At 39.4% G+C, this 144,179-nt stretch overlaps 1 protein-coding gene across 1 annotated transcript; it reads right to left on the bottom strand.

Annotated features, from left to right (window-relative positions):
* Positions 1 to 76,311: 76,311 nt before the first annotated feature.
* On the bottom strand, positions 76,312 to 76,668 carry LOC140862271 (uncharacterized). The gene has a single exon (XM_073265276.1). It carries the CDS (start codon positions 76,666 to 76,668, stop codon positions 76,312 to 76,314), a length of 357 nt encoding a protein of 118 aa, XP_073121377.1.
* Between the last annotated feature and the right edge of the window lie 67,511 nt (positions 76,669 to 144,179).

Below are 144,179 nucleotides of genomic sequence, written 5' to 3'. Positions count from 1 at the left end.
TATGGTTTCCGCAGTTTTATTCTGATATCTGTTTAATTAAGTTAATTGCATGCCTAAGTTCTGTTTAGTAGGTGATCCGGGTAAGGGTCACTACATTTATGGTATCAGAGCATGCAAAAGAATTCTTGGGATTTAGTCTCATCATGAGGTATTTTTGTAGATGGCAAATCGTGATGACCAGAGTTCTCATGGCAGTATTGGTGGGCGTTGGGGTGGTGCCGACCGGGAGCCTCGTCGAGAACGGCGTCATCGTCATCATGACGATGAGCGTTTCACTGTGCGTCGATTCTTAGCTATGGGTCCTAAGCCCTTAGTTGGAGGTGAGTCTCCGGAGGATGCGGAGAACTGGTTAGACCGCATGGAGACAACTTTTCAGACTTTCCATTGCACCGAGGAGCAGAAGATGGAGACCCTTGGCTATCTTCTGGATGGACGTGCGCGCAGGTGGTGGAGTTTTACTTCTGCACCTTTTGTTGCGGCGAGAGGAGTGGCCACCTGGGCCGAGTTCCGCACAGCTTTCCAAAAGTGGTATTTTCCTCCTGCACTCCGTCAGTCGAAGGCAGGCGAGCTACTGAGTCTGCGACAGGGAGCCATGTCTATTGATGAGTATCAGCAGAGGTTCTTTGATTGAATTCTGGGAATAGATGTGTTGACTACCTATCGAGCTTCAGTGGACTGCTATCAGAGATTAGTACGCTTTCATCCGGAGGGGAGTGAGAGCTGGTTTTTCTATGGTAAGGGAGCGCGACCCCCGATGCCTTTAGTATCAGCTTTGAGAGCCTGTCGAGCTCTAGAGTCTGGCGGGGAAGGCTACCTTATCTATGCAGTTGATTTGTCCGCTGAGAGCATTGGGATAGAGAGCATTCCTGTTGTGGATGAATTTCCAGATGTATTTCCTGATGAGATTCCGGGTTTTCCTCCTGCTAGGGAAGTCGAGTTTGGCATAGAGTTGATGCCGGGTACTTCCCCTATTTCTCGAGCACCGTATCGTCTGGCTCCATCAGAGATGCGTGAGTTGAAGAATCAGCTACAGGATCTTTTGGACAAGGGGTACATTCATCCTAGTGTATATACTTGGGGAGCTCCTGTTCTCTTCGTGAAGAAGAAGGATGGATCGATGCGGCTGTGCATTGACTATCGGCAGCTGAATCGAGTCACTGTGAAGAACAAGTATCCGTTGCCTCATATTGATGACTTGTTTGATCAGCTGCAGGGCATGTCAGTTTACTCCAAGATTGACTTGAGATCTGGGTATCATCAGTTGAGAGTCTGTGATCAGGACGTAGCCAAGACTGCATTTCGTACTCGCTATGGGCATTACGAGTTTCTAGTAATGCCATTTGGTTTAACTAATGCGCCGGCTATATTCATGGATCTGATGAACCGTGTCTTCAGGGAGTATTTGGACAAGTTTGTCGTGGTCTTCATTGACGACATCTTGGTGTATTCGTGTAACATGGAAGAGCATGTTTATCACTTGCGGTTGGTACTGCAGACTCTTCGAGATGAGCAGTTGTACGCCAAGCTGAGCAAGTGTGAGTTCTGGATGGATCGAGTGGTCTTTCTTGGCCATATAATATCCAGGAAAGGGATTTCTGTTGATCCAAGCTAGATTGAAGCGGTACTTAATTGGTCGCATTCGACGACAGTTGCTGAGATCCGTAGTTTTCTGGGTCTAGCAGGGTATCATCGTCGCTTCATTCTGAACTTCTCTCAACTAGCTCGACCTTTGACGCAGCTTACCCGCAAGGGTGTGGATTTCGAGTGGTCCTCCGAGTGTGAGGATAATTTTTGTGAGCTTCAACGGCGGTTGACTTCTGCGCCGGTGTTGGCATTACCGTCAGGATCTGGAGGGTATGTGGTTTACACGGATACTTCTCTTTAGGGGTTAGGTTGTGTCCTGACTCAGAATGGGCATGTAATCGCATACGCTTCTAGACAGCTGAAGCTTCATGAGGACAACTATCCAGTCCATGATTTGGAGTTGGCAGCCATTGTGTTCGCTTTGAAGATCTGGCGTCATTATCTGTATGGCGAGAAATTTGAGATCTTCACCGACCATAAGAGTCTCAAGTATTTGTTCACTCAGGCGGAGTTGAACATGAGGCAAAGACGTTGGATGGAGTTGCTTAAGGACTATGATTGCGAAATTAAGTACCATCCGGGAGCTGCTAATCTCACCGCTGATGCTTTGAGTCGCAAGGTGCGACTATCCGCACTTCAGACTTGTTCGATGTCTAGTGCGATCAGTGACTGTTGTACTTCAGGTTATACCTTCAAGCATAAGAAAGGTATGCAGAGTATCCAGATGTTTGCGATATTATCTGAGCCAGCCTTGTATTCGCGGATCCGAGATGCTCAGATGTCTGATTCGAAGACCCAGCGTTTAGCTCGTCTAGCTAACGAGGGTAGCTCATCTGGATTTCATTATCAGTCAGATGGCTTTCTGTGTTTGTCTGGTAGGCTTGTGATTCCGCAGGATGAAGAGTTGCGAGAGGAGATTTTGTCTCAGGCACATCGCACTAAGTTGAGTATTCATCCTGGGAGCAACAAGATGTACAAGGATCTATGTACTCGTTTCTGGTGGAAGGGAATGAAACGCAGTGTTTATCAGTTTGTTTCGAGATGTTTGGTGTGTCAACAGGTCAAGGCAGAGCACCGACGACCTGGAGGATTGCTTCACAGTCTGCCTATTCCTGAATGGAAATGGGAGTTTATCACAATGGACTTTGTGACCCATTTTCCGGTATCCCCGAGGAACTGTGATGCTATCTGGGTTGTAGTGGACCGAATCACCAAGTCAACGCATTTCATTGCCTATAGCCGAGAGTACTCTGTGGATCGCATGGCACGGATGTACATTCAGGAGATCGTTCGACTTCATGGAGTGCCTGTGAGCATTGTCAACGATCGGGACACCAGTTTCACTTCTAGATTCTGGGGGAGTGTTCAGCGTGCGATGGGTACTACTCTCAGTTTGAGTACTGCCTATCATCCGGAGACTGATGGTCAGTCAGAGCGCACTATCCGTACTTTGGAGGATATTCTTAGAGCATGCGTCATGAGTTTTGGTTCAGCCTGGCAGGATCATTTGCCGTTGATCGAGTTCGCGTACAACAACAGCTATCATACTAGTATTGGGATGGCACCTTTTGAGGCGTTGTACGGGCGACGTTGTCGTACTCCACTCTTCTGGGAAGAAGTGGGGGAGAGACAGGCTGAGGGTCCGGAGTTTATCCAGTAGGCGATAGACATTGTTGATCAGATCAAGAAACGGATTAAGACTGCACAGGATCGTCAGGCCAGCTATGCTAATATCAAGCGTAGGCCTTTGCAGTTCGATGTCGGGGAGAAAGTGTTTCTGAGAGTGTCACATTTCCGCAAGATTCTCAGATTTGGCCTTAAGGGCAAGTTGTCTCCCAGGTTTATCGGTCCGTTTGAGATCTTGGAGAGCATTGGCGATTTGGCTTATCGACTAGCTTTACCACCGCATCTATCCAGTATTCACGACGTGTTCCACGTATCTCTGTTGCGACGATATGTGGCGGATGAATCTCATATTCTGCAGCGGTCTGAGGTTCAGGTGAACAAGGATTTGACTTATGTTGAGAAACCTATTCGTATCCTGGATTATAAGGATAAGGTTTTACGGAACAAAGTCATTCCTTTGGTTTTAGTTCAGTGGCAGCGCCGAGACACTGAGGAAGCTACATGGGAGCTTGAGGACAGGATGCGTGAAGACCATCCTGAGTTGTTTTGATTTCATTCTTAAGTTGTATTCAGTTGCAAACTCTGTAAACGTTTGATTTGAATAAAGAATGTTTCTGATTTCTGCATTGCATTCAGTACTTAAGATCTGATTTCGAGGACGAAATATCTTAAGTGGGGGAGAATGTAGTACCCCGTACCCAAAATCATTAATTAAGGGATTAATCATAATTACTTGAATAGAGTTCGGAAGCTCCGAAGGTAGGTTCGGAAGTTCCGAACAGGATCGGAAGCTCCGATGCAGGATCAAAAACTCCGATCATATTATGTCAGGAATGACGATTGGCTAGATCGGAAGCTCCGATCACCCCTATCCGGAGTCAACAAGTGATATTTTGACACGTGGCAGATCAGGATCTTCGGAAGCTCCGATGGCAGGATCGGACGTTCCGATCGAGGTTCGGACATTCCGATCAAGGATCAGAAGTTCCGATCGTTGTCTATAAATAGAGGGCCGAGGCTTCATTTCCAATTGCCAATTCGGAGTATTTTCCTCTCCTTTCTAGTCTATTCGAGTAGTTCTAGCCTTCCTAGGCTTGACCCGGCGGTCGGCGAGGCGTTCGATAGTCGTAGAGGAGTTGTGCCCAAGTTCTGGAGGCATCGACATCAAAGGGCTAACGACGAACGAAGGTATAGATTTTGCTTCCTATAAATATTTAGGAGTATGAAATATCTTAGTTAAGGCTTTTAGATCACTTTAATGGTAGTAGTATCATTTGGCAGTGTAGAGCAGACTATAGGCGTGGACCTAGAGTTGGTAGAGCTTGCACTGATTTGAGGTACGAAAGTACTGTTCGAGATATCCTGACTGAGTATGCATGTATTATGTGACTGCATGATTTATATGCCATGATATTATGCTGCATTCATTTGCATCTTGCTGTATCTCTTTCGAGATGTCTGTTAGTAGGGTTGTACCCTATCCTGTTAGTGGATGGACTTCCATCAATTTGGGTCCGGCGTATCCACGGTTATCTCGGTATGGGAGCCACCTCCTGAAGCGACGGCACAGCGTGCTACATACCAGGGCCCGGTCTGTCTCTGTTATCTGATCCTTGACCTCGAGTTTATAGGGAGTTCACTTTGCATGCATGTATACTCATACTCTTGTACTGAGCATTTTATGCTCACGTCTCGTACTCTGTGTTTCTGAACACCCTATTCCATGGGGCAGGTTTGCGATTGGACGAGGCGGGTGGATCCAGGAGAGGCTAGTCAGTGGTGGGCCAGCTGGAGCTTCGCTTAGGTTTTATTTCTGTTGTTTTGGTTGATACAGATATTCGATTTGGTTGTATATTATTTGGATAAATTACAGATTTCTTTACTTGGGATTGTATAATGTTTATGGTTTCCGCAGTTTTATTCTGATATCTGTTTAATTAAGTTAATTGCATGCCTAAGTTTTGTTTAGTAGGTGATCCGGGTAAGGGTCACTACATAACAAAAGCTCAATTAACAACAAAATACAAGTTCCACATGTTAAAACAAGTATTGATGCAAGTATGTGATTTTAAGGGGAAACTCAAGAACCAACTGTCCCAAGTATGCTATCCCTCTAACGATGACTTCTTGTACCTTTCAATGCAAGTAGCTCCAACTCTGGATACGCTACAAAAGAGGTTATATCAAAATCTAAACAACCTAAACAACAACAAGGCTCAAGGTAAACTCTTTACCGCTCTTCGTCCAACTCTTCGACGATCGAATGCTGCTAACACAGGGCTTGACAAACTCCAAACGAATCTGTATGGAGGCAAAGAAGATCAACAATGATGATCAAGATTCAATACCAAAGTTCTACAACTCGAACGGTTCAAAATCTCTAAAAACTTAAACCGACGACATAACGGCTATAAACTGATCAAACCGGAAACACAGACATCAGTAAAATATCTATATCAACTCATATCAATGCTAAGACAACAATAAAGGCTCAATCCCAACAAATCTCAAAACCTCATTTTCGAAAATAGGCTTCCAAAAATCATAACAATTCCGAACGATACTCTATTTCAAAACCGACAGAGAATAAACGATCAGAACTCTGCCAAGAACGACATAACCGAAACTAAATCGATTTTAAAAACATCCAAAAATCAAAGTCTAACTGATCGAAGGAAAACTTATGATATAACGAAGCTCTCGCTGCAGTGATCGCTAAACTGCCTTCAGAATTAAATTCCAACGGAAAGATCGAGATCAGATTGAAATCTGGAAGCTTGAAATGGGTATTGGGGCGTAGCAATGGTAGAAAAGGCGATTGAGGAAGGTCATGGAGTGAGTCAAGAATGACAACCAAGTCAAGATAATATTTTAAACTCCAATTTTGCACTTTAGTCCCTGAAATTTCAAAAATTTGCAAAATAAACCCTGTTCAAAATCAAGTCGGCTCTTGAACTCTAAAATCTCCGATTATCTCAAATAAGCTCAATTAAGATAAAATCGGGGCATTACAATTCTCCCCCTCTAAGAAGAGATTTCGTCCTCAAAATCAATAAGAATCACAACTCATAAGATAGAATAAAGAACTAAAGACAGAAAGAAGAACTCACGTCATCCGAATAACTCCGGAAATTGCTGTCTCATGTCAGATTATGTCTCCCAAGTCTCTTCCTCGACTCCATGACGGCTTCACTGCACTTTCACCAACGGAATCAACTTGGCTCTGAGCTGTTTCTCCTTCCGATCAAGGATCTTAATCGGTCGCTCAAAGTAGCTCAGAGTCTCGTCTAACTCGGCTTCGTTAGGCTGAAGAATATGAGAAGGATATCGATGATACTTCCGCAACATAGAGACGTGAAAAACTTCGTGAATACCGATACTCTCTTGGAAGCTGTTGTTGTAAGAAAACTCGACAAGAGGTAAAGAATCCTGCTGTGACGCCTAGAATTTCTTAATTTAAGTTTCATGCATAAATTAGTCTTTAATAATTATGATTTTAATTATTTTAATTTTCTGTGTTAAGTAGGCTAAATATTATATCTTTCCTGCGCATCAGAATTTATTATTTTTAACTTTTGCGAAAATTATCATTTTAATTCCCGTACTAGTAAAATCAAAATTTATATTTTAAATTAGGATTTTTAAGCTTGCATTTTATTTAGTGCGACTTAATTTGTAGTCTTAATTTTTAGTTTGATTTAACACTTTTTAAAAATGTGTTACACTTTTTCATGAATTTCATATATTCACATATTTTTTTTTTGGTTACCTATTCTAGCATTTGAACTCAAAGATTAAATCCTAGCCACACACAAAACTCACGCTACATGCTAAACACACACAACACATGCACACACACTCACTCAGCCGAGGATTTCCCTGTTCTTCAATGGGGGGTATTGGCTTCTTCATTTCATCATATCTAAGCCCTTAGTCTTCTTTTCTTCTTGTGGAAATTGTTCCTTAGTAGCCAGCCGAGATCTTGAGCGCGATTAAGCTTCATTTCCAGCTCGGATTCCAGCTCGAGCATCCCTTTTCCCCTTTATTTTGAGTTTAGCTCAGTTGAGCTATTTCATTTCGGTTTCTAACTAGGCAAGAATGTTGCTTCTTTTCTTCACCATGTAGATTAGTATATTGTGTGTTGCATTTCATGAAACTTTCGAAATACATATCTATATATATATGACCTGTGTTTGGCCTCCTTGTTTAGCCGATATTTGCCCTTAATCATGCTTGAGAAATTATGTTGTTTGACGAGGATGAAATGTTTGTGGACTTGAAATATTGAATGAAAAGATGCTATGTTGTTCGAAATTTTCCAGATTTTTACTTAGCTTGTTATTCGACATTTTTCCAGATTTCTACATAGATTGTTGCTTGAAAATTTCCAGGTTTTTACAAAGCTTGTTGTTCGAAGTTTTCAGATTTTACATAGCATGTTGTTTCGAAGATTTGGTGTATTGTTTGGTGTTGACTTGGATGGTGGATTAGGGGCTAGCATGGGTAAAATGTAGTTCACATGGTAGTGTTAGGATGGGTTGAAGTTAGATTGTGAGTTGTTTTGGAGGAAAATTCGAATTTGCCTAGAGTTAGGGGCTCGGTTTTTTTTTTTTTTTGGTTTCATTTTGGAGTTGAATTTGAGCTGGTTGTGGTAAGTTTCGAGCGAGTTTTGAGTGAGCTTAAATGTTGGTTTTGATACTAGGATAGTGGCTTGGGGTTGAGAGACAAATAAATAAGTTTTTGATTGGGTATAAGGAGTATGGCATGAGCAGAATTTCTGGAACTGCTGGGGCTGTCCAGAAACTTAGGGCTAAGGTTAGGCTAAAATTAGAATTTGGCCATGGGCTCAGGTCTGGAATTAGGCCATGATTTTAGGAATATGTCGGTGAAAGCGGGAATTAATTTGGTTAAGATTCGGTCAAGTTCTAGACATATAAAATAAGGGTGCAGAATTTTGAAGTTTTAGGAGGGGCTGTCCAGAAATGGGATTTTTATAAAATGGTTGTTTAGGAAATAAATTCCAAAAATAATTTTTCTACTTAGTTCTATGTGTATTGGAGTCGTGGTTTCAAGAGGAATCCTTTTGAATAAGAATAAAACAAGTTACAAATTTTATGGGGCGAACCGCTCGACTTTGTCTTAAGTGCAAGTTGTGGGTTAAATTTCCATCCTATGGTTTGTCTCCTAAATCACCATCCCGATCATCCATGTGTGAGTCATTTGCATGATTACCATTCAAATATTTACATGTACATCATATTTACATATGCATGCTAAGTCTCATATTCATGAAGGAAAAAAAATATTTTATGAACGAGGTGAGATGATTGTGACTACATTTATCACGTGTTTGGACGAGTTAACAGATGTCTTAGCTTCCCTTACCAAAATATTAATGTGTTTGGACGAGTTAGGAGATGTCTTAGCTTCCCTTACCAAATTTATGGATTTGGACGAGTCGAGAGAAATCTTGGCTTCCCTTACCACCCACTGGGCAAGACGAGTTGGGAGATATCCTGACTTCCTTGCGGCATAGTGCACTGCAGCCATGATCATGATCGAAATCACAGAGTCACAATTCAAGGATCTAAGTTCACCAAAACTTTTATGTTATGTTTCAGTACATTTATTCATTTATGTTGATTATATTCGACTTAGCCATGCATACGTTATGACATGAACTCATTATTGCCAGAAATCTTTCATTTAAAGTTAAGGGCATAATAGTACTTTTAGTATCAGCTATTTTAAATCTGCATGTGCTTGTATTTATGTAGTACTCATTATCCCCCCATATTCTTGCTGAGTTCTTTAGACTCACTACACTTATTGTTTTCAGGTGAGGAGTATTTCACTGAGATCGAGGGGCAGGATCCCCAGGGCGAGGTCACTGGTGGTGCAGGACCCTGGAGTGACGTGCTTTTAGTTGATCCACAAACTCTAATGTTTTTATTTTGGGCTGTAGTAATTCATACACTGTCAGTCATTTGCAGGATAGGTTTTTCCTGCTTTAGAATATTGGGCATGTTAACTTAACAGTTCTTTTTCCGCAACTATGTGGGATTAAATTCCCTATTCTGGATTCTATGACTATCGTATTTGGGATTTTTATCTGGTGTTTACTTTAATTTGATTTGAATTAATGAATGTGTTAGTTGGGCTTACAATATTTTAAAGCTATTCAAGGCGAAATTTTTTAAGAATTCCGCAAATTCTTTATTTATTTTTTATATTTAGAGGGTTAAGGTCATCTCACCTGCCAACTAGTGCCAAAGTCTAGCACTACTGCTCGAAGCATATCCTCTAACGTCTGGATAGTCCGCTCTGATTGTCCATTGGTCTGAGAATGATAAGATGTACTCAGATGCAATCGAGTACAAAGTGCCTCCTGAAGACTGTGCCATAAGTGAAAAGTGAATCTAGGGTCTCGGTCTGAAACGATCGACTTGGCACACCATGCAATCTCACAATGTTGCTAACATACAACTCAGCCATCTGATCGTGACGATACGTCATCTGGTATGGAATAAAGCAAGCAGACTTCGTCAATCTGTCGATCACTACCCAAATAGCATCGTATCCTCGAACAGATAGTGGTAGCTTCATAACGAAATCCATAAAAATAAGATCCCACTTCCATTCAGGAACAGATAGACTGTGCAACAGACCACCGGGTTGCTTCCTTTCTTCTTTCACTTGCTGATAGTTCAAACACCGAGATACAAACCTCGCAACTTCGCTCTTCATTCTCTTCCACCAAAAATGATTCTTCAGATCGGTGTACATCTTACGACCTCCAAGATGAATACTGAACCGACTGCAATGAGCCTCTCGGAGAATACGCTGCCTCAACTCCGAAATATCAGGCACAAGAATATGGTTATTCACAAACAAAACGTCATCTCTAACCTGGAATTCAGACTGATGCCCAGATCTGACTTTCTCTACTGAAATCTGAGTGCTCGGATCAGACCTCTGTGCTTCTTTGATCAAAATAATTAACTCTGGCTAGGCTTGAATAACAAATACTCTGATAGTCTTCCTATCTGTTTCAAACTCTAAACCAGAAGTGCTACAATAATCGATCAACTGAGAAACACCGATAGTAGAAAGAGATAAAGAACAAAGCTTTCGGATCAAGGCATCTGCAACTGCATTCACTTTCTGGGATAATGCTTGATTTCACAGTCGAAATCCTTCAACATATCTAACCATCTTCTCTGTCTCATGTTCAGCTCTGCCTGTGAAAACAAGTACTTAAGATGCTTATGATCCGAAAAGATCTCGAAAGACTCACCATATAGATAGTGACGCCAAATCTTCAGAGAAATTAAAATCGCAGCGAGTTCAAGATCATGAACCGGATAACGAGTCTCGTGTGGCTTCAGCTGCCTTGATGCATACGCTATCACATGCTTATGCTGCATAAGAACACATCCCAAGCCTCGGTTAGAAGCATCACAATACACTGTGAAACCTCCAGTACCTTTTGGAATAGAAAGAATCGGAGAACTGGTCAGTCTCCTATTCAGATCAACAAAGCTAGCCTCACAATCTGCAGTCCAGATAAAAGGCACATTCTTCTGAGTCAGCTGGGTAATTGGTTTGACAATAGAAGAGAATCCCTTGATGAATCGGCGATAATAACCAGCTAAACCCAGAAAGCTTCGGATCTCAGGCACTGATGTCTGTCTAGGCCAATTCATAACCGCTTCGATCTTGCTGGGATCGACAGAAATCCCATCTCCTGAAACAATGTGACCTAGGAAGACAACTCAGTCCAACCAGAATTCACACTTAGACAACATGGCAAACAACTGCTCAACTCACAAAATCTGCAAGACGATCCTCAAATGCTCTGCATGGTCAGTACGGTTCTTTGAATAGATAAGAATATCATCGATGAATATAATAACAAACTCATCTAAATAGCGCTAAAAGATACGGTTCATCAAACCAATAAAAACCACTGGAGCATTAGTCAAACCGAACGACATGACTATAAACTCAAAATGACCATACCTCATTCTGAATGCGGTCTTAGGAACATCTTCCTCTCGCACTCTCAGCTGATGATAACCTGACCTCATATCAATCTTCGAATAGATAGAAGAACCCTGGAGCTGATAAAAAAGGTCATCTATTTGGGGTAAAGGATACCTGTTCTTGACTGTAGCCTGATTCAGTTGACGGTAATCAATACAGAGCCGCATATAACCATTCTTCTTCAGAACAAACAGAACAGGAGCACCTCAAGATGATACACTAGGTCTGATTTATCCCTTGGCAATCAAATCCTCAAGCTGCTCCTTAAATTCTCTCAATTCAACTGGTGCCATAAGATACAGAGCTTTGGAAATAGGTTGAGTACCTGACACTAAATCAATGCTGAATTTGATTTCTCGAATAGGCGGCAATTCAGGAATTTATTCCAGAAACACCTCAGCAAATTCTCTAACCACTGGTATATCAACCAATTTAGGGCTAGATTTCATTACATCAACTGCATAAACCAAATATCCCTCTGCACCATTCTGTAACAAACGAGTCATAGATAACACTGAAATCAAAGGAATTCTAGATCGAGAACCCTTACCAAAGAATTTCCACTCGTCTGCCATTTCTGGTCTGAATCTGACAACTTTCAGAAAACAATCGATGGTTTCCCTGTACTTGGTTAAAGCATTTATACCAACAATACAGTCAAAATCTGGCAGCCCAAGTACAATACAGTCGAACTGTAACAATTTTCCCACAAATCAGAGTTCATAGTTCCTGACTAATCTGACAAAAACAATTCCTCCACCCAAAGGTAAAGTAACAGCTACTACAGTAGGCAACAACTCAATAGGCAAAACATGCATCGACACAAATTTTTTAGAGATAAAGGAATGAGAAGCATCTGTATCTATCAATACATGAGCAGAATAACCAAAAATCAAACAATTACCTGCTATAACATTGTCCGGTGCTGCCTGAGCCTGATCCTCTGTCAAAGCAAAGATGCGTGCCTGCTGTCTTGGAGGCTGGTTCGCACTAGGATTACCTCCCTGTTTGTTCTGCTGCTGATGCTGGAAGGAGTGAACTGCAGAAGACTGTCTCTCAGGCTGAGCTGTAGGTCTAGATGAACTCCCACTCTGAGCTCGATCTCTACTATTTTGAGGGCATACCTTAGAAAAGTGTCCCGGTTGCTGACAGGTATTGAAGTTCCCAAAGATTCCTACACACTGATCCGGGGAGTGTCTACCTCCACACTTGTTGCAGAACAAAGATGAAAATCCAGAACTCTGTCTTGAACCAAACTACTTGGAACCACTGGAACTAGAAGAACTGTTCCCCTGCTTCTTGAAATTTTTCCCTCTTGCTTTGTAATGATCCTTCCTATTACCACCACTGTTTCCTCCTTCGTACCTCTGTGGTTGGTTCTGATACTGAGGTGGATGATTCTGATGCTGAGATGGTTGATTCTGAGACTGCCTCGGCTGCTGAGGTACCATCTGATTTCCTCTCTGTCTCCACAAACCCGCTTCAGCTCCCTTTGCATGATTCATGGCATCTGCAAAGTTATCAGGCCTAGCAGTATTTACCAACTTTAAAATGTCGGGGTTCAGACCATTAATGAACTGGTCGGCTTTGGCTTCTTCATTGTCGGTGATATGCGGTGCAAAACGCAACATACTATCAAATTTGGCAACATACTCTTCAATGTTCAAGTTCCCTTGCCTCGGATTAGCAAACTCAGCTCCCTAATCCTTTCAGTATGAAATAGGGAAAAACCGCTTATAAAATTCAGTTTTAAAAAGAGACCAAGTAACAAATGTACCTCAATTCTCCATGGATCTCTTCGTCGTGATCCACCAGTTCTTAGCAACACCACAAAGCTGATGAATGACTAACCTAGTTCGGCGGTCGTCAGAGTAATCAAGGGAATCAAAAAACTGATCAATGTCGTCCAACCAGCTCTCACAGTTGTGAGACCCCGATTCTAATCATATAATCAAGAGTTAATCTTTGAGACCTCGGTTCTAAACATCAATTAAAGGAGTAATTAAAAATAAGCAAGCATTAAAAGCCAACACATTTTTTTTTAAAAAGGCCCGCGCGGGATCGCCTCATCAGGCGCGGGCGCGCACGGCGCCCTGGCTCATATGCGGCCGTGCCCTTTTGAGGCATGGGCGCACATGACGCCCTGCCCGAAAAGGGGCGCAGGCGCGCCTCCCTGGCTGTTCCAATGCTAGAATCACCAAAAACAAGAACACCAAGCCATACAATACTCCGAAACATAAACATGCGTTACAAACTTGATTCCTCCATTTAAAACAGGAGTTGTGGAGTTCAACAACCAAACCAAAGTCGAGAACATGCAACAACAATATAACGATGAAGTTCGATAACTAAACATGTTCTAACATAAACTAGATTGACATGCTGGAATCGACTTCTAGACCGAGTCTCACTTCCACATCTTTCCCTTCAAGCTAAACATGCCTCTTCTGACTTGTTCCTGACCCACCTGTTGCCAAGTACACATACAAACAAAGAAAAGAGCCGGATAATCCGGTGAGAATAATATTTTTAGTAAAAGAGACAAACATGCAATATCAAATAAGTATCTCTAAACGAAATACATCAACTTCCAAATATTCATATATCAACCATGCAATTCCAAAACAAATCCAAATGAAATGCATGTCTTTAAAACTCTGGGATTATCAAGTCGGATAATCAAAACATTGCTGTTTTTTCTTTTGGGATCCCGAGGATGAGATCACGTAAACAACTCACCGACTCTCCCGATCGAGGTGGTGCTACATATCTCCATCCTTTAGACTTTGGTGCGACTATAAGGAGTATTCTAGCACTAGGTGAAACGGCTACAACCAGGCCACTCACAATATAATCCCCAAAACGTCTATCATAAAAGGGCCATCCTGCCCGCTGCTCAAATCAAGGATTCTTAGCTCAATATGAATGCAATGCAAACATAACTCAATCAACTAAATTCAAGTAAAAGAAAATAACATGCAAGTATGTGATTCTTCGGAACACTCGAACCAAGTCGGATTCGAGTCACATGTTCCATTCCAGTCTAAGTCATCTTATACCTCTTCAACAACGTCGATGCTCCAAACTTGGAAACACAATGATTCCTCAATCAAGATTCAATCAAACTAACTCAATCGATAATAAGAAATCGATACTATACCGGCTACAATCTCCAAGTTGTACAAAGCTGCAAACTCGCAACTCCACTGGCCTCAAATCAATCTGTACAATAAGTAATAAGGCTCGAGATTAACATACAACTCAATCGAAGGCTTGTCTCAAACAATTCGAACCGATAGACAATCCAAAACTCAAACCAACGGCATAACGGCTATAATCTGATCAAACCGGAAATGCAGACAGAATAATATCAATCCAATAGACTCAATTCAACCAACAATCCATCAAAACAAACCAATTCTAACAAATCATAAAACTCAACTTTCGAAAATCCCTTCAAAAATTCATAACAATTCCAAACGACGCTCTATTTCAAAACCGACAGAGAATAAACGATCAGAACTCTGCCAAGAACAACATACTTCAAACTCAATCGATTCTAACAACATTCCAAAATTAGAATGTATCTGATTGTAGAAAAACTTACGATACAACGGAGCTCTCGCTGCAGTGATCGCTAATCTGCCTTCAGAATTAAATTCCAACGGACGGATCGAGCTCGGGGAGAAATCTAAAAGCTTGGAAAGGGTTTTGGGCGTTCAACAATGGAGGGAGGCATGAGGAGGAAGAAGAGAATGAGGAAGAAAAGTCAATCTCATGCTTAAATATCTAACAAATCCAGTATTTACATTTTAGTCCCTAAAAAATCCGAAATTTGCAAAAAGGACCCTGATCAAAATCAAGTCGGCTCTTGAACTCTGGAATCTCCAATTATCTCAAATAAAGTTGATTAAGATAAAATCGGGGCGTTACAATTCTCCCCCTCTAAGAAAAGATTTCGTCCTCGAAATCAAACTTGGTTCCAACACGAGCTCTGTCTCTGGTAGCGCTTAGTCGTGTCACGCCCAAATTAACCCAACTCAGATTATACAATTAAACATGTAGTAGCGAGAGTAGGGATCGTTCCCACGAGAAAAGTGAAATTTATCTGTGATCTTAAAATTACTGAAATTAAATAAAAAAAAAAGGATTTGGATTTTAAAAAATAACTACTAACAATTTAAAACAATATAAAATACTTAAAAACCAGTTTTGGTATCAGTCGACTATACCCTTGAAATTATTCATTTGATCATCGATTCTCTAAAAATAATTAATTCTCATTGAATATTCACCATTGAAAATTTAATTCCTGTTTCACCTTAATTTTAGTTAACTAGACACAAGCGTTCTAAATTAACCCTTACCAATGAATTAACCTAATACAAGCGATCAGATTTAAACCCACGGCAGCATTCAAACTAGTAAAACTGATAAATCTAGACAACCCATACACAAGCGGATGAATTTAGACTAGTCAATTGTTATCCATACAATTTCTAATCTCACAAGCGGACGATTATTAATTGTAGTTGCTTCACAAATCAGAGGTTTCAAAGAATTACGGATTTGAATTCCAATTTAGCAGTAGATTGTATAGAAATCACAGGCCTATAATCTCACACACAAGCATGGCAATCAATTCAGAATAACTCTTGATACGCAATTTGAATTAAACAAATACAAACTGAATCTCACAAATTAAATAAAATCAAGGGTTTCGTCTTCCTTCAACCAAGAACAAAAACTTAAAGATTAAAATCTAAGAACAAGGAAGAAAGAACCAAGCCGCCAGAAGATTTCTCTCTATCTTCGGCCGTCCAAGTCTGCGTCGTTCCCTCTGATCTGATCTGCCGATTTTGCGTCTAAATATTTGTATTTATATGGCTTTGAAAAGCCCACGAAATAAAGCCCGCAAAATAGGATTTTAAAAATCCCGAAATTCTAAAATCGCGACGCGCAGGCGCGCCATTAAATGGAGCGGGCGCGCCTTACCTACGCATTCTCATTCTTCAAAGATTTCCAGACCGCGCGGGCGCGCCTATAAATCGGGAGGGCGCGCCTTTGCCTCGCACAGCTTTGCGCAGCTGCGCACTGTCCAAGCGCAATTGCGCAGGCTTTCTTCTTCAGCGCATGGTCATTAAATCTTTACTGATTCCTTTTCTTGACAAAATGCTACGTCCTACACAATAAACACAGGAGTATGTAATGTAGATGCGATACATGAAATATGAACACAATGCTTAATTAAAACACATAAATGCATGCAAAACAACAACAGAATGATATTAAAATATGCAACACAAACATGAATATCAAATACCCCCACACTTACTCCTTGCTCGCCCTCGAGCAAGTTATGCAAAACAATATGCAAATAAAACAAAACAATTATAAGTAAGTATGGATCATGACATCATAGCCTCAATGAAGTTTCTCCCACAAAAAGAAGCTTACGAATACTCTCGATTTTCAATGATACACCTTCAGTTAAGCGCAAACGTGTGTGTGTGTCATGTTATTCCAGGTAGTGCAACTTCAAAAGAAAAAGTTTTAAGACTGTTCGCCGACCTAAGACATATCAGTGTACGTTTCACCCTCAAGAATCCCTCCTCTCAACAACACTTTAACACAACACAACTCTCTTGAGATAAAATTATGTACCTCCGGATTTTGCACCCGGTATTGCAATAGCCCCAATAATTACCCGTTGACTTAGCTATAACTGGCTAGGATACGAAAAATCATTCTATTTTTTCTTTCTAATCCCCTCGTCTATAGCCCGGATGGAGCATCAACCCCATTTAATCCGCATACTTAGCCTTGATCTTGCTCTTTTAGGATTTCAATCCTGTCAAGGCCCGGATGGAGTTGTAAAAAAATATTTTTTTTTTTTAGGTGCGCCCAAGATCGTAGGTGTCACATAAAAAAATCATCAAAGTTCAAGAAACTATCAAGTTTCACAGACACCTATTGCCGTGCAATGGTCCAACAGACACCAACTCGTCTAATACATCATTACAGTTCACTGGTCAAACATGTGTGCAAAAGATTATTCACAACTCAACCTTAAGTTTCTCATATCCAATCAAGAGCAAATTTTCACAAAAAAAAACATTTTCTCACAATCTCTTCATAGGCTATCAATTTCCATCCTACTTATGTAACACGACAAATACTAACAAATTAACAAATGATATGGAACAAACTATATGCAAATACGCAACAAAACAAATGCAAAACAAAATGACAAACAACGAATGAAACTCCCCCCCACACTTAACCAAAGCATTGCACTCAATGCTCTAGCACTAACAACACAAATGCAAACACAAGATGAAAATGCAAGCAAAAAAAAAAAAACAAAACAATACTCCCCTGGTTTAAGTGTCGACGTTTTCCTCTTCGATATCTGGCTGAATAACGGAAGATTCCTATTGAAACTTTGGACTACAGATGGGGCGGCTAGGTTCTGACAAACAAAGAAAATAAAACATAAAACAAAACAAACAAAAACGAAATAAAGGAAAAAGGCACTGGGTTGCCTCCTAGCCAGCGCTTGATTTTCAGTCGTCGGCTTGACTCTCAGAAGCACTGCTCAAAGAGCGGCTGACGCCCAAAGTAAGTGTCATATGACACCACAAATGGGTCTTGGTTCCATATGCCCTCAAGCTTGGCTAGATGTAAACAAATTAAACTCGTCACCTCAACAACACTCTGAAGCTGGTAAACATGGGAAGAGAATATCTCTACTGGATCTCGGAAGCCAAAATCCTTTGAAACAGGTACTGATGGAAGGAAAGGATATTGGGGATGTGTATATGATAATACTATCGATGAGATCCTATCGATAGATTCTTGAACCGCGTCATCCTCACACTTTTATGACATATTTCCATCGACCAATATTTCTTCCAGTACATCTTCCGGCTGAGGGTCAATAAGAAGAGAAGACTCAAGCACCTCTAAATCTTCAGCAGGAATTGATTCGCACTCCCAATCCTGGTTCTCTGAGTCATCATCATCAAACCAAATTGGGTTGGTCACTGCTTGAGTATCTTGCTTCACCTCCTGTTCGCTGTGTCCCTGGAGAATTGACCTCTTGAGATTCTCTATGTGCTCCGCAAGGTCGCATCTAGACTTCTTCATATCTTTTATAGTTTCCTCAATCGATGCCACAAGCTTGCTCATTATATCCTCCAGCGGATGTAAGACCCCTTGATCACAACTTCCCACCTCCTGTTGAAGCTCGAATGGTTGGTCTGTAAAATCTGGGTATTGAAAGTGTGAATACTGTTAATAGTCAAATTCTGCCATATCATCCATCAGGTGTCTAATGGTCTCATAATCTCGGAAAAAAATTGAAATACCGGCTGTGAAAGCTCCATCAATTACCCATATTCTTGTCACTGCATCCAAAACACCAAGAAAATATATTAGGAGAGAATAGTTAGAAAAATCACGATACCGGATGATGGTTGCTAAATCATTGAATCTCTTCCATGCTGCGTAGAAAGGCTCTATGTGTTGCTGGATAAAACTTGGGAATACTTGTTGATTTAACATCTCGAAGTATTACACCGCAATAATCTTCCTTCGCCTAAGCAAAATTCTTTCTATCTCTGAGTCGTATGGAAATTCTTCTTCCTCCGAAGATTCACCTGCACGCATGAACAAACCAGAGTAGAACTAGGAGGAATAATAAAAATAAAAAAACAAAACACAAATAAATTAAACGCCTTTCCCCGACAACGACGCCAAAATTTGGTAGCGCTTAGTCGTGTCACGCCCAAATTAACCCATCTCAGATTATACAATTAAACATGTAGTAGCGAGAGTAGGGATCGTTCCCACGAGGAAAGTGAAATTTATCCGTGATCTTAAAATTACTGAAATTAAATAAAAAAAAAAGGATTTGGATTTTAAAAAATAACTACTAACAATTTAAAACAAAATAAAATACTTCAAAACAAGTCTTGGTATCAGTCGACTACACCCTTGAAATTATTCATTTGATCATCGATTCTCTAAAAATAATTAATTCTCATTGAATATTCACCATTGGAAATTTAATTCTTATTTCACCTTAATTTTAGTTAACTAGACACAAGCGTTCTAAATTAACCCTTACCAATGAATTAACCCAATACAAGCGATCAGATTTAAACCCACGACAGCATTCAAACTAGTAAAACTGATAAATCTAGACAACCCATACACAAGCGGATGAATTTAGCCTAGTCAATTGTTATCCCTACAATTTCTAATCTCACAAGCGGACGATTATTAATTGTAGTTGCTTCACAAATCAGAGGTTTCAAACAATTACGGATTTGAATTCCAATTTAGCAGTAGATTGTATAGAAATCACAGGCCTATAATCTCACACACAAGCATGGCAATCAATTCAGAATAACTCTTGATACGCAATTTGAATTAAACAAATAAAAATTGAATCTCACAAATTAAATAAAATCAAGGGTTTCGTCTTCCTTCAACCAAGAACAAAACTAAAAGATTAAAATCTAAGAACAAGGAAGAAAGAACCAAGCCTCCAGAAGATTTCTCTCTATCTTTGGCCGTCCAGGTCTGCATCGTTCCCTCTGATCTGATATGCCGATTTTGCGTCTAAATATTTGTATTTATATGGCTTTGAAAAGCCCACGAAATAAATCCCGCAAAATAGGATTTTAAAAGTCACGAAATTCTAAAATCGCGATGCGCGGGCACGCCATTAAACGCAGCGGGCGCGCCTTACCTACGCATTCTCATTCTTCAAAGATTTCCAGACCGCGCGGGCGCGCCTATAAATCGGGAGGGCGCGCCTTTGCCTCGCACAGCTTTGCGCAGCTGCGCACTGTCCAAGCGCAATCGCGCAGGCTTTCTTCTTCAGCGCATGGTCATTCAATCTTTACTGATTCCTTTTCTTGACAAAATGCTACGTCCTACACAATAAACACAGGAGTATGTAATGTAGATGCGATACATGAAATATGAACACAATGCTTAATTAAAACACATAAAGCATGAAAAACAACAACAGAATGATATTAAAATATGCAACACAAACATGAATATCAGTCTCTCAAATACTTCTTCAAGTCCGTCAATCACAAGTCGACTCATTCTCGTCAGCATAATCCTCATCTGCTCAGTCATAATCAAATCGTCTCTTGTTTCAACTCAAGGCATAACATCTAAAGTTCGACTCGTCTAATCTGGTTGTACGTCGTTATGAGGATATCAAACTGAAAAAGTTGAAATCAGACAACAAAATATCATCAGAATCTATGCCGAAGAATGAATTCATCAAGGATATCTGTCTAAACTGACAGAATTCGGTAAAACATGACATCCAACGACCTCTGAAAAGATATCAATCCTCTAGTCTTGAATGAAAGTCATTCTGTACGGAATACCGTAGCAGATTCCAACAATCGGTCAATCAAATAAGATAGTAGATAAAATAAGAATAGCTCAAAACATCGGTTGCTGCATACAATTCCTCAGATAAAAATTCGCAGTCAGAAATCTCATACAATCTAATTCTCTTCTCTGCTTTCAAATCAGTTCCGTCTGCTAAAACAATTACTCCAACTCTTAAGATTAGAACAGATCACGTGAATTTCCTCATAAGACAATAGAAAACAGATCTTCAAATCAATAAGATCGCTGCGAGCTCAAAGTCCAGATTCAGACATTGAGTCTCGAGAGTCTTCAGCTGTCTCGATGTCTAGACTTAGAGTGTGATTCCTCAGAATAAGAATACATCCCAAAAATTTTGATAAGAAGAGATTGTTGATCGACAGAAATTCCATCATCAAATCATACAATCGAAGAAGACCATTCGATCCAAACAAAATTTTAGACATCAAAGAATATTATACAACGGCTTGGTACCACAATCTGCTATACGATTCTCAAAAGCTCCGAAAGATCAGTATAATTCTCATTCCAAAAAGATAAGAAATCAACGGTAAGAATTCATAGCCTCAACTAATTCTTCTGAAAGATCCGGTTAATAAAAGTTAACAACACTACTGGAGTATTCATCAATTCGAACGATTTAAAAATTTAATAGAGGCACGTTAAACATAAATAGATTCTTCAATAAGAAGGCAAGAGACTCGCCAATATCTAACAGTCCAATAAGAATGGAAAACCCAAAATCGAAAGTTACCTGATCTATCATTATTGGGTGCAGCCTGAGTCTGCGGATCCTCAGACAGAGCAAAAACTCGTGCTTGCTGTCTGGGAGGCTGGTTCGCATACTGACTACCTTCCTGTCTATTCTGCTGTTGAGGTTGGAAAGAGTGGACAGTAGGTGCTTGCTGCTGAGGCTGAGCTGACTGTCTCGAAGAACTTCCACTCTGTGCTTGCTCAGGGACACGCTGAGGACACGTTCTTGCAAAGTGCCCCGCCTGGTTACAAATATGACAGCTTCCAAAAATACCTCTACACTGATCACTGGAGTGAAGACCTCCGCAATTGGCACAAGACATGCCTGACTGTCCCGAACTCTGTCCCGATCCAAACTGTCTCGAGCCACTAGAGCTCGAAGAACTAGTTCCGTGATTCTTAAACTGCTTCCCCTTCGGATGATAGTAATCCTTTCTATTACTTCCACTGTTACCACCTTCAAAACTAGGTGGTTGATTCTGAAATTGGAATGACTGATTCTGGTAATACGATGGTTGGTTCTGGTATTGAGAAGGTTGTGCCTGGAACTGTCCTTGCTGCTGTTGCGGCACATACTGACCTCCTTTCTATCTCCACAAACCTGCTTCAGCACCTTTTGCATGATTCATGGCATCCGCAAAATTATCAGGCCTAGCAGTGTTTACTAGCGTGAAGATATTAGGGTTCAGACCATTAATGAACTGATCCGCTTTTGCTTCTTGTTGTCGGCAATGTGCGGTGCAAATCGCAACAGACTATCAAACTTGGCTACGTATTCCTCAATGTTCAAGTTCCCTTGTCTCAGATTTGCAAATTCAGCTCCCTTGTCCTTTCTGTACGAAACTGAGAAAAACTGTTTATAAAACTCAGACTTAAACAGATTCCAGTTAATAGTTGTACCTCGGTTCTCCATGGACCTCTTCGTCGTGATCCACCAGTTCTTAGCCACACCTCGAAGCTGATGAACGACTAACTTGGTTCGGCAGTCATCAAAATAGTCAAGGGAATCGAACAACTGATCAACGTCATCCAACCAACCCTCACAGTCAACTGGATTTTCGGTACCCATCAACAACGGCGGATTAAACGACTGAAACCTCTTTAGCAAGGTTTCCATAGGCGTCACTGTAGAATCCAACTGATCAACCTCAGTACTAGCTTGCTCAATTGCAGGAGTAACTGGCGGTGGGTTTCGGTTAATAACTCGTCGAGGACCCATCTGATAATCAAAGGTTAGGACACAGGATATCTCAATCGCTGCAGTCGGTGCCCTTGCAACCTCTCATGCGCGGCCGCGCCCTTTCGTGGCGCGGGCGCGCATGAAGCCCTGCCCGAAAAAGGGCGCAGGCACGCGGTCGGGCGCTAGGATGTGCGGGCGCGCCTCCCTGGCTGCTCCGGTGCTAGAATCACCAAAAACAAGAACATCAAGCCATACAATACTCCGAAACCTAAACATGCGTTACAAACTTGATTCCTCCATTTAAAACAGGAGTTCTGGAGTTCAACAACCAAACCAAAGTCGAGAACATGCAACAACAATATAACGATGAAGTTCGATAACTAAACATGTTCTAACATAAACTAGATTGACATGCTGGAATCGACTTCTAGACCGAGTCTCACTTCTACATCTTTCCCTCGAAGCTAAACATGCCTCTTCTGACTTGTTCCTGACCCACCTGTTGCCAAGTACACATACAAACAAAGACAACAGTCGGATAATCCGGTGAGAATAATATTCCCAGTAAAAAAGACAAACATGCCATATCAAATAAGTATCTCTAAACGAAATACATCAACTTCCAAATATTCATATATCAACCATGCAATTCCAAAACAAATCCAAATGAAATGCATTTCTTTAAAACTCCGGGATTATCAAGTCGTATAATCAAAACATTGTTGTTTTTGATTTTGGGATCCCGAGGATGAGATCACGTAAACAACTCACCGACTCTCCCGATCGAGGTGGTGCTACGTATCTCCATCCTCTAGACTTTGGTGCGACTATAAGGAGTATGCTAGCACTAGATGAAACGGCTACACCCAGGCCACTCACAATATAATCCCCAAAACGTCTATCATAAAAGGGCCGTCCTGCCCGCTGCTCAAATCAAGGATTCTTAGCTCAATATTAATGCAATGCAAACATAACTCAATCAACTAAATTCAAGTAAAAGCAAATAACATGCAAGTATGTGATTCTTCGGAACACTCGAATCAAGTCGGATTCGAGTCACATGTTTCATTCTAGTCTAAGTCATCTTATACCTCTTCAACAACGTCGATGCTCCAAACCTGGAAACACAATAATTCCTCAATCAAGTTTTAATCAAACTACCTCAATCGATAATAAGAAATCGATACTATACCGGCTACAATCTCCAAGTTGTACAAAGCTGCAATCTCGCAACTCCACTGGCCTCAAATAAATATGTACAATAAGTAATAAGGCTCGAGATTAACATACAACTCAATCGAAGGCTTGTCTCAAACAATTCGAACCGATAGACAATCCAAAACTCAAACCAACGACATAATGACTATAATCTGATCAAACCGGAAATGCAGACAGAATAATATCAATCCAATAGACTCAATTCAACCAACAATACATCAAAATAAACCAATTCTAACAAATAATAAAACTCAACTTTCGAAAATCCCTTCAAAAATTCATAACAATTCCAAACGACGCTCTATTTCAAAACCGACAGAGAATAAACGATCAGAACTCTGCCAAGAACAACATACTTCAAACTCAATCGATTCTAACAACATCCCAAAATTAGAATGTATCTGATCGTAGAAAAACTTACGATACAACGGAGCTCTCGCTGCAGTGATCTCTAATCTGCCTTCAGAATTAAATTTCAACGGACGGATCGAGCTCGGGGAGAAATCTAAAAGCTTGGAAAGGGTTTTGGGCATTCAACAATGGAGGGAGGCATGAGGAGGAAGAATAGAATGAGGAAGAAAAGTCAATCTCATGCTTAAATATCTAACAAATCCAGTATTTACATTTTAGTCCGTGAAAATCCGAAATTTGCAAAAAGGACCCTGATCAAAATCAAGTCGGCTCTTGAACTCTGGAATCTCCAATTATCTCAAATAAAGTCGATTAAGATAAAATCTGGGCGTTACAACAGTCAATCGGATTCTCTGTACCTAGCAACAAAGGAGGATTAAACGACTGAAACCTCTTCAGCAAGGTTTCTATAGGCGTCGCTGTAGCATCCATCTGCTCAGTTTTAGTACTGGCATGCTCATTCGATGGAGTAACTGGCGGTGAGTTTCTGTTAATAACTCGACGAGGACCCATCTTATAATCAAAGGTTAGGACACAAGATATCTCAATCGCTACAACTCAGTGCCCTTTCAACCTCTCAGAAAATCGAATATCCGTCGATAACAAAAACAGTTATATCTCAAGTAAATCATGATTTATAAATTAAATCACATAATCATGTAATCCAATAATTTTTCAAATAATAAAGCATGCTTGCATGTAATTTAAATAATTAAACAAATAACTCAAACACATGCGAGTAGCCAATTCACGCGGACTCGAACTACCCCACTCACTATAGTTCAACCAAGAATCTTATCGCTTTGATACCACTTAATGTGAGACATCGGTTCTTAACATATAATCTCGGATTTAAACAACGAATAAGCATACAAGATCCAAGACTAAAAGCAAATAAAGAATTTTTTTTTAAATAGTGCCTCGCTCGATCGGTAAGATTCAACCGATCGAGCGAGCCAGAAGTTGCAAACATTTTGCCTCGAAATAAATCCAGCACCGCTCGATCGGTAAGATTCAACCGATCGAGCGGGCTCCCTTTTGCAAAAATAGAAACTTAGCAATTTTTCCATCGCTCGATCGGTCAAATCTCATCGATCGAGCGGTGAAAGTACAGATGCAAATATACAGCAGAAAACTTGACAAAACTCAACTCCAAAACATACAAATAATAATAATACTTTACAATCACAATCTCTCCAATTAATACATGAATTTCTAGAGTTAATCAACTGCTCAAAAGCATAGAACATGCATCGGTTCTAGCTATTACAATCCGAATACCAAAACATAACAAGTTCGAATCACATGCAAAGACAACCTTCAATCCAAGTTCGAGTTCTAAACATGCTTCAAAACATAGACTAGATTGACATGCTGAATTCGACTTCTAAACCGACTTCTATCTCTCACTCTTGACGCTAACCAGGCCGTCGCTGACTTGATCCTACCCCACCTGTTGCCAAGTACATATACAAAACAAAGCAACAGCCGGATAACTACGGTGAGAATGATATTCCTAGTAAAAGCAACATAACAAGCAATACATGTAATATATCAACAACATGATTTCAAGACAACATAATCAAATCAAAACGAATTATATGCATGTCCTTAAATAGGGATATCAATTCTGATAAAAAAGGGATTTATGCTATGATTTTGGGATCCCGAGGATAAGATCACGTAACGACTCACCAACTCTCCCAATCGAGGTGGTGCTACGTATCCCACTCCCCTAGACTTTGGTGCGACTATAAGGAGTATGCTGACTCTAGGTGAATCTCTACACCCAGGCCACTCACAGTATAGACCCCAAAACGTCTAAGCGAAAAGGGCCGTTTTGCTCGCTGAATCAAAGGTTTGGCTCAAGATGAATGCATAAGAAAACATAAAACATTAATCCACATAACAAAAGCTTAATTAACAACAAAATATAAATTCCACATGCTAGGACAAGTATTGATGCAAGTATGTGATTTCATGGGAAAACTCAAGAACCAACTGTCTCGAGTACGCTATCACGCTAACGATGACTGCTTGTACCTTTCAATGCAAGTAGCTCCAACTCTGGATACGCTATAAAAGAGGTTATATCAAAATCTACAAAAAAGGTTATATCAAAATCTAAACAACCAAAACAACAACAAGGCTCAAGGTAAACTCTTTACCGCTCTTCGTCCAACTCTTCGATGATTGAATGCTTCTAACACAGGGCTCGACAATCTCCAAACGAATCTGTACAGAGGCAAAGAAGATCAACAATGACGATCAAGATTCAATACCAAAGTTCTACAACTCAAACGGTTCAAAATCTCTAAAAACTCAAACCGGCGGCATAACGGCTATAAACTGATCAAACCGGAAACACAGACAACAGTACAATATCGATATCAACTCATATAAATTCTAAGACAAAAATAAAGGCTCAATCCCAACAAATCTCAAAACCTCATTTTCAAAAATAGGCTTCCAAAAATCATAACAATTTCGAACGACGCTCTATTTCAAAACCGATAAAGAATAAACGATCAGAACTCTGCCAAGAACGACATAACTGAAGCTCAATCGATTCTAAAAACATCCAAAAATCAAAGTCTAACTGATCAAAGGAAAACTTACGATATAACGAAGCTCTCGCTGCAGTGATCGCTAAACTGCCTTCAGAATTAAATTTCAACGGACGGATCGAGCTCGAACTAAAATATGGAAGCTTGAAATGGGTGTTGGGGCATAGCAATGGTGGAGGAGGTGATTGAGGAAGGTGATGGAGTGAGTAATGAATGATAACCAAGTCAAGATAATATATTAAACTCCAATTTTGCGCTTTAGTCCCTAAAATTTCCAAAATTTGAAAAATATACCCTGATCAAAATCAAGTCGGCTCTTGAACTTTGAAATCTTCGATTATCTCAAATAATCTCAATTAAGATAAAATCAGGGCATTACAACATGCACTTTTTATACTGGACTACATCTCATGATATGTGAGTCACTGACAGTTTCCATAAGGAGCTTGTAACTCATCATGGACTCGAGTAAGGTATTATCAGTTTCCATGGGAGCCTTGTGTCCTGTTTTGGATTTGATTTTGGTTTTGGGGAGGCTCAGCCCCTGGTTTTGCCATCACTAGGAACGACCACAATGGTGGGATTGACGCTATAGTGGTAGGGTGAATATATGAGTACCCCTGCGGAGTTGCTCTCTGGAAAGGTGCTGTATATTCGATGGCGCCCTGAGCAGACTAATTTTCCCAGGATTTTAAAGTCATTTATGTGCTGCATATTTTTTTATATATCATTTCTTTCATATTGAGCATTGTCGCTCACGCCCCTGTGTTTGGTGTTCTTGGGATACCTTGTGGTGGGGCAGGTTTGAGGCTAGACGGTCCCGGAGGTTCGCACTAGGAGCGAGGTCAGTGCCGGTGGTAGCAGGGATTTAGTGGCAGGGTTGTGACCCTAAGAACTTTCGATTTGGTTGTATAAGTATTATAACCTTTTGTTTATCGTCTGCCGATCTGATTTGTTGTACTTGAGTTTTCTGCTATTTACGCTTTTAATATTATTGCATGCGCCTTATTACTCTGATTAGGTAGTGGATCCGGGTTGAGACGCTACATTTGTTGGTATCAGAGCACATTGCAACTGGGGGAATTAAGAAAAGCGGATTGAAATACTCATTTTTATTTAACAGATGGCAGATTACGACGAGAGTCAAGATAGTGGAGGCGGTCGATGGGGCGATCGAGATGGTCGTAGGAGGGAACGACGCAGGAACCGTGAGGATTGATATCGTTTCAGTATGCACCGATTTCTTCAGATGAGTCCGAAACCATTGATAGCTGGCGAGACACCTGGAGTTGCCGAGGACTGAATTGAACTCTTGGAGAACTGCTTTCGATTGTATCAGTGTACTGAGGAGCAGAAGATGGAGACGCTGTTTTTCCTGCTAGAAGGTAATGCCAGGAAGTGGTAAAGAACCATTTCCACACCGATCATAGCAGCCAGAGGAGTTGCTTCTTGGGCGGAGTTCGGGGCTGCTTTCGATAAGTTATATTTTCCTGAAGCCCTACTGCAGTCGAAGGCTAGCGAGTTGTTGAGCTTGCGGCAGGGGTCGATGACTATCGACGAGTACCAGCAGAAGTTCATCGAGCTTCTCCCTTATTGTTCACAGTTTTTCGGTAGCTCTACGGCGCAGTACACTCTTTTTCTTTAGGGTCTTAACCCTGAGATCCACCAGTTGGTTGTAGTGGGTGGCAATCTGACCTATGAGGACTTGGTGAGCCGTTTTCACCAAGAAGAGGACAACATTCGGAGGAATAGGTCCATGGGTTCTTTCTCTTCCAGACCGACCAGCTCCTTGGGGATGAGAGGCCAGTCCTTCAAGAAACAGGGAGGCACTTCTTCTTCTTCTTCTGGATCCGGTGGAGTGCACCGAGTTAGTGGTCAGAAGTGGAGCCGTTGTCAGCAGTGCAATTGGAGACATCCTGCAGGTCAGTGTCCTTGATCGACCAGCGCATGTTTTCAGTGCGGACATGAGGGCCACATGAAGAGGGACCGCTCTACTCTGATGGGAGCAGCAAGCGGATCCATAGGCTCTCAGGCATCTATGCAGCAGCAGCAACCCCCTCAGCAGTAGTGCCAGCAGTTGCAGCCATCACCAGGACAGACTTATTCTCGAGGTCATTCTTCCTTACGACCACGTGTTCAGGGGCAGGCTTTGCACTGAACCAGGAGCAGGCGTAGGCGGACAAGGACAAGATGATCGTAGGTACATGTAGTTTGTGTGGTATTTCTGCTTATGTCTTGTGTGACACGTGTGCATCACACTCATTCAACTCAGCACATTTTTCTATGAGGTATATATTACCGTTTATCCCTTTAGACGTGTTTCTAACAGTATAGACTCCGATGGGTCAAGAGGTCTTGGCCAAGCGTCTAGTTGTGGGTTGCATTTTTGACTTTGAGGGGCATCAGCCTAGTGCTAACGTGATGGTTTTAGATATGGAGGATTTCAATTGTATTATTGGGATTGATCTCCTGACTACTTACAGAGCCATAGTTGATTGTTTTCTGCAGTTTATTCAGTTTGGTGCTGAGGATGGTGAGGCATGGTACTTCTATGGTGAGGGAGAGCAACCCTCGATGCCAGTGGTTTCTGCTCTGAAAGCCCGGCGTGCTTTAGAGTCTGGCGAGGAAGGCTACCTTATCTACGCCATTGATGCATCCTTGGAGGGACCAGACATCTAGGAGATACCCGTAGTCCGTGAGTTTCCGGATATGCTTCCGGAGGAGATTCCAGGTTTACCACCAGTGAGGGAGACCGAGTTTGGAATTGAGTTAATGCCAGGGACAATGCTGATTTCCAAAGCTCCGTACCATTTAGCACCTTCAGAAATGCAAGAGTTGCAGAAGCAGCTGCAGGATCTTCTTGATAAAGGCTATATTTAGTCGAGTGTTTCGTCGTGGGGAGCCCAAGTTTTATTTGTCAAGAAGAAGGATGGTTCAATGCATCTGTGTATAGACTATCGACAGCTCAATCAGGTGATCGTGAAGAACAAGTATCCTCTTCCGCTGATAGATGATCTGTTTTATCAGTTGCAGGGTACTTCAATTTACTCGAAGATTGATCTGTGGTCGGGATACCACCAGTTGTGGGTTAGAGAGGAGGATATGTCTAAGACACGATTTCGCACTCGGTATGGTCACTATGAGTTCTTGGTGATGTCGTTTGGATTTACGAATGCTCCAGCTGTCTTTATGGATTTGTTGAACAGGGTTTTTCGCAACTTTTTTGACAAGTTCGTGGTGGTGTATTCTCACAGTGTTGATGAGCACGCTTTCCATATCCATAATGTTATTCAGATTTTAGAGAGCGGAAATTGTATTCTAAGTTGAGAAAGTGTGACTTCTGGATTGACCGAGTTGTTTTTCTTGGTCATGTGATTTCACGAGACGGTGTCTCTGTTGATCCTATTAATACGAGAGCCATTTTGAACTTCTCGTGTCCGACGATAGTTTTAGATATTCGTAGTTTTCTTGTAATGGCAGGCTACTACCAAAGATTCGTGGAGAACTTTTCTCAGATTGCTAAGCCTTTAACGCAGATAACGAGGAAGGATGTGCCTTTCGTTTGGACTTCAGAGTGCGAGGATAGTTTTCACGAGTTGCGGCACCGTCTGACTACAACTCCTGTATTGGATCTACCATCTGGATCAGGTGGTTTTGTGGTTTATACCGATGCATCTCTCTAGTGCTTGGGATGTGTATTGTCACAGAGAGGTCATGTGATTGCGTATGCATCTAGGCAATTGAAGACTCGAGGAAAATTATCCCGTACATGATCTGGAGCTTGCAGCCATTGTTTTCGCTATGAAGATATGGCGTCATTACTTGTACGATGAGAGGTTTAAGATCTTCACTGACCACAAAAGCTTGAAGTATTTGTTCACTCAGGCTAAGTTGAACATGAGGCAGCGAATATGGATGGATTTGCTGAAGGACTAAGATTGTGAGATCAAGTACCATCCAGGCTCTTCCAATCCAGTTGAGGATGCTCTTAGCCGCAAGGTGTATGTGAGTTCCCTTCGTACCAACTCAGTTGCACGAGTGGTAGAAGAATGTTGTTCCTTGGGTTTCACTTTTAGGCACAAGAAGGAACTGCAGGGAGTTCGAATTTCTTCTGTACTTTCCAAACCAGCCTTGTATACGCATATACATGAGTCGCAGGACATTGATATGAATGCACAGAAGTTAGCTCGTTTGGCTAAAGTTGGAAATACTTATGGTTTTCACTCTCAGAATGATGGTCTGTTGTGTCTCTCCAGACGTGTGGTAGTTCTTGATGATTCCACACTGAGAGAGGAAATTCTGTCACAGGCTCATCGTAGTAGATTTTTTGTACATCTAGACAGTATGAAAATGTACAAGGATATACGTACGAGGTTCTGGTGGAAAGGGATGAAGCGTAGTGTTTATCAGTTCTTGTCTTGGTGCCTTGTGTGTCAGCATGTCAAGGTAGAATTTCGACGACCCGGTGGATTACTCTAGAGTTTAGATATTCTTGAGTGGAAGTCGAAGCATGTGACAATGGATTTTGTCACCCACTTGCCGATGTCTTTGAGAAATTATGATGCTATCTGGATTGTTGTTGATCGATTGTCGAAGTTCGCAAATTTTTTGCCTTACAATATGGACTTTAATTTCGATCGGATGATAAGTCTATACGTGCAAGTAATTGTTCGTCTGCATGGGATTCCATTGAGCATTGTTAGCAACAGAGATCCAAGGTTTACCTCTAGGTTTTAGGGTAGCTTCCAGCAAGCTCTTGACACTACTCTGAGTCTGAGTACAGCTTATCACCTGGAGACCGACGGGAAGAGTGAGAGGACTATTCGTACTCTCGAGGATATGCTTCAAGCAACAGTGATGGATTTTGGACCAGCGTGGCATGATCATTTTGCGTTGGTGGAGTTTGCTTATTATAAAGTTACCATCGCAGCATTTTCATGGCACCATTTGAGGCTTTATATGGACGTCGCTGTCGTATGCCTTTGTTTTGGGACGAAGTTGGAGAGAGTCAAGTTGAAGGTCCACTGATGATCCAGTAGATGACCGATGTAGTGGAGTTGATCTGTAAGAGGATTATGGCAGCCCAAGATCGGCAGGCTAGCTACGCTAACATTCACCGCAGACCTCTACATTTTGAGGTAGGAGAGCACGTGTTTCTTTGAGTGTCACCTTTTCGGAAGGTGATGATATTTGGACGCAAGGGTAAGTTATCACCGAGGTTCATTGGTATGTTCAAGATTCTCGAGAAGATTGGAGACGTGGCTTACCGTCTAGCTTTGCCACCGTATCTTTCCAGTATCCATGATGTGTTTCATGTGTCATTGCTGAGGCAGTACGTGGCAGATGAGTCGCACATCTTGTTGGAAAACTGGCGATCAGATCAATCACGATTGATACCCGGTGCAGCGGAAGTTTAAAAATTTTATCATGGAACAATTCCATGGTGTGGGTATCAACCATTCAACGATTAAATTATTGTGTGTGTAAAATTCAAATAACAATTAATTAAATTTTACCTTCAATCTCGAAGCGAGATTATTGGACACCACACAGATTTCTCTGCGCTTCTTGTATCTCCCAGGAACTGATGAACTCCTTCAATCAGGTCCACGAATGGGGTTTAAATCCCTCTGATAGATTGCACTAGAAAATCTATCAGAAGTTTTTCTGCGAAGAGATTAAACGAATCTGATTCGTTATTCCTGACTGCAATTAAAAATCACAGACCGGAATTTCTCGGGCAGAGGGGGAGGGTTCGGCCGATTTCTTTTGAGAGGAGGCTAGGGTTTCGAAAATCCTGTCTCAAAAATTATGACCTGTTGTGTGTAATTTCTGTACTGCAACAACTTATTTATAATGCAGGCCACTAACAGCTTAGGGCCCATTAGTCATAAGTTGAGGCCCGACAAGCAAAGCCCGCACGTTCAGAAATTAATATAAAATTCATCGTGACTCCGATTGATGAACCGATTTCACCAATGTGCACAGAAACCATTTCTGCACATTTTAAAGTCAAAATAAATTTTCCTGAATCCGAATTCAGTGGTTTCCAAAAAATGTACATCCCTATGTCATTTTAGGAAATCCTACTCCCTTACTCTTATTTAAGAAGTCCAACTCCTTAGTTCATTAAATTTAACTCTTTAAATTTAACTATCTCAACGGGGATTAAAAACTCCATTACACTGTGTGACCCTCAATGGTTCAGGGATACAGCTAGCCGTGGGCTCACAACTCCTTGTGACTCGGAACAACGATTTCCGACTTGCCCAACGAATCATGGTAAAGCGCCTAGCAACATCGCCCCATGATTCCCTAGGTATCACTGATAGTGCCTACAAGAACCAGTAGATTTCGGTTCGCGTACAGTACGGTCCCTTCATCCATATATCCCGATCGAATCAACAACCATTGGTATATCGAGAGTCGCTCAAGATTCGATAACTATGCAATACATCTTGAAGATCAAATTAGTGACATCGCATGTGCTACTAAGAAACCATTTCTTAAATCACATCAAGTACTCTGGCCAGAGATTTGTCACACTAATATCTCCTCAGATCGCATAGGATATCCACACTCGCAAGTATGTGGTGAATCCTTGACAACAATGCATTGACTCCTATATGTGTCGTAACTGTACCCAATCTCGACACCTGATGACCCCCATAGAGTCGGTAAACGAGTCAAAGCACAGCACTAGCATATAGAGTCTCCATGATGTTTCAAGTCGTAAGGACTAATGGTGTACAACCAAAACCGCGGACTTTATCCACTCGATAAGTGATAACCACTTGGAAAGTCCGGATAGGGTAGTTCGATTATTCATCCTATGAATATCCATTTGCATGCTTCGAACATCTCCATGTTCCCTACCAATGAAACGTGGTACTCCGCATCGCAAATGCTAGTCTCAAACTCGAGCGATCCTTATCCTTATTATCGGACGGCTCAATCGACTAGGAACGGTTTTAGAATATACAGTGACTATAAGATGTATTTCATGATAGACATCCCCATGTTCTACCACATCTTACATACACTATAGTATATTCAAGGTCTTTATCAAAACAACAATAGTATATCACGATATAACAATATGAAGTAATATAAAGTCATTGCCATTAATAAAAGTGTAAATAATATTAAACAAAAGATTGTTTATACAAAGAGTCATCAAAGCCCATAGCCACACAGTTGGCTCAATGGGCACCTACTCTTACAATCTCCCACTTGCCCTATAGCCAACTAGTCATACTACGTAGACCCATTGCTTCGCGATGTTTGTCAAACAATGGTCCTGGCAAGGGCTTAGTAAGCGGATCAGCGATATTGTCTGCAGAGGCCACTCGTTCGACAATGATGTCTCCTCTTTCCACAATCTCCCGGATTATGTGGTATTTCCTCAGTACGTGTTTGGATCTTTGATGAGACCTTGGTTCCTTTGCTTGAGCAACGGCACCCGTGTTGTCACAGTACACCGGGACTGGACCAACAAATTCAGGAATAACGCCCAACTCTTGGACGAACTTCCTCATCCAAACGGCCTCTTTAGCAGCAGCTGATGCTGCAATGTATTCAGCCTCAGTGGTGGAATCCGCTGTGGTGTCCTGCTTGGAACTCTTCCAAGAGACAGCACCGCCATTGAGCATGAACACAAATCCAGAGGTTGACTTCGAGTCATCCACATCACTTTGGAAGCTAGAGTCGGTATAGCCTTCCAATTTGAGATCTCGTCCTCCATACACCATGAACATATTCTTAGTCCTTTGCAAGTACTTAAGAATGTCCTTCACGGCTTTCCAATGCATTTGACCAGGATTAGACTGATATCTGCTCGTGACACTCAGAGCAAATGCTACATCCGGTCTGGTAGATATCATCCCATACATGATACTACCTATAGCTGACGCATATGGTACATGTGTCATATTCTCTATCTCTGCATCAGTCTTGGGACACATAGACTTGGATAGAGAAACTCCATGACACATGGGTAGATGTCCTCTTTTGGACCCATCCATTGAAAACCGTTTCAATATGGTATCGATGTAGGTTGATTGAGTGAGTCCTATCATTCTCTTAGACCTATCTCTATAGATCTGTATCCCAAGAATGTAGGATGCCTCTCCCAAATCCTTCATCGAAAATCTACCTGATAACCATATCTTTGTTGACTGCAACATCCCTACATCATTCCCAATGAGTAGGATGTCATCAACATAAAGTACTAAGAATGTCACCGCATCCTTAACTACTTTCTTGTACACGCAAGGTTCCTCCGGGTTCTTGATGAAACCAAAATCTTTTATTGTTTCATCAAATTTCTGGTTCCAACTTCTTGATGCTTGTTTTAGACCATAAATTGATCTCTGAAGCTTGCATACCTTATGCTCGCTTCCCATGGATGTGTACCCCTCAGGCTGCTTCATATAGATTTCCTCCTTAATGTCTCCATTAAGAAAAGCAGTCTTCACATCCATTTGCCATATCTCATAGTCATACCATGCAGCTATGGCAATAAGGATTCTTATGGACTTGAACATAGCAACTGGTGAAAAGGTTTCATCATAGTCAACTCCTTGCCTTTGAGTATAACCTTTCGCCACCAATCGCGCCTTGTAGGTCAATACCTTACCATCAGGCCCAAGTTTTCTTTTGTAGATCCATTTACACCCTATCGGAACAATTCCATCGGGAGGATCTACTAAAGACCAAACTTGGTTTGTATGCATCGAATCCAATTCTGACTGCATAGCTTCAAGCCATAAATTCGAATCCGCATCAGAAATTGCTTCCTTGAAGTTTCTTGGATCACATCCAATGTCGGGTTCATCTTGACCCCCTTCAAGAAGAAGACCATATCGAACTGGAGGTCTAGAAGTCCTCTCGGATCTTCTAGATTCAGACGTGTCCAGCAATGGTTCCTGAGGTGTAGGATCGTTATTTTGTATTTCGGGTTCTTCTCGAACTTCTTCGAGTTCCATCATCTCGCCTTTCTTATCCAATAAGAACTCCTTCTCCAAGAAGGTGGCATTCCTAGAAACAAACACCTTTGTTTCAGCAGGATAATAGAAATAATATCCGATTGAGTTCTTCGGATACCCCACAAAATAACATAAGCTGGATCGACTATCCAACTTGTCTCCCACTGTCTGCTTCACGTAAGCAGGACATCCCCAAATCCTCAAGTACGAATACTTAGGAGCTTTGCCATTCCATAACTCGTATGGTGTTTTGTCCACTGCTTTAGTGTGGACGTTGTTCAACAACAATACCGCCGTTTCAAGCGCATAGCCCCAAAACGAAGGTGGAAGCTCAGTGAAGCTCATCATAGATCGAACCATGTCCAACAAAGTTCTATTACGACGCTCCGATACACCATTAAGCTGTGGTGTCATAGGAGGAGTCCACTGAGAGAGAATCCCATTCTCTTTCAGATAGTCCAAAAACTCGGTACTCAAGTATTCTCCACCTCGATCCGATCGAAGTGCTTTAATACTTTTACCTAGCTTGTTTTCTACTTCAGCATTGAATTCTTTGAACTTTTCAAATGCTTCAGACTTATATTTCATCAAATATAAATACCCATACCTTGAATAATCATCAGTAAAGGTAATGACGTAGGTGTGGCCATGTTGAGTCTCTACTCTAAATGGACCACAAACATCTATATGGATCAAATCCAACAGATTTTGTCTACGCTCAGGTTTCCCCTTAAAAGGAGATTTAGTCATTTTTCCTTTTAGACAAGATTCACAAGTAGGTAGAGAGTTAATATCAGACATATCAAACATGCCCTCTCCCACTAGCTTGTTCATCCTTCTTGAGAAAATATGACCTAGCCTAGCGTGCCATAGGTTTGCCGGGTTTTGACTATCGTTTTTCCTTTTGTTTGTTGTAGCCGGTTTATCAACATAATTCATTGGAACGTCTTTTAGTTTTAAGTTGTATAGATCGTTTTCAAATTGTCCATTTCCAATTAAACATTCATTCTTGTAAATATTGCAAATCTCATTCACAAAATTGCAAGAATAACCATCTCTATCTAGCATAGAAACAGAAATAATGTTTTAATTAAATCTGGAACAAATAAAACATCTATCAAAAGTAACTTAAAACCGTTCTGCAAAAAATAAATATTTCCCATAGCTATGGATTTAACTCTGGAACCATTCCCGAGCCTTGACTGGGTCTCACCCATCCTTATCCTATTACTTCTTGTTATCATTTGCAACTCATTGCAAATATGAGATCTACATCTGGTATCCAATACCCAAGAAGTAGTATTAAGAAAAACATTTATTTCAATGTAAAACATACCCTTTGCAGTTCGCAACTGCTTGGGGTATTCCTTGCAGTTACGTTTCCAATTACCGGGTTTCTTGCAGTGATGGCAAACTTGTTTAGACTTGTCCAATTTTGCATGTAACATTTGTCCTTGAGATCATGGTCCAACCATTTCTCTAATTCGGCCAACCTTTCGGCAGTTACATCAGCCGGGGCTGTTTTCGGAGAAGCCTTTTCTAACACTTAGAAAATCTTTTTCCGAACTTAGGACAATCTTAACTTATGGAATCATTCTGTATTGTTTGCGTCAATAAGTTTGTTTTGTTGGAGAACAGAAACATGTGGATTACTGAGATAAAACAGACAATTATCGATGATTGTTTAAATAATTTACTAAGACATAAAATTGGCGAATTTTATTTTATGAATCTCACTCCCACTATTTTAACGATTTCACCACCCTCTAGTGAAAACGGAAAACTTTTTCCTTAGTGAGAACATGGAGTCCAATTGACAAACTTATGGTCCCGAATAATATCAGCCAACCATAATTCTCAAAAGGTAGAGCCCAATTGCTTCCAAAGCAACCCCCATGTGTTTACCTCATGTCCAATAAGGGCCCAATAATATGACGCCGTTTAAAGTGACATGTCAAGATGACCCATCAATATTAAGTTGTGATGGACGGTCGCCATGTGGATCCCCCAATAATATGAGCCGATCCCATGGGAGTTCCACCCAACTTACAACATTTGTCGATCCAATGTACAGCTTTCCGACGGACGGGCCCCCCCAATAATATGAGCCGGACCGTATCCGCGGGTAGCATCACATACATTGACCGTTGATGGAAGGTGGGAACATTTAAACAAATTTAAATTTCCTTTATTTATCTTGATATAAATTTTAAATCATATTTAAAATGAGGGATTTTTAATTATAAATATATTTGTCTCATCATATTCATTTTATTGCATGCTTGCCGGATTCACGCAATTTATGTCTAAACATGCATACAATCATAATATCAAATATTATATAGGATGATCGATTCCATTTCTAATTGACCCGTGGTTGCCAATCACGGGTCTTAGTCCAATCCTAGGTAATATGCAGTATGCAATGCAATCCTATTACATGTGCTTCCAATTTACATTTCTTCAGTCTTTATTGTCTGTTGGGCCCACCATCTTCAAATCTTGATCTCCCACTAAATCTAATGCATTTACAATAAATAACAATGACAAGTAGGGGATACATTTTTAGGGGTGGGAACGGGCTATAAACCAAGCCCACTTTTATTACATATGACATTCATATCGGGCCATAAACCAGGCCCATTAATAAAACCAACAACAATAAAAACAAAATGTAAATTCCTAACATACACCTACAAAATTGGTCATGGCAATCGATCATCCTTATCCAATAACATTTAATTCAAAATTAATTTATTGGATAACATGCAGTGGCAATTCAAATTTAAACAAGATAAAATCATATTTTATATATAAAATCTCATTTCACATATAAAATCATATTTTATCTCTATATCAAATAAAATCATATTTTATCTATAAAATCCAATTTTACAAATAAAATCATATTTTACTCAATATATCATAAGATCATATCTTATCATCAATTGTACCAAAATAATTGATTTCAAAATTCAATTTACGGATAAAACATTAAAATTTTCCAAAAATTCAAATTTATCCAAAATCAATTTTAAAATTTACGGACTCGAACAATTCGATCCGAAATCTCGTGAACCAATCAAAAACAATTTTTGACCGGACCAAAAAATAAAATTTTATCACATTAAAATTAATTTTAAATAAAATTTAATTTTTCCCGCGGGCCGCCCGGGACACTCCCGGGCCGGCCCGCACCCGGGGCGCGGGCCGGGGGCAGCCCGGCTGCCCCCTTAGGGCAGCAACAATTGCTGCCCTGGCGGCGCCTGGTGCCGCCGCTGGGCGGCGCCGTGCGTCGCCCTAGGCAGCGCCGAGCGCTGCCCTGGCGCTGCGCTGGGCAGCGCACAGCGCTGCCCTGGGCGGCGCCGTGCGCCCCCTTTGGGCGGCGACGGTCGCCGCCCTGGGCGGCGCCGTGCGCCTCCCCCGGGGGCAGCGACCATCGCCGCCCACTCCGGGCAGCGATCCAATCGCTGCCCGGGTTTTGCCCCGGAAAAAAAAATTTTATTTAAAAATATTTATTTTGTTTCAAAAACCGAGACTCAAAAATTTTTTGTACAATCGATTAATTTAATCGTTTGATCTGAGCAACCTGGCTCTGATACCACTGTTGGAAAACTGGCGATCAGATCAATCACGATTGATACCCGGTGCAGCGGAAGTTTAAAAATTTTATCATGGAACAATTCCATGGTGTGGGTATCAACCATTCAACGATTAAATTATTGTGTGTGTAAAATTCAAATAACAATTAATTAAATTTTACCTTCAATCTCGAAGCGAGATTATTGGACACCACACAGATTTCTCTGCGCTTCTTGTATCTCCCAGGAACTGATGAACTCCTTCAATCAGGTCCACGAATGGGGTTTAAATCCCTCTGATAGATTGCACTAGAAAATCTATCAGAAGTTTTTCTGCGAAGAGATTAAACGAATCTGATTCGTTATTCCTGACTGCAATTAAAAATCACAGACCGGAATTTCTCGGGCAGAGGGGGAGGGTTCGGCCGATTTCTTTTGAGAGGAGGCTAGGGTTTCGAAAATCCTGTCTCAAAAATTATGACCTGTTGTGTGTAATTTCTGTACTGCAACAACTTATTTATAATGCAGGCCACTAACAGCTTAGGGCCCATTAGTCATAAGTTGAGGCCCGACAAGCAAAGCCCGCACGTTCAGAAATTAATATAAAATTCATCGTGACTCCGATTGATGAACCGATTTCACCAATGTGCACAGAAACCATTTCTGCACATTTTAAAGTCAAAATAAATTTTCCTGAATCCGAATTCAGTGGTTTCCAAAAAATGTACATCCCTATGTCATTTTAGGAAATCCTACTCCCTTACTCTTATTTAAGAAGTCCAACTCCTTAGTTCATTAAATTTAACTCTTTAAATTTAACTATCTCAACGGGGATTAAAAACTCCATTACACTGTGTGACCCTCAATGGTTCAGGGATACAGCTAGCTGTGGGCTCACAACTCCTTGTGACTCGGAACAACGATTTCCGACTTGCCCAACGAATCATGGTAAAGCGCCTAGCAACATCGCCCCATGATTCCCTAGGTGTCACTGATAGTGCCTACAAGAACCAGTAGATTTCGGTTCGCGTACAGTACGGTCCCTTCATCCATATATCCCGATCGAATCAACAACCATTGGTATATCGAGAGTCGCTCAAGATTCGATAACTATGCAATACATCTTGAAGATCAAATTAGTGACATCGCATGTGCTACTAAGAAACCATTTCTTAAATCACATCAAGTACTCTGGCCAGAGATTTGTCACACTAATATCTCCTCAGATCGCATAGGATATCCACACTCGCAAGTATGTGGTGAATCCTTGACAACAATGCATTGACTCCTATATGTGTCGTAACTGTACCCAATCTCGACACCTGATGACCCCCATAGAGTCGGTAAACGAGTCAAAGCACAGCACTAGGATATAGAGTCTCCATGATGTTTCAAGTCGTAAGGACTAATGGTGTACAACCAAAACCGCGGACTTTATCCACTCGATAAGTGATAACCACTTGGAAAGTCCGGATAGGGTAGTTCGATTATTCATCCTATGAATATCCATTTGCATGCTTCGAACATCTCCATGTTCCCTACCAATGAAACGTGGTACTCCGCATCGCAAATGCTAGTCTCAAACTCGAGCGATCCTTATCCTTATTATCGGACGGCTCAATCGACTAGGAACGGTTTTAGAATATACAGTGACTATAAGATGTATTTCATGATAGACATCCCCATGTTCTACCACATCTTACATACACTATAGTATATTCAAGGTCTTTATCAAAACAACAATAGTATATCACGATATAACAATATGAAGTAATATAAAGTCATTGCCATTAATAAAAGTGTAAATAATATTAAACAAAAGATTGTTTATACAAAGAGTCATCAAAGCCCATAGCCACACAGTTGGCTCAATGGGCACCTACTCTTACACATCTTGCATCTGACTGAGGTGCAAATGGATCATGATCTGTCCTATGTGTAAAGACCTCTCAGAATTCTTGATAGGAAGGACAAGGTGCTTCGCAAAAAACGCATACCTCTAGTGATGGTGCGGTGGCAGCGTAGGGGAACTGAAAAAGAAACTTGGGAGCTAGAGAGCCGGATGCGAGCTGAGAATCCAGTGTTGTTTTGATGTTTTGTACTTTTCTTTGTAAGAAAGATTTGTACATTGTATTGTTCAGATATTATAAAGAACATTGCCTGGAATTCGCTTGTTTTTCCTCAAAACTAAAAATTTCTAGGATAAAGTTTCTTAAGTGTGGAAGAATGTAGTAACCCTCACCCAATTAAAGAGATTAAGGAAATTAATCATAATTAATATTCCTATGTTCGAACGGCCCGAAGTAGAGGATCAGAGGATCCAAAGGCGTTCGGACGATCCAATCGTAGTTTGGAGGATCCGAACTCAAGCAGCCAACTGTCCCAAAATATTACGTCATTGGTGACATCACTTATGGGAGTTCGGACGATATGAAGTTGGACTGGAGGCTCCGAACTAGTTTGGAGGATCTGAACTCAAGCAGCCAATGATCCGAACTGGATCGGACCCTCCAAACTCGAGATCGGACGCTCTGATCTCGGCCTATATATAGAGGGTCTGAGGCCTCATTTCACTCGCACCTTCACTCTTCTCTCTCTCGTTTCCCTAGGCCTTCTAGCTTAGATCTAGGAAATTCTAGGCATCCTATTGGGAATCCAGAAGTAGTGGAGCGATCCAGGCGTCGTAGCGGAGCTGTGGCCTAGTTTTGAGGCAAGCGACAACAAAGGGCTGACGATGGACGCAGGTATAGTTTTGGCTTCCAAAAAATATTTAGGATTATGAAACAACTTAGTTAATAATTTTAGAGCTTTGGTAGCGCTCAGTTGTATCACGCCCAAATTAACCCAACTCAGATTAACTAAATAAACATGTAGTAGCGAGAATAGGGATCTTTCCCACGAGGAAAGTGAAATTTATTTGTGTTCTTAAAAATATTAGAAATAAATAAAAAGGGATTTGGGAATTTAAAAACTACTATGCAAGAATTAAAATAAGAAAGATAAAATAAATAACGATACTTGGTATCGGTCGACTACACCCTTAAAATCATTCACTCGATCATTGATTCCCTAAAAATAATTAATTCACATCGAATATTCATCATTGGAAATTTAATTCCTGTTTCTCCTTAATTTTAGTTAACTAGAAACCAGCGTTCTAAGTTAACCCTTACCAATAAATTAACCCGATAACAACAATCTAGATTTAAATCTAAGGTAGCATTCATATGAGTGAAACTGATAATCTAGACAACACATGCACCAGCGGATGTATTTAGCCTAGTCAATTGTTGTTCCTACGATTTAACAAATTCAACAACAGAAAATATTAATCATAGTTGCTTCACAAATCAGATGATTCAAACAATTACGGATTTGAATTCAAATTTAGCGGTAGATTGTACGAAAGAATTATCAGGTGATCAATCTAATAATCAAACACACAAGCATGAAATAAACCAGAACAACTCTTGATACTCGATATAAATCAAACAATGAAAATCTGAATTTCACAAGATAAATAAATTTAAGGGTTCGTCTTCCTCACCCATGAATAAAAACAAGAATAATTAAAATCTAAGAACAAGAAAAATAAAATCTAGCCGTCAGAGCGTTCTTCGCGTTCCCAGCCGTCCAATCCCCCCTATTTTTGAGTTATATGATGTATTTAAAGACTAGAGTCCTTCCCAAGAAAGTTTCCTAATTAAAATAGATTTCTCAGAAATGTCGGTGCGCTCGATCACACCGAGTACGTGCGATCGAGCGCGCACAAAACACCCAACTTACTGTTCCGAATTTTCAATAGGCGCGCTAGGGCGCACCGAGTACATGCGGATCCAGCGCGCAACTTTTTTTCCAGCGAGCAGCGATTTTGTAAAATTTATATCCAGAGATCCAGCCGTCGGATTGAGCTGAAATTTGGACAGCTGCTTCAAAACATCTTGAAATTTATTCTGGAAGGTAAAGATCGGATTTTGACGTATATAAAATTAAATATGATTTTCTGATCATTGCTTCTCCGTAATTCATTCTTGCGCAATAGCTTTTCAATCTTTTCCTTGACAAAACGCTACGTCCTATACAATAAACACGGGAGCGTGTAATGTAGACACGATGTAAGAAAAACCAACAAAAACTTAATTAAAACAAATGAATGCACGCACAAATGACAATAAAATGATAATAAAATATGCAACACGAACATGCACATCAAATACCCCCACACTTAATCCTTGCTTGCCTTCGAGCAAGTTATGCAAAAACAAAATGAAATAGAACAAACACATAAGCAAGGATGAATCACGCATATCATAGCCTCAGAGAAAACCACTTTCGTAAAAAAACAAGTTCATAGCTACTCTCAATCATCAATGATACACCTTCAGTCGAATGCGAACGTGTGTGTGTGTCATGTTACCCCAGTTACATGCAAATTCAAAAGAACAAAGCTTCAAGACTATTCGCCGACCTAAAAACAATTCAGTGCAAGTCTCACAATCAAGAACTCTCCTCCCAACAATCCATCAACAAAACACAAACTCTCTTAAGCAAATTACGCACCAAATTTTCTTTCTTTGATAGTCCCAATAATTACCCGCATACTTAGCTATGACATAGTGAATAGGATTTCATTCACCTTCCAAGCCCGGATGGAACTGATGCCTTACTAATTTTTTTCAAGGCTTAACCCCATTTTATCCGCAAACTTAGCCACAAAAAAGATGAATAGGATTTCAAACATCTGATAAACATGTGATAAAAGTTTTTTTTTTCAAAAAGTACCCAAGAGAGTAAATGCTAAATCAACAAGATCATCAAGACTTAAGAACCATCAAAATCCACAAACACCTATTGTCGTGCAATGGTCCAACAGACATCCACAAAGTCTAATACATCACTACACTTCACCGGTTAAGCAAGCGTGTTTGAAAATATTCAAAAATCAACCTATGGTTTCTCATGTCCAATCAAGAGTAAAATTTTTAAAAAATTTCATTTTTTTTCACTTTCATTATCATAGGCTAACAATCATCATTCTACTCATGTAACATGACAAACACTAACAAACTAACAAATGATATGAAACGAACTATATGAATATACTCAACAAACAAATGCAAAAAAAATGATAAACCATCGAATGAACTCCCCCCACACTTAACCAAAGCATTGCCCTCAATGCTCTAGTACTAACGACACAAACACAAAATAAAAAAAATGATAACGAGATGCAAAATTAAAATAGAACTCCCCTGGTTCAAGTGTTGGCGTTGTTGTCCTCTTTGGCCTCAGACTGAATAATGGGAGACTCATATTGAAAATTGGAAGGCAGATGGGGCGGCTAGGCTCATGAAAACAAAAAAAAAGAAAACAAAACAAAACAAAAACAAAAATTATGAAATAAAGAAAAAAGACACTAGGTTGCCTCCCAGCCAGCACTTGATTTTCAGTCATCGGCTTGACTCTCAGAATCACTGCTCAAAGAGCGGCTGACACCCAAAATAAGTGTCATATGACACCACAAATGGGTCTTGGTTCCATAAGCCCTCAAGCTTGGACAAATATAAACAGTTAAAGCTCGTCACCGCAGCAGTACTCCATAGCTGGTAAAAATAGGAAGATAACATCTCTGCGGGCTCTCGAATGCCAAAATCTTTTGAAACTAGTACTAATGAAAAGGAAGACTCAAACGCCTCTAAATATTCAGCATCATTTGATTCGCACTCCCAATCCTGGTTCTCTGAGTCATCATCATCAAACCAAATCGGGTTGTTCACTGCTTGAGTATCTTGCTTCACTTTATGTTCTCGGTATTCATGGACGAGTGATCTCTTGATATTCTCTATGTGCTCCACAAGGTCGCATCTAGACTTTTTCAGATCTTCTATAGTTTCCACAGGTGATGCCACAAGCTTTGTAGCGACCCTACCCGGATCCGCTACCTAATCAGAGTTAAGAGCATAATTAAACATGCATTAAATAAATCGCTGCGGAAGACTTAAGTAAAAACAGACCGGAAGAATACAACCGGTTAAACCAATTCGATTTATACAACCAAATCAAATAAATAGCCTAAAGGCAAAACCTACAGCTAATCCTGCTGTCTTCACTGGTCGCTGGCTACTCCAAGCTCCTGGTGCTCAATCCTGCACCTACACCTGCCCCGTCGAATGGGGTGTCCAAATACACAGAAAAGACTGGACGTGATCTCTAAGCTCAATACGAAAGCACTGGGTAAAACATACAAATATGATGCATGCAAATGATAGGGTATCCATATCTGGGATAACTGTATATAACTGCTCAGTAATGGCGCCTAGGACATGAGTGGTACAACCCGGGGAGCAAACTCTGTCGACACTGCTCATTCCTATAGGACGTGGAATGTGCCCCCAGATGCTAACTACCCATGACCTGTCAGTCACTAGGCACTAGACATCACCCGTCCAGACAGGGCTGAGCGGCCCTACATGGCTCATCTCACAAGATGGACAGGCAGAATATGATATGCACATGCTGCATAATAATATGACACACAAATGCAACATATAAGCATGCAAAACCCGCTGGCTATCTCAGTCTGTACTTACGTACCTTACTACATGCAGTTCCTAGCAGTCCCACTCTAGGTTCCAAGCCTATATCAGGTCTACAATGCAAATACTCATGCATCAATAATTTAGCTCTAAAAGCCTTAATTAAGCTATTGCATACTCCTAAATAATTTAAGGAGACCATAGCTATACCTGCGTCCGTCGTCAGCCCGTTGATGACAATTGCCTCAAAACTTCGGCACATCTTCGCCTCGACGTCGGGATCGCTATGCCACTTTCGGATTCCCAATAGGATGCCTAGAACTCCCTTGATCTGAGTTAGAAGGCTTAGAAATCAGAGAGAAGAGAGGGAAAGGTGCACTTTGAAATGAAATCTCGGCCCCCTATTTATAGACGGAGTTCGGAGCCTCCGATCCCGGTTCGGAACGTCCGAACACGATCGGAACCTCCGATCCCATCTTCGGAGCGTCCGATCGCTCAATATTATGTCAGCCATGATGTCACCTTGCTTACGTCAGCGATGACACGTGCCTTGGTCCCGATCGGAACGTTCGATCTTACCAACGGAGCTTCCGATCCACTTCGGAGCCTCCGATCCTGAGTTCGGATCCTCCGATCCAGTTCGGAGCCTCCTGACATGGTTCGGAGCTTCCGAACCCTCCGGACCTTTGGGACCTTCCCGGCTATTTTGAGTGTCCTGAATCCATTTATGGACTTCGTTAACCCATTTGGGATTTCCTAAATCATGTTTTACTTAATCTAAACATGATTACACGATTAATATACTCATTAATCGCTAATTCTGGATACGGGTTACTACATTCTCCCCCCCTTAAAAGATTTCGTCCTCGAAATATAAGGTAATACCTCGAGAACGCACAAGAAACCTTTGCTCGAGTGTCTGTTCGAAATATCCTCTGACACACTCAGACTCCTGTCGAATTCTCTGCAAGCTTCTTTAATGTTGAACCGCATTAACATTTTCCCAGTTGAAAATTACTGCGCTACTGGTCGACAGTCGAACTTCCCTTGCGCTAGCGTATCGTAACACTGATACATCTTTTACTCGGACCACGATCTTCCTGACCACGAAGGATACAATACCCGCTTGATCAAGATTATCGTCTTAAAGGAAATCTTATACTGACGAAGACCAAGTCATAACCTGACTGGTTTACGACATTCGTCGAATTACCTATCGAATCTAACCATCTAATGGTTTCAAAATTTCTCGGTGCTCAACACCTCTAGTTAGGAAACACTTTTCCCAAAATTGTGCCGACACAACAAAACTCAAATTTCTCCCCAAGAGAATCTAGTTGACACAAGGTCATACTACAACATAACTTCTTAACACGATTTCCAGACTAGTCATCCTTCTTATGCCTTACCAAAGAAAAGAGCTTCCCAAGCAATACGGGGAATTCAATACCATGTCCAGTGCAAATCATAGTTCACGTTTCTCAGTATAACTCAACACTATGCCTTGATGAAAACTATCATCGATCACTAATAATGACACTAAGTCATCTCCTAGCCATTGGCCTGCGAAGTCACACATACATTGTAATAGAAGTCATCACGCCTCTGATGATCTACACCATCTCGATCATAGGTTATTCACCTCATGAATTTGGTCGATGGACGTCCTCCTTATAGTTATACATACTCGCAATCACTATACGTTCATCAAAACTAAGGCAAGCTCCCACCAATATGCTCGACTGGGACATTCCACAGTGCACAGACATATGGAAATGCTTCATATTCTGTCTCGAAACTCGACAGTCATTGCACCTGGTATAACTCAACTCAGAGTCTCTGATAATACCATCAGCTCATACCAACCTTCCAAGGTTGAACATACTGATCCTGGAACTAAATCCCAACGGATTCTCAATACTCAAACCGCTCCCTTGCCGAACGCATCAGTCTCAGCACTGAACGATCTAACTCGTCGATTCCCAAGTCAATCCTGGGAAATACTTGTGCTCGAAGTAACTTGCCAACTGACGCACATCCGAATATCGATTATTTCTAACGCACAATATTCTTGACAAAACAATCCGCATAGATGTGACTCACTGACTCGAAAGAACAATTTCGATCCGTCACGATCTTGCGAAATCTTTGATCCCAAAGGCAAACCTCGTTGGCTACTAAGTCGATCCTTGACTATCTCTGTCATTTCAGAGACATCATTAATCACACGCTAGAAGACTAGTGACACATCCTGCTAGATCTCGAGGATCAGATCCTAGCTAATGTCACACAGATCAGACAACTGATGTTTCCTTGCTAATGTCCATTAGCTTTTCCAACTACTCGTCGAATCCAATCACAACGGTACACATAGATGCCCTCACTTAACCGAAATGTCCGGTCAACATTCTTCACTATTGTTGTTCAATGGAAAACTCTCACATGAAACAACAACATGATCCTTTCCTGACCTATTGCTATCACTAAGCAATTGATTGGATCAATATCAGCCTCCTTCTTAACAAGAATGCACCATACTGGAAACTACCAACTCCCTTGTTTGTCTCCACTGTCAAGTTAGCACCTAACTTGATCATACAAGTCCACTTGCAATCGTTCCCGATTACAGCAATCCCAAAAGATTCATCTCTGGCAATCATTGAGACTAAATAACTCAAATCTCCGATTTCTCTGAGATAGTATTCAGTACTTATCCCATAAGAATTTACTCGACAAAATATTATCCCAAGTATTCTTAATTGCTACATCCTGATCATCCCTGATTGGCTCAACCAATCGAATTTGTCGATCTACTTAAGCATGCACTTATCAGATCAGACCACCACTGATCATCCAACCTACATGGCTCGGTCAATAACCATGACTTATCTGCCACAAGGAACCATTTTCAAACTATGTCAGATCACGGTACATAAGTAGTTTACTTGGCACAAGTATTCTGAACTTAATCATCCCAACTCTAATAGAGTTACCCAATAACCACTAGTAGTCACTAGCACAGATCTCGTGCCAACTTAGCACTACTAATCATTGTCTTGTTCACCCAAGGCAAACATCAAGAGAAACTAAGCCCATTTCCATTCCATAGAAAAATCCTACGCTCAATCTATGAAAATATCAGACAGTACTTAGCGCAATCACCGGACTCGCTATCCTTGCCTCGTTCATTCAGGATGAACATCGCGATTCGTCAAGTCCAAAGTTATACCTAAGGAATTCCAAAGATTCCCAACATTCCCGGACATGCTCCTGATTATATCCCTTTGCTAAGATTGTGCAACAAATTAAGACTGAGGTAGCTTACCACGATAACCCACCTGGACAATCACCAAGGTTTCACGGGTATAGGCCACGCTTCCCTCACATCTCAATTAATGCTTATACAATCCTTAGCATACGGTATAAACCATCACAAATGAAGTCCATAATCATGAAGTAATTCTCCTATTCGAGTCTAAGTCTTGAGTCAGTATCCCATCCAGTATCTCGGATAATTTCTATCACAAGGAAATTCTAACCACAACTCTGATGACAACCTCTAGTCATCGCTGGTAGAAATTCGTCCACCTACTAGATTCACACGTCTAGCAGTAACCCAAAGGTTAAAACCTATCTGCTCAGAGTATACACTTGTCAAGGAAATCCCTCCATGACTGGTTCCACAGTAGAAAACTCAAACTATAACTCTGGCACACCAGATGATTTCAAACCATCGATATCAAACCTGATATCTAATCCAAGGTCATACCTCGTCGTGACTGTCACCAAATCCCTAGACTGAGTAGCCTTCCCACCGCCAATCCTAAAGCACCAAGGCTCCCAGATAACCTCTGAAGTACAAGGATTCCCAGAGTAACACTGGCATAGGGTCGCGCCCCATCACGTCTGGTCATGGTCATAGTCCACAACTCTCGGCATATACTGGACCTGGTATCCCTGATGAAAACCTATCATCACAAGCCTCAACCTAACAAAGGTCAGACAACCTGTTCTAAGGAAACAACCTAGAACAAAGCCCAAATGTTCTAAACCGAACAATATCCTTAATGCCTCTAGATGAGTGCACTCATCGCTGGCACTAACTTAGCCCACCGACTAACTAGGTCAATCCTAGGAAAATGACTAGACTAACCGCAAGTCAAACAGTCACAGTTGGCCCACTCGAATCCCATGAGTTGCAATAGTTGAACACTAATTAACTAAAACAATGCCAATCCTAGCAAAATCACTTGCAATCATTCACGAATTGCTGGATAAATAAAACATGTATCATTGCTTCCATTTATGTACAATTTCTCAATTACAGTCCCATGTAATACATACAGTATTCAAAATACAATGAAATGTACAATCGACTTGAAATGATACAAACAAAGTATGATGATTCATTGCAACTGAAATACTGTTTACAACTACATCAATACAGTATTTAAATCATCGTACACATCTTCGTTTCTTGAGCATGAAGCTTTTAATCGACACACGCATCGATACAAGCATACTCCCGACCAAGTCTCTCTACATGTCTTCCTACGAAGAACTCCGGAGAAATGGCTCGTGATAGCTAACCAGCTACGCTCTGTGTCAGTGCATGTCAGTCGACCTCTTCTGCTCACGATCTACCATCAGCGTTCTTCTTGTATTCATATCATGCTTCTGAACATGAAGTTTCCCGTGTGCCTACCGAAAGTATCGATATCAACATATCGACAAAACCATGTTCTGCATAAGGTTAAAGACCTCACGCTCGAAACCTGTCATGCTTTAGGCACTCGAGGCATTCTCTGGTGAAGGTTTATCTAACAATCTCTCCAACTACTAGTGGAGAATCTTCAGAGTAGTGTCATCATGGTATGGACGATACAGATGCAAGCATCAAGTGCGTCCCATCCAATGCTCTGCCACTGCCTCTGACATCCGGTACTCGATCCAAAGCTAGGATCAACATGAGTAGAAATCTTGAAAACTTGGACACGATCCATCACTCCTGTCCGCACTCGCTGGAATCCCATAAGCCAAATCTTCAGAAATCCTGCCGATGATGATAGTATTCGGGCAACTTAATCGCCGCATCATCACCTCTTCCAAGGTCTCATCAATCCTATAAGGATAACCCAAAGTCTTATTAATATATCCCAAGTCTCTTGCATGTATATGCTCTGATACCAATAAATGTAGCGACCCTACCCGGATCCGCTACCTAATCAGAGTTAAGAGCATAATTAAACATGCATTAAATAAATCGCTGCGGAAGATTTAAGTAAAAACAGACCGGCAGAATACAACCGGTTAAACCAACTCGATTTATACAACAAAATCGAATAAATAGCCTAAAGGCAAAACCTACAGCTAATCATGCTGTCTTCACTGGTCGCTGGCTACTCCAAGCTCCTGGTGCTCAATCCTGCACCTACACCTGCCCCGTCGAATGGGGTGTCCAAATACACAGAAAAGACTGGACGTGAGCTCTAAGCTCAATACAAAAGCATTGGGTAAAACATACAAATATGATGCATGCAAATGATAGGGTATCCATATCTGGGATAACTATATATAACTGCTCAGTAATGGCGCCTAGGACATGAGTGGTACAACCCGGGGAGCAAACCCTGTCGACACTGCTCATTCCTATAGGACGTGGACTGTGTCCCCTGATGCTAACTACCCATGACCCGTCAGTCACTAGGCACTAGACATCACCCGTCTAGACAGGGCTGAGCGGCCCTACATGGCTCATCTCACAAGATGGACAGGCACAATATGATATGCACATGCTGCATAATAATATGACACACAAATGCAACATATAAGCATGCAAAACCCGCTGGCTATCTCAGTCTGTACTTACGTACCTTACTACAGGCAGTTCCTAGCAGTCCCACTCTAGGTTCCAAGCCTATATCAACTCTACAATGCAAATACCCATGCATCAATAATTTAGCTCTAAAAGCCTTAATTAAGCTATTGCATTCTCATAAATAATTTAAGGAGACCATAGCTATACCTGTGTCCGTCGTCAGCCCGCTGATGACAATTTCCTCAAAACTTAGGCACATCTTCGCCTCGACGTCGGGATCTCTATTCCACTTCCGGATTCCCAATAGGATGCCTAGAACTCCCTAGATCTGAGTTAGAAGGCTTAGGAATCAGAGAGAAGAGAGGGAAAGGTGCACTTTGAAATGAAATCTCGGCCTCCTATTTATAGACGGAGTTCGGAGCCTTCGAACCCGGTTCAAAACGTCCGAACACGATCGGAACCTCCGATCCCATCTTCGGAGCGTCCGATCGCTCAATATTACGTCAGCCATGATGTCACCTTGCTGACGTCAGCGATGACACGTGCCCTGGTCCCGATCGGAAAGTTCGATCTTACCGACGAAGCTTCCGATCCACTTCGGAGCCTCCGATCCAGTTCGGAGCCTCCTGACTTGGTTCGGAGCTTCCGAACCCTCCGGACTTTCGGGACCTTCCCGGCTATTTTGAGTGTCCTGAATCCATTTCTGGACTTCGTTAACCCATTTGGGATTTCCTGAATCATGTTTTACTTAATCTAAACATGATTACACGATTAATATACTCATTAATCGCTAATTATGGATATGGTTTACTACAAGCTTGCTCATGATATCCTCTAGCGGATGTAAGATCAACTGCGAACAACTTCCCTCCTCCTTTTGAAGCTCAAATGGTTGGTCTGTAAAATTCGGGTATTGAGAGTGTGAATACCAGTAATAGTCAAACTCGGCCATATCATCCAACAGATGTCTCATGGTATCATCATCTTGGCAAAATATTGAAATAACGACTGTGAAAGCTCCATCAATTACCCATTTTCTTGTCACTGCATCCAAACCATTAAGAAAATATGTAAGGAGAGAATAGTTAGAAAAATCATGATACCGAAAGATGGCTTCCAAATCTTTGAATCTCTTCCATGCTGCGTAGAATGGCTCTCCGTGTTGCTGGATAAAAGTTGCTAATACTTGTCGCTTTGACATCTCGAAGTATTACACCACAAAAATTCTTGCAAAAACAGAAAAAAAAACGGTGAAAAAAAATAAAAACAAAAACACAAATAAAATAAACGCCTTCCCCAGCAACGACGCCAAAATTTGGTAGCGCTCAGTCGTATCATGCCCAAATTAACCCAACTCAGATTAACTAAATAAACATGTAGTAGCGAGAGTAGGGATCGTTTCCACGAGGAAAGTGAAATTTATTTGTGTTCTTAAAAATAATGGAAATAAATAAAAGGGGATTTGGGAATTTAAAAACTACTATGCAAGAATTAAAATAAGAAAGATCAAATAAATAACGAGACTTGGTATTGGTCGACTACACTCTTGAAATCATTCACTCGATCATCGATTCCCTAAAAATAATTAATTCACATCGAATATTCTTCATTGGAAATTTAATTCCTGTTTCACCTTAATTTTAGTTAACTAGACACCAGCGTTCTAAGTTAACCCTTACCAATAAATTAACCCGATAACAGCAATCTAGATTTAAATCTAAGGTAGCATTCATATGAGTGAAACTGATGAATCTAGACAACACATGCACCAGTGGATGTATTTAGCCTAGTCAATTGTTGTTCCTACGATTTAACAAATTCAACAGCAGAAAATATTAATCATAGTTGCTTCACAAATCAGATGATTCAAACAATTACGGATTTGAATTCAAATTTAACGGTAGATTGTACGAAAGAATTATCAGGTGATCAATCTAATAATCAAACACACAAGCATGAAAAAAACCAGAACAACTCTTGATATTCGATATAAATCAAACAATGAAAATCTGAATCTCACAAGATAAATAAATTCAAGGGTTCGTCTTCCTCAACCAAGAATAAAAACAAGAAGAATTAAAATCTAAGAGCAAAAAAGATAAAACCTAGCCGCCAGAGCGTTCTTCGCGTTCCCAGCCGTCCAATCCCCCCTATTTTCGAGTTATATGATGTATTTAAAGACTAAAGTCCTTCCCAAGATAGTTTCCTAATTAAAATAGATTTCTCGGGTGCGCTTGAGCACACCGAGTACGTGCGATCAAGTGCGCACAAAACACCCAACTTACTGTCCCGAATTTTCAATAGGCGCGCTAGGGCGCACCGAGTACATGCGGATCGAGCGCGCAACATTTTTTCCAGTGAGCAACAATTTTGTAAAATTTATATACGGAGATCTAGCCGTCGGATTGCGCTAAAATTTGGACAGCTGCTTCAAAACGTCTTGAAATTTATTCTGGATAGTGGAGATCGGATTTAAAATTTTATAATATTAAATATGATTTTCTGATCATTACTGCTCCTTAATTGATTCTTGCGCAATTGCTTATCCATCTTTTCCTCAACAAAATGCTACGTCATTTACAATAAATACGGGAGCGTGTAATGTAGACACGATGTAAGAAAAACCAACAAAAACTTAATTAAAACAAATAAATGCACGCACAAATGATAATAAAATATGCAACACGAACATGCCCATCAAGCTTAAATAATGATGCATGAGTATTTGCATTGTAGTCGTAGTAGAGCAGACTTGTAGACGTTGGATCTAGACCAGTGTGCTAGATTTGACTAGCAGTATTAGAGTTACGTAAGTACTGACCGAGATAGCCGACATGATATATATGTTTATATGTTGCATTCGTATGTGCTATATGTTTTCCATGATTTGATTCTTTAGCACATGCACGTTTTATACTGGACTGCATCTCGTGAGATGTGAGTCATTTACAGTTTCCATAAGGAGCTTGTAACTCATCATGGACTCGAGTCAGGTATTGTCAGTTTCCATGGTAGCCTTATGTCCTGTTTTGGATTCGATTTAGGTTTTGGGGAGGCTCAGCCCCTTGTTTTTCCATCACTAGGAGAGATCACGACGGTGGGATTGACGCTATAGTGGTAGGGTCAATATACGAGTACCCCCGCGGAGTCGCTCTCTGGCAAGGTGTTGTATATTCGGTGGCGCCCTAAGCAGAATGTTTTTCCCAGGATTTTAAAGTAATTTATGTGCTGCATATTTGTTTATATATCATTGCTTTCGTATTGAGCGTTTTTGCTCACACCCCTGTATTTGGTGTTCTTGGGATACCTTGTGGCGGAGCAGGTTTGAGGCTAGACGGTCCCGGATGTTCGCACCAGGAGTAAGGCCAGTGCCGGTGGTATCATGGATTTTGTGGTAGGGTTGTGATCCTAAGAACTTTCGATTTGGTTGTATAAGTATTATACACTTTTGTTTGTTGTCGATTGTATTCTGTTGATCTGATTTGTTGTATCTTGAGTTATCCGCTATTTACGCTTTTAATATTATTGCATGCGCATTATTACTCTGATTAGGTAGTGGATCCGGGTAGAGCCGCTACACCCCCTCTACACTCATTTTCGATCCTAACAAGTGGTATTATAGCGGGTTTTTCTTTATTCGTAGATACATTTTATACTAAAAAATGGCATCTGCATTTAATAAAATTCTTATGTTTTCTAAAGAAGACTATGATGATTGGAAAATTTGCATGCATGCTCAGATTTCATCACAAGTTGATGATATGTGGTATGTTATCACAGATGGTCCCATGAAAATCATAAAAATCAACACTGCTGCAGCTATGACGAGTGGTGAACCTCTGATAGGTTAAAAACACAAGTCTGAATGGACTACTGAGGACAAAAAGAAGGCAAATCTTGATAACATGGCCAATGATAATTTTTACAAAAATTTGGACAAAACCATGTTCAAAAAAATCAATACGTGTACAAATTCTAAAGAATTATGGGAAAAGTTTATTCAGCTATGTGAAGGAAATGAACAAACCAAGAATAATAAGCTCATGGTGGCAATCCAAAAGTATGACAATATCAAAATGAAGTCAGGATAAACTATGGCAGAGTTTGATGAAAGATTCAGCAACTTCATATGTGAACTTGTCACTCTAGGTAAGGTTTATTCTAATCGTGAAATTTTTATTAAAGTTATGCGTGCTTTGCCCAGGGAATGTGATGTAAAGACTGTAGCAATGCGAGTGTCAAAGGACTTAAGAAAAATTGAACTGCATGACTTGTTCGCTGATCTAAAGGCATATGAGTTTGAGCTAAGCATTCGTACTGAATAAGAACCATCAACTCATCAACCAACAAAAGCTTTGGCTGCAACTGATGTTGCTCCAATGGTTGAAGAAAGGTCGGGAAAGAAGACTTCTGAGCAAATCAGTAATGAAGCTATGTCTTTATTTGTAAGAAAATTTGGTAAATTTATGAGAAAAAATCAATCTAAATTTTCAAAATCCTACAATAAAAATGACCATACAAGTGATGATTCTACATGTTTTAACTGTAGCAAACCAGGACTTTTTGCTGCAGATTGAAACAGGACAAAGAAAGATGTAAAGAAGTCCTTTGAGAAAAGATAGTCTAAATATGATAAAAAGCACTTCAAAAAGAAAAAGATCAAAAAGTGCTAATGGTTGAGGAAAACAAGAAATGGGATGATTCAGATTCTGAATCAAATAGCTCTAAGGAATCTTCCAGTGAAAGAGAATATGAAAAATTTCAATGTTTAATGGCAAATGTAGAACTGGATAATGAAGAGCACAATGATGAGGTATTTGATTTTGGATCTTCTGAATTTACTCATGAAGATCTAGTAAATGCATTACATGAAATGGATAGAGATTATATGAAACTATCTCAGTCATTCGAGGAAGTAAAAACAGAAAATGCTCAACTCAAGGATAAGTCAAGTGAATCAAGTTGCATGCAACGAAATGAACTTGACAGTCTAAGAGTAAAGTTAAACCTGTTGGCTACTGAAAATGACAATATGAGAAGAATGCTCCAAGCTAATTTGAAAAAAAATCCAAAGTTTCTTACAACTATAAATTCTTGGAACAAGTCTTCTGTCTCTCTAAGTAAAATGCATGATAATAAAAAAACAGGCACGTGATAAGACTGGCCTAGGTTTTGATTCAAATGAATGCACTGTTACTGAGAGAAGCACTAAATTGCAACTGGATAAGGGTAAAATTAACATGATAAATTTTGTCAGATCTAGTACAATATATGATCATGATATGCCTAAGGATATTACATATCAGAAAATACCTTATGAAAAATAAGCTAAGCATAAAGAACTAGGCTATGAAGAACCCAAGAACATTTCTTCTAGAAAGATTCGGTTGAATTCAGGACCACATGGAATTGATCAGATTAATCAGTCAAGTTCCACCTGGTCATGGAAGAAACCAATCTAGTCTAGACCAAATGTTCAAAGAAGATATCAAAGACAGTTCTTTAACTACAGGCCAATTCAAAAGAGTTATACACAGAACAATAATAATCAAAGGCATGCACAACATATGGTTAAATCTAGTAATACATATGATATCCGAAAGAAAATAAATTCACAAAATTTTTGGATACAAATACTGGTAGATCTGTTAAAATAATTCAAGTATGGGTTTCGAAAGGACTAATATATCCAGGACCCAAACAAGATAAGAGTACCAAAGTTTATTATTGATAACAAGTTGGAAAGACTACTTGGTATCTAGATAGTGGATGCTCGAGGCATATTACTGGAAATAAAGAACTGCTCACTGAAGTAATTGAAATCAAAGGTCCAAAAATTACTTTTGGTGACTGTTGGTAGCGCTAAGTCGTATCGCGCCCAAATTACCCAACTTAATCAGATAACCACAAAAATGTAGTAGCGTGAGTAGGGATCGTTCCCACGAGGAAAGGTAAATTTAATGTATCCTAAGTAAACTAAAGGGGTTTTGAGTTTTGGATTAACTACTAAAAATTTAAGCAATTAAAAATTGATAAAATCACTAGCATGCAAGAATAAAAAATTAAATTGAAGAAATCAATAGGAGACAAGCCTTGGTATTAGTCAACTACACCCTTGATATTTATTCATTCAATCATCGATTCCCTAAAAATAATTAATCTTATCAAATATTCGTCATTGAAAACCAAATTCCTGTTTCACCTTAATTTTAGTTAATTAGACACCAGTGTTCTAGATTAACCCTTACCAATAAATTAATCCAGATTCCAGCGATCTAGATTTAAATCTAAGGTAGCATTCAAACGAGTAAAACTGACGAATCTAGACAACACAAACACCAGCGGTTGTATTTAGCCTAGTCAATATTTGACCCTGCGATTTAATAAATTCAACAGCAGAAAATATCAAACATAGTTGCTTTGCAAATTAGTTGATTCAAACAATTACGGATTTGAATTCTAATTTAGATATAGTTTATGTAGCAAAATCTTAAGATGGCCAGTCTAAGAAATTCACATACAAATATGAAATAAAACAGATCAAAAATTGATACTTAATAAGAATTAAACACTGAAAATCAAATCTCATGAATAAATTATATCAAAGTTTCGTCTCCCTCAACCAAGAATAAAATTTTAGCTACAACGATTCATCAGAAACTCAAAAAAAATTCAAAAGAAAAGAAGAAAACTTGAAAGAGAGATGGAAAATAAAACCTAGCCTCATTAAAGATCTCCAAAGTCTAATAATAAAACCTCCAAAATGGAATTAAAAGCCTAATAAAGCCTAGAATCTAAAATAATAAAGTTTCCAAAAATAAAACAAATATTCCCAAACAGACTAACGCGCTCAATCACATGAGTACGTCCGATCGAGCTCATGAAAATTACGAATCTTCTGTCTTGAAATTCCTTGGCCGCGCTCGATCGTACGAGTTCCTCGGATCGAGCGCGTGAAAAATGTCTTGCCTGCTGCCTTGAATCTTCAGAAGTCGCGCTTGATCCTATGAGTTCATGGGATCGAGCGAATGAAACTTTTCCAAAATTCTGCTTTTCTTCTTCAAATTTGATACCTCCTACAGATTAAACCCGGGAGTATGTTATGAAGCTAAATGCATGAAAACAACAAAACTAAGATAAAACATGAACTAAAACAAATAAATACATGCAAACTACTAACAAAATAACATTACCAAATGCAAACAAAACACGACTCTCAAATACCCCCACACTTAATCCTTGCTCGCCCTCGAGCAAGTCATGCAAAACAAAATAAAACAAGCAAATACATAGGCAAGAATGAGCATACACAACATAGCCTCAGATAAAACAACTTTCATCTAAAACAAATTCATAGCTACTCTCAATCATCAATGATACACTTTCATTCGAATGTGAACGTGTGTGTGTTTCATGTTATCCTAGTTACATGCAACTTCAAAAGACAAAGCTTCAAGACTGTTCGCCAACCTAGAACAATTCAGTGTAAGCCTCACAATCCAGAACCCTCCTCTCAACAATCCTTCAACACAACACAACTTTCTTTAGAATAATTACGCACTGTCGGATTTTGCACCCGAAATTTTTAAAGTCCCAATAATTACCCGCATACTTAGCTATAACTAGATAGGATTCAAATTTCAATCCCCTCGTCTATAGCCCAGATGGAACTACAATCCCATTAAGTCCGCAAACTTAGCTATGGAATAGTGACTAGAATTTCAATCACTTTCCAAGCCCGAATGAAATTGTTATTTTAAAAATTTTCAAAAATTATTTAATCCGCAGACTTAACCATAAGAAATGTTGGAACACTGTTCCTGGATCTGTTTGATCCGACACCCAAGGCAGCGGAAGTTTAAAATTTTATGATCTGGAACAATTCCAGATCTATGGATGCCAGATCCTTTGTGATTAAAACAATTGAGTAAAACAATAATAACAATTATAATTTTACCTCTTCAAGCTATGGCTTGATCTATGGACTCCAACAGATTAAATCTGCTCTTGTTGTAAATCACAGGAACTGAAGTCTTGATCAACTCCTTAATCAGGTCAAGGAATAGAAAACTAAACCCTCTGATAGATTGCACTAGAAAATCTATCAGATGTTTCTTGCTACAACTTAAATTGTAATTCACCCAAGTGTAGGTTGTCTGCAAGTAATATACTCGTGAGTACGAGATCGATCCACGGAGAGGATGTTGTAAGTTTAATTTTAGCAATGATATATTATAGATGAAAATATTATTATAAAACTTCAAATACACAAATTATAAAATTGTCAAGGCTTCAAAGGTTCATTGTTGGTTTATTTAAGATTACTTAATAAAAATAAATAAAAGAAACTAAAATAAGAATAAACGTAAAAGAACAATGAAATATTTAAACAAGTATATCATATAATATAGTTCCCACTATATCAATATCAGCCGATATTTAATACATGGTACCCATAATATATATATATATGCATAAATATAAATTGACATAAAAGTAAATGTTAGATCAAATCACAATATTTCATTTAGAACAACCGGCAGAGCCACGCTATCGTCTAAATAAAATATATGACTTTATGTTAGATGCGATAAAGTAAATGTTAGTTGCGGAAAAATAAATGTTATATGCGAGAAAGTAAATGTTAGTTGCGGAAAAGTAAATGTTAGTTGCGATAAAGTAAAAGTTAGATGCGAGAAAGTAAATGTTAGTTCAAATCACAATATATTATTTAGAACAACCGACAGTATCACGCTATCGTCTAAATAATATATATGACTTATTATAAATAGATACTTATATTTATAGTATATAATTATTGTAGTATTTATTGTATCATATTTGACAACAAATCAAGGTAACCACATTCAAGGTACCAAGCATTTGATGTAAATAGATAACAACAAATCTTCCAAAATTATACCTACAAATAAGGATCAATTAGAAAAACAAAATAGAAATAGAAAAAGAGAAGAATATACAAAATATAAACAATCTTACTTGACCAACAATGAAACCTTTTCACATTGACATAAAAAGATTTAGCTTTCCATGAACATGAAACACAAGAGTAAGGATAAAATAAATTTCATACTTGAACTTGAGAAATATGCACACTCAAACTTTTATTCTCACACACACAATATTTATTTTTCAAATGAGGACTTCTCTACACTCTTGCACACTCCAAAACTTATACAACATATCTATTTATAGACCAAATGAGAGCAAGGGTCCAAGACTCATTAAATATAAAATAGTAAAGTTGGTGGGTGCTTGTCTCCTTGAATGTCAATACATTGACCCAACTTTAATTGGCATGTTTGATGCCTTATACTTCCGATTTTGCTTCTGCACAAAACATATAACACGTAGCCCTTTGTCTGTAGATGTGTTTTGACAACTCATTCACCCCTAGCCTTTTGGATAAAATATGAAATACTTATGATATTTTTACTCCAAGCTGGTCATAGTAAAAGTAAATCTGTCTCCATTTTGATGTTTGATTATTTTGATCATCTTAATGAAGTTTTTGGAATTTCTTGTCTTCTACAAAGTTGAATATGCTTTTTTTGTGATTCTACAGGTTTTGAGATTACTCCATTATGACCTTTGTAGCTTGAGTAATTTTATTTTTACCAAACCTGCGCAAACCGTAAAATACAACATTTTAGTAAAACATTTAAATATAAACACATAACACTAAAATAATACAACTTCATAATTTTAATTAAACTTAAATTTTAAAACACACTTTTTAACATATAAATAATTACAAATTTTAAGTTTCATCACACCCCCAAACCGGCTAATTACTAGTCCCTTAGTAATAAAATTTCATAAAATCACAAGTTAGATTTTTATTCCTTAATATATATATTCAAATTTGCAAACTTTGAAATTTTAAAACATATTTGTAAGAATATCATATGTTTATTTATAAATCTTGATATCAACTAATATATTAATATATAATTGGATGGGGTATACATATATATTTCACACAATATCAAAATATTAAATATAAATAATTTTTTATATAAATATTTTCTAAAAACTTTGAGAATAATATAATCAAAATGATAATAGAAATCCTTTTCATAACATGTATATCTTCAGAAATTTTAATGTAAAAGTCTCAACTCCATATTCTCTCGGGTTATGATTTTTTTTTATTTTTTTTATTTTTTTTATATATATATAACTAGTTTTCACTCATGGAGTTGGAATAAAATTATACACTCATTGAAAATGGTTAATATGTAAAGAAGACAATCAAATAATCTAATATTAAAAATAAGATAGGATAATTTACAAACAATAAACCCATTTTGTTTTTATTTTGTTTTTATTTTATTTTATTTTATTTTTTTTATTTTTCTCTTTTTTGCTTGGCTGCAAAATTGTTTTTACATGACCAAATACCTCCAATAAACTATAAATATGTAACACTTTTTTTTTTCTTTTTTTTTTTCAAAGTTTATTTATTTATTTATGAGGTAAATCTATTAAGAATTTACCATGAGAATTATAGTAGAGATATTAATACTCTACATCTTTAAAATCAAACTTCAAACAACTTTGCAGCCAATTTTGTATGCACATTTTTTTATAATTTTTTTTTTCAAAATGGGTTTAATCTAGAAATCAACAATTTCTTAATAATCAATAAAAGCTTATAAGTTGTTTTCTCAATTCTCACCTCTCACTCACAAAATTTATGTGAGTAAATATTGCAATTTTACAAATTAATTCCCTCAGTTATACATGTTATTATTCATTCAATCAATATCACTTTAATTATATACTCATAAAAAGTTTTAGAAAATATGTTATTTGAAAACACACAATTATATATTATTTATAACTTATATCCCATCAATTACATATTTTCTATTAAATTGATAAAAAGAAGAATAAATAAACATCTATACAAAAAGACTTCATTTTCTTAGTAGTTTGAAATTTAAATATATACGGAATATTAAAATCTAATCTATTGTGATAAGATGATAAATAAAAACTAATGCGTGTTAGGAGTTTTTGACTCCTTACTCTGCCATTGAAAAAGAAAAATAAATATTATTATAGAAATATATTTTTTTAAAAGTTTAAATTTTTCTTTTTTTTTAAGGATAAACCCTCCCCCAAACCTGAATATGACATTTTTTTAAATTTTTTTTTATTAAAAAAAAAAGAGTACATGATGAAAGAGATATCACCTGTAATTTATTGAAGATAAGGAACAAACACAAACCATTTCGTGACATGTTGAATCAATGATCCAGTTTTCTTTTCTTACTGGTTGGTTGAGATCAATTGATCTTTGTTATAGCCGAATCAGGTTGATGAACAAAAGCTTGGAGATCATCAATTAATTGGTCTTCATTCGAAGCAGAGATGAGCATCCTTCGTGAACATGAAACTCAAGAGTAAGGATAAAATAAATTTCATACTTGAACTTGAGAAATATGCATACTCAAACTTTTATTCTCACACACACAATATTTATTTTACAAATGAGGACTTCTCTACACTCTTGCACACTCCAAAGCTTATACAACAAATCTATTTATAGGCCAAATGAGAGCAAGGGTCCAAGACTCATTAAATATGGAATAGTAAAGTTGGTGGGTGCTTGTCTCCTTGAATGTCAATACATTGACCCAACTTTAATTGGCATGTTTGATGCCTTAGACTTCCGATTTTACTTCTGCACAAAACATATAACACGTAGACCTTTGTCTGTAGATGTGTTTGACAACTCATTCACCCCTTTTGGATAAAATATGAAATACTTATGATATTTTTACTCCAAGCTGGTCATAGTAAAAGTAAATCTGTCTCCATTTTGATGTTTGATTATTTTGATCATCTTAATGAAGTTTTTGGAATTTCTTGTCTTCTACAAAGTTGAAGATGCCTCTTTTGTGATTCTACAGGTTTTGAGATTACTCCATTATGACCTTTGTAGCTTGAGTAATTTTATTTTTACCAAACCTGCGCAAACCGTAAAATACAACATTTTAGTAAAACATTTAAATATAAACACATAATACTAAAATAATACAACTTCATAATTTTAATTAAACTTAAATTTTAAAACACACTTTTTAACATATAAATAATTACAAATTTTAAGTTTCATCATTTCTCGATGAGATTTACAGATCTGATCTGTCAATTCAGAATGTAATTTTTCAAAAATAACAGATTGAATTCTCTTAAGAAAGGGAGAAGGGATTTTCGAATTCCTAGCTTGGAATCATGTTGTGTTTTTGAAAATCCCATCATGTACTATATATAATTTCTATACTGGACTAACTTATATGTCTAATGGAATACTAACACCTTAGGACCCATTAGTCATAATTTAAGCCCAACAAGCCAAGCCTGTTATTATAGAAATTAATATAAAATTCATCATGACTCCGATTGATAAACTGATTTCACCAATATGCACAGAAACCATTTCTGCAACTTTTAAAGTCAAGATAATTTTTCTGAATCCGAATTCAGTGATTTCCAAAAATGCCCATCCCTATGTCATTTTATGAAACCTTACTCATTTTGCTTTATTATGAGAAGTCCAACTTCTCGCTTGCTAAATTTAACTCTTTAAATTTAACTATCTCAACGGGGATTAGAAATCCATTACTTTTGTGACCCTCATTGGTTCAAGGATACAGCTAGCCGTGGGTTCACAACTCCTTGTGACTCGGAACATCATATCTGACTTACCCATCGAATCATGGTATGAGCGCCTAGCAACATCGCCCCAGGATTCCCTATGTATCACTGATAGCACCTGCAAGAACCAGTAAGTTTTGGTTAGCCTACAGTACGGTCCCTTTATCCAAATATCCCGATCGAATCAACAACATTTGGTATATCGAGAGTTTTTAGAAATTCGATAACTATGCAATACATCTGAGATCAAATAGTGACATCGCATATGCAACTAGGAAACCGCGTAACCTAAAGCATATCAAGTACTCTGGCTAGAGATTTGTCACACTAATATCTCCTCAGATCACATAGGATATCCACTCCCGTAGGTGTGAGGTGACTCCTTGACAACCAATCATTGACTTATATATGTGTCGTGACTGCACCCAATCTCGACACCTGATGACCCTTAATGAGTCGATAAATGAGTCAAAGTATAGTACTAGCATATAGAGTCTCCATGATTTTTCAAGTAGTAAGTACTAATTTATGTACAACCAAAACCGCGGACTTCATCCACTCGATAAGTGATAACCACTTGGAAAGTCCTAGTAGGGTAGTTCGATAATTCATCCAATGAATATCCATTTGCATGCTTTGAACATCTCCATATTCCTTACAAATGAAACGTGGTACTCGGCATCGCAAATGCTAGTCTCAATCTCGAGTGATCCTTATCCTTATTACGGACGACCCAAATCGACTAGGAACGGTTTAGAATATACAGTGACTATAAGTTGTGTTTCATGATAGTGTTCTCTCTCACATCACTATCTCATCTTACTTGCACTATAGTATATTCAAGGTCTTTATCAAAACAACAATATTATATCACCATATAACGATATGAAGAAAGATAAAGAATACGCCTTTTAAATAATGTAAATTATATTAAACAAAGATTGTTTACATAAAGAGACTCTCAAAGCCCTTAGCCACAAGTTGGCTAGCGAGGCATCCACTCTTTCAATCTCCCACTTGCCCTAAAGCCAACTACTCATACAACGTAGTCCCATTGCTTCGCGATGTTTGTCAAACAAGGGTCTTGGAAAGGGCTTAGTAAGTGGATCAGCGATATTATTTGGAGAGGCCACTCTCTCGACAGTGATGTCTCCTCTTTTCACAATCTCTCGGATGATGTGGTATTTTCTCAGTATGTGTTTGAGTTTCTGATGAGACATTGGTTCCTTTGCCCGAGCAACGGCACCAGTGTTGTCGCAGTACACCGAAACTGGACCAACAGCTTCAGGAATAACGCCCAACTCTTGGACGAATTTCCTCATCCAAACAGCCTCTTTAGCAGCAGCTGATGCTGCAATGTATTCTGCCTCAGTGGTTGAATCTGCAGTGGTGTCTTGTTTAGAAATCTTCCAAGAGACAGCACCGCCATTGAGCACGAATACAATTCCAGAGGTTGATTTCGAGTCATCCACGTCGCTTTGGAAGCTAGATTCAGTATAGCCTTCCAATTTAAATTATCCTCCCCCATAAACTATAAACATATTCTTAGTCCTTCTCAAGTACTTAAGAATATCCTTTACAGCTTTCCAATGCATTTGGCCGTGGTTAGCCTGATATCTGCTCGTGACACTCAGAGAAAAAGTTACATCAGGTCTGGTAGATATCATCCCATACATAATACTACCAATTGCTGATGCATATGGTATGTGTGTAATTTTCTCTATTTCCTCGTCAGTCTTTGGAGACATCGACTTGGATAGAGAAACTCCATGACACATAGGTAGATGTCCTCTCTTTGACTCATCCATAGAGAACCTCTTCAATATGGTATCGATGTAGGTCGCTTGAGTGAGTCCTATCATTATTTTAGATCTATCCCTATAGATCTGTATCTCAAGAATATAGGATGCCTCACCTAATTCCTTCATCGAAAATCTACCTGATAACCATATCTTTGTTGACTACAACATCCCTACATCATTCCCAATGATTAGAATGTCATCAACATAAAGAACTAAGAATGTCACAGCATCCTTAACTACTTTCTTGTACACGCACGGTTCCTCCGGGTTCTTGATGAAACCAAAACTCTTTATGGTTTCATCGAATCTTTGGTTCCAACTTCTTGATGCTTGTTTGAGACCGTAGATGGATCTCTGAAGCTTGCATACCTTATGCTCGCTTCCCACAGATGTGAATCCCTTAGGCTGCATCATATAAATATCTTCCTTAATGTTTCCATTAAGAAATGCAGTCTTCACATCCATTTTCCATATTTCATAGTCATACCATGATGCTATGACAATTAAGATTCTTATGGACTTAAACATTGCGACTGGTGAAAAGGTTTCATCATAGTCAACCCCTTGTCTTTGAGTATATCCTTCTGCCACCAATCGTGCTTTGAAGGTCAATACCTTACCATCAGGCACAAGTTTCTTCTTGTAGATCCATTTACACCCTATTGGAACAATTCCTTCGGGAGGATCTATCAAGGACCAAAGTTGGTTTGTATGCATCGAGTCTATTTCCGACTGCATAGCTTCAAGCCATAAATTTGAATCAGCATCAGAAATTTCTTCCTTGAAGTTTCTTGGATCACATCCAATGTCGGGTTCAATTTGATCCCCTTCAAGAAGCAGACCAAATCGAATAGGAGGTCTAGAAGTCCTCTCGGATCTTCTAGGAAGTGGCGTGTCATTTATTGGTTCCAGAGGTACGGGATCGTTATTTTGTATCTCGGGTTCTTCTCGAATTTCTTCGAGTTCCATCATCTTGCCTTTCTTATCAAGTAAGAACTCCTTCTCTATGAAGGTGGCATTCCTCGAAACAAACACTTTTGTTTCAGTAGGATGATAGAAATCATATCCGATTGAATTCTTCGGATAACCTACAAAATAACATAAGGTGGATCGACTATCCAACTTATCTCCCACTGTCGGCTTCACATAAGCAGGACATCCCCATATCCTTAAGTATGAATACTTAGGAGCTTTGCCATTCCATAACTCGTATGGAGTTTTATTCACTGCTTTGGTGTGAACGTTGTTCAACAACAATAGTGCCATTTCAAGCACATAGCCCCAAAACGAAGGTGGAAGCTCAGTGAAGCTCATCATAGATCGAACCATTTTCAACAAAGTTCGATTGCGACGCTCCGAAACACCATTTAGTTGAGGTGTCATAGGAGGAGTCCACTGAGAGAGAATCTCATTCTCTTTTAGATAGCCCAAAAACTCGGTACTTATGTATTCTCCACCTCGATCCGATCGAAGTGCTTTAATACTCTTACCTAGCTTGTTTTCTACTTCAGCCTTGAATTCTTTGATCTTTTCAAATGATTCAGACTTATATTTCATCAAATATAAATACCCATACCTAGAATAATCATAAGAAAAGGTAATGAAGTAGGTGTGACCAAATTTAGTACCAATACTAAATGGGCCGCAAACATCTGTGTAGTGACCCTTACTCGGATCACCTACTAAACAGAACTTAGGCATGCAATTAACTTAAAGAAACAGATATCAGAATAAAACTGCGGAAACCAATAACATTATACAATCCCAAGTAATGGAATCTGTAATTATCCAATAATATACAACCAAATCGAATAGCTGTATAAACCCAAACAACAGTAATAAAGCCTAGACGAAGCTCCAGCTGGCCAACCACTGACTAGCCCCTCCTGGATCTACCCTCCTCGTCCAATCGCAAACCTGCCCCATGGAATAGGGTGTCCAGAAAATACAGAGTACGAGACGTGAGCATAAAACGCTCAGTGCGAGAGTATGAGTATACATGCATGCAAAGTGAACTCCCTATAGACTCGAGGTCAAGGATCAGATAACAGAGACAGACCGGGCCCTGGTATGTAGCACGCTGTGCCATCGCTTCAGGAGGTGGCTCCCATACCGAGATAACCGTGGAAACACCGGACCCAAATCGATGGAAGTCCATCCACTAACAGGATAGGGTACAACCCTACTAACAGACATCTCGAAGGAGATACAGCAAGATGCAAATGAATGCAGCATAAAATCATGGCATATAGATCATGCAGTCACATAATACATGCATACTCAGTCAGGATATCTCGAACAGTACTTTCGTACCTCAAATACCAGGTAGGCACTACCAGCTCTAAGTCCAAGCCTAAAGTCCGCCTACACAGCGAAATGATACTACTATCATTACAGTGCTCTAAAAGCCTTAACTAAGTTATTGCATACTCCTAAATATTTATAGGAAGCAAAAGCTATACCTTCGTCCGTCGTTAGCCCTTTGATGTCGATGCCTCCAGAACTTGGGCACAACTCCGCTACGACTATCGAACGCCTCTCCGACCTCCGGACCAAGCCTAAGAAGACTAGAACAGCTCGAATATGACTAGAAATAGAGAGGAAATCCGGAATTGGCAAGGAGAAGTGAAGTCTCGGCCTTCTATTTATAGACAACGATCGGAGCCTCCGATCCTCGATCGGAATGTCCGAACCTCGATCGGAACGTCCGATCCTGCCATCGGAGCTTCCGAAGATCCTGATCTGCCACGTGTCAAAATATCACTTGTTGACTCCGGATAGGGGTGATCGGAGCCTCCGGTCCTGATCGGCGCTTCCGATCCAGCCACACGTCATGGATGACGTAATATCATCGGTGCCTCCGATCCCGATCGGAGCTTCCGATCCCGATCAGAGCTTCCGATCGTCCCTTTGGAGCTTCCGATCCGTCCAATCCCCAATTTATTTAATTAGCATTAACCCTTTAATTACTCAATTAGGGTTCGGGCTATTACATTCTCCCCCACTTAAGATATTTCGTCCTCGAAATAAGATCTTAAGTACCGAATGCAAATACAGAAATCAGAAACATTCTTTATTCAAACAAACGTTTACAGAGTTTGAAACTGAATACAACTTAAAGAATGAAATCAAAACAACTCAGGATGGTCTTTACGCATCCTGTCCTCAAGCTCCCAAGTAGCTTTCTCAGTGCCTCGGCGCTGCCACTGAACTAAAACCAAAGGAATGACTTTGTTCCGTAAAACCTTATCCTTAAAATCAAGGATGCGAAGAGGTTTCTCAACATAAGTCAAATCCTTGTCTACCTGAACCTCAGACCGCTGCAGAATATGAGATTCATCCGCCACATACCGTCGCAACAGAGATACGTGGAACACGTCGTGAATACTGGATAGATGCGGTGGCAAAGCTAGTCGATAAGCCAAATCGCCAATACTCTCCAAGATCTCAAACGGACCGATAAATCTGGGAGACAACTTGCCCTTAAGGCCAAATCTGAGAATCTTGCGGAAAGGTGACACTCTCAGAAACACTTTCTCCTCGACCTCGAACTGCAAAGGCCTACGCTTAATATTAGCATAGCTGGCCTGACGATCCTGTGCAGTCTTAATCCGTTTCTTGATCTGATCAACAATGTCTATCGCCTGCTGGATAAACTCCGGTCCTTCAGCTTGTCTCTCCCCCACTTCTTCCCAGAAGAGTGGAGTACGACAACGTCGCCCATACAACGCTTCAAAAGGTGCCATCCCAATACTAGTGTGATAGCTGTTGTTGTAAGCGAACTCGATCAACGGCAAATGATCCTGCCAGGCTGAACCAAAATCCAAGACGCACGCTCTAAGCATATCCTCTAACGTACGGATAGTGCGCTCTGACTGACCATAAGTCTCTGGATGATAGGCTGTACTCAAACTGAGAGTAGTACCCATCGCACGCTGAACACTCCCCCAGAATCTAGAAGTAAACCTGGGGTCCCGATCGCTGACAATGCTCACAGGCACTCCATGAAGTCGGACGATCTCCTGAATGTACATCCGTGCCATGCGATCCACAGAGTACTCTCGGCTATAGGCAATGAAATGCGCTGACTTGGTGAGTCGGTCCACCACAACCCAGATAGCATCACAGTTCCTTGGGGATACCGGCAAATGGGTCACAAAGTCCATAGTGATAAACTCCCATTTCCATTCAGGAATAGGCAGACTGTTAAGAAATCCTCCAGGTCGTCGGTGCTCTGCCTTGACCTGTTGACACACCAAACATCTCGAAACAAACTGATAAACACTGCGTTTCATTCCCTTCCACCAGAAACGAGTACGTAGGTCCTTGTACATCTTGTTGCTCCCAGGATGAATACTCAACTTAGTGCGATGTGCCTGAGATAAAATCTCCTCTCGCAACTCTTCATCCTGTGGAATCACAAGCCTACCAGACAAACACAGAAAACCATCTGACTGATAATGAAATCCAGACGAGCTACCCTCGTTAGCTAGACGAGCTAAACGCTGGGTCTTTGAATCAGACATCTGAGCATCTCGGATCCGCGAATACAAGGCTGGCTCAGATAATATTGCAAACATCTGGATACTCTGCATACCTTTCTTATGCTTGAAGGTAAAACCTGAAGTACAACAGTCACTGATCGCACTAGACATCGAACAAGTCTGAAGTGCGGATAGTCGCACCTTGCGACTCAAAGCATCAGCGGTGAGATTAGCAGCTCCCGGATGGTACTTAATCTCGCAATCATAGTCCTTAAGCAAGTCCATCCAACGTCTCTGCCTCATGTTCAACTCCGCCTGAGTGAACAAATACTTGAGACTCTTATGGTCGGTGAAGATCTCAAATTTCTCGCCATACAGATAATGACGCCAGATCTTCAAAGCGAACACAATGGCTGCTAACTCCAAATCATGGACTGGGTAGTTGTCCTCGTGAAGTTTCAGCTGTCTAGAAGCGTATGCGATTACATGCCCATTCTGAGTCAGGACACAACCTAACCCCTGAAGAGAAGCATCCGTGTAAACTACATACCCTCCAGATCCTGACGGTAATGCTAACACCGGCGCAGAAGTCAACCGCCGTCGAAGCTCACGGAAATTCTCCTCACACTCGGAGGACCACTCAAAATCCACACCCTTGCGGGTAAGCTACGTCAACGGTCGAGCTAACTGAGAGAAATTCAGAATGAAGCGACGATAATACCCTGCTAGACCCAGAAAACTACGGATCTCAGCAACTGTCGTCGGACGCGACCATTTAAGTACCGCTTCAATCTTGCTTGGATCAACAGAAATCCCCTCCCTGGATATGATATGGCCAAGAAAAACCACTCTATCCATCCAGAACTCACACTTGCTCAGCTTGGCGTACAACTGCTCATCTCGAAGAGTCTGCAGTACCAACCGCAAGTGAGAAACATGCTCTTCCGTATTACGCGAATACACCAAGATGTCGTCAATGAAGACCACGACAAACTTGTCCAAATACTCCCTGAAGACACGGTTCATCAGATCCATGAATATAGCCGGCGCATTGGTCAAACCAAATGGCATCACTAGGAACTCGAAATGCCCATAGCGAGTACGGAATGCAGTCTTGGCTACGTCCTGATCACGGACTCTCAACTGATGATTCCCAGATCTCAATTCAATCTTGGAGTAAATAGAAGTACCCTGCAGCTGATCAAACAAGTCATCAATACGAGGCAACGGATACTTGTTCTTCACAGTGACTCGATTCAGCTGCCGATAGTCAATGCACAGCCGCATCGACCCATCCTTCTTCTTCACGAAGAGAACAGGAGCTCCCCAAGGAGATACACTAGGACGAATGTACCCCTTGTCCAAAAGATCCTGTAGCTGATTCTTTAACTCACGCATCTCTGACGGAGCCAGACGATACGGTGCTCTAGAAATAGGCGAAGTACCCGGCATCAACTCTATGCCAAACTCGACTTCCCTAGCAGGAGGAAAACCCGGAATCTCATCAGGAAACACATCTGGAAATTCATCCACAACAGGAATGCTCTCTATCCCAATACTCTCAGCGGACAAATCAACTGCATAGATAAGGTAGCCTTCCCCGCCAGACTCTAGAGCTCGACAGACTCTCAAAGCTGATACCAAAGGCATCGGGGGTCGCGCTCCCTCACCATAGAAAAACCAACTCTCACTCCCTTCCGGATGAAAGCGTACTAATCTCTGATAGCAGTCCACTGAAGCTCGATAGGTAGTCAGCACATCTATTCCCAGAATGCAATCAAAGTCGTCCATCGCCAGGACCATGAGATTTGCTAACAGAATGTTCCCTTCGAACTCTAAAGGGCAACCCATCACTAGACGCTTAGCCAAAGCAGATTGGCCCGTCGGAGTAGAAACAGACATCACTACGTCTAGTGCAATGCATGGTAACTTATGCCTCTTAACAAAACGTGCAGAAATGAAGGAATGAGATGCACCAGTGTCAATAAGTACAAGAGCAGGTATACCATAAAGCATAAATGTACCTGCGATGACTTTCTCATTCTCCTCCACAGCCTGATCATGTCTCAGGGCAAACACCTGGCCAGAAGCTCGTGGCCTCAAATGAGAACTCCCAGCAGACTGTCCCTGCGACCTCTGCTGAACGGTAGCCTGAGAACCCGATCCTGTACCAGAACCAGAACCACCTCCCCCAGACAGTGGACAATCCCTCCGGATATGACCAGTCTCTCCACAACGGAAACAAGCTCCAGAAGCTCTGCGACACTTGTCGGATGGATGGTTCTTCCCACAGTGATCACACTTGTCCTTCTTACCATAACGGACAACACCTCCAGAACCAGAGGAAGAAGAAGATCCAGACTTCTTGAAAGTTTGGGCACGGGGACCCAAAGAACTAGCAGGTCTCGACTGAGAGAAAGACCTGTTCCGCCGAATGCTGTCCTCCGCCTGGTGACAACGGCTCACCAAACCCTCGTAGGACATGTCGTCACCAACCGCCACATGGTCATGGATCTCAGGGTTAAGGCCCTGAAGGAACAGATTATACTTCATCTCTGAGCTATCAGCAATCTCGGGGCAATAGGATAGCAGATCAAAGAACCTCTGCTGATACTCATCGATAGACATGGTTCCCTGTCGCAGACTCATTAGCTCGCCTGCCTTCGACTGTCGGAGTGCAGGAGGAAAATACCTCTTTTGGAAAGCTGTGCGGAACTCGGCCCAAGTGGCCACTCCTCTCGCCGCAACAAAAGGTGCAGAAGTAAACCTCCACCACCTACGCGCACGCCCATCCAGAAGATAGCCAAGGGTCTCCACCTTCTGCTCATCGGTGCATTGGAAAGTCTGAAAAGTCGTCTCCATGCGGTCTAACCAGTTCTCCGCATCCTCCGGAGACTCACCTCCAACTAAGGGCTTAGGACCCATAGCTAAGAATCGACGCACAGTGAAACGCTCGTCGTAATGATGACGATGACGCCGTTCTCGACGAGGCTCCCGGTCGGCATCACCCCAACGCCCACCAACACTGCCATGAGAACTCTGGTCGTCACGATTTGACATCTACAAAAATACCTCAAGATGAGACTAAATCCCAAGAAATCTTTTGCATGCTCTGATACCATAAATGTAGTGACCCTTACCCGGATCACCTACTAAACAGAACTTAGGCATGCAATTAACTTAAAGAAACAGATATCAGAATAAAACTGCGGAAACCAATAACATTATACAATCCCAAGTAATGGAATCTTTAATTATCCAATAATATACAACCAAATCGAATAGCTGTATAAACCCAAACAACAGTAATAAAGCCTAGACGAAGCTCCAGCTGGCCAACCACTGACTAGCCCCTCCTGGATCTACCCTCCTCGTCCAATCGCAAACCTGCCCCATGGAATAGGGTGTCCAGAAAATACAGAGTACGAGACGTGAGCATAAAACGCTCAGTGCGAGAGTATGAGTATACATGCATGCAAAGTGAACTCCCTATAGACTCGAGGTCAAGGATCAGATAACAGAGACAGACCGGGCCCTGGTATGTAGCACGCTGTGCCGTCGCTTCAGGAGGTGGCTCCCATACCGAGATAACCGTGGAAACACCGGACCCAAATCGATGGAAGTCCATCCACTAACAGGATAGGGTACAACCCTACTAACAGACATCTCGAAGGAGATACAGCAAGATGCAAATGAATGCAGCATAAAATCATGGCATATAGATCATGCAGTCACATAATACATGCATACTCAGTCAGGATATCTCGAACAGTACTTTCGTACCTCAAATACCAGGTAGGCACTACCAGCTCTAAGTCCAAGCCTAAAGTCCGCCTACACAGCGAAATGATACTACTATCATTACAGTGCTCTAAAAGCCTTAACTAAGCTATTGCATACTCCTAAATATTTATAGGAAGCAAAAGCTATACCTTCGTCCGTCGTTAGCCCTTTGATGTCGATGCCTCCAGAACTTGGGCACAACTCCGCTACGACTATCGAACGCCTCTCCGACCTCCGGACCAAGCCTAAGAAGACTAGAACAGCTCGAATATGACTAGAAATAGAGAGGAAATCCGGAATTGGCAAGGAGAAGTGAAGTCTCGGCCTTCTATTTATAGACAACGATCGGAGCCTCCGATCCTCGATCGGAACGTCCGAACCTCGATCGGAACGTCCGATCCTGCCATCGGAGCTTCCGAAGATCCTGATCTGCCACGTGTCAAAATATCACTTGTTGACTCCGGATAGGGGTGATCGGAGCCTCCGGTCCTGATCGGCGCTTCCGATCCAGCCACACGTCATGGATGACGTAATATCATCGGTGCCTCCGATCCCGATCGGAGCTTCCGATCTCGATCGGAGCTTTCGATCCCGATCGGAGCTTCCGATCGTCCCTTCGGAGCTTCCGATCCGTCCAATCCCCAATTTATTTAATTAGCATTAACCCTTTAATTACTCAATTAGGGTTCGGGCTATTACAATCTGTATGGATCAAATCCAACAGATTTTGACTACGTTTAGGTTTTCCTTTGAAAGGAGTTTTAGTCATTTTTCCTTTTAGGCAGGACTCACAAGTTGGTAGAGAGTTAATATCAGACATATCAAACATGCCCTCTCCCACTAGCTTTTTCATCCTCCTTGAGGAAATATGACCTAGCCTCGCATGCCAAAGGTTTTCCGGGTTTTCGCTATCATTTTTCCTTTTTATTATTGTTACCGGTTTATCAACATAATTAACTGGAACGTCTTTTAATTTCAAGTTATATAGATCATTTTCCAGTTGTCCATTTCCAATCAAACATTCATTCTTGTAAATTTTGCAAATCCCATTCACAAAATTACAAGAAAAACCATCTCTATCAAGCATAGAAACAGAAATAATGTTTTTGACCAAATCTAGCACAAATAAAACATCTCTCAAAAATAACTTAAAATTACTTTGCAAAATTAAATAAACGTCTCCCACAACTTTGGCTTCAACTCTGGAACCATTCCCGAGTCTCAACACCCATCCTTAGCTTACGACTTCTTGACATCATCTGCAAATCATTGCAAATATGAGATCCACATCCAGTATCCAATACCCAAGAAGTAATATTAAGTGAAACATTTATTTCAATATAAATCATACCCTTTGCAGTTTGCAGCTGCTTGAGATATTCTTTGCAATCACGTTTCCAGTGACCGGGTTTCTTGCAGTGATGGCAAATGTCTTTAGACTTGTCCACTTTTGCATTTTTGGTCTTGGGCTTCTTCATTAGCCCAGTTTTCTTGGGTGGGGCATGACGTTTCTTGCCCTTAGGATTTGGCCCTTTCTTCGTAGAGGAAGACTGGCCCACCAAGAGAACCTGCTTTTCCTTCTTTATTGTGGCTTCATAATTCACAAGCATATTGACCATCTCTCAAGAGTGGCTTCTATCTTATTCATATTGAAGTTCACCACAAAACCGTCAAACGATGGAGGAAGGGAAAGAAGAATTAAATCGGCATTTAATTCATGCTCCAATACCAAATCGAGGGATACCAATTTTTCAATGAGCCAAATCATGTGCACCCCATGCTCATGGACCGAAGTCTCCTCTCGCATGCGACACATCATTCACTCTTTGATAGTTGCATATCTCTCAGCTCTCGATTGAGCTCCAAAAAGTTCTTTGAGATGCCGATGTATGTCAGCTGCATGCACCGCATCCTCAAATTGCCTCTGAATGTCATCGTTCATCGAAGCTTGCATGTAACACTTGGCCTTTAGATCATGGTCCCACCATTTATCTAATTTGGCCAACTCCTCCGCAGAAACATCTGTCAGAGCTGTCTTAGGAGGAGCCTTTTCTAACACGTAGAAAATTTTCTCCGAATTCAGGACAATCTTTAATTTGCGGAACCAATTCGTATAATTTGCGCCAGTCAGTTTGTTTTGTTCAAAAATAACAGCAAGTGGATTACGAGTACTCATCATAATATACTTAAAATAAAACAGATAAATATCAATTATTGTTTAATTAATTTATTAAGACATAAAATAAGGCTAATTTAATTTTATGAATATCACTCCCTTTCACCACCCTCTAGTGAAAACGAGAAACTATTTTCTTTAGTGGGAACATGGAGCCCAATTGACAAATCATGGTCTCGAATAATATCAGCCAACCATAATTTTCAAAAGGTAGAGCCCAATTGCTTCCCAAGCAATCCCCATGTTATTTACCTTATGTCCAATAAGAGCCCAATAATATGACGCCGTTTATTGTGGCATATCAAGATGACCCATCAATATTAAGTTATGATGGACAGTCGCCATGTGGATCCCCAATAATATGAGCCAATCCCATGGGAGTTCCACCCAACTTACAACATGTGTCGATCCAATGTACAGCTTTTCGACGAACGGGTCCCCCCAATAAAATGAGCCAGACCACGCCCGCGGGTAGCATCTCATACATTGATCGTTGATGGAAGGTAGGAACATTTAAACAATATTTAAATTCCCTTTTTGTTTATCTTGATATCAATTTTAAATCATATTTAAAATGAGGGATTTTATTTTGAAAATTTATCTCATCATTGATCGTGTTTTGTATGCTTGCAGGATTCATGCAATTTTGTATAAACATGCATACAATATTAATATCATATATTAATTAAAGGATGATCAAAGCCCAAATCTAGTCGACCCGTGGTTGCCAATCACGTGTCTAGGTCCAATTCTAGGTTAAATGTTGTATGCAATGCAATCCTATTACATTGCATTCCAATTTACATTTCTTCGGTCTTCATCATCTGCTGCTGGGCCCTCCACCTTTTCTTCAAAACATTATCTCCCACTATGTCTAAAAAATTTACAATAAATTTCGATGACAAGTAAGGGATACATATTTTAGGGGATGGGAACGGACCATAAACCACACCCACTTTTTATTACATTTGACAACTCAAATTGGGCAAGAATACAAACCCATTAATAAAAACCCAACAACAATGATAAAACCCAAATGTAAATAACCTAGCATACACCTAACAAATCGGTCATGACAATTGATCATCCTTTTATCCATTATTCAAAATAATGGATAATCATTCAATTTAAAGTGGCAAAATATTTAAACAGATAAAATCATATTTTATCTCATATCCATATACTGATAAAATCATATTTTATTACATATCCATAAGCTAATAAAATCATACTTTATCACATATCGAATATCTCCATAAAATCATATTTTATGATCAATAGTACCAAAATTATTAATTTTTCATAAAATTAAATTTAACGGATAAAATTTATAAATTTTTCCAAAAATTCAAATTTATCCAAAAATTAATTTTCTTAAAAATTCGGGCTCAAACAATTTGACCCGATGCCTCGTGGTCTAATCAAAAAAATTTTTCGATCGGACCAAAAACTTAAATTTCATAAATTTAAAATTCTTAAAAAATAAAAATTTTAAATTTTTTTCCGGGCTTCCCGGGACGTTCCCGGGCAGCAATTGGGTGCTGCCCCTGGCAGCGATACTATCGCTGCCCCGGGGAGCGACGATCGCTGCCCTTTGAAAAAAAAATTAAAATTTGTTTTCAAAAATTTTTGTTTCGTTTCTCAAAAACCAAGGCCAAAATTTTGTACTATCGATTAAAATTTTAATCACACAGATCAGAAAAGCAACCTGTCTCTGATGCCACTGTTGGAACACTGTTCTTGGATCTGTGTGATCCGGCACCCAAGGCAGCGAAAGTTTAAAATTTTATGATCTGGAACAATTCCAGATCTATGGATACCAGATCCTTTGTTATTAAAACAATTGAGTAAAACAATAATAACAATTATAATTTTACCTCTTCAAGCTAAGGCTTGATCTATGGACTCCAACAGATTAAATCTGCTCTTGTTGTAAATCTCAGGAACTGAAGTCTGGATCAACTCCTTAATCAGGTCCACTAATAGAAAACTAAACCCTCTGATAGATTGCACTAGAAAATCTATCAGATGTTTCTCGATGAGATTTACAGATCTGATCTGTCAATTCAGAATGTAATTTTCCAAAAATCACAGACTGAATTCTCTCACTAAAGGGAGAAGGGATTTTCGAATTCCTAGCTTGGAATCATGTTGTGTTTTCGAAAATCCAATCATGTACTATATATAATTTCTGTACTAGACTAACTTATATGTCTAATGGGACACTAACACCTTAGGGCCCATTAGTCATAACTTAAGCCCAACAAGCCAAGCCTGTTATTATAGAAATTAATATAAAATTTATCATGACTCCGATTGATAAACTAATTTCACCAATGTGCACAGAAACCATTTCTGCACCTTTTAAAGTCCAGATAATTTTTCTTAATCCGAATTCAGTGATTTCCAAAAATGCCCACCCCTATGTCATTTTAGTAAACCTTACTCCCTTTGCTTTATTATGAGAAGTCCAACTTCTCTGTCGCTAAATTTAACTCTTTAAATTTAACTATCTCAACGGGGATTAGAAATCCATTACTTGTGTGACCCTCATTGGTTCAGGGATACAACTAGCCGTGGGTTCACAACTCCTTGTGACTCGGAACATCATTTTCGACTTACCCATCGAATCATGGTATGAGCACCTAGCAACATCGCCCCATGATTCACTAGGTATCACCGATAGCACCTGCAAGAACAAGTAAGTTTTGGTTAGCGTACAGTACGGTCCCTTCATCCAAATATCCCGATCGAATCAACAACCATTGGTATATCGAGAGTTGTTAAAGATTCGATAACTATGCAATACATCTGAGATCAAATAGTGACATCGCATATGAAACTAGGAAACCGCGTAACCTAAAGCATATCAAGTACTCTGGCCAGAGATTTGTCACACTAATATCTCCTCAAATCACATAGGATATCCACTCCCGTAGGTGTGAGGTGAATCCTTGACAATCAATCATTGACTCATATATGTGTCGTGACTGCACCCAATCTCGACACCTGATTACCCTCACAGAGTCGGTAAACGAGTCAAAGTACAGTACTAGCATATAGAGTCTTCATGATGTTTCAAGTAGTAAGGACTAATGGTGTACAACCAAAACCGCGGACTTCATCCACTCGATAAGTGATAACCACTTGGAAAGTCCTAGTAGGGTAGTTTGATCATTCATCCAATGAATATCCATTTGCATGCTTTGAACATCTCCATGTTCCTTACCAATGAAACGTGGTACTCGGCATCGCAAATGCTAGTCTTAATCTCGAGCGATCCTTATCCTTATTACGGACGGCCCAAATCGACTAGGAACAATTTAGAATATACAGTGACTATAAGATGTGTTTCATGATAGTGTTTTCTCTCACATCACTATCTCATCTTACTTGCACTATAGTATATTCAAGGTCTTTATCAAAACAAAAATATTATATCAACATATAACGATATGAAGAAAGATAAAGAATACGCCTTTAAATAATATAAATTATATTAAACAAAGATTATTTACATAAAGAGACTCTCAAAGCCCTTAGCCACAAGTTGGCTAGCGGGGCATCCACTCTTTCAAAGCAAGGCATTAGGATTTCAATTCCTTACTTACAGTCCGGATGAAATTAAAGTGTTAATTTTTTTTCAAAAGATTAACCCCATGTAATCCGCATACTTAGCCACAAACAAGATGAATAGAATTTCAAACATCTCGCTTGCAACCCGGATGGAGTTAATTAGTTTCCAACAATTAATTTTCCTTCTTAAAAACCAAAAATTTTAGGTGCGCCCAAGATAGTATATACCACATCAAAGAAATCATCAAAATTCAATAACTATCATGTTCCACAAACACCTATTGTCGTGCAATGGTCCAACAGACATTCACAATATCTAATACATCGTTACACTTCACCAGTTAAACATGCGTGTTTAAGAAAATTCAACAAACAACCTACGGTTTCTCAAATCTGATCAAGAGTGAATTTTTTTCAAAAATTGCGCATTTTGTTATTTCAATTACCTCATCATAGGCTAACAAACTCATCTCAACTCATGCATTCGAATAACACAAACGACAACAACAATATGCAATAACAAAACAAGATAATGCAATACAATGGAAATGATATGATACTAACATTAATGAAATGCAACAATGCAACAAAACAAAAAAAATATGCATGAAACAAATGCATGAAACACCCCCCCCCCCCCCCCACACTTAAACTAAGCATTGTCCTCACTGCTCAAGAACTAAACAAACAAAACAACCAACAAACCAAAGACAAAATGCAAACAGAATGCAAATCAAAGAAAATAAATAAGACTCCCCTGGTTTAGCGGTCGGCGTCGCCCTCCTCTTCATGCTTGGGAGGAGGGACAGGATCGGCAAAGGGAAATGCAAAAGGTGGCGGGAATGGGACAGCCGGTGGAAGCATGGTAGGGTCAATCCCGAGCTGCTCAGAAATTCCGCGACAAATGGAGTCCAGGACTTGAAAATTGGAAGCCGTGGCGGCATTGAATTCATTTTGGTACCGAGCATGTTGGGCCAATTCTCGAACAGTGACGGTAGTAGTACGACGGGGAAGAGGCATAGGTTGTACAGGGTTAGGGACCGGCACAAATCGATCATCCACCATGAACTGGCTCATCCAATATGCACACTTGGCATTGATAGTCGCTCTGTCAATGGGGTGCATTGGTGGCAACCATTCCTCGTCGGGTCGATGTGGCACACTGGCACGCAAGAACAGCTGCGTGATGATCATCGGGAAGAAAAGACCCGATGTCCTAGTAGTGATGGAATGCTTCATCTATGCGTGAATCACTCGGCCCACATTTACCAGCAGATTTAGATCGAGAGCATAGAGGAGCACGGCACGCTCAACGTGGACTTCACTAGTGTGGGAGATGGGCATCAGACGGCAGGCAACGAAAATGTACCAAGTGGACAGATCCATCAATAGGTATTTCTCCTTAAAACATTTGAAAGTAACAGGATCCCACCAGGCAGCCCCTACCATGCATAATTTCTGAAGGACCTCGTGTAAATCCGGGTCAAGGGCGATGCTCTGGTACAAGCTATCATCAATGTCGGGCGTCTCCAACAGACTATTCAGATCTTTGGGCGCATAAGAAACCAAAATGCCTCGAACGAAGGCCTTACTATCCGTGCGCTCCGCAACATTAGCGTAAAATTACCTAACAAGAGGGACAATGACCGGAGAAGGTTGTTGACAAAATTTTCTCCACCCAAGGTTCAGGACTTGGGTAGCCACATCACTGTCGTAAGCCTCGATATCAAAACCCCTCTCATTAATAGGGGATCGATGGGTTTTAGCGTGATCGTACAGGTCCCGAGCCGCTTGGTTGATGAATTGGCCGACTGGGTGGAGTGGAGTGGTTGCATCCCTTGGTCCTTGGCGAGAAGATTCGACGATCTCTCTATTGCATTTTGGGCCCATAATGTCGCAAGAAATTCAAGAAAAGTTGACAGGGGCAATTTATCGAACACTTGGTGTGCACTCAGATTTCCGATGTTCCGAAGCAAAATATGGTGATGGAGAAGTGGAGATGAGAGAAGGGATGATGATTGCAATCCTTGGAATGACGCCTGCAAGAAGTTTAGAACAATTGGTGAATATTTGGTAGAATTCAAAATTTGGGGGTTTAGGGTTCTAGGGAAACCGAGTAAGAGAAAAGGAGAAGTGAGGGAAAAAAAAGAGAAAACAGGAATAAAACACGCACAGGGGAGCACGCTCAATCGCGTGAGTACCCAGGATCGAGCGCGCTTCTTAAAACTAGAGGCAGAGAATTAAGGGAAAACGCGCGCTCAATCGCGTGAGTACGCAGGATCGAGCACGCCCAATAAAAATCCGGGGTAGAGAATTGGGGTAAAACCGTGCGCTCAATCCTATGAGTTTGCAGGATCGAGCGCACAATGGCTTCAGTGAATTTTTTGCAATTTTTCAAACTTTTAAAGAAAAACCAACAAACGCAAAATAAACTAAAACCAAATAAAGCAAACAAAAAGAAAAGGGAAAGAAACACTGGGTTGCCTCCCAGTCAGCGCTAAATTTACAGTCAATCTATAGCTTGACTGCATGTCGCGATTTAGTCGACATTGGGCGGAGCATCTAGAGTGATATCATGCTCGTCCCCTCCAACATTCACTTGGAATCCTTCATAGTAGTGTTTAAGTCGGTGACCATTCACCTTGAATGTCTTGGATGTGTCCAAGATTTGAATTTGGACTGCACCATGAGGAAAGACATTAGTAACAACAAACGGCCAATTCCAACTGAACACAACTTACCTGGAAATAGTCGAAGTCATGAATGATAGAGCAGAACTTTCTGACCGACTTCGAATTCCCTCCTAGAAATCATTTTGTCGTGGAATTCCTTTGTCTTGTCTTTGTAGATCTTAGAGCTGGCATAAGCATCATTGAGGATCTCTTCTAATTCTTGCAACTGCAGCTTTCAGTGCTCGCCGCTCTTGTCTATCTACATGTTAAAGTGTTTAATAGCCCAATAGGCTCTATGCTCCAATTGCACCGGCAGATGGCATGGTTTTCCTAAAATTAGCCGATATGGAGACATTTCGATCGACGTCTTGAACGCGGTGCGATACGCCCACAATGAATCATCCAAACATAAGCTCCAGTCCTTTCTTGTTGGATTCACGGTCTTTTCTAGGATGGACATGATTTCTCTGTTTGATACTTCAGCTTGACCGTTGGATTGTGGATGGTACGCAGTAGAGATCCTGTGCGTGACATGGTACTTTTTAATCAAACTAGCCACAGTTCGGTTGCAGAAGTGTGTTCCTCTATCACTGATGATGGCTCTTGGAATCCCAAACCTAGAGAAAAGGTTGTGCTTGATGAACTCTGCAACAACTTTAGAATCGTCAGTACGGGTGACGTTTGCTTCCACCCATTTCGAGACATAGTCCACATCAAGTAATATATAAATAAATCCATATGAACTTCGAAAAGGTCCCATGAAGTCGATGCCCCAAACATCAAATATTTCACAAACTAAAATAGGTTGTTGAGGCATCTCTTTACGCTGGGAGATATTACCTGTCTTCTGGCATTGAGTGCACGACTTACAAAAAACGTAAGCATCTCGAAATAAAGATGGCCAGAAAAATCCGCTGTCCAACACCTTTCTTGCGGTCCTTTTTGCTCCAAAGTGGCCACCACATGCATAAGAATGACAAAATGTGAGAATAGGGATTACCTCGCTTGCCGGTATACATCGTCGTATGACTTGATCAGCACAGTGTTTCCACAAGTATGGATCATCCCACACATAGTACTTGGCATCGCTTCTCACCTTGTCCTTATGTTCCTTAGAAAATTCAGAAGGAAACCCTTTAGTAACTAAATAATTAACAATATTTGCGTACCAGGGTAATTTGGCGCTTGCTGAAAACAATTGTTCATCAGGAAATTCTTCACGCAAGCTTAGTTCCTCATCGATATAAACTAGGCGGCTCAAGTGGACTGCGACTCGATTCTCGGTTCCTTTTTTGTCTTTGATCTCCACATCGAATTCGCTCAAAAGCAATATCCACCTTATTAAACTTGGTTTTGCCTCCTTCTTTGTCATCAGAAAGCGAAGAGCTGCATGGTTAGAATAAACAATAACTTTAGCACCAAGTAAATAAGAGCAAAATTTTTCTAATGCAAAAACAACAGCTAAAAGCTCTTTTTCAGTGGTGGAGTAATTCCGTTGGGCATCGTTCAGGATACGCAAAGCGTAGTATATATCATGCGATGCTTTCCCAACTTTTTGGCCTAAAACACCGCCAACTGCATAGTTGCTGGCATCACACATGATCTCGAATGGCTTGCTCCAATCCGGTGGCTGGACTATTGGTGCGGATGTCAATGAGTCTTTGAGTTTATCAAAATATGTTTTGCATGGTTCATCAAACTCAAATGGAACATCTTTTTGCAACAATTTGCACATGGGGGATACGATCTTGGCGAAGTCCTGAATTTATCTCCTGTAGAAACCTGCATGGCCAAGAAAAGAACGCACTTCCCGCACATATGTGGGATAAGGGAGAGACTGAATAATATCAATTTTAGCTTTGTCTACCTCTATTCCCTTAGATGAAACGACATGACCTAACACAACACCTTGCCTAACCATAAAGTGACATTTTTCAGAATTTAAGACTAAGTTGGTTTCGACACACCTCTTAAGGACAAGAGCAAGGTTAGACAAAAAGTTTTCAAATGAATCACCATAGACAGTGAATCATCCATAAAAACTTCTAAGATATGCTCGATGAAATCAGAAAAAATACTAACCATACACCGTTGAAAAGTATCCGGTGCATTGCAAAGTCCAAAAGGCATCCGTCGATATACAAAGGTGCCAAACGGGCAAGTGAATGTTGTCTTTTCCTGATCCTCCAACACAATAACAATCTAAAAATAACCAGAATATCCATCAAGAAAACAATAATAAGGATGACATGCTAAACGTTTACTCATTTGATCAATAAATGGTAAAGGGAAGTGATCCTTTTGGGTTCCCGCATTTAACTTCCTATAATCTATATAAACCCTCCATCCATTTTGAATACGGGTGGGAACCAATTCATCATCCTTGTTTTTCACCACAGTTATTTCGGTTTTCTTAGGTACCACTTGGACCGAACTGACCCACTGACTGTCAGAAATTGGGTAGATGACTCCAACTTCAAGTAGTTTCATAATTTCAGCCTTCACCACCTCCATCATAGGTGGGTTCAATTTTCTTTGCAGCTGACGTGAGGGATTCGCTCCTTCTTCCATCAAAATTCGGTGCATGCATGTAGAAGTTCTAATTCCCTTGATGTCTGCTATGGTCCATCCGATAGCAGTCTTGTGCTCTTGTAGTACCTTGACTAATTTTTCCTCTTGGTCGGCGTCCAAACTATTGGAGATGATGACTGGTAATGTTTCTTCTTCTCCAAGGAAAACATACTTGAGATGTTTTGGAAGAGTCTTTAGTTCTACCACTGGTGCCTGCAAAACAGATGGAAGGCACCTAGTATTAGAGATTGGTAAAGATAAATAAGAGACATTACCTGGCTGAGGTAGCTCAGAAGCATTGTTCAGAATTCGCTCAATATCTTTTACTTCTTCACTGACTTCAATTCCATCATCATGCTGAATGGGTGCAACAAGAGCCACCTCTAGATCATCTTTTCCTGCATACTCACAATAATCGTGGGCCAAGTAATCCAAAAAATCAACAGAAAATACGCAATCATCACTGTCAGGAAATTTCATAGAATCATAAATATTAAATTTCACAACCTCGCCATCAAATTCCATAGTGAGTGTGCCACTGTGAACATCAATTTTAATCATGGAAGTTTTCAAGAATGGTCTTCCTAACAAAATAGGACTATTATGATCACCATTTTCCATGTCTAGCACATAAAAATCTGTAGAAATTACCAAATCATTCACTTGCACTAACACATCTTCCACTATTCCTCTAGGATATGCATTAGACCTATCATCTAATTGAATAACAATTCCAGTTTTGTTCAATGGACCAAGTTTCAAGGATGCATAGATAGAATATGACATAACATTGATTTATGCTCCTAGATCTAACATGGCCTTATCAAATCTAACATTTCCTATGGTGCATGTGATAGAAAACATACCTGGATCCTTGAATTTTGCAGGCAATTTTCGTTGGATCACAGTAGAAACGTTCTCACCAAGCTCCACTTTTTGAAAGCCCTTCAATGTCTATTTCCTCTTTGCTGTGCACAGTTCCTTTAAGAACTTCGCGTATCGAGGTACCTGCTTAATAGCATCTAGTAATGGAATATTCACCTCACATCTACGAAAAGTCTCAAAAAGAACCTTTATCCCTTCATCTTTTCTAGAATCCTTAAGTGTTAAGGAAAAAGGGGCAACAGGCTTATACTCAGAAATGGAGGAAACTTACCTCTTGGCGCGTCTTCCTTGGATGCTTCTCCATCAGTCAATTTCGGTTCTTCTTGTGGTTTCTCCTTGGCCGAAGTCTCCACTTCTTTCTCCTTGATCTTCAACTCCTTCCCATTCCTTATAGTGATGGCACTTGCATTTTCTCTTGGGTTTGGAATTGTTTGTGATGACAAAGCATTGGAATGTTGTGCTTCCAACTTATTGATGGCGGTGGCAAGCTGTCCCATCTGGGTATTCAAGTTTTGGATACTTGATCTTGTTTCCTGTTGGAAAGTTACAGTATTAGTAGCAAGCTCCTTAACAATATTTTCAAGAAACTCACCCGGATTGGGAATCTGAGGACACTGGTGCTGTTATTGATACGGTGACCTAAAAGCTTGATTGTGCGGTGGTGCTTGAGGGCCCGATTGATTTACTTGAGGATTCCCATATCTTAGATTTGGATGATCCTTCCAACCAGGATTGTATGTGTTGGAATAAGGATCATATTTCCTTTGTGGTGGTCCAGGAAATCCTCCAGTAGCATTGACCTGTTCTACTGATTCTTCTTGAAGTGTGGGACACATATCAGTAGCATGTCCCACTACAGCACAAATTCCACATGCCTTTGCAGGTTGTCCATTCCCTACAGCCATCTGATGCACAAGAGATGTCAATTCAATTAATTGTTGTTCAAGGGAAGAGACATTTACCTCGTTATTCTTCTTCAGTACATGCTCAGTCCTGTTGTTGCCAAATTGTTGAGAATTGGCGGCCATATTCTCAATTAAGTTCCTTGCTTGTATCGGTGTTTTATACATGAAAACACCTCCACTTGCCGCATCTAGCATACTCATGTCATGAGGCAACGAACCTTCATAGAATAATTGAATTAACTGATTTTCACTTATCTGGTGTTGCGGACAGCTAGCACAAAGCTTCTTGAACCGCTCCCAATATTCATGCACTGATTCCCCTGAGTATTGCTTGATTCCATAGATTTCCTTCCGGATGTTCGTAGCTCTAGAGGCTGGGAAATTCTTTTCCAAAAATATTCTTTTCATCTTCATCCACGTTGTGATAGAACCAGAAGGCAAGTAATATAGCCAATCCTTAGCAGCACTCTTCAAAGAGAAAGGAAAGGCCCTCAGCTGAATCTGCTCCTCTGTCACTCCATGGGGTTTCATACTCGTGCAAACCACGTGGAATTCCATTAAGTATTTATTTGTTTCCTCACCTGCAAGACCATGAAAACAGGTAATAAGTGAATTAATCCAGACTTAAGCTCAAAAGTAGCATTATTTCTAATGTAGGAAAAGTAATTCATAAAGGTTGTTGATTGAGATCTGGAGTGCCCAATTGTCTAAGACTCAGATTTGCATTAGCAGCCATCTTTTCTTCCTCTGGAAAAGCAGCTCGAGCAGCTGCCTCTTGTTGTTTCCTACAAAGTTCTCTCCTTCGCCTGTGCAAATTTCTTTCAATCTCCGGGTCGTAGAGAAAGTCTTCTTTAGCAAATTCACCTTAAAACATGAATAAGAGATCGTTCCCCGACAACAGCACCAAAATTTGGTAGCGCTAAGTCGTATCGCGCCCAAATTACCCAACTCAATCAGATAACCACAAAAATGTAGTAGCATGAGTAGGGATCGTTCCCACGAGGAAATGTGAATTTAATGTGTCTTAAGTAAACTAAAGGGGGTTTTGGGTTTTGGATTAACTACTAAAAATTTAAGCAATTAAAAATTGATAAAATCACTAGCATGCAAGAATAAAAAATTAAATTGAAGAAATCAATAGGATAGAAGCCTTGGCATCAGTCAACTACACCCTTGATATTTATTCATTCAATCATCGATTCCCTAAAAATAATTAATCATATCAAATATTCGTCATTGAAAATCAAATTCCTGTTTCACCTTAATTTTAGTTAATTAGACACCAGCGTTTTAGATTAACCCTTACCAATAAATTAATCCGAATTTTAGCGATCTAGAGATTGCATCCACTAATCTTTATTTAATTTTCCAAATTCACTTTGTATCCATTTTCTATTTCTTAATTTTAAGAAATAAAAAATTTTGCGCTACAGTGACAACTCTAAAGGTAGAACCGTGGGTAAGGGTAAGATTATCTATGGTAATATCATTATTAATGATTTATTACTCGTTGAAAATCTTTGTTACAACTTGATTAGCATTAGTCAATTATGTGACAATCGTTATGTTGTAGAATTTCATCAAAAAACTTGAATGATAAAGTTTAAAAATGGTGATATTATGTTGACTGGTTTGAGAGATCAAAGTACTTATATAATAAACTGGCAACACAATCAATATCTCTCTGCTATATGTTTTGTTGCTCAAAATTATAGACAATGGTTATGACATAAACGACTAAATCATATTAATTTCAAATAAATATCTAGTTTGAGTAAACATGACTTATTTACTGGACTGCCCAAAGGAAATTTTATAAAAGAACAGATTTGTACAGCCTGCCAGTTAGGCAAGCAGGTGCGATCTACTTTCAAAAACAAGGGATGTAACTGTTTCTCTCAATGTCTAGGAATGCTACATATGGATCTTTTTGGTCCTATGATCCATCAAATACTACCTAAAAAAAATCAACTCAAATATATCTATCAATTAAGCTCGAATAAATTGCAAGTGCACGAGTCAAATAATAATATAGTGTACATAAGTACGAATATCGTCCCACAGAGATTGATTTACGACAAAATTACTCAAGTATTATTCTTTAGTTAATTAAAATGAGATAAGAATAAATTAATAAACTAACATAAAATAATAAAAGAAAAATAAATTAAATTTAGAAAATAAATAAATAATTGTTAGGATCTCGGTTCACCTACCCCTTTTTCTTCTCTAACGATTGAAATTCAGTTCTCAAGTCATGCTTTTGACGGAATTCCCTAATTTATCAATATACTCTGTCGAGCTATATTAATCTAATTGATAGATTGCAATAACCAAGTGTTCTTGTGTTATTTAATAATTGAAATTGCATTAATGATTTGTGGAATCCTCTAGCTTTCGACCTATTGGACTATGACAATCAACATGTATCCAACCTCATATATCTATGCAAGTTGTAGATCCAAGGATTATATTACTCTATCATGTTATAAAATCTCCTTTCGGCATCAATTATAACACATAAATTCAATTCGAAGTTGATCAATCTCCAAATAATCAATAAACATAATAATATAATCAAGAACGCTTAAAAACCAAATTCAATCTTCAAAAAGAAATCAAAACATAGTTTTAGGGGTAGGATCCCCTAAATCCCAAAAAAATTAAAAGAAAAAAAGAAAAAACTAGTAGTTGCGGTTCTTGAGTTCTTCAAGTTCTTCACCCTCGCTCACGCCCTTCTTTGTCGCTTGATGGCGGCTCTATCAATGGCGTGTAAAAGTCCCTTTCTCACATTCTAATCTCTTCTTTTTATATGTGGTTGAAAATCCATCAAATAAAGCCTGCGAATCAAGACTTTTAAAATCTCAAAAATTCTGACTTATCCCCTTCCGCGTCGCGCCTAGGCGGCCAAAAAATCCCTCCTAGGCGCCAAATTTTTTGTGAGGTTTCGAATCTAAACATCTATTAAGCCATAATAAATCTAAAATTTTTTTTAATGCCTCGCGCTCGCGCGAGAGATTGTCTCGCGCGCGCGTGGGCAGCGCTTCCAGAAACCACGCGGGCGGCTCACGCCCGCGCGAGATGCAGGTCTCGTGCGCGCGTGGGCAAAATTTCCTGGGCCATCGGATACGCCATGCGCGCGCACGAGATTCAATCTCGCTCGCGCGCAGGCTTGCTGGGCAGAAAATTTCGGACATTACAGAGGTTTTCCGAGCCTGTTTTCGACATGCATTCAAATTCACAAATAACACGGGGTGTGGAAAAACATGCAATAACAAATGTCAATATCAAAAGAATGCTTTTAAAAGTTACCTAAGATCAACACCAAGTATCGATCGATAGAGTTTTAAGCATGTTTCGATCCAAGTTATACAACTCAAAAAAATGCAAAGAATTCGAAAACATAGTCGACTCCTAAACATCAAGGCCTCACTTCTATCAATTAAACCCCTAGCATGTTGCCTCTGTCTTGATCCTGCCCAACCTACCGGCATGTACACATACAAACAAAACGACAGCTAGATAATCCGGTGAGAATAATATTCCCAGTAAAAGAGACATAATAGGCAATATTATGTAATACATCGAAACATGATAAAATGTCAACAAACATTTAATCTCAAATATAAAGAAAGTCAACTAGACATTCAATTCACGTAGTAATTCAACGACATGAATCTAATAATAATTCAATTTGAAATGCAATAAAATGCAATGAATGTCATCGGGATTCAAGATCGTTTAAATCGAATACTCAAAGGGATTTCATTTTCAAATCGTCGGTTGGGATCCCGAGGCCAAGATGTCACCACAAATCACCGACTCTCCCGATCGAGGTGAATGCGGTATATCTCGCTCCTCTAGACTTTGGAGCAACTATAAAGAGTATGTAGAACCTGGGAGATGTCAACAACCCAAGTACTTGCTTAAAGTCCCCAAATCGTCTAAATCAAAAAAATAAGGAGCATTCTAGCTCTTGGAAAATTTCGAAATCCAAGGCCACTCCAATATAGAAACAAATAACTCGACTCAATATGAATGCATGGGAAATTCGAAATACATTCTCATAATTCAATTCAAATACGTAATCAATCAAAAGCAAGTAAATATGCATGTATGTGATTTTAGGGACTCGAGAGTTAATCGAAACTCAAGTATTCATCCCTTTCACTTCGATGTCGTCATTTACCTTATTCTCGATTCGATTGGTACTCCAAGTCTGGAAATCAACACCAAAAAATCTCTCAATCAATATTCATTCAAGTCAAATAATCTTCGAAATAAAATTCGATACAAACCGTTCTTCAACTTCAAATGAATCAACTTTGAATCATTGCTCAAGCCCGACTAACTTCAACCAAATCTGAAATGAAGATTAATATAGACCCATTATCAACTTCTCAATTCAAACAAAACCCGGATCGATCAATTCAAACACGACGATATTCAAAACTCGAACCGGCGGCATAACGGCTATAAATTCGAATATCCGAAAATAGAAACATCAATATATCAATTCCAACAACTCATAATCAAATCATCCTTCCAATTAAACTCAATCCCAACAAATCTCAACATACCCATTTTCGAATTAACCTTCAAAAATTCATAATAAATCCAAACTTTGTTCTTTTTCCATTCCGTCTTCAAAACAACGATATACACTAGCTCAAGAACAACATATCCAAAAATCATTTGATTTTAACAACATCCAAAAAATGATGTCCGATCGAAGAGATACTTATGTTAAAATGAAGCTCTTTCTTCCGGGATCGCAAAAATACCTTTGAAATAAAAATCTACCGGTCGGATCGAGCAAAAAGCCGGAAGGGAAAGCATGGAGATGGGGAGGCTATGGGGGTTTGCGAGGAGAGAGAAGAGGGAAGGAGGAGGAAGAAGGGAAGAGAGTGATGAGTCACACTCTCACTCACCCTTTAATATATATATATATGTATATATATATATATATGTATATATAATATATACACACATATATATCTATCTATGACCAAGTCAAATAGGGAATTTCACTCTAGTCCTTGATCAAATTTTCCAAGATTTCCAATTAAATCCTCAAATTTCTTAATCTACAATTATCAATTTCAATCTCCTAAAATCTCAAATAATCAAATTTTGGGACGTTACAATTCTCCCCCTCTAAGAATTAATTTCGTCCTCGAAATCGAATGCGGTTCAATCTCAAAAAAAAATTAATTCCAAAACCGTAAAGAATTCTCATCACAAAATTAATTCTAGGAATTGCTGCTTTCAATCGAACTCTGCATCCCAAATCTCTTCTTCACATCATATCGGCTCAACTGTTTTGTCTCAACTGAATCGGTTTGTTTCAGAACGGCTTCTCGGTTCGGTCAAAAATCAGAATCGGTCGGAGCAACTCGACGTCTCATAATATTCAATCCTGTCTGTTCGAAGAACATAAAGAGGATTTGGTGATATTCTGCAGCAAAAGACGGAAAAACACGTCGTGAATACTAGAAAGAGATGGAATAAAACAATCCGTGGGAAAGATCGCTTATCCTCTTCCAAATCTCTTAAGGATCGATCAATCTCAGAGACGAATTATCTCTTTTCTCTTATCTGACCAAACCTCTGAAAGTAGAATTCTACTGAATTACTCGGTCTCTTTGATCAGATTACAAAGATCAATATATGAATTCCAATTTCTTCGTCTATCTGTTCAGAGTTGTCGTTAATCTCATCTAAATGACAAAAGTCATCTTCAGCCTTGTTAGAATAACTTCACCTGCTCATTCAAAATTCAAATCAAATCTGGTCCCAACTCAGGTGCCCCAGATAATCATCTCTGTTCGAATGAGGTTTACACTTCTGCTCATATAATTCTTCAAATCATGCTGTCAAAATATTCGTCTGATAGCTAAATTTGTATGAATTCTCCACAAGTATCAAGAATTCTGCCAACAGTGCTAAGTCAAGAACTACGGCTTGCATCATAATCTATAAAATCTTAGTCATCTGATCTGGAAACCCGTCGTTCTGAGGGTAATAGTTGTACTCGGATGCATTCAATAACAAAAACCTCTTCAATTCTAAGTTCAAAAGAAGAAGTGAATCGATGATCTCTATTCGAAATAACAATCTTCGGAAATCCGTGAAATCGGGCAACATTTCTGACCACATATCAATCATTTGATCATATCTAAAAGTCATTCTGTACGGAATACAGTAGCACTTTTCATCACTCGGTCAAACGATACTCATCTCAAATCTCAAATTCAGACTGATCAATAGCTCCGATCGAAACAAAACATGTTGATAAGTAATCATATTCCATTCTGAATCAGAATAAATCGTACAACAGCCCGTCGGGTCGTTCTATCTGCTTTAGACTGCTGAAAGTTAAGAACTTCGAAACATATACTTCGAACGTCATTCCTTATTTGTTCTACTAAATCTGATTCTTCAAATCCTCAACATCTTTTGGTCGTTTGGAAGAATACTGCATAGACTGTAACGTTCCCATCTCAAGAGTCACCGTCTCAATCAGAAATATCTGGCGGAACAAAAATGATTACTCTCGAATAAGGCATCATCATTGACCAGAACTCAAACGGTGCCAAGATCTGACTTTCTTCATCTAACTCTGAAAAATTGAATCAGATTCTGTATGTTCCAAATCTTTCTCAATTAATTCGGATTCTTTTCGGAAACACAATTCTGACATACCTCATCTCTGCTTCGAATTCTAAATCGGAAGTATAGCAATCTTCGATCAAAATAGAATTACCGACAGTATATAAAATAAAAATATATCTTTTTGCTCAGAACATCGGTTGTTGCATTCAATTCTCTTCGAATCGAATCGGCTTTCATAGTCAAAATAATTCAGCAGAATTAGTCATCTCTTCTATCACATAATCAGTTCAGACTTCAAAGAAAAATACTTCAACTCTTAATATCAGAAAGGATTACGAAAATCTCCTAATAAGAAAAATGACACTAGATCTTTCAATCAAATAGATCGCTACGAGCTCAAAATCCAGAATCAGACATTGAGCCTCGAGCGTCTTCGGTTGCCTCAATTTATAAGCCATCACGTGCTTCATCTGAATAAGAATAGATTCCAAATCTCGATAAAATAAATGATGTACTGAAGATCATCAGTACATAAATAATAAATAATACTGATCTTATAAGATTCGGTTCGAATGAAATATGCTTTATTCGGTTAACTGAGCAATCGGCTTCACAAACGATAAGAATTTCTTGATAAATTTGCTATTAGAACTCGATAGACTCGTAAATTTTAAAATACCATTCATTGATATAGGTCTCGGCCCAATTCATAACAACTTCGATTTTTTAGTGGTCCACAGAAATCTCATCTCAGAGATAAAATAATCGTCAGGACAAATGGATCCCGCCAGGATTCGTACTTTGGTAGAATCTTGCATAACTGCTCAGTTCGCAAAATCTGTAAATAATTCTGAAATACTCAGAAAATCAGTGTTACTCTTCGAATGAATAAGAAAATCATCTGCCAAAATAATTATGAACTCTGCTAGTTACTTCTTGGAGGATTCGATTAGTAATATTCGCAAAATCTGTTGGAGCAATTTTTCATTCAACAATAAGACCTTAAAATTCAAAGCAGTCATACCTCATTCTGAATTCGGTCTCTGAAATAAATATGTCTTCTCAATTGTGATACCTCAATTCTAATCGGCAAATAACGAATAATCAATAATTAAACATCATTAATCAAAAGCCAAAAGAATAGAATATTGTTTTTTTACCAATAAATGCACGGGTCCGGGCATGAACAAAATGGGGACATGGACCCCGGGCCACATCCGGAAGGGGGTCCGTGCATCCAAAATACACTAAAAGTCCAACTCTCTGCCGGCTTACATGGACCCTTATACAAAAAGGGCACGGGGTCCGTGCATGCACAAAAAAACAATGATTCGAAAATGCGAGAGGGCACGGACCCGTATACATAAGGGGCACGGGGTCCGTGCTCTGTTACACTAGAAAACTTTAAGGAATTTGACAGCAGAACATGCATTCCAACCCAATTCAAAACCAATATTTCAACATACAACATGCATAAATCCAATACAAGGTAGTTCTAAAGTTATTCAATCTCAAACTAATAGAACATGCTTCAGTCTAGCTTATTCAATGCAATACAATACAATACAAGTTCGAATACAATCTAAGTTCGATTACATATTCAACTTCTGCAACAACAAGGCCTCACTCTATCAACTCGACCACCTAGCCATGCGATCTCTGACTCGGTCCTGCCCCACCTGTTGCCAATAGCACATACAAAGACAAGACAACAGCCGGATAATCCGGTGAGAATACAATTCCCAATAAAAGAGACAAACATGCATATCAAATAATATATCAAAACATGATATCAAATCAAATTCCACATATTCCTCAAGTAATTCATTCAATTGTGGAATTAAAATGATATGCATGACTTTAAAACTTCTGAATTATCAAACTCAGATAAACAATGAAATTCTTCTTTCTTTCTTTCTTCGTTTTGAGATCTCGAGGTTAAAATATCCAACGATCACACAGAACTCCCCTTTCGAGGTGGACGAGGTATATTTTAATCCTCTAGACTCTAGTGAAAGAGTGGGTGCCCAGTGAGCCAACTTGTGGCTATGGGCTTTGATGACTCTTTGTACAAACGATCTTTTGTTTAATATAATTTACACTTTTATTAATGGCAATGACTTTATCTTTCTTCATATTGTTATATTGTGATATACTATTGTTGTTTTGATAAAGACCTTGAATATACTATAGTGTATGTAAGATGTGGTAGAACATGGGGATGTCTATCATGAAATACATCTTATAGTCACTGTATATTCTAAACTGTTCCTAGTCGATTGAGCCGTCCGAGAATAAGGATAAGGATCGCTCGAGTGTGAGACTAGCATTTGCGATGCGGAGTACCACGTTTCATTGGTAGGGAACATGGAGATGTTCGAAGCATGCAAATGGATATTCATAGGATGAATAATCGAACTACCCTATCCGGACTTTCCAAGTGGTTATCACTTATCGAGTGGATAAAGTCCGCGGTTTTGGTTGTACACCATTAGTCCTTACTACTTGAAACATCATGGAGACTCTGTATGCTAGTACTGTGCTTTGACTCGTTTACCGACTCTATGGGGGTCATCAGGTGTCGGGATTGGGTACAGTTACAACACATATAGGAGTCGATGCATTGTTGTCAAGGATTCACCACATACTTGCGAGTGTGGATATCCTATGCGATCTGAGGAGATATTAGTGTGACGAATCTCTGGCCAGAGTACTTGATGTGATTTAAGAAATGGTTTCTTAGTAGCACATGCGATGTCACTAATTGGATCTTCAAGATGTATTGTATAGTTATCGAATCTTGAGCGACTCTCGATATACCAATGGTTGTTGATTCGATCGGGATATATGGATGAAGGGACCGTACTGTACGCTAACCAAAATCTACTGGTTCTTGTAGGCACTATCAGTGATACCTAGGGAATCATGGGGCGATGTTGCTAGGCGCTTTACCATGATTCGTTGGGCAAGTCGGAAATCGTTGTTCCGAGTCACAAGGAGTTGTGAGCCCACGGCTAGCTGTATCCCTGAACCATTGAGGGTCACACAGTGTAATGGAGTTTTAATCCCCGTTGAGATAGTTAAATTTAAAGAGTTAAATTTAATTAATAAAGAAGTTGGACTTCTTAAATAGGAGTAAGGGAGTAGGATTTCCTAAAATGACATAGGGATGTACATTTTTGGAAACCACTGAATTCGGATTCAGGAAAATTTATCTTGACTATAAAATGTGCAGAAATGGTTTCTGTGCACATTGGTAAAATCGGTTTATCAATCGGAGTCACGATGAATTTTATATTAATTTCTGAACGTGTGGGCTTTGCTTGTCGGGCCTCAACTTATGACTAATGGGCCCTAAGGTGTTAGTGGCCTGCATTATAAATAAGTTATTGCAGTACAGAAATTACACACAACAGGTCATTATTGAGAGACAGGATTTTCGAAAATAAACCCTAGCCTCCTCTCAAGTTTTCGGCCGCCCCCCTTCACTCTGTCAGAGAAAATTCCGGTCTGTGATTTTTGAATTGCAGTCAGGAATAACGAATCAGATTCGTTTAATCTCTTCGCAGAAAAACTTCTGATAGATTTTCTAGTGCAATCTATCAGAGGGATTTAAACCCCATTCGTGGACCTGATTGAAGGAGTTCATCAGTTCCTGGGAGATACAAGAAGCGCAGAGAAATCTGTGTGGTGTCCATTAATCTCGCTTCGAGATTGAAGGTAAAATTTAATTAATTGTTATTTGAATTTTACACACACAATAATTTAATCGTTGAATGGTTGATACCCACACCATGGAATTGTTCCATGATAAAATTTTTAAACTTCCGCTGCACCGGGTATCAATCGTGATTGATCAGAGAGCCGCGTTTTCCAACAGTGGTATCAGAGTCAGGTTGCTCAGATCAAACGATTAAATTAATCGATTGTACAAAAATTTTTGAGTCTCGGTTTTTGAAAAAAAATAAATATTTTTAAATAAAATTTTTTTTTTTTTTTTTTTCGGGGCAAAACCCGGGCAGCGATTGGATCGCTGCCCGGTGGGGCAGCAATTGTTGCTGCCCCGGGCGGCGCATGGCGCCGCCCACGGCGGCGCACGGCGTCGCCCAAGGGGCGGCGCTCAGCGCCGCCAGGGCAGCGCTCGGCGCTGCCCAGGGCGGCGCACGGCGCCGCCCAGCGGCGGCGCCAGGCGCCGCCAGGGCAGCAACTGTTGCTGCCCTAAAGGGGCAGCCGGGCTGCCCCGGCCCGCGCCCATGGGTGCGGGCCGGCCCGGGAGTGTCCCGGGCGGCCCGCGGGAAAAATTAAATTTTTATTTAAAATTAATTTTAATGTGTTAAAATTTTATTTTTGGTCCGGTCAAAAATTGTTTTTGATTGGTTCACGAGATTTCGGATCGAATTGTTCGAGTCCGTAAATTTTAAAATTGATTTTTGGATAAATTTGAATTTTTGGAAAATTTTAATATTTTATCCTTAAATTGAATTTTTAAATCAATTATTTTTGGTACAATTGATGATAAGATATGATCTTATGATATATTAAGTAAAATATGATTTTATCTTAAAATTGGATTTTATAGATAAAATATGATTTTATTTGATATAGAGATAAAATATGATTTTATGTGTAAAATATGATTTTATATATAAAATATGATTTTATCTTGTTTAAATTTGAATTGCCACTGCATGTTATCCAATAAATTAATTTTGAATTAAATGTTATTGGATAAGGATGATCGATTGCCATGACCAATTTTGTAGGTGTATGTTAGGAATTTACATTTTGTTTTATTGTTGTTGGTTTTATTAATGGGCCTGGTTTATGGCCCGATATGAATGTCATATGTAATAAAAGTGGGCTTGGTTTATAGCCCGTTCCCACCCCTAAAAATGTATCCCTACTTGTCATTGTTATTTATTGTAAATACATTAGATTTAGTGGGAGATCAAGATTTGAAGACGGTGGGCCCAGCAGACAATAAAGACTGAAGAAATGTAAATTGGAAGCACATGTAATAGGATTGCATTGCATACTGCATATTACCTAGGATTGGACTAAGACCCGTGATTGGCAACCACGGGTCAATTAGAAATGGAATCGATCATCCTATATAATATTTGATATTATGATTGTACGCATGTTTAGACATAATTGCGTGAATCCGGCAAGCATGCAATAAATTGAATATGATGAGACAAATAATTTTATAATTAAAAATCCCTCATTTTAAATATGATTTAAAATTGATATCAAGATAAATAAAGGAAATTTAAATTTGTTTAAATGTTCCTACCTTCCATCAACGGTCAATGTATGTGATGCTACCCGCGGATACGGTCCGGCTCATATTATTGGGGGGGCCCGTCCGTCGGAAAGCTGTACATTGGATCGACAAATGTTGTAAGTTGGGTGGAACTCCCATGGGATCGGCTCATATTATTGGGGGATCCACATGGCGACCGTCCATCACAACTTAATATTGATGGGTCATCTTGACATGTCACTTTAAACGGCGTCATATTATTGGGCCCTTATTGGACATGAGGTAAATACATGGGGGTTGCTTAGGAAGCAATTGGGCTCTACCTTTTGAGAATTATGGTTGGCTGATATTATTCGGGACCATAAGTTTGTCAATTGGACTCCATGTTCTCACTAAGGAAAAAGTTTCCCGTTTTCACTAGAGGGTGGTGAAATCGTTAAAATAGTGGGAGTGAGATTCATAAAATTAAATTCGCCTATTTTATGTCTTAGTAAATTGTTAAACAATCATTGATATATGTCTGTTTTCTTTTCAGTATTTCATACAATGAATTCGCGAAATCCATTATTCTCGATCCTCGAACAAAACAAGTTGACTGGCGCCAACTATACGGAATGGTTCCGGAAGTTGAAGATTGTCTTAACTTCGGAGAAAATGCTCTACGTGTTAGAGAAAGCACCTCCGAAGGAAGCACCAGCTGATGTAAGTCCGGAGGAATTGGCCAAGCTTGATGCATGGTGGGACCATGACATCAAGACCAAATGCTATATGCAAGCCTCGATGTCTGATGAACTCCAGAGGCGATTTGAGGACACGGTGAATGCTGCTGACATTCACGCTCAACTCAAGGAACTTTTTGGGGCTCAATCGAGGGCTGAAAGGTTCTCTACTGTTAAGGAGCTAATGACGTGTCGCATGCGTGAAGGGACTTCGGTCCGTGATCATGGGGTACGAGTGATTTGGCTCATACAAAAGTTAGCGACCCTTGATTTGGTGTTGGAGCATGAACTCAACGTGGATTTACTGCTTCTGTCTCTTCCTTCTTCGTTTGACGGATTTGTGGTAAATTTTAATATGAACAAGATAGAGGCCACCCTTGAAGAGATGGTCAATATGCTTGTGACATATGAATCCACACTTAAGAAGGATAAGCCAGCTTTCTTGGTGGGCTCCTCATCTTCTGCAAAGAAGGGGCCAAGTATGAAGGGCAAGAAACGTTATGCCCCACCCAAGAAAGTCGAGCCCGAGAAGAAGCACAAGACAAAGGCTTCAAACAATGCAAAATCCAAGGATGTTTGCCATTACTGCAAGAAGCCCGGTCATTGGAAGCGCAACTGCAAGGAATATCTAGAGCAGTTGGGAACTGCAAAGGGTATGTTCTATATTGAAATAAACATTTCACTTAATACAACTTCTTGGGTATTGGATACCGGATGTGGATCTCACATTTGCAATGATTTGCAGGTGATGACAAGAAGTCGCAGGCTTAGAATGGGTGAGACCCAGCTGAGGCTTGGGAATGGTTCCAGAGTTGAAGCTACGACCATTGGAGATGTTTGTTTAACTTTGCAGAATGGTTTTAAGTTATTTTTAAGAGATGTTTTATTTGTTCCGGATTTAATTAAAAACATTATTTCTGTTTCTATGCTAGATAGAGATGGTTATTCTTGCAATTTTGTGAATGGGATTTGCAATATTTACAAGAATGAATGTTTGATTGGAAATGGACAACTTGAAAACGATCTATACAACTTAAAACTAAAAAACGTTCCAATAAATTATATTGATAAACCGGAGACAACAAACAAAAGGAAAATCGATAGTCAAAACCCAGCAAACCTTTGGCACGCTAGACTAGGTCATATTTCCTCAAGGAGGATGAACAAGCTAGTGGGAGAGGGCATGTTTGATATGTCTGATATTAACTCTCTACCTACTTGTGAATCCTGCCTAAAAGGAAAAATGACTAAATCTCCTTTTAAGGGGAAACCTGAGCGTAGTTAAAATATGTTGGATTTGATCCATACAGATGTTTGTGGACCATTTAGAGTTGGGACCCAATATGGCCACACCTACTTCATTACCTTTACTGACGATTATTCAAGGTATGGGTATTTATATTTAATGAAATATAAGTCTGAAGCATTTGAAAAGTTCAAAGAATTCAAGGCTGAAGTAGAAAACAAGCTAGGTAAAAGTATTAAAGCACTTCGATCGGATCGAGGTGGAGAATACTTAAGTACCGAGTTTTTGGACTATCTAAAAGAGAATGAGATTCTCTCTCAGTGGACTCCTCCTATGACACCACAGCTGAATGGTGTATCGGAGCGTCGTAATCGAACTTTGTTGGACATGGTTCGATCTATGATGAGCTTCACTGAGCTTCCACCTTCGTTTTGGGGCTATGCGCTTGAAACGGCGGTATTGTTGTTGAACAACGTCCACACTAAAGCAGTGGACAAAACACCATACGAGTTATGGAATGGCAAAGCTCCTAAGTATTCGTACTTGAGGATTTGGGGATGTCCTGCTTACGTGAAGCGGACAGTGGGAGATAAGTTGGATAGTCGATCCAGCTTATGTTATTTTGTAGGGTATCCGAAGAATTCAATCGGATATTATTTCTATTATCCTGCTGAAACAAAGGTGTTTGTTTCTAGGAATGCCACCTTCTTGGAGAAGGAGTTCTTATTGGATAAGAAAGGCGAGATGATGGAACTCGAAGAAGTTCGAGAAGAACCCGAAATACAAAATAACAATCCTACGCCTCAGGAACCATTACTGGACACGCCTGAACCTAGAAGATCCGAGAGGACTTCTAGACCTCCTGTTCGATATGGTCTTCTTCTTGAAGGGGATCAAGATGAACCCGACATTGGATGTGATCCAAGAAACTTCAAGGAAGCAATTTCTGATGCGGATTCAAATTTATGGCTTGAAGCTATGCAGTCTGAATTGGATTCAATGCATACAAACCAAGTTTGGTCTTTAGTAGATCCTCCTGATGGAATTGTTCCAATAGGGTGTAAATGGATCTACAAGAGAAAGCTTGGGTCTGATGGTAAGGTATTGACCTACAAGGCGCGATTGGTGGCGAAAGGTTACACTCAAAGACAAGGAGTTGACTATGATGAAACCTTTTCACCAGTTGCAATGTTCAAGTCCATAAGAATCCTTATTGCCATAGCTGCATGGTATGACTATGAGATATGGCAAATGGATGTGAAGACTGCTTTTCTTAATGGAGACATTAAGGAAGAAATCTATATGAAGCAGCCAGAGGGGTTCACATCCATGGGAAGCGAGCATAAGGTATGCAAGCTTCAGAGATCAATTTATGGTCTAAAACAAGCATCAAGAAGTTGGAACCAGAAATTTGATGAAACAATAAAAGATTTTGGTTTCATCAAGAACCCGGAGGAACAGTGCGTGTACAAGAAAGTAGTTAAGGATGCTGTGACATTCTTAGTACTTTATGTTGATGACATCCTACTCATTGGGAATGATGTAGGGATGTTGCAGTCAACAAAGATATGGTTATCAGGTAGATTCTCGATGAAGGATTTGGGTGAGGCATCCTACATTCTTGGGATACAGATCTATAGAGATAGATCTAAGAGAATGATAGGACTCACTCAATCAACCTACATCGACACCATATTGAAACGGTTTTCAATGGATGGGTCCAAGAGAGGACATCTACCCATGTGTCATGGAGTTTCTCTATCCAAGTCTATATGTCCCAAGACTGATGAAGAGATAGAGAATATGACACATGTACCATATGCGTCAGCTATAGGTAGTATCATGTATGGGATGATATCTACCAGACCGGATGTAGCATTTGCTCTGAGTGTCACGAGCAGATATCAGGCTAATCCTGGTCAAATGCATTGGAAAGCCGTGAAGGACATTCTTAAGTACTTACGAAGGACTAAGAATATGTTCATGGTATATGGAGGACGAGATCTGAAATTGGAAGGCTATACCGACTCTAGCTTCCAAAGTGACGTGGATGACTCGAAGTCAACCTCTGGATTTGTGTTCATGCTCAATGGCGGTGCTGTCTCTTGGAAAAGTTCCAAGCAGGACACCACAGCGGATTCCACCACTGAGGCTGAATACATTGCAGCATCAGCTGCTGCTAAAGAGGCCGTTTGGATGAGGAAGTTCGTCCAAGAGTTGGGCGTCATTCCTGAATTTGTTGGTCCAGTCCCGGTATACTGTGACAACACGGGTGCCGTTGCTCAAGCAAAGGAACCAAGGTCTCATCAAAGATCCAAACACGTACTGAGGAAATACCACATCATCCGGGAGATTGTGGAAAGAGGAGACATCACTGTCGAACGAGTGGCCTCTGCAGACAATATCGCTGATCCGCTTACTAAGCCCTTGCCAGGACCATTGTTTGACAAACATCGCGAAGCAATGGGTCTACGTAGTATGACTAGTTGGCTATAGGGCAAGTGGGAGATTGAAAGAGTGGGTGCCCAGTGAGCCAACTTGTGGCTATGGGCTTTGATGACTCTTTGTACAAACGATCTTTTGTTTAATATAATTTACACTTTTATTAATGGCAATGACTTTATCTTTCTTCATATTGTTATATTGTGATATACTATTGTTGTTTTGATAAAGACCTTGAATATACTATAGTGTATGTAAGATGTGGTAGAACATGGGGATGTCTATCATGAAATACATCTTATAGTCACTGTATATTCTAAACTGTTCCTAGTCGATTGAGCCGTCCGAGAATAAGGATAAGGATCGCTCGAGTGTGAGACTAGCATTTGCGATGCGGAGTACCACGTTTCATTGGTAGGGAACATGGAGATGTTCGAAGCATGCAAATGGATATTCATAGGATGAATAATCGAACTACCCTATCCGGACTTTCCAAGTGGTTATCACTTATCGAGTGGATAAAGTCCGCGGTTTTGGTTGTACACCATTAGTCCTTACTACTTGAAACATCATGGAGACTCTGTATGCTAGTACTGTGCTTTGACTCGTTTACCGACTCTATGGGGGTCATCAGGTGTCGGGATTGGGTACAGTTACAACACATATAGGAGTCGATGCATTGTTGTCAAGGATTCACCACATACTTGCGAGTGTGGATATCCTATGCGATCTGAGGAGATATTAGTGTGACGAATCTCTGGCCAGAGTACTTGATGTGATTTAAGAAATGGTTTCTTAGTAGCACATGCGATGTCACTAATTGGATCTTCAAGATGTATTGTATAGTTATCGAATCTTGAGCGACTCTCGATATACCAATGGTTGTTGATTCGATCGGGATATATGGATGAAGGGACCGTACTGTACGCTAACCAAAATCTACTGGTTCTTGTAGGCACTATCAGTGATACCTAGGGAATCATGGGGCGATGTTGCTAGGCGCTTTACCATGATTCGTTGGGCAAGTCGGAAATCGTTGTTCCGAGTCACAAGGAGTTGTGAGCCCACGGCTAGCTGTATCCCTGAACCATTGAGGGTCACACAGTGTAATGGAGTTTTAATCCCCGTTGAGATAGTTAAATTTAAAGAGTTAAATTTAATTAATAAAGAAGTTGGACTTCTTAAATAGGAGTAAGGGAGTAGGATTTCCTAAAATGACATAGGGATGTACATTTTTGGAAACCACTGAATTCGGATTCAGGAAAATTTATCTTGACTATAAAATGTGCAGAAATGGTTTCTGTGCACATTGGTAAAATCGGTTTATCAATCGGAGTCACGATGAATTTTATATTAATTTCTGAACGTGTGGGCTTTGCTTGTCGGGCCTCAACTTATGACTAATGGGCCCTAAGGTGTTAGTGGCCTGCATTATAAATAAGTTATTGCAGTACAGAAATTACACACAACAGGTCATTATTGAGAGACAGGATTTTCGAAAATAAACCCTAGCCTCCTCTCAAGTTTTCGGCCGCCCCCCTTCACTCTGTCAGAGAAAATTCCGGTCTGTGATTTTTGAATTGCAGTCAGGAATAACGAATCAGATTCGTTTAATCTCTTCGCAGAAAAACTTCTGATAGATTTTCTAGTGCAATCTATCAGAGGGATTTAAACCCCATTCGTGGACCTGATTGAAGGAGTTCATCAGTTCCTGGGAGATACAAGAAGCGCAGAGAAATCTGTGTGGTGTCCATTAATCTCGCTTCGAGATTGAAGGTAAAATTTAATTAATTGTTATTTGAATTTTACACACACAATAATTTAATCGTTGAACGGTTGATACCCACACCATGGAATTGTTCCATGATAAAATTTTTAAACTTCCGCTGCACCGGGTATCAATCGTGATTGATCAGAGAGCCGCGTTTTCCAACATCTAGGGCATTATAGTGAGTTAATCGACACTTGTAGTAAATCGCCTACCAAGGCCACTCAACTATAATCTCCAGATCGTCTAATTCAAAATGAATAATCAATCATCTCAATAGGAATGCATATGTAATCTCATGCATTCAAATATAAATTCAATCATAAATTCATATAAGCATATAAACATGCAAGTATGTGATTTCTTCTAGGAGACTCGAATGAATCCGGATTCGAGTTAAACATCCTATTCTATTTCAAAGTCATCTTATACCTCTTTCAAATGTCGATGCTCCAAACCTGGAAACAACAACGATCCCTCAAACAAGATTCAATCAAACTGCCTCAATCGATAATAAGAAATCGATACTATACCGGCTGCAATATTCAAAGAGATGCACTCCTGAAAATCTCGCAACTCAACGGCCTTCGAACGAATCTGTACAGAGGTAATAAAGGCTCGAGATTACATACAACTCAAACGAAGACTTGGCTCAAACAATTCAAACCGATTGACAAACCAAAACTCAAACCGGCGGCATAACAGTTGTATTCTGATCAAACCGGAAATGCAGATAGCATAATATCAATCCAAAAAACTCATATCAATCAACATTCAACCATAACAATCCAATTCCAACAAATCACAAAACTCACTTTTTCAAAAATCACTTCAAAAATCATAACAATTCCGAACGACGTTCTATTTCAAAACCGATAGAGAATAAACGATCAGAACTCTGCCAAGATCAACATACTAAAAACTCAATCGATTCTAACGACATCCGAAAATAAAGTCTAGTTGATCGAAGAAAAACTTACTATAGAACGAAGCTCTCGCAGCCGTGATCGCTAATCTGCCATCAGAAATGAATTCTAACGGACGGATCGACTGGAAAGTGAAATCAGAAAGCTTGAAGTTCACGTTTCTCTCATCAATAGAGTCTAGGCGTGTAAGGGGAGGAAGAAGAAAACTAAGTCTCACAAGAAAAGTCAAGGAATATATATTAAAACTAAAATTTGCAGTTTAGTTCCTGAAATTTCCAAAATATGCAAAATAGACCCTGATCAAAATCAAGTCGGCTCTTGAACTCTGGAATCTCCGATTATCTCAAATAAAGTCAATTAAGATAAATTTGGGGCGTTACAATTCTCCCCCTCTAAGAAAAGATTTCGTCCTCGAAATCAAACACGGTTCCAACACAAACTTTGTCTCTCCAAATTACTCCTTCAAGTCCGTCAATCAAAAGTTGACTCCTATTCGCTAGAAAATCCTTCTATGCTCAGTCACAATTCGACTCATCTCTAGTTCTAGAACAGGTGACACAGAAAATCACCTCCAATCAACGGGGATCTTCCTTTCTTCTCATACAACTTTTGAAAAGTGCATCCAATAATTCATCAAATAGTTGTCGTTGAACAAAGTCTCGACGAAAATCAAAATCCTGCCACTAGTGCTAAGTCGAGCACTACTACTCATGGCATCTTCTGTAAGGTTCGCCTCGTCTGATCTGAATGTCCGTCGTTCTGAGGATATCAACTAAATTTAGATGTACTGGAATAACAAAAACTCTTCGGAGACTAATCCAGAAGAAAATGTATAACAAATATCTCTGTCTGAAATGACTAAATCCGTCAGTCAAAACAATCTGACAAAATTCTGACAGAATATCCATCATCTGATCATGTCTGAGAATCACTCTATAGGGAAAACACGACAGATCCATCAATCGATCAATCAAAACAGATAGTAGATAAAATAAGAACAACTTAAAACATCAGTTGTTGCATTCAATTTCTTCGATAAAGATTTGCGGTCAGAAATCTCATACAATCTAATCCTCTTCTCTGCCTCCAAATCAGTCCCCTCTGCGAAAACAAATACTCCAACTCCTAAGATTAGAAAAGATCATGAAAATATCCTCATAAGACAAGAAACGATTCCAGATCTTCCATTCAATAAGATCGATGCGAGCTCAAAGTCCAGATTCAGACATTGAGTCTCGAGCGTCTTCAGTTGTCTCGATGTCTAGACTAGAGCGTGATTCCTCTGAATAAGAATGCATCCAAAATATCGATAAGAAGAGAGCGATGATTGGCAAAAATTCCATCATCATAACATAAAATCGAAGAAGACCATTCGATCCAAAAAGAATTCAGACATCGAAGAATAGCATACAACTGCTCGGCACAAACATCTGCTATAAGATTCTCAAAAGCTCTGAAAGATCAGTAAAATTGTTATTCCAAAAAGATAAGAAATCAACGATAAGAATTCCTAGTCTCAACTAATTCTTCTGAAAGATCCGGTTAATAAAAAGATTAACAACACTACTGGAGTATTCGTCAATTCGAATGATTAAACAAATGTTTAGAGGCACGCTAAACATAAAACAGATTCTTCAATAAGAAGGCAAGAGCATCTATCAGTCAATAAGAGTAGGAAATCCAAAATCGAAAGTTTACCTGATGTGTCATTCTCGGGTGCAGCCCGAGTCTGCGGATCCTCAGACAGAACAAAAACTCGTGCCTGCTGTCTGGGAGTCTGGTTTGCATACTGATAACCTTCCTGTCTATTCTGCTGTTGTGGTTGGAAAAAGTGGACGGTAGGTGCTTGCCTCTGAGGCTGAGCTGACTGTCTCGAAGAACTTCCACTCTGTGCTTGCTCAGGAACACGCTGAGGACACGTTCTGGCAAAGTGCCCTGCTTGGTTACATATATGACAGTTTCCAAAAATACCTCTACACTGATCGATGGAGTGGCGACCTCCGCAATTGGCACAATACGTGCCTGACTGGCCCGAACTCTGTCCCGATCCAAACTGCCTCGAGCCACTAGAGCTCGAAGAACTGCTTTCGTGCTTCTTAAACTGTTTCCCCTTTGGAAGATAGTAATCCTTCCTATGACCTCCACTGCTACCACCCTCAGAACTCGGTGGTTGATTCTGAAACTGAAAGGATTGATTCTGGTAATGGAACAGTTGATTCTGGTATTGAAAAAATTGTTCCTGAAACTTTCCTTGCTGCTGGTGAGGCACAAACTGACCTCCTCTCTGTCTCCACAAACCTGCTTCAGCTCCTTTTGCATGATTCATGGCATCCACAAAATTATCAGGCCTAGCAGTGTTTACCAGTGTGAAGATGTCAGGGTTCAGACCATTAATGAACTGGTCGGCTTTAGCTTCCTCATTGTCGGCAATGTGCGGTGCAAAACGCAACAAGCTGTCAAACTTGGCTACGTACTCCTCAATATTCAAATTCCCCTGCTTCAGATTTTCAAACTCGGCTCCCTTGTCCTTTCAGTACGAAATTGGGAAAAATCGCTTATAAAACTCAGACTTAAACAGATTCCAGTTAATAGTTGTACCTCGGTTTTCCATGGATCTCTTAGTCGTGATCCACTAGTTTTTAGCAACACCACGAAGCTGATGAATGACCAACATGGTTCTGCGGTCATTAGAATAGTCAAGGGAATCGAACAACTGATTGACGTCATCCAACCAACTCTCACAGTCAACAGGGTTTTCTGTACCCAACAACAAGGGCAGATTAAATGACTGAAACCTCTTCAGCAAGGTTTCCATCGGCATCGTTGTAGCATCCAACTGATCAACCTCAGTACTAGCTTGCTCAGTCGCAGGAGTAACTGGCGGTGGGTTACTATTAATAACTCGTCGAGGACCCATATGATAATCAAAGGTTATGACACAAGATATCTCAAACGCTGCAATCGGTGCCCTTGCAACCTCTCAGAATTCCGGATACAGGTGAAATACAGTTCATATCTCAAATAATTCATGCTTTAAAATTCAATCACAAAATCATGTAATTCAAATAATTCTCAATTAATAATGCATGCTCGCATGATATTTAAATAAATCAATTTAAATAACTCAATCACATGCGAGAGATCAATTCATGCGGACTCGATCTACCCTGCTCACTTCTAAATTCAGTCCAAAAATCTTATCGCTCTGATACTACTTAATGTGCGACCTCGATTCTAATCGACAATTAACGAATAATCAATAATTAAACATCATTAATCAAAAGCCAAAAGAATAGAATTTTTTTTTAGCAATAAATGCACGGATCCCGTGCACCCTCCGTGCACGGGTCCGGGCATGAACAAAAAGGGGACACGGACCCCGGGCCACATCCGGAAGGGGGTCCGTGCATCCAAAATACACTAAAAGTCCAACTCTCTGCCGGCTTACACGGACCCTTACACAAAAAGGGCACGGGGTCCGTGCATGCACAAAAAAACAATGATTTGGAAATGCGAGAGGGCACGGACCCTTACACATAAGGGGCACTATGAGACCTCGGTTCTAAACATCTAATAAAGGAGTAAACTAACTAACAAGCAAGGAAAGGCCAAGACATTTTTTTTTCTAACAGGGCCCGCGCGGCCGCGCCTCATCAGGCGCGGCCGCGCATGGCGCCCTGGGTCATGTGCAGCCGCTCCCTTCCGAGGCGCGGGCGCGCATGACGCTGTGCTCGGGAAGGGGCGCAGGTACACGGGCGCGTGCTAGGATGCACGGGCGCGCCTCCCTGGCTGCTCCGGTGCTAGAACTCACCAAAAACAAAAACATCAAGCCATACAATACTTCAAAACATAAACATGCATTACAAACTTGATTCCTCACTTTAAAACATGAGTTCTGGAGTTCAACAACCAAACCAAAGTCGGGAACAATAAAACGATGAAGTTCGATAGCTAGACATGTTCTAACATAACTAGATTGACATGTTGAAATCGACTTCTAAACCGAGTCTCACTTCTACATCTTTCCCTCGAAGCTAACCATGCCTCTTCTGACTTGTTCCTGACCCACCTATTTCCAAGTACACATACAAAACAAAGCAACAGCAGGATAACCGGTGAGAATGATAATCCCAGTAAAAATAACATATCAAGTAATACAACAATAAACATGCTTTCAAGACTATAATGTAATCAATAACAATGTAATGAAATGCATGTCTTTAAACCGGGATATCAAATCTGATAAACGAGGGATTGCTGCTGTGCTTTTGGGATCCCGAGGATGAGATCACGTAACGACTCACCGACTCTCCCAATCGAGGTGGTGCCACGTATCCCACTCCTCTAGACTCTACCCACTGAATCAACGTAGGCTCAAGATGAATGCATAATAGAACATAAAACATAGCCATATAATAAAAGCTCAAGCAAATCAACAAGACACAAGTTCCTCATGCTAGAACAAGTGTAGATGCAAGTATGTGCTTTTAAGGGAAACTCGAGAACCAACTGTCTCGAGTATGCTATCCCGCTATCGATGACTGCTTTTACCTTTCAAGGCAGTAGTTCCAACTTCTGGGAAGCTACAACAAAATATTGTATCAAAGTCTAACCAATCTAAACAACAACAAGGCTCAAGGTAATTCTCTATACCGTTCTTCGTCCAAATCTCTGAAACAAACAAATGTTGTTAATCCTGGGCTTGACAAACTCCAAACGAATCTGTTCAGATACAAATCAAATATCAATAACCATGATCAACTTACAAGCCAAGTTCAACAACTCAAAAACGGTTCAAAATCACAAAACTCAAACCGACGGCATAACGGCTAAAAACTGAAAAAACCGGAAATGCAGACAGCAGTTCATTACCGATATCAACTCAATTCAATGCTAATACAACAACAACAAGGAAATCCCAAAAAATCTCAAAACCCACATTTTCAAAAATGGTTTCCAAAAATCATAACAATTCTGAACGTCGCTCTATTTCAAAACCGACAGATAATAAACGATCAGAACTCCACCAAGAACAACATACTAGAATCTAAATCGATTCTAACAACCTCCGAAAAAAAAACATATCCGATCGGAGAAATACTTATGGTATAACGGAGCTCTCACTACAGTGATCACTAATCTTCCTTCAGAAATAATTTCCAACGGCTGGATCGAGCTCGGACTGAAATCTGGAAGCTTGGAGGCTCAATGGATCAACTTCAATGGAGGAGACGCTCCTGGGGAAGGAGGAGAAGACTTTGTCAACCCATTTCTAAGAGTAGATAATATATAAAATCCACAATTTGCGTTTTAGTCCCAGAAAAATACAATTTTTGCAAAAAGGACCCTGATCAAAGTCAAGTCGGCTCGTGAACTCTGTAATCTTCGATTAACTCAAATAAACTCATTTAAGATAAAAACGGGGCGTTTCAATTCTCCCCCACTAAGAAAAGATTTCTTCCTCGAAATCGACGAGAACCATAACTCATAAGATAGAATAAAGAACTACAGATAGTAAGAAGAACTCACGTCATCCGAATAACTCTGGAAAATGCTGTCTCATGTCAGACTCTGTCTCCCAAGTCACTTCCTCGACTCCGTGACGGCTCCACTGCACTTTCACCAACGGAATCAACTTGGTTCTGAGTTGCTTTTCTTTTCGGTCAAGGATCTGAATCGGTCGTTCAAAATAGCTCAGAGTCTCGTCTAACTCGGCTTCATCAGGCTGAAGGATATGAGAAGTATCTGGATGATACTTTCGCAGCATAGAGACGTGAAAAACGTCGTGAATACCAGATAGATACGGAGGAAGTGCAAGTCTGTAGGCAAGATCGCCTATCTTCTCGAGAATCTCATACAGATCGATGAATCTCGGAGATAACTTTCCTCTCTTACCGAATCCGACAGTGCCTCTGAAAGGAGAAATCTTAAGGAACACACGATCTCCCTGCTCGAAACTCAGAGGTCTACGTTTGACATTCGCATACTTCGCCTGTCTATCTTGAGCTGACTTCATTCTGGTCTGAATGATCTTAACCTGCTCTGCCATATCTCTAAGCATATCCGGTCCCAAATCTGGTGACTCGGACAAATCATCCCAAAACAGCGGAGATCGGCACTTCTTACCATACAAAGCCTCAAAAGGCGCCATACCGATACTCGCTTGGAAGCTGTTATTGTAAGAAAACTCGACAAGAGGCAAAGAATCCTGCCAACTAGTGCCAAAGTCTAGCACTACCACTCGAAGCATATACTCTAACGTCTGGATAGTCCGCTTTGACTGTCCATCGGTCTGAGGATGATAAGCTGTACTCAAATGCAATCGAGTACCAAGTGCCTCCTGAAGACTGTGCCAGAAGTGCGAAGTGAATCTAGGGTCTCTGTCTGAAACGATCGACTTCGACACCCCATGCAATCTCACAACATTGCTAACATACAACTCAGCCATCTGATCATGACGATACGTCATCCTGTACGGAATAAAACAAGCAGACTTCGTCAATCGGTCGATCACTACCCAAATAGCATTGCATCCTCTAACGGATCGTGGTATCTTCGTGACGAAATCCATGGAAATGTGATCCCATTTCCATTTAGGAACATATAGACTGTGCAACAGACCTCCTGGTCGCTTCCGCTCTGCTTTCACCTGCTGACAATTCAAACACAGAGATACAAAACCTTGCTACGTCGCTCTTCATTCTCTTCCACCAAAACTGAATCTTTAGATCGTTGTACATCTTACGACCTCCAGGATGAATACTAAACCGACTGCAATGAGCCTCTTGGAGAATACGCTGTCTCAACTCCGAAATATCAGGCACAACAATACGGTTATTCACAAACAAAACGCATCTCTAACCTAGAATTCAGAATGATGCCCAGATCTAACTTTATCTACTGAAACCTGAATGCTCGGCTCAGACTTCTGTGCTTCTCTGATCGCAACAAACAACTCCGGTTCGGCTCAAATAGCAAACACTCTGATAGTCTCCCTATCTATTTCAAACTCTAAACCAGAAGTGCAACAATCATAGATCAACTGAGAAACACTAATAGTAGAAAGAGATAAAGAACATAGCTTTCGGCTCAAGGCATCTGCAACTGCATTCGACTTTCTCGGATAATACTTGATTTCGCAGTCGAAATCCTTCAAAAGATCTAACCATCTTCTCTGCCTCATATTCAGCTCTGCCTGTGAAAACAAGTACTTAAGACTCTTATGATCAGAAAAGATCTCGAAAGACTTACCATACAGATAGTGATGCCAGATCTTTAGAGCAAAGACGATCACAGCTAGTTCAAGATCATGAACCGGATAACGAGTCTCGTGCTGTTTCAGTTGCCTCGATGCATACGCCACCACATGCTTATGTTTCATAAGGACACAACCCAAGCCTCGGTTAGAAGCATCACAATAGACTGTGAAACCTCCAGTACCCTTCGATATAGAAAGAATTGGAGCACTGGTCAGTCTCCTCTTCAGATCAACAAAGCTAGCCTCACAATCTGAAGTCCAAACAAAAGGCGCATTCTTCTGTGTCAGTTGGGTAATCGGCTTGGCAACAGATGAGAATCCCTCGATGAAATGACGGTAATAACCAGCTAAACCCATGAAGCTTCGGATCTCAGGTACTGATGTCGGTTTAGGCCAATTCATAACCGCTTCAATCTTGCTGGGATCGACAGAAATCCCATCACCTGAAATGATATGACCGAGAAATATGACTCGATCCAACCAGAATTCACACTTAGACAACTTGGCAAATAACTGCTCAACTCAAAAAATCTGCAGTACGGTCCTCAAGTGCTCTGTATGGTCAGTACGGTTCTTCGAGTAGACAAGAATATCATCGATAAAGATAATGACGAACTCATCTAAATAACGCTGAAAGATACGGTTCATCAAACCCATAAAAACCGCTGGAGCGTTAGGCAAACCGAATGACATGACTATAAACTCGAAATGACCATACCTCGTTCTGAATGCGGTCTTAGGAACATCTTCCTCTCGCACTCTCAGCTGATGATAGCCTGACCTCATATCAATTTTAGAATAGACAGAAGAACCCTGCAGCTGATCAAAAAGGTCATCTATTCTGGGTAAAGGATACTTGTTCTTGACTGTAGCTTGATTCAGTTGACAGTAGTCAATACAGAGTCGCATAGAACCATCCTTCTTCCAAACAAACAGAACAGGAGCACCCCAAGGCGATACACTAGGTCAGATGTATCCCTTGGCAATCAAATCCTCAAGCTGCTCCTTCAACTCTCTCAGTTCAATAGGTGCCATACGATAAGGAGGTTTGGAAATAGGTTGAGTACCTGGCACCAAATCAATGCTGAATTCGATCTCTTGAATAGGTGGCAATCCAAGAACATCTTCCGGAAACACATCAGCAAAATCTCTAACCACTGGTAAATCTACCAAAGCTGGGCTAGATTTCAGTACATCAACCGCATAAACCAAAAATCCTTCTGCACCTCTCTGTAACAAACGAGTCATAGATAACACTGAAATCAAAGGAATTCTAGAACAAGAACCCTTACCAAAGAATTTCCACTCGTCTGCCATTTCAGGTCTGAAACTAACAACCTTCAGAAAACAATCAACTGTTGCCCTGTACTTGGTCAAAGCATCTATACCGACAATACAATCAAAATCTGACAGTCCAAGCACAATACAGTCGAATTCTAACAAATTCCCCTCAAAACAAAGTTCACAGTTCCTGACTAGTCTGACAGAAACAATTCCTCCACCCAACGGTGAAGTAACAGCTACTATAGTAGGCAACAACTCAGTAGGCAAGGCATGCAATAACACAAATTTCTCAGAGATAAAGGAATGGGAAGCACCAATATCTATCAAAACATGAGCAGAATAACCAAAAATCAAATAGTTACCTGCTATAACATCGTCAGGTGCTGCCTGAGCCTGATCCTCTGTCAAAGCAAAGACTCGTGTCTGCTGTTTCGGAGGCTGGTTTGCACTAGTATTACCTCCCTGTCTGTTCTGCTGCTGCTGAGGTTGGAAAGAGTGAACTGCAAAATACTGCCTCTCAGGCTGAGCTGCAGGTCTAGTCGAACTCCCACTTTGAGCTCTATCTCTGTTACACTGAGGGCACACCTTAGAGAAGTGTCCCGGTTGCTGACAGGTGTTGTAGTTACCAAAGACTCCCACACGCTGATCTGGTGAGTGTCTTCCTCCACACTTGCTGCAGTACAAGGATGATGATCCAGAACTCTGCCCTGAACCAAACTTTTGGGAACCACTGGAACTAGACGAACTATTCCCCTGCCTTTTGAACTATTTACCTCTTGCCTTGTAATGATCCTTTCTGTTTCCCCCACTGCTACCACCTTCATACCTCTGCTGCTGGTTCTGATGCTGAGGTGGTTGATTCTGATACTGAGATGGTTGGTTCTTATACTGCCTCTGCTGCTGAGGTGCCACCAGATTACCTCTTTGCCTCCACAAGCCTGTTTCTGCTCCCTTTGCATGAATCATGGCATCCGCAAAGTTGTTAGGCCTGTTGGTGTTCACCAACGAGAAGACATCGGGGTTCAAACCATTGATAAACTGATCGGCCTTTGCTTCCTCATCTCCGGCAATTAGCGGTTCGAAACGCAACAGACTATCAAACTTGGCTGCGTACTCTTCAATGTTCAGATTCCCTTGCCTCAGATTGGCAAACTCTGCTCCCTTATCTTTGCGATACGAGATAGGGAAAAATCGCTTATAAAACTCAGATTTAAAAAGAGACCAAGTAACTTCCGTACCTCTACTCTCCATTGCTTTCTTCGTCATGATCCACCAGCTCTTAGCAACCCCACGTAGCTGATGAATGACTAACCTGATTCTGCGGTCATCTGTGTAATCAATGGAATCGAACAGCTGATCGATATCATCCAACCAACTCTCACAGTCAACTGGATTTTCTGAACCCATCAGCGGATTGAATGACTGAAACCTCTTCAGCAAGGTTTCCATCGGTGTCGCTGAAGCATCCAACTGATCAACTTCAGTGCTAGCTTGCTCAGTCGCAGGGATAACTGACGGTGTGTTTCTGTTAATCGCTCGATGAGGACCCATCTGATAATCAAAGGTTAGGACACGAGATACTCAATCGCTATGATTCAGTGCCCTTACAACCGCTTGGAATACCGGGTACCAGTCGATAACAGAAGCAGTTATATCTCAAGTAGTTCATGCTTTATAAATTAAATCACAAAATCATGTAATTCAATTAATTCTCAAATAATAAAGCATGCTCGCATGTTATTAAATACATAATCGAATAACTCATACACATGCGAGGAGCCAATACATGCAGACTCGAACTACCCCGCTCACTCTAGTTCAACCAAGAATCCTAACTCTCTGATACCTCTTAATGTGAGACCTCGGTTCTAAATATCTAATAAAGGAGTAAACTAACTAACAAGCAAGGAAAGTCCAAGACATTTTTATTTTTTTTTTCTAACAGGGTCCGCGCGGCCGCGACTCATCAGGCGCGGCCGTGCACGGCGCCCTTCCGAGGCACGGGCACGCATGACGCCCTACCCGGGAAGGGGCGCAGGCGCGCGGGCGCGCCTCCCTGGCTGCTCCGATGCTAGAACTCACCAAAAACAAAAACATCAAGCCATACAATACTTCAAAACATAAACATGCGTTACAAACTTGATTCCTCACTTTAAAACATGAGTTCTGAAGTTCAACAACCAAACCAAAGTCGGGAACATGAAACAACAATAAAACGATGAAGTTCGATAGCAAGACATGTTTTAACATAACTAGATTGACATGTTGAAATCGACTTCTAAATCGAGTCTCACTTCTACATCTTTCCCGCGAAGCTAACCATGCCTCTTCTGACTTGTTCCTGAACCACCTGTTGCCAAGTACACATACAAAAAAAAGCAACAGCCGGATAACCGGTGAGAATGATAATCCCAGTAAAAACAACATATCAAGTAATACAACAATAAACATGCTTTCAAGACAACAACGTAATCAATAACAATGTAATGAAATGCATGTCTTTAAACCGGGATATCAAATCTGATAAATGAGGGATTGCTGCTGTGCTTTTGGGATCCCGAGGATGAGATCACGTAACGACTCACCGACTCTCCCAATCGAGGTGGTGCCACGCATCCCACTCCTCTAGACTTTGAGCAATTATAATGAGTATGCTAGCACTAGGCGAAACGACTACGACCTAGGCCACTCAATTATAGTTCCCAAACGTCTAAACAAAAAGGGCGGTTCTGCCCGCTGAATCAACGTAGGCTCAAGATGAATGCATAACAGAACATAAAACATAGCCATATAATAAAAGCTCAGGAAAATCAACAAGACACAAGTTTCTCATGCTAGTACAAGTGTAGATGCAAGTATGTGCTTTTAAGGGAAACTCGAGAACCAACTGTCCCGAGTATGCTATCCCACTATCGATGACTGTTTTTACCTTTCAAGGCCGTAGTTCCAACTTCTGGGAAGCTACAACAAAAGATTGTATCAAAGTCTAACCAATCTAAACAACAACAAGGCTCAAGGTAATTCTCTATACCGTTCTTCGTCCAAATCTCTGAAACGAACAAATGCTGTTAACACTGGGTTTGACAAACTCCAAACGAATCTGTTCAGATACAAATCAAAGATCAATAACCATGATCAACTTACAAGCCAAGTTCAACAACTCAAAAATAGTTCAAAATCACAAAACTCAAACCGACTGCATAACGGCTAAAAACTGAACAAACCGGAAATGCAGACAACAGTTCATTACCGATATCAAGTCAATTCAATGCTAATACAACAACAACAACAACAAGGCAATCCCAACAAATCTAAAAACCCACATTTTCGAAAATGGTTTCCAAAAATCATAACAATTCCGAACGTCGCACTATTTCAAAACCGACAGATAATAAACGATCGAAACTCCGCCAAGAACAACATACTAGAATCTAAATCGATTCTAACAACCTCCAAAAAACAAAACATATCCGATCGGAGAAATACTTACGGTATAACGGAGCTCTCACTGCAGTGATCACTAATCTGCCTTCAGAAATAATTTCCAACGGCTGGATCGAGCTCGGACTGAAATCTGGAAGCTTGGAGGCTCAATGGATCGGCTTCAATGGAGGAGACGCTCTTGGGAAAGGAGGAGAAGACTTTGTCAACCCATTTCTAAGAGTAGATAATATATAAAATCCACAATTTGCATTTTAGTCCCTAAAAAATCCAATTTTTGCAAAAAGGACCCTGATCAAAATCAAGTCGGCTCGTGAACTCTGTAATCTCCGATTAACTCAAATAAACTCATTTAAGAGAAAAACGGGCCGTTACAGGCACGGGGTCCGTGCTCTGCTACACCAGAAAACTTTAAGGAATTTGACAGTAGAACATGCATTCCAATCCCAATTCAAATCTAATAATTTAACTTACAACATGCATAAATCCAATACAAGGTAGTTCTAAAGTTATTCAATCTCAAACTAATAGAACATGCTTCAGTCTAGCTTATTCAATGCAATACAACACAATACAAGTTTGAATACAATCTATGTTCGATTATATATTCGACTTCTACAACAACAAGGCCTCACTCTATCAACTCGATCACCTAGCCATGCGATCTCTGACTCGGCCCTGCCCCACCTGTCGCCAAGCACACATACAAAGACAAGACAACAGCCGGATAATCCGGTGAGAATACAATTCCAAGTAAAAGAGACAAACATGCATATCAAATAATATATCAAAACATGATATCAAATCAAATTCCACATATTCCTCAAGTAATTCATTCAATTGCGGAATTAAAATGATATGCATGACTTTAAAACTTCTGGATTATCAGAATCAGATAATCAATGGAATTCTTCTTTCTTTCTTCGGTTTGGGATCCCGAGGTTAAAATATCCAACGATCACACCGAACTCCCCTTTCGAGGTGGACGAGGTATGTTTTAATCCTCTAGACTCTAGGGCATTATAGTGAGTTAATCGACACTTGTAGTAAATCGGCTACCAAGGCCACTCAGCTATAATCCCCAGATAGTCTAATTCAAAATGAATAATCAATCGTCTCAATATGAATGCATATGTAATCTCATGCATTCAAATATAAATTCAATCATAAATTCATATAAGCATATAAACATGCAAGTATGTGATTTCTTCTAGGACACTCGAATGAATCCGGATTCGAGTTAATCGTCCTATTTCATTTCAAAGTAATCTTATACATATTTCAAACGTTGATGCTCCAAACCTGGAAACAACAACGATCCCTCAAATAAGATTCAATCAAACTGCCTCAATCGATAATAAGAAATCGATACTATACCGGCTACAATCTTCAAAGAGATGCACTCCTGCAAATCTCGCAACTCAACCGCCTTCGAACGAATCTGTACAGAGGTAATAAAGGCTCGAGATTACATACAACTCAAACAATCAAACAATTCAAACCGATTGACAAACCAAAACTCAAACCGGCGGCATAACGGCTGTATTCTGATCAAATCGGAAATGCAGACAGCATAATATCAATCCAAACAACTCATATCAATCAACATTCAACCATAACAATCCAATTCCAACAAATCACAAAACTCACTTTTTCGAAAATCACTTCAGAAATCATAACAATTCCGAACGACGCTCTATTTCGAAATCGACAGAGAATAAACGATCAGAACTCTGCCAAGATCAACATACTAAAAACTCAATCGATTCTAACGACATCCGAAAATAGAAGTCTAGATGATCGAAGAAAAACTTACTATAGAACGAAGCTCTCGCAGCCGTGATCGCTAATCTGCCTTCAGAAATGAATTCTAACGGATGGATCGACCGGAAAGTGAAATCAAAAAGCTTGAAGTTCACGTTTTTCTCATCAATGGAGTCTAGGCGTGTAAGGGGAGGAAGAAGAAGACTAAGTCTCACAAGAAAAGTAAAGTAATATATATTAAAACTCAAATTTACACTTTAGTCCCTGAAATTTCCAAAATTTGAAAAATAGACCCTGATCAAAATCAAATCGGCTCTTGAACTCTGGAATCTTCGATTATCTCAAATAAAGTCAATTAAGATAAATTTGGGGCGTTACATCAATTTTCCAACTGATGATATCTGATCTACGATTAGAGCTGATTTCAATTTGGAGAATCAACGGCATTCCAAGAATCTCATCCGGAACAACATTATCAAACTTCACAATCTCTGGTATATCAACCAATTCGAGCGAAAGATTTCCTTTCATTTATCAGTTCTAATTGAATTTTGATTATTATCTAAAATCAATTCCTCGATTGACCTGTACTCAGTTGAACATCTATACAGGCAGTATAATCAAATTCTGATAATTGAATTTTTGACCATTGCTGCTTCAAAACATCTTATACTTCATTTGGAATGGTGGAGATTAGATTTGGATCTCTCAATCATTAAAAATGAATTTTTGACCATTGCTGCTCCGTAATTCATTCTTGTGGCTCTACTCTTGTTCCAAATTCTTGTTTTCTTCAATTTTTTCATTCAAATAAAACCCGGAGAGTGAAATGCACATGCATGAGATTAATTATTAATAAAACATATAAAAACACACATCAAACTATATGAATGCATTCCAAGTACGCATGAAAATAACACAAAATAATGCACACAAAATGTGCTTATCAACACCCCCATACTTAAACCTTGCTCGCCCTCGAACAAGATATATGACAAACAACCATAAAACATAAACAAAAGTAGGAACGATGCATGGTAAGTGTCAGCCTCAGAGAAGTTATATTGTCGACTAAAAAACACGAATGCTCTCAACAGTTCATAATACCCTTTTGGTTTAGCGTGAACGTGCTGGAACACGTTTTCAGATCATAGATCTGATACCCGGTGCAGCGGATGTTTAAAAATTTTATATGGAACGATTCCATATCATGGATATCAAATCCTAACGATTAAATTATGCAAGTAAAATAATAATAACAATTAATATTTTACCTCTTCAAGCTATGGCTTGATTATGGACTCCAACAGATTAAATCTGCTCTTGTTGTAAATCCCAGGAACTGATGACTTGCTCGATCAATCTCCGCAATTAGGTCCACGAACAGAAAACTAAAACCCTCTGATTGATTGCACTAGAAATCAATCGGATGTTTATCGAAGAGATTAAACAGATTTGATCTGTCAATTCAGAATGTAATTTTTCATAAAAATCACAGATTGAATTCTCTCAAAAAGGAAGAGGAGAATTCGAAATTCCCCTTAGAAAATATAATGAAATTTTCGAAAATTGGAAGATGGAATCCATATTGTTTTCGAAAATCACACACACATATATATCTATATAATTTCTAGACTAGATTAAGTTATAAGTCTATTAGGACACTAACTCCTTAGGGCCCATGATCCATAACTTAAGCCCAACAAGCCAAGCCTGTTATTATAGAAATTAATATTAAATTCATCATGACTCCGATTGATAAACTGATTTTACCAATGTGCACAGAAACCATTTCTGCACCTTTCAAAGTCAAGATAATTTTTCTGAATCCGAATTCAGTGATTTCCAAAAATTCCCATCCCTATGTCAATTTAGAAAATTTCACTCCCTTTAGTTTTGAATTCCAACTTTTCTTTCATTAAATCTAACTCTTTAAATTTAACTATCTCAACGGGGATTAGTAATCCATTACTTGTGTGACCCTCAATGGTTCAGAGATACAGCTAGCCGTGGGCTCACAACTCCTTGTGACTTGGAACAACAATTTTCAACTTACCCATCGAATCATGGTAAGAGCGCCTAACAACATCGCCCTATGATTCCCTAGGTATCACTGATAGTGCCTGCAAGAACCAGTAGGTTTTGGTTAGCATACAGTACGGTCCCTTCATCCATATATCCCGATCGAATCAACAACCATTGGTACATCGAGAGTCGTTCGAGATTCGATAACTATGCAATGCATCTTGAAGATCAAATAGTGACATCGCATGTGCTACTAGAAAACCAAGTAACCTAAAACACATCATGTACTCTGGCCAGAGATTTGTCACACTAATATCTCCTCAGATCGCATAGGATATCCACACTCGCAAGCGTGTGGTGAATCCTTGACAACAAAGCATCGACTCCTATATGTGTCATAACTGTACCAAATCTCGACATCTGATGACCTCCTTAGAGTCGGTAAACGAGTCAAAGTACAGTACTAGCATATAGAGTCTCCATGATGTTTCAAGTAGTAAGGACTAATGGTGTACAACCAAAACCACGAACTTATCCACTCAATAAATGATAACCACTTGGAAAGTCCGAATAGGGTAGTTCGATCATTCATCATATGAATATCCATTTGCATGCTTTGAACATCTCTATGTTTCATACCAATGAAATGTGGTACTTGGTATCGCAAATGCTAGTCTCGATCTCGAGCGATCCTTATCCTTATTTGCGGACGGCTCAATTGACTAGGAACTGTTTAGAATATACAGTGACTATAAGATGTGTTTCTTGATAGTGATCTCTCTTTATTCACTATATCATCTTACTTACACTATAGTATATTCAAGGTCTTTAACAAAAATAGTATATCACAATATAACATTATGAAGAAAGATAAAGAAAATGACATTAATGAATGTAAATTATATTAAACAAAGATTGTTTACAATAAGAGACTCTCAAAGCCCTTAGCCACAACTTGGCTAGAGGGGCATCAACTCTTTCAATATCCTACTTCCCTATAGCCAACTAGTCATACTACGTAGTCTCATTGTTTCGCGATGTTTGTCAAACAATGGTCCTGACAAGGGCTTAGTAAGTGGATCAGCGATATTGTCTGCAGAGGCCACTCTCTCGACAGTGATGTCTCCTCTTTCCACGATCTCTCGGATGATGTGGTATTTCCTCAGTATGTGTTTGGATCTTTGATGAGACCTTGGTTCCTTTGCCTGAGCAACGGCATCAGTGTTGTCGCAGTACACCAGGACTGGACCAACAGCTTCAGGAATTACGCCCAACTCTTGGATGAAATTCCTCATCCAAACGGCCTCTTTAGCAGTAGGTGATGCTGCAATGTATTCTGCCTCAGTGGTGGAATCTACTGTGGTGTATTGCTTGGAACTCTTCCAAGAGACAGCACCGCCATTGAGCATGAATACAAATCCAGAGGTTGACTTCGAGTTATCCACGTCACTTTGGAAGCTAGAGTCGGTATAGCCTTCCAATTTCAATTCTCTTCCTCCATAAACCATGAATATATTCTTAGTCCTTCTCAAGTACTTTAGAATATCCTTCACAGCTTTCCAATGCATTTGACAGGGATTGGCCTGATATCTACTCATGACACTCAGAGCAAAGGCTACATCCGGTCTGGTAGATATCATCCCATACATAATACTACCTATGGCTGATGCATATGGTATGTGTGTCATTTTCTCTATCTCTTCGTCGGTCTTGGAAGACATAGACTTGGATAGAGAAACTCCATGACACATAGGTAGATGTCCTCTCTTGGACTCATCCATAGAGAACCTCTTCAATATAGTGTCGATGTAGGTAGCTTGAGTGAGTCCTATCATTCTCTTAGATCTATTTCTATAGATCTATATTCCTAGAATATAGGACGCCTCACCCAAATCCTTCATCGAGAATCTACCTTATAACCATATCTTTGTTGACTGCAACATCCCTACATCATTCCCAATGAGTAGGATGTCATCTACATAAAGTACTAAGAATGTCACAACATCCTTAACTACTTTCTTGTACACGCATGGTTCCTCCGGGTTCTTGATGAAACCAAAATCCTTTATTGTTTCATCAAATTTCTAGTTCCAACTTCTTGATGCCTGTTTGAGACCATAAATTGATCTCTGAAGCTTGCATACCTTATGCTCGCTTCCCATGGATGTGAATCCCTCGGGTTGCATCATATAGATTTTTTCCTTAATGTTTACATTAAGAAATGCAGTCTTCACATCCATTTGCCATATCTCATAGTCATACCAAGCTGCTATGGCAATAAGGATTCTTATGGACTTGAACATTGCGACTGGTGAAAAAGTTTCATCATAGTCAACTCCTTGTCTTTGAGTATAACCTTTTGCTACCAATCGTGCCTTGTATATCAGTACCTTACCATCAGGCCCAAGTTTTCTCTTGTAGATCCATTTACACCCTATTGGAACAATTCCATCGGGAGGATCTACTAAAGACCAAACTTGGTTTGTATGCATCGTGTCTATTTTCGACTGCATAGCTTCAAGCCATAAATTCGAATCCGCATCAGAAATTGCTTCCTTGAAGTTTTTTGGATCACATCCAATGTCGGGTTCATTTTGATCAACTTCAAGAAGTAGACCATATCGAATAGGAGGCCTAGAAGTTCTCTCGGATCTTCTAGAAAGAGGCATGTCGTTTAATGGTTCCTGAGGTGTGGGATCGTTATTTTGTATCTCGGGTTCTTCTCGAATTTCTTCAAGTTCCATCATCTTGCCTTTCTTATCAAGTAAGAACTTCTTCACCTTGAAGGTGGCATTTCTCGAAACAAAAACTTTTGTTTCAGTAGGATGATAGAAATAATAACATAAAGTGGATCGACTATCTAAATTATCTCCCACTGTCTGCTTCACATAAGCAGGACATCCCCAAATCCTCAAGTACGAATACTTAGGAGTTTTGTCAGTCCATAATTCATATGGAGTTTTGTTCACTGCTTTAGTGTGGACATTGTTCAACAAAAATACCGCCGTTTCAAGCGCATAGCCCCAAAACGAAGGTGGAAGCTCAGTGAAGCTCATCATAGATCGAACCATGTCCAACAATGTTCGATTGCGACACTCCAAAACACCATTTAGCTGAGGTGTCATAGGAGGAGTCCACTGAGAGAGAATCCCACTCTCTTTTAGATAGCCCAAAAACTCAGTACTTAAGTATTCTCCACCTCGATCCGATCGAAGTACTTTAATACTTTTACCTAGTTTCTTTTCTACTTCAGCCTTGAATTCTTTGAAATTTTCAAATGATTCAGACTTATATTTCATCAAATATAAATACCCGTACCTAGAATAATCATTAGTAAAGGTAATGAAGTAGGTGTGACCAAATTTAGTATCAATACTAAATGGGCCGCAAACATCTGTATGGATCAAATCCAACAGATTTTGACTACGCTCAGGTTTTCCTTTGAAAGGAGTTTTATTCATTTTTCCTCTTAGGAAGGACTCACAAGTTGGTAGAGAGTTAATAGCAGACATGTCAAACATGCCCTCTCCCACTAGCTTGTTCATCCTCCTTGAGGAAATATGACCTAGCCTAGCATGCTAAAGGTTTGCCGGGTTTTGACTATCGTTTTTTCTTTTATTTGTTGTTGTCGGTTTATCAAATAATTAATTGGTACGTCTTTTAATTTTAAGTTATATAGATCGTTTTTAAATTGTCCATTTCAAATCAAACATTCATTCTTGTAAATATTGCAAATCCCATTCGCAAAATTGCAAGAAAAATTTTCTCTATCAAGAATAGAAATAGAAATAATGTTTTAATGAAATCTTGGCACAAATAAAAAACATCTCTTTCAAAATATAGCTTAAAATTGTTTTGCAAAATCAAACAAATGTTTCCCATAGCTTTGGATTCAACTCTGGAATCATTCCCGAGCCTTAACTGGGTCTCACCCATCCTTAGCCTATTACTATTTGTCATCATCTGCAACTCATTGCAAATGTGAGATCTACATCTGGTATCAAATACCCAAGAAGTAGTATTAAGTGAAACATTTATTTCATTATAAAATATATCCTTAGTAGTTCGTAACTACTCGATATATATATTCTTTGCAGTTGCGCTTCCAGTAACCGGGTTTCTTACAGTGATGGCAAACTTATTTAGACTTGTCCATCTTTGCATGTAACATTTGACTTTGAGATCATGGTCCTACCATTTCTCTAGTTCGGCCAACCTTTCCGAAGTTACATCAGCCGGGGCTGTTTTCGGAGGAGCCTTTTCTAGCACGTAGAAAATCTTCTCCGAACTCAGAACAATCTTTTAACTTACGGAACCATTCCGTATAGTTTGCGCCAGTCAGTTTGTTTTGTTCGAAAATTGAGACATGTGGATTACGAACATTCATCATAATGATATACTTAGATGAAAGCAGATAATTATCGGTGATTGCTTAATTAATTTACTAATACATAAAATATGGCGTGATTTATTTTATGAATTTCACTCCCACTATTTTAACGATTTCACTACCCTCTAGTGAAAACGAGAAACTATTTTCTTTAGTGGGAACATGAAGTCCAATTGACAAATCATAGTCCCGAATAATATCAGCCAACCATAATTTTCAAAAGGTAAAGCCCAATTGCTTCCAAAGCAATCCCCATGTTTTTACCTCATGTCCAATAAGAGCCCAATAATATGACGCCATTTATTGTGACATGTCAAGATGACCCATAAATATTAAGTTATGATGGACGATCGCCATGTGGATCCCCAATAATATGAGCCAATCCCATGAGAGTTCCACTCAACTTACAACATGTGTCGATCCAATGTACAGCTTTTCGACGAACGAGCCCCCCCAATAATATGAGCCGGACCGTGCCCGCGGGTAGCATCTCATACATTGATCGTTGATGGAAGGTAGGAACATTTAAACAATATTTAAATTCCCTTTTGTTTATCTTGATATCAATTTTAAATCATATTTAAAATGAGGGATTTTATTTTGAAAATTTGTCTCATCATTCAATCTTTGTATGCTTGCGGGATTCATGCAATTTAGTCTAAACATGCATACAATAATAATATCATATATATTATTTAAAGGATGATCGATCCCAAGAACTAATCAACCCGTGGTTGCCAATCACGAGTCTAAGTCCAATCCTAGGTGATATGCAAGTATGCAATGCAATCCTATTACATTGAGCTTCCAATTTACATTTCTTCGGTCATTATTGTCTGTTGGGCCCACCATTGTCTTCAAATCTTTATCTCCCACTAAGACTAATAAATTTACAATAAATTTCGATGACAAGTAGGGGATACATATTTAAAGGTGGGAACGAACCATAAACCAGGCCCACTTTTTATTACAAATGATAATTCAAATTGGGCCATAAACCAAGCTCATTAATAAAACCCAAAAAAAATAAAACCAAATGTAAACAACCGAACATACACCTACGAAATTGGTCATGGCAATCGATCATCATTTTATCCAATATTTAATTCAATAATTAAAACATTGAATAACATGCAATGGCAATTTAATTATAAAAGATAAAATCAAATTTTATCTAATATTTCATAAGATCATATCTTATCATCAATTGTACCAAAATAATTAATTTTATAAAATATAATTTAACGGATAAAATTTATAAATTTTCCAAAAATTCAAATTTATCCAAAAATCAATTTTAAAAATTTCGGACTCAAACAATTTGACCCGATGCCTCGTGGACCAATCAAAAACAATTTTCGATCGGACCAAAAACTAAAATTTCAAAAATCTAAAATTCTTTTAAAAAATCAAATTTTAATTTTCCGGGCTGCCCGGGACGTTCCCGGGCAGCCCCGCCTCCACGTGGGACAGGGCTGCCCACATGGAGCTGGGCAGCTCGTCGCTGCCCCGGGCCGCGATCAAATTGCTGCCCCTGGGCAGCGCCGTGCGCAGCCCTTGGGCAGCGACAATCGCTGCCCGTGTTGCCCTTCAAAAATTTTAATTTAAAATTTTGTTTTGTTTCAAAAACCGAGGCTAAAAATTTTGTACAATCGATTAATTTTAATCGTTTGATCTGAGAGCAACCTGTCTTTGACGCCAATGTTGAAAACAGATTAAATCTGCTCTTGTTGTAAATCCCAGGAACTGATGACTTGCTCGATCAATCTCCGGAATTAGGTCCACGAACAGAAAACTAAAACCCTCTGATTGATTGCACTAGAAATCAATCAGATGTTTATCAAAGAGATTAAACAGATTTGATCTGTCAATTCAGAATGTAATTTTTCATAAAAATCACAGACTGAATTCTCTCAAAAAGAAAGAGGAGAATTCGAAATTCCCCTTAGAAAATTTAATGAAATTTTCGAAAATTGCAAGATGGAATCCATATTGTTTTCGAAAATTACACACACACATATATATATATATATAATTTCTAGACTAGATTAAGTTATAAGTCTATTAGGACACTAACTCCTTAGGGCCCATGATCCATAACTTAAGCCCAACAAGTAAAGCCTGTTATTATAAAAATTAATATTAAATTCATCATGACTCCGATTGATAAACTGATTTTACCAATGTGCACAAAAACCATTTCTGCACCTTTTAAATTCAAGATAATTTTTCTGAATCCGAATTCATTGATTTCCAAAAATGTCCATCCCTATGTCATTTTAGGAAATTCAACTTCCTTTAGTTTTGAAGTCCAACTTCTCTTTCATTAAATCTAACTCTTTAAATTTAACTATCTCAACGGGGATTAGTAATCCATTACTTGTGTGACCCTCAATGGTTCAGAGATACAGCTAGCCATGGAATCACAACTCCTTGTGACTCGGAACAACAATTTCCGAGTTACCCATCGAATCATGGTAAGAGTGCCTAGCAACATCGCCCCATGATTCCCTAGGTATCACTGATAGTGCCTGCAAGAACCAGTAGGTTTTGGTTAGCTTACAGTACGGTCCATTCATCCATATATCCCGATCAAATCAACAACCATTGGTACATCGAGAGTCGTTCGAGATTCGATAACCATGCAATGCATCTTGAAGATCAAATAGTGACATCACATGTGCTACTAGGAAACCAAGTAACCTAAAACACATCATGTACTCTGGCCAGAGATTTTTCACACTAATATCTCCTCAGATCGCATAGGATATCCACACTCGCAAGTGTGTGGTGAATCCTTGACAACAAAGCATCGAATCCTATATGTGTCATAACTGTACCCAATCTCGACACCTGATGACCCCCATAGAGTCGGTAAATGAGTCAAAGTACAGTACTAGCATATAGAGTCTCCATGATGTTTCAATTAGTAAGGACTAATGGTGTACAACCAAAACCACGGACTTATCCACTCAATAAATGATAACCACTTGGAAAGTCCAAATAGGGTAGTTCGATCATTCTTCATATGAATATCCATTTACATGCTTTGAACATCTCTATGTTCCATACCAATGAAACGTGGTACTTGGCATCGCAAATGCTAGTCTCGATGTTGAGCGATCCTTATCCTTATTTGCGGACGGCTCAATTGACTAGGAACTGTTTAGAATATACAGTGACTATAAGATGTGTTTCATTATAGTGATCTCTCATTATTCCCTATCTCATCTTACTTACACTATAGTATATTTAAGGTCTTTATCAAAACAACAATAGTATATCACAATGTAACATTATGAAGAAAGATAAAGAAAATGGCATTAATGAATGTAAATTATATTAAACAAAGATTGTTTACAATAAGATACTCTCAAAGCCCTTAGCCACAACTTGGCTAGCGGGGCATCAACTCTTTCAGAACGTGGGTGTGTGTGCGATGTCATTCCAATTACATAAAACTTATACAGAATCTGTTTCAAGACTTCTTAGCGAACTAATAACACCTCAGTACAAGAGTCACTCGCATGCGTCTATTCCTTCCAATTACCTCTAACAAATACACCTCCCTTAAGATTTATTATTACGCACCGTCGGATTTTGCACCCATCTTTTTAAAGCCCCAATAATTACCCGCAAACTTAGCTATAATTGTGATAGGATTCGGATTTCAATCCCCTCGTTTATAGCCCGGATGAATCATCAACCCCATTGAAACTAAGTTTGCAATAATCAAACAGACAGAAACTTCCTCTAATCTTTCGCTACAATTCAATGGTCTAACATAAGTGCTTAAAAATATTCACAGTTCAACCTACGGTTTCTCATGTCAAGTCAAGAGCAAAAACAAAAATTTTTCACAAAAATCTTTTTCTCACTTTTTACTTTTGAAAATTTTGGCCCCTCTAATTTTTTAACCGAAATTTTTTTTACTCCTTTTTTTCGATTTTTTTTCTTTATTTGAGATAACTTGTAACACAAGACATGAAAACTTGGGAAAAAATATTGACACAGAAACGACTTGGAAATTTGAAAAGAAATAGACTCAGATGAAGAACGAAAGATGAAGAACGAAGAACAGATATAGATGAAAATAAAATAACTTACTTGATTAAAAACCTTGGCTCTGATACCAACTGATATGAATTCTCATTGTATGGAAAGCAAACACGATTATATTGAATCATACCCTCAATCCAATAGACAAAAAGAAATCAAATAATTTGCCCAATCTTGAAACAAGTAACGAATTTAGAAAATCCACCTCTAGCTTACAACAAAACTAGCAACAAAAATTCATGAAGAAAACAATTGATCTCAACGAAACCTTCAGAAAACTTGTTTTTGACAATCCACGAAGAAGAACAATCAACAAATGCCACAAAGTTTAAAACTTTGATAAGTTTGATTTTTGGGTAAGCAAAAGCTCAATAAAATTCTAGAGAGAATTTTAAGGTTTGAATATCAAAATCTGAATTCTATTTCAAAAAAATAATGTGTAATGACCCGCGCTGTGATCACCTACTAATCAGAACTTAAGCATGAAATTAATCAATAAAATAAACTTAATCAGAGTAACTGCGGAATTAAATTAAATCAAATGCCAGGTAAGCAAAACCTAGTGGTCAACCCTGCTATCCAGCCTTGGCCACCACCTAACCTCCCAAACTGCGGGAGAACTACCTGCAACTGCCCCATGGAATAGGGCATCCAGCCAACAGAAAATAACCGGAAGTGAGCCTAACATGCTCAGTATGAGAGTATGAGTATACAATATTATATGCGCATGAATGCATATGAACTGGGTACCAAGACACTCAGGTCAAGAAACTAGCTCATAGACTGGGCCCAGGGTATATAGCACGCTATGCCATCTCCTCAGGAGGTGGCTCATATATCCAGTGGATAATGGTGACCTGATACTAGTACATGTGTCCAACCATCACGATGACCTGGCACAAGACTTACGTATCCAACCATCCACAAACTCGTAGGGTGAGCACCCCTACTACAGGATACCTCTAAGGTAAAGGCTCAATATGCTCATGTATGCAACATACAGTCATGACATGCTGTATATAAAGACATTTAAAACATGTAATCACATAATCCATGCAAACACATAATACTTGCATACTCAATCTGGATATCTCGAATAATACTTCCTTACCTTACTAAGGCGGATCCTAGAAGCTCCCATCTAGGTCCAAGCCTACCATACAACACTACAACATAAATAACGATGCATTACCTAGCATGTCAAACATCATCTACTAGGCTCTAAAAGCCTTAATTAAACTATAACCTACTCCCTATTTATTATAGGGAACCAAAGCCATACTTTCGTCTGTCGTCAGCCCGATGATGTCACATGCCCCAGAGCCTGGGCATAGCCTAGCTACGACCCCTGGACGCCTCGCCAGAGCTCTGCCGCCTGGCTGCTACTGCGGTCACTGTCCGCTATAAAAATCCTATTTCCTACTTCAACTCTTAAAGAAAGAGTCCCAAAGCACTTAAAATAGAGCCATTACCTGGAGAGGAGAGGGAATTCGATTTTCCAAATGAGAGCCTCGGACCCCTTTTTATAGGCCTGGGTTTGGACGGTCCGAACTGGGTTCGGAGGCTTCGATCCGGACATGATTTCCACGTGTAGAGTGCATTTTGACACCTCAATTTGGCGGTGAGTTGGACGGTCCGAACTGGGTTTGGATGGTCCAAACTGCCACTTGTCCGAGCCACTTTTGACACATGGACTCTGTTGAGTTCTGACAGTCCAAAATGGGTTCGGACGGCCCAAACTAGTTCGGATGGCCCTAACTAGTCCGCACGCTCCGAACTGTTTTGGTCCTTCCGAACTCATTTTGGACCCCCCGGGACCTACCTTACCATTTTCGCACGTTTCAGATATGATTTACCACTTATTTTCACCAAATAAAGACTCCTTGAACATGTTTTGACACTTTTAAAAATTATATATAATTTTTTAACATGTTTAAAATCACTTAATCTTATAAAATGGAACCGGGCTACTACATTCTCCCCCTACTTAAGATATTTCGTTTTCTAACAATCTTAAGTATTGAATGCAGTTAACACTGAATAAACATCTTTTATTCAAAATGATTCATTTTACAAGATAAAATCTGAAAATACAATAATTCAAAATAGCTCTGGATAATCTGTACGCATACGACTCTCAAGTTTCCATGTGACCTCTTCAGTGCCTCGGCGTTGCCACTGAACTAGAATAAGAGGAATGGTCTTGTTGCATAACACCTTATCCTTAAGACCTATGATACACAAAGGTCTCTCCACGTATGTCAAATTCGAGTCCAACTGTACCTCAGACGGTTGTAAGATATGAGACTCATCTGCCAGATACCGTAACAACAGTGAAACATGTATCCGTTGTGGATACTAGACAAATACGGCGGTAAAGCCAACCTGTAAGCCAAATCTCCAACACTTTCCAGAATCTAAAATAGACCGATGAACCTAGGAGATAGCTTATCCTTGAGTTCGAATCTCAAAATCCTGCAAAATGGTGAGACTTTAAAGAACACTTTCTCACCTACCTCAAACTGCAACGGTCTGTGCTTGACATTTGCATAGCTAAACTGTTGATCCTGCATAGTCTCAATTCTCTTCTTGATCTGTCCAACAATATCAACAACATGCTGGACTAATTCTGGTTCCTTTACCTGTCGCTCTCCCACTTCCTCCCAGAATAGTGGAATACGACACTGTCGCCCGTACAAAGCCCCAAACGGATCCATCCCTATACTACGATGGTAACTATTGTTGTACGCAAACTCAATTAATGGCAACTGATCTTGCCAAGCTGGACCAAAGTCCAAAGAACATGCTCGCAACATGTCTTCAAGATTACGAATCGTGCGCTCTGACTGTCCATCACTCTCTGGTGATATGTTGTATACAAGCTAAGAGTAGTACCCATAGCGCACTGAAGACTCCCCCAAAACTTGGATGTAAACCTGGGATCTCGATCACTGACTGTGATGCCTAAAATCCAATTTACTAAATCACATGAATTAATTTAATAAATATTAAGATTATTATTTTTTAAGTTTAATTGATTTAAATTCTTTATGTGAATTATGTGTTAATAAATATTTTTTTATTATTTATTCAAATGATTTTATTGTACTAGCTATTTAATTAATATTTTTTCTATTATTGTTTAGGTTTATCTGTCCAAATGATTTTATTGTGCAATTTAAACTGCTTTAAATATTTTAAATGTTTAACCTTGCATATTTAAATGATTTTAATTGTTAGTTTATTCATTTAAAATTATTTTAATTGTTTAGCTTATTTATTTAAATACTTTTTATTGCCCAATATATTTATTTTAAATAACTTAAATTTAGTGGTTAGTTATTTTAAATTATTTTAATGATTAGTTTATTTTCTTTAAAAGATTTTATTTGTCCAAATCATTTTAAGGTTTTTATTTCTGCTCGTGTATTTATTTAAATTACTTTTAAACGTTTGTCTAGTTTGTTTAAACTATATTTAATCGCTCTGGTTATTATTTAAAAATCTTAATTATCGTTGCGACATCAAAATATTTAAAATGTTGATTTTAATTTCTAAGTTAGTGTTTAAATTCCTTCAGATGTTTATTTGTTTAATTATTAAGTTAATTATTCTTGAGATTCTAGATTTCAGTGGCTTCCGGTTCCGGCATGAGGTGACGGTGGATTTTGGCGGTAAATTCCAAAAATTTCTATTTTAATAGTTTAGTAGGTAGGTAGGAGGAAAATTTGAGAAGGGAATTCAAAAGTTAGAAATTTCCGTGTATTAGAAATCATTTTACTTAGTATTGCAATATTGGGCTTATTCTTTGACTTTTTCAAAAATTAGAATTTTCATAAACTCGGATTAGTAAAACCCAATTTAATATTTTTGATTAGGGGTTTTTAAACTTAGAAATTTTATTAGTGTAAGTAGTAGGAAAAGTTTTAATTTTAAAAGCATTTACACCTACTTTTAATTGCATACACCCATATGTACACACTTGTACACTTAAAATAAAACACAAAACAAATTTTTAAAACCCTAGCCCCTAAAATCAAGCCTTAGCCGCCCCTTCACTCTCTCATTTCTCACCCTCTCCACTTCTCAATCGGCCGACCCCCTCCCCTTGTAATAGCCGCCGCCGTCGCCGCCTCCAGCTGCCGCCGCCGTCATCGGAGCACCACATAGGAAGGATTATCTTGAAGATAGCTGAAGTATCTCCACCCCCTTCCCCTCTCTATTCGAATTTTTGGGTAAAAATTGGACAAGGCAAGTGTTGGCTTTTCTTTGGGCATACAAGTTAGCTACATAGATTTTTCCTTCTTGTTTCTTGACATATTTCGAAATGCACATGATTTTCAACATGATAAGGTTCGGTTTTTACAAAAATTTCATTAGGGTTATTGTTGATTTCGAAATTTGATTGGGCATGGATGTTTAAATGATGCATGGTGATTTGTGATGTGAAGGCATGAGAGGTTTGAATGTATATTAGCATTTTTTTGAAAATTTCAGAGGTAAAAATATAGCCTAAATTTCGAAATGCTCATGGTATGTGGGCTGTTTTTGAAGCATGTAGAGTGTGTTTTATTGTTTGGCAATAGATTACATTCATTTTTCAAGAATTCAAATTATATTGGTGCACAAAAATTGATGTTTTTGAATTGTGGTGTTGATGTGAGTTTGAGGGCTGCCAATGTATTTGTGATAAGTCCTAAGAGATGTTTTTGCATATGTTTAGGGGTTTGGAGGAAGGTAGAGGTTGGGAAATAGGATGGGTGGTGTTTATTTCAAGGAAGGTGTGTGGTTGAGTGAGCTTGCATTGAGCAGGGCAGGCTGGTTTCAGGGCAGGGGAGGTTCTGGATGAGACCTGGGCAGGTCATGGGCTGGTCCTAGGTCTAGTTCATGATGTTTTGGTCATGTCGGTATAAAATGGGCTCGTTTCGGATAAGTATTCAATAAGTTATGAATTTTTTAAGTTTAGGTGTCGGTGCAGAATTTTAATGGGCAAAGTGGGCTGTCCGGAATGAGTTTGTTGGCAAGTTGCATAGGCTGTCAAATGAGATTGAAATCTGGTCATATGGTTAGTTTGGAGTGTTTGGAGAGTGACGGTTTGAGCGGTGTTGCATTTGGTTAAGGGATGATAGAGTTAGGAGGTTTTCGGTGTGATTGCTCGGGTTGTTAACTTGAAAGTGAGAATTTGAGTTAAGGAATGGGTTAGCATTTAGGGGCAGCCCATCACTCACCCATTACCCACATTATGTGTTGAGCATTCATTCATGTAAAGGCATACACGTGTTTTCTTTTAAAGGCTTGGCCTCGGGTCGAGCAAAAAGAGGTTATAAAGAAAGGCGTTCTTTTTATTTCATGCTAAATATTTTGAGTCGAGGTCAAAAAAAGAAAGGAAAATATTTTTATGAACAAGGTGATTTGATTGTGACGAGACAGGGTATTGTGGGGTGGGGGATGCCTCACTCCCTTGCCAAATAGACAGGTAGAACGAAACCGGGAGACATCCCGGGATCCCTACCAAACCAGACGGGTAGAGTGAGATTGGGAGATCTCGGGATCCCTACCAAATGAAAGTTAATGGGGTAAGTCGCGTCGAGAGAAATCTCGACGTCTTGCCGGCATAGTGCACTGCAGCCATTGATTGATCAAAACAGAGGGTCACATCTCAAGGATCTAAGTTTACAGTTTACAGCTTCAGTTTCAGTTTCAAAGCTACTTTGACTCGTCTTAATCTATTTGGTGTCCAGTAAAGCATGATGTTCAGTTAAGAAAGGAAAGTTCAAAGCTTTATAGTGTGAGTTGGCGTGTGTTCATTGTTTACATGTCATCTCATTCATTTGCATCATGTGCATACATTGCAGCTTATAATTCAATGTATATTATGTACTGTATTTTTAGTATTACTGCATGTATTTTAAACCCTTGTTATTATACTGCTTATACTTGCTGAGTCATTAGACTCACTACGCTTGATTGTTTGTCAGGTGAGGAGGAGTTCATAGGGACTGAGGGGCAGGACCCTTGAGGCGAGGCACTCTGGTGGTGCAAGGCCCTTCGACTGTTGCTTCATGTTTCCACTTTTGGTAATAGCCAGGATGTGTTTTCCCTGTGCTTAAGTTTTATTTATTAAACATGTTATTGCTATTTTGGCAACCGGGTGGTGGTTGTCTTTCCTTTTCGTACTTATGATTATCGCAGTAGTTATGATTACCGCATTTATTGCCTTTGTTTAAATTGTTGTCTGGGACAGGGAGGTTTTACCTACTTACAAACAAGTCATGGAAAATTTTATTTTTATTATTTATTTAAGTTTAGAGGTTAGGGTCGTTTCAGTTGGAATCAGAGCACGGTCTTGGTTTGGGCTGAGCCTACTGCCGGTTGCCGAAACTCAAGGGATCTCGCCTCAAGGTCTGTAAGTTTTAATGAATTTAATATGGTAGTCATAATTGATTTATTGCTTTAAATGTTTTGATGTCATATTTTTAAGAATTATTTTTATAATAGATGTTTAAATCTTTTAAATGTGTAATTTCAGTGTTTAATTTTTTTAAAAATTTCTTTTAGTAGTTTAAAGAGTACCATTTATGTTTATTTTTTTTATATATAGCATGCGACTTCAAGTTAAACGGAGTTGGTGTACAAAAATTCTTTCCAGTTTTGGACAGTACGTGGATATTGTTTAAGTTATTAGGTGTTGTTAATAATATTGGCGTGATTGTAGGAATTTGTCGGAAACATTAAACTTGTGCATGAGGAAATATTAATTGATGTGTCCTTGTAGTATTTTACTCTCTTATGGATGGATTAGTCGGATAAAACTAAGTGTATAGTTTCTTAGAAATTTATAGACGTATGTTTTGTCGGTTAATTTGGTAAAACGAATTCGTGCGAAGGCTTGTGATACGTACTTTGTTTTATATTAGTATGGATAGTTTGAGTCTTCTTTTGGTAATTTGGGCAACTAGGATTTTGGAAATAGTGAGTCGGTTACTATGAGCCTTTTAATTATGAGAACTAATATTTCGATCATTATTTCCTTATTTTTCATTTGTGCTTGTATCCATTGTAACATCAACTTTCGAATATCTGAAATTTCTTTGCACTTTCTTTGTCGTATGAAATTTATCAACATTGAATTCTGCCACTTTGGCATTTGTTGAACTTCTTAGTAAAATCTTGTTAAGGTTTCACACTTTTTGAAATTTTATTCGGTACTAGAGCCACATGTTGATGTGAGTAAGATTTACTGTCTTTCTTTTTGGTAATCTACTCACATTGTGTGACTGACGTCTGGTTTTAATTTGAGACCGTTGTTCTTCCTTATTATTGACAAGTGTGGACTTATCTCGATTGAAGTCACACCGTTTGCTCTTAATCGTACTTTGATCGTTTGAGCATGAATTCAGTACCCATGGATAAATGATCATGAGATTTGCATCTTGTTGGCCCATGTTCATTATTTATGGAGCCTCCATTATTATTCATTCACCAATAGAATTGAACTATGAGTGAGTTGTTTTCACTTATCTAGATTTTTATTTTCAGCTCGTTTGTTTGTAATGCTTGCATTATTTCATCTCACATTAAGCATCATTACTTGTATGTCTGTTTTTTTTCATGATCCATCATGATGAGGATTTGGGTGGATCATAATTTCAATTATTATTTCAAATTCTTGTGTAGAGAATTGGCTCATAGCCGCCTAATAAGTGTTTAGGCCGTTTGAATTTAGTATTAGTACTAAGATAAAATCCTAAGTTATTAATGTGATCCGAGGAATGACGAATACTAGTTATAACTAGTTCTAGTGAGAAGATTGCTAGTTAGTGAATTATTTGAAAGGGTTGTTTCAATTTTAAACATGATCGTTAAGGGTAAACAAATGATTTTAGTAAGTTGAATGGCTGGTTAGTCGCGAGATAGGGAAATAGAGTGGTGCCTCGAGACTTTTGAGTACTTTATATTAGCGTTGTAAGATTTTGTGAGTGTCGACCGGTAAGAGTAATGCACCAACTATAGGTACAGAAGGATGAATAGAATATACAGGTAGTTTTTCTAGATAAACTGTAAATTTATTTATCGATGAAATACTAAGGTACTGAAGGATCAATTAGAAAGCCTTTACAATCAGGTTACAAACCCTTCGAGGTGTCCAGTTGTATACTAAGTTCTTGAAATATAAATTCTGGTTGTACATATAATAATTTGGGAATCTTTGGATTTTCAGACTTGCTTTCTAGTTGAACTAGGGATTTGATACATGTATTCAGGAGATATGTAGAAATTGTTTCACTAGTAGAATTTCGTTCATTTACTTCGGTTATTAACTGAAGTCGTAGATAAATAATTACTGAAGTAGTATCACGTGAAGTAATATGATACTTTTTACTTCGTGAAATAACCGAAGTCGTAGCCCTGAAATTACCGAAGTCTTTGGTCGGTTCATGGAGCCAAAACGGTTCAAGATTGGGCCGATGCCGAAGTAAAAATATATCTTTTACTTCGGTAATTTAATTAATTACCGAAGTAAAAAAAAATCTTTTACTTCGCTAATTTCATAAATTCCCGAAGTAAACGATATACTTATACTTCGTCGATTAATGAAATTGTCAAAGTAAAAGAAATGTTTTTTACTTCATTGATTTCATTAATTAATGAATTAAACGAAATGTTTTTACTTCATTGATTTCATTAATTAACGAAGTAAACGAATTTGTTTAATTTGTTAATTTCATAAATTCTCGAAGTAAAATATATGCTTGTATTTCGTCGATTAATGAAATTGTCAAAGAAAAAGAAATGAATATCTAAAACTAAAAGTGAATAATTAAATTCATAAAATAATCCATACAAAAAACGACAAATATTCACAAATCCACAAATTAACGAGTAGAACCCAAAAATGTATCCGCAAAACCAAAAATGTATCCACAAATATATCCTATAAATCCACAATGGAAATAAGTTTATCCAAACATACACGATCCATTTTAGCACATAGGAGTGGACTAATTCTCCCCATTTACTTCTGACTTGATCATATTGAGATTGATTGTAATGTCATTTGTTGATTAATCCGGCAAATCCTAATGGCAGCAGTTTAGAACAATCATAAACCAACAGAAGAAACTCGTCATAAGAAGAAACAGGTCAAATCTTATTAAAAATTCGAAATAAACTGCCAACTCGATCAAAATGTCCACGAGAATGCAAACCAAAGCAGACTACAAGACCAAAAATAAATTAACCAGATGGCCACCATTTGAACCACCACCACTAAATCATACACGAAAGGTAGTTTTCAGCAATTAGAACTAATCCACCCAACATATTGAAAATAGAGAAATTTATGAGAACTAGAAGTGAGCATACCTCCAATGTTCCAAGAAGCTGACACATCATCCTCTTATTCCTGCTAACCAAACTAGGATCCTCATCTTTCGGCAATACCCTTGGTACATGCTCTTTCGGAAGGATTTCAAAAATCCTATACACACCAACTACAGAACAGAAGAAAACAAATTAAAGAAACATGGTAATATATAAAAAATCTAACTGAAATAGGAAGAAATACACAAGTCTCAGGGGTTTAATTAACAAATAAAATCTACAAAGATCCATCAACATTTTTGTTTGTAGATGGAAGATTTCAGTCACTTGTGAGGCTAACAACAGAGTAAAAGTGAAAAAACCTTACATATCAAGACCTAGGGTCAATGTAATAAAACATTGTCATACTCTTCCGAAAATATTTAAAAAATCCTATACACACCAACTACAGAACAGAAGAAAAAAAATTAAAAAAACATGGTAATATATAAAAAAATCTAACTGAAATAGGAAGAAATATACAAGTCTCAGGGGTTTAATTAACAATAAAAATCTACAAATATCCATCAACATTTTTGTTTGTAGATGGAAGATTTCAGTCACTTGTGAGGCTAACAACAGAGTAAAAGTGAAAAAACCTTACAAATCTAGACCTAGGGTCAATGTAATAAAACAATGTCATACTCATAGAAGAAACATCAAGAAGTCTCGAGTAGATTAATGATATCAAAAACTTATTAACTTCTCTATATAATCAAATATATATGTTATTGCATATTCAATAATTCCAGGCATCGTACACGTCTTTCCACTGCTCAGTTTGTCAATAGGCAAATTAACACACTTGTTGCCGAAAAAAATTGGCATAAACTTTCATATCAAAATATCACTCAAAGGAGAAATACTTAAGAAAACATAAGAAATAGGTTTACAGTTCATCCCCACTCACAGGCACACATCTGAAATAGGTAAGAGGATATGCTCATACTCTCTCTCAAGAAATTGTACCTTCTTTGATGACTTGTGTAATAACGCAATTTGATGCTTCAAATGGGCAACCTGGTTAACAAAAGATTAAATCAAATTTGAAGCAACGTGGTTAACATGAGATTAAGTCAAGAATTCTTCTATAACAAACACCCATTTTAGGATGGGGTAAGTACACAAGAATGTTTCTATAACAATACCAAACAGGGGATTTGTCCATGATATTGAGTAAAATATTGTAACTAATAATAATCTCAATTTCAAGATTTAAAAATCTACAAAAATCACGAGCCATTATTTTTTTTAGAAAACAAAAGATTGGCACCTCATGTGCTAACAAGTCATATTCGGATATTTCTAATCTAGTTTTTTACTTATAAGGAATCTCTCCCATTTCATGACTCAAATTAGTATAATGACTTAAATTATTGGAATTAAATTATACTGAAAAAAAACAATTCCACTTTTTAATCATCAATATTTATACTCCCATTTAATTTGTGGATCCCAAGTATAGGGTATGGAATTACTACCTAAAATTAGATTATTTGTGACATGGACATGGTTGAAGGTATATGTTGCAGTACTCGGACAATCTACCACAGTTGCATCAATCACTGCCAAGCAAGCAGTAATTACCTATAATTCACGCATACAAAAATGAAATGTTCTCTGAAACAACTCCCATATATAGGAAAACTTCTACTTCAGAACAACAATGATGAGACTAAAGGAAAATACCAAGAAGAGATAAATGGAAACCACCTCATGCACTACCAATGCCTTTGAGAAACTGATTATGAATGAATAACACATTGATGCAACCTCAAATGGACGACTTAATTTGAAAAGTAACAGCAGTAAAGTGAGGTAACAGCAGAACACTCTCAGAACATTGCAAAGAAAGATTATTTAAGTCTAGGCAATGAATATAAATGCACACAGACAAATACAAATAATGACTGATAGCTAATATTCAATAATATGTGCTGTATTTTGTATTTAAAAATCAAATATGTATATTTTGAACAAAAATCGAAAAACAGAAGGTTGTACATAGACTGAGTCCTGACCAAATGAATTAAACAAGCTACAACAAAACCTAAACAAGAAAACTTCTCAGTCTTTCATACCTTTGCTTGACAAGAAAAGAGGTATTGCTTGAATTCAAACTCTCTAAATGAGTCATCTTGAACAATCTGAGTTAATGCCTTTTCCCTGGGTCAATAAGAATAGTTTGATCATCTGCAAGCTCCAGTCCTCCAAAATCCCTTTGTCTTCCAGCTTTGCAAAATCATTTTTGGGGACTTCGGCATCCTGTTTCTATCAAGAAACAATTTAAATACAACAAAATGGAATCAAAGTCATATGTACAAGAATATTGAATGAAATGTGATTATACTATAAGATATCCATTGGACTAGTTTAGATTACCAGCCAATTCCACAAACTAGCTTTCACGAAACGGTTCGGAATCACGACATCTCCAATGTTTAGGGAAGATGTAGTAGCCCGTACCCTAATTGAGTAATTAAAGGATTAATGCTAATTAAATAAATTGGGTATCGGACGGATCGGAAGCTCCGAAGGCACGATCGGAAGCTCCGAACAGGATCGGAAGCTCCGATGAGCAATCTGAGGTACCGATGATATTACGTCATCCATGACGTGTGGTTGGATCGGAAGCTCCAATCACCCCTATCCGAAGTCAACAAGTGATATTTTGACACGTAGAAGATCAGGATCTTCGGAAGCTCCGATGGCAGGATCGGACGTTCCGATCGAGGTTCGGACGTTCCAATCGAGGATCGGAAGTTCCGATCGTTGTCTATAAATAGAGGGCCGAGGCTTCATTTCCAATTGCCAATTCCGAGTATTTCCCTCTCCTTTCTAGTCTATTCGAGTTGTTCTAGCCTTCCTAGGCTTGACCCGGCGGTCGGCGAGGCGATCGGAAGTCGTAGCAGAGTTGTGCCCAAGTTCTGGAGGCATCGACATCAAAGGGCTAACGACGGACGAAGGTATAGCTTTTGCTTCCTATAAATATTTAGGAGTATGCAATAGCTTAGTTAAGGCTTTTAGAGCGCTTTAATGATAGTAGTATCATTTGGCAGTGTAGAGCAGACTATAGGCATGGACCTAGAGTTGGTAGAGCTTGCACTGATTTGAGGTACGAAAGTACTGTTCGAGATATCCTGACTGAGTATGCATGTATTATTTGACTGCATGATATTATGCAGCATTCATTTGCATCTTGTTGTATCTCTTTTGAGATGTCTGTTAGTAGGGTTGTACCCTATCCTGTTAGTGGATGGACTTCCATCGATTTGGGTCCGGCGTATCCACGGTTATCTCGGTATGGGAGCCACCTCCTGAAGCGACGGCACAACATGCTACATACCAGGGCCCGGTCTGTCTCTGTTATCTGATCCTTGACCTCGAGTCTATAGGGAGTTCACTTTGCATGCATGTATACTCATACTCTCGTACTGAGTGTTTTATGCTCACGTCTCGTACTCTGTGTTTCTGGACACCCTATTCCATGGGGCAGGTTTGCGATTGGACGAGGAGGGTGGATCCAGGAAGGGCTAGTCAGTGGTTGGCCAGCTGGAGCTTCGTCTAGGTTTATTACTGTTGTTTGGGGTTGATACAGCTATTCGATTTTGTTGTATATTATTTGGATAAATTACAGATTCCTTTACTTGGGATTGTATAATGTTTATGGTTTCCACAGTTTTATTCTGATATCTGTTTTATTAAGTTAATTGCATGCCTAAGTTCTGTTTAGTAGGTGATCCGGGTAAGGGTCACTACATTTATGGTATCAGAGCATGCAAAAGAATTCTTGGGATTTAGTCTCATCATGAGGTATTTTTGTAGATGGCAAATCGTGATGACCAGAGTTCTCATGGCAGTATTGGTGGGCGTTGGGGTGATGCCAACCGGGAGCCTCGTCGAGAACAACGTCATCGTCATCATGACGACGAGCGTTTCATTGTGCGTCGATTCTTAGCTATGGGTCCTAAGCCCTTAGTTGGAGGGGAGTCTCCGGAGGATGCGGAGAACTGATTAGACCGCATGGAGAGGACTTTTCAGACTTTCCATTGCATCGAGGAGCAGAAGATGGAGACCCTTGGCTATCTTCTGGATGGACGTGCGCAGGTGATGGAGGTTTACTTATGCACCTTTTGTTGCAGCGAGAGGAGTGGCCACTTGGGCCGAGTTCCGCACAGATTTCCAAAAGCGGTATTTTCCTCCTGCACTCCGTCAGTCGAAGGAAGGCGAGCTACTGAGTATGCGACAGGGAGCCATGTCTATCGATGAGTATCAGCAGAGGTTCTTTGATCTGCTATCCTATTGCCCCGAGATTGCTAATAGCTCAGAGATAAAG

The sequence above is a fragment of the Henckelia pumila genome, chromosome 4 (assembly GCF_033568475.1).
Source record: "Henckelia pumila isolate YLH828 chromosome 4, ASM3356847v2, whole genome shotgun sequence".
Classification (NCBI taxonomy): domain Eukaryota; kingdom Viridiplantae; phylum Streptophyta; class Magnoliopsida; order Lamiales; family Gesneriaceae; genus Henckelia; species Henckelia pumila.
Note: the sequence above shows the minus strand (reverse complement) of the source record. Positions and strands in the feature narration are given on the sequence as shown.

What these genes read in the sequence shown, in the direction of transcription:
- LOC140862271 (XM_073265276.1), bottom strand. Translation starts at nt 76,668, where the DNA reads ATGAGTACTCGTAATCCACTTGCTGTTATTTTTGAACAAAACAAACTG.